The sequence below is a fragment of the Megalops cyprinoides genome, chromosome 12 (assembly GCF_013368585.1).
Source record: "Megalops cyprinoides isolate fMegCyp1 chromosome 12, fMegCyp1.pri, whole genome shotgun sequence".
Taxonomy (NCBI): Eukaryota; Metazoa; Chordata; class Actinopteri; order Elopiformes; family Megalopidae; genus Megalops; species Megalops cyprinoides.
This window is the reverse complement of record NC_050594.1, coordinates 24,913,312-25,057,490: the sequence shown is the minus strand read 5'-3', so window position 1 is coordinate 25,057,490 and position 144,179 is coordinate 24,913,312. Positions and strand designations below refer to the sequence as shown.

The window sequence follows — 144,179 nt, the reverse complement described above, 5'->3', positions numbered from 1 at the left end:
CGGCGGCGCACGAGAGGCTCCGTCCCCGAGCAGGTCTTTGTCGCGGCCTGGGTAGGGCTCCTTGTGCAAAGTCACAGAATTCCTCTGGCTCTCGCCCAGCAGGGCGTATTCCCGTAGCCTCGCCCACGGGTGGGCCAGCCCCGGCGCACCACAGAGTGGAATGCGCCCTCGACTAGAACATGTGACCTCCTCCTTCTGGGACTCGCACAGACAGGCACCTCCGCTGTTGAGGGAGGGAGGGGAGGGGAGGGGGGAGAAGGTGCTAAAACGCCACACATGCTACCGTTAATCAGCATGGCATTGTCACTTTCGCGCTGCACCCATAAACTGTCCCTTGGGGGGGGAAGGCCCAGCGGAAGCGCCGGGGAGATGGAGACCGATGCTCTACTTTTCACGGGGGCACTTCCAGCGCATAGGTAGCAGCAGAGCTCCCAGAGGCCTGCGAGCAAATGCTGCAGCAGCTGCCGGCCGGAGCACACCGCCACACGCACCCGAATCCTCACCTGCCAAACACGCATTCTCTGAATCTCTGAATCCTCAAAAGTAAGGTTGTGCTATTATGCCCTATGTATGTATGGTACGGCTGTTAGTTCATTTCCTTGCCACAGCACAAACAGACCCCATGGCGTGACTCCAAGGAGCACGGCTGCTGACCCCAGAACTCCCAGCTGCGTGAAACAGAGTGTCCCGCTCCTCTAAAGAGCGCAGAGCTTCCTGGGCTTGTCCAGCCAGCGTTATTGACAGTGACATGCTGCAGCACGTCTGGAATGGCAAGTGAGTTAAGCAGATCTCACCGCACAGCAGCAGCAGCAGCAGCATACCCAACCCCAGACCTGGGGGAAAAGGCTACACCTGATTGGACTTTGATAACAGCACTGAACCGACGCACTGCTGTCTTACATTAGACAGAAACACTGAGGTGCAGTACCAGGCACCGGGCGGATCAAATGTTCTAGAACATCACCACATCTTGTTGTGGCGTTTGCAATCTAAACCACACATGGGCCAATACCTCTGTAGAAACATTCCAGTCATTCTTTGGGTGAGCACAACATGAAGTTTGAAGGTTAGTGTGGATTCACTTGCAGTTTTGTTCCCTTCCTTCCTTCCTTCCTTCCCAGTGATACGTTGACCGGCATGCAAGTTCAGGCTCAGTACAGCCATGAGCGTTTAACTTCAAGTGACTACAGCCATCCGAATCAAAAACACCACAGTATACAATGCAATACTGGCAATCCATAACAATATAAAAGTAATAACCCTTGATATATAAACAAGACCTTCCTTCAGCTGAAAGGGGGTAATGACCTGAAACTGACTGCGCCACTGGGTGACGTTATTTTAATCAAACATATGTAATGACAGGATGTCTAATTAGCCAAAATGACACCGCAAGTCTTCTGGTCTGTATCACCGACGACAGACAATCTGGCTGTCCAGACCACTGCTTAGCTACCCTCCAGCGACACTATCAGTACAAGAGTGCTTTGAGTTACTGTAAGTGCTGACTCGCCGTCAGGCTAAAGTCATTTGCAATACATCTATCTAGCTACAGGCATGCTGAAATTTAGACAATTTAGGCAAAACTGCGTTAACCCACCAAACTCAATTTATAGAGCTAGATAACTACTTAACTAGATGGGTCAACAACGAAAAGCATGTTCGCAATTAAAGGAAGCGCCATCAAGCAGAGGAAAAGTAACGTACAGCTACTTAAAGGTAAAAGATACCCTGGCTGGGGTAACTAGCTAGATGTCAGTTAATGGGGTAGTTAACGTTAGACGTCTACTCATTACATTTCTGCTAGCCAACTCCCCGCCGACTTGACACGCAGTTGCATCTACCTAGGTACCAACATATTAAGAGTGGTACAACAAACTCAAACCGAACAAGGCTGAATAAAATTGAAGATAAAACGAAACAAGAAACCAGCTCCCAAGCAGAATCCGAGCAGCGTTCATTGAAAAGGTTTCTCTACATCTGCTTGTGAAATTAGCAAGAGCTCGGCTTTGGTCAAATTTTGCATGATAGCTGCCACGCTTAGAAATCTCCCTTTTCAATTCATTTGGCTAGACACTTAGCCGACCAATTGATTCGACAGATCGCTCGCTAGCTACATATCACTAAACCCAAACGTGTTTCAACAATCTCTGCCTCAAATTGAAGCTGCCGGTGTTGGAAAAAATAACGTGTTCTATCTTGCCAGCTAACATGGCTTGCAAGCGAAGTTCACTTAACGATAAGCACACGCAGGGTTATCAATGGCAATATTGTCGAGTCCCTGTCCACTTCTCAGCTCTGTTGCATCCGGGTGTACTGAATTATCGTAAGCAGTTCTTTTACTCTTTGACTAACATCAGCTACATCATTCGCCCATAATGGTCATTCGCTAACAAGAAATACTGCAACGACTCTTGACAGTCTTCCTGTAAGGTTAGTCTAGACCACAAACAGAGGAACTGGCGATCTTTCAACGCCTGTGAGCATTCACGCAGAGTATCCCGATTGCCGATGTTTTTCCTTAGTACGCATTATCCATGCTGAAAACAAGAATTTACATGACGGCCAATACTCACCATGTCTGGTGGCACGGGATGGATCGGTTATATCTAAACTAGACTACCCGGACGGTAACTGGCTCTACACCCCTACCGAAGGCTAAAGGTGTGTATCTCCTGGTGTCAGTGTCTATATAGCTGTGTGTATTCCTCCGCCGCTCGGACCCTGCTCACTCACTTCCTCAGCTCCTCACTGCGGGAGCGAGCCGAGCCCCCGGACCCTATAACATCATAAACTGGGCGGAGACACATTTTTCAAGTAGCTAATAATTGGATAGCTGTTTGGAGATTAGCTCCGTCAGCCCCTTTTTTAATACTTTCATGCGGTGACAGTGGCATTGCAGTAGACCCACTAAAAACTTGCAATTAACGTTTTAGCTCTACTAAATCCTTCGGATGTTCATTTATTATCATTAACATCCAGCTTAGTATTGATGATCTGTAAGATACGCCGCAAATCCCTGTTTTTGAATAATTTGCTTTTTGATAAAATTCCACGATTCATCCTGTATCTTTCTTCAAAAATTATACAAAATGTGCCATGAATTTAACTTGGATTGTTCTAGAATATTTCATATTAGCGATAATTATTGAAGCCACGCTAAGAATACTTTAGCAATGACTGCTTTTTGGCTTTGCTAGTCTCCTCTCTAAATGTTTGAACGTCACAAACGCAATGGTTATTTTAACAAACGTTATAATAAACTTACCAGAGCTCTAAGGTGTCCTGTGGTGTTTATTGTACTCTTTCCATCTATGCTTATTTATCCTTTTGTTGTTTTTGCGACTCAACTTGTTGCTATTCTATTCTTTTCTTCTTCAACACGTATAGGTAACATAAAGAAAATAACTTTTTATTCTTTCTACATTGGCATAATTTTCCAATGTTTGTTTCCGTAAAATTATGGATAATTATAATAATGAATAATTAATCATTTTGGAGGAATCATAAATATTGCTAGATGGTAAAAGATTGACAATATGTCTATCTCAGATGAGACTAAAGTCTACAAATAGAAAATAAGGCTTCACTGAATTATGATATCTATTTACATAAGCCTCTGCACGATGTTACAATGGTGACACTCTATAAAACCTGATATGGATGTAAGATCCTAAATTGCAATGGATAATAATAATGTTAATCAAAATGTGAACTAAGCATTAATTTTAAATTATTATGGAAACATTACTAAAACGAATATGTTTGCATTATAGGCTTAACAAATGGCAGTTTATGTGAAATTTGTATGGAACAAAAGGAGGCAGAGAATAGAAAGCCGGTGTTTCTGGAGCCATGACGATGTCACACCTTCACCTGGTGAATTTCACAAGCTTGGTCTTATGTAATTATTCAGTGCTGTACCTGCAAACTCATAACTTGACATCCATATTTCTGTATATGCAGATCAAAAATCTGTTCCAACTAAATGAATTACTACATTTTTCTCCATGACCACACTTTTGATGCATAATCCTGTTGGTTTAGAATCTTATTAAAGTTATAGAATGAAATAATACATTTTGAGAATATACTTAAATGTCATAATGCAAAGATTAACAATTTAATGAGATTATATATGCAATACCTGAAGGGAGCACACTGTTGTAAAAGGACAATTAACTTATAATATTACTTTGCAGAAAGTTGTGACTGAGTGAACTGGTTGAAAGAGAGGCGTGGAACAATTAAGATTAATCTTTATTTTCAACTGCTTTACGGCTAAACCGAAAAAATGTTAGTTTGCAACAAACCTTAACTTTAAAGATTGCTTTGCCAGGGTAGCTGGCAAATGTTTCTGCATTGCTCGCTACAAATAAGATTAATTGCGCTGTTGCTTGGTTTGCACTCTGAAAAGTATCTTCCAGTTTGAGATTCAAGGCGTCATCGTGCCATTTTTCCTCAACGTACAGTCATAACTCATTGACAAAACTTCTGACGTCCTGGCTTTTCAGAAAGGTACTAGTTTATTTCTGCGGAAGGATACCCCTGAAGTTTAGGTCTAATTTCTTTGTTGACGCCGGATAATTTGCAACCCTTTTTGTGACAGTTTTTTCTATTGGTTACTACGGACCTGCAATATTCCTCCCAGTGTATTAGCGTCTGTGATTGGCTACGTTAGACCTGCAATGCGTCAAGCAATGGCGGTTCGTAGTCGAATAGCGAAGTGCCAGTGCCGTGTGTGAACAGATAGGCTACTGTTTTGAGAAATATATGTTTATTGGTCTTTCGTACACTTGATGAACTTTACATGTTTAATTTATGAATTACTAAGTCAAATATTTACGTTTCTGATGTTTTTAGAACGGCGTCCTAAGTGAACAGAATTTGTTACGTTCACGTTTTGGGGGGAAAGTGCGATGATATGCGATTGGTCGCCGAAAACCTACGGAACTATTTCCATATGGTCGCGGAATTTAAACTGACAGGATTAAGATACGTGTAAATGGTCTGTTGTTTCATAAATACAAGGATTCAGATTACAGAGCCGTTTCAACACAAGAATACTTGCTCCGAATATGAAGGATGTCATTTCTGTCGCTTTTGAACATTATAAAGTGTTTGCTGTGTCCACATTAGGTACTAAATCTAGTTGTAGTTTGCTGAAATTCACATGGAAAATAGCTATAAAATAATGAACCGCGGTATGTATATACAGCTAAATACCATATATCATATGAAATAGTGGTTTAAAGAAATAAAGTGCTCACAGTGGTTAAATATATGCAGATCTAATTCACTTCAGATGGTCATTTGTTTAAACAGTTGCAACATTTTTTGATGTTTTATTAAACAGTAAATTACATACAGCAACATAAAATAAAACCAATAAAAATATACAGTCAGAGTTACATGTAAAACACTTGTTGGAAGATGGAACACGGTTGTTTTGGAGGAATATTAACATCGTAATATTTATTCAAAGTACGAAACATAAAGCTATCAATAAACACGCCTTTGTGAATGTCAGATCTGGCAAATAAGATGAGGTTCATTATATGGTAATGATTTCATTAACTTGTACTGTAAAACTCACTGACATTAAATTCAAGACATTTGAATTTTGATATGTTAATAAATGAATTTTCTTTCCAAAACCCCTGTACATAGAGGCTGTAAAAAGAACGAAATATAGGCTATTTTTTGTTAAGATTGTTTTTGCTGGATTATTTTACAAGATGTACAAGATGATCTTTGTTGGTTAATGTATGTATGTATGTATGTATGATTCTCTTAATACACGTTAACACGAATAACTGACATACTGTTTCACTGAAAGAAAGCACACATTGTTTATTATTGGATTAAAACACATTTGTCCACCTTTATCATTATGGATAGTTGATGGCAGAGGATTAGATTCCTCGATAACAGTCACCCCATCAGGAGTTGCATCGTACACAATGATAACTTATATCTGCGCGCTGGCACAATGTATGAATAATAAGGAGCCCATGGCTGAGAAAAAGAAATCATATAATTTGAAAATGAACCATTTGAACTGTGAAACTGAGCATACAGCTGCCACAGACATTCTGATGACGCAACAATCCTGCGCGCGTCGACATGACGTCTAAAACCTGTGTCAATTTACAAGACTGAAGCCATGGCACTGTTTCCAGCCTTCGCGGGATTGTCAAGTGGAAATTCAAGCAATGAGAAGTCATCTAAAGGCAAGAAAACATTGATTAATTACCCTCATTATTACTCGTTGAGTCGTGCCAGTGCTTTAATAGCTTGCTATAAAAAGCGCTTCTTTTTATCTTCCTTGCTGTCTTTCTTACCTAACTGCGAGCTAGCTAACTGCTATGATGTGTGATTCGTAGGTGTAAAAGTATAGTTTTGTAACAGCAGATATATGTTGGCTGTAGACAACAACATCAAACCAGCTACCGTTATTTTGTTAATTGTAGGAACTTGTAGCTAGGTAGCTACAGAGCTAGCTGGAGTTCAATTTGAGGGCAGTTGCCATTTTGACCTGACCCCACTTGAAAGCAAAACCTGTCCAGTGTTCCTTTATGTGTAATGGTTGTACGTTTCATACATGATGGTATACAGAGTGCCGCAGAATTCAGCGAAAACAGCTAATAGTAGCTACTACCCATCTCTGTGTTTGTAATGCTAAAGAGTTCTGTAGATCTTGTAAAGACTTAGGTATAAGTATTCCTTCATAAGTGCAGCTACACACATTATTACATTACATCCTGTAGCGGACGCTCTTATCTAGTGCGACTTCCAGCACAAAAGAACGGAAGTGTATCCATCAAAGTTGAAGGTGCAACAGTGTAAGACCAGGCGAACAACACTCCCAGACCAGTGAGTGTGAGTATAACACTGTTCAAGCCCTACCACAAGTCAACTTGTGCAACCTGACTAGACAGCTTATGAACTAGAAGAAGCCAAGTACACACAGTGTGTCACACACCATGATACATAACGATCACAAATCATACAACTATTGCTTTATGTATGGATATGATAAGGTTGAGGAGCGCGTATATTTTGTAACTACTGAGTGATGGTAATTTCCAAAATACAAAATGCCAATCTACACAGTAGCCTTTGAAAATATTTTTTCTGGAAAAGTGGTAGTGGTTTATAAATTCTTGAAACGTCTAACCAACTTTTCCTGCTTTTGCCCCTCTAATATAACAACCTCTACAGCTGCTTAAGCATGTCATAGATTCATTTCTTAAGTTACCCTTTAAAGATGCATTGCTATGTTTTGGTATTTATCGCTTTTAGGAGTTTATCATAGCCTGAACAATAAGTAAAGTTATTGTAAGGGATAATAAAAAGGGATTATTGTACAATGCATTTTCAGTCACTGTTAATATGTTGTAATGTATTCTGTTGAATTAAAGGGCTGTCAACTTCATAGGCTACATTTTTAGCTACCGTATATTAATGTTCTATGTATGTGTGGCCTAATTAAGTCAGCTGTGCGTGGCTTTTTGGAATGGAAATTGCTATTCACTTCAGGGTCGCCTCTGATAATTCATCTTTTTGAGGTAATTCTTTAATTTCGGTGGCTGGGTGTATGTATTGCCAGAATCAAGTTTTGACCAAAGGAGCTTACTGAGCATAATAAGCAAACTATTCAGTTTGGGTTGTAAAACTCAGGCTAATATTTCTGTGTACCTCCATTGCACTCAGTGGGCAAGCAAATGAGTCAAACTGAAGGACAAAACTGCAATGAGAGGGACAGAGGCATTAGTCAAAGTAATGTGAAGCGTTCCTAATGTAAGCACAACTGTCCAATGTTGTGTGTCATGAGCTAGACAATGCTAATGAATAACCTTGTCAGATTTGCAGTATGAATTCTAGAATGCCTTGATAAACCTAGTTTGTAGCTTATAAACAAAATCTCCCCTCAATATCCGTCTGGGATGAAGACATGGGAATACTTTGAGTATGGTGATGCCATTGTATTTATGTAATAAACGATTATTTTTTAGGTGGGTATATCACTGCTAGTCCTAATCTTTCAATTTGCTAGCGGTTTAATGTTACCCTGTAGTGTCAGGACAGTGTGTAAGATGAGCTATGCGTGAGTGTGTACGAACCAGTAGAGGGTAAGAGTGTAATGGAGTTCAGAAGAGCATGGAGTCCGTTTACAGAAAGTGATTTCACCTCCTTGTGTAAAAGTAAGAGTACTAGTTCCCTCTCCAAAAGACCCTGGTCTTTAGCTTGGTGAGCAAATCATATCACTTCTTGTGCCATCTGCCAGGAGCTTATCTACTTAAAGTACTTACTCATTATTACACTACATTACATTATTCACATTTAGTATGCTCTTATCCAGAGCAACTTACATAGATTGCAATTTTTACATGTTATCCATTTATACAGGATATTTACTGAGACAAGTCTGGGTTAAGTACCTTGTCCAAGGGTACAGCACCTGTGCCCCAGCAGGTAATCAGACCATCAGCCTTTCGGTTATGAGTCCTGCTCCTTACCACAGTGCTACACTGCCACCCTGTTACTCGCATATTCTCCTTTAAATATATATTCACTGGTGATGGCAGGAGACAAGAATGATGTCTAAAAAAGAAACAAAGTGTTTAATATGATTAATAATGTGGAAGTAAGAGTATGTGAGTGAGCAATGACCAAAAATGACCTTGCACTTTACATTAGGCAGTTTTTTAGTAATAAATCGGCCATGTTATGCTTCCTTTCAGAATTAAAGCAATTGACTTACTTGAGCTTGACAACTCTTTGGAATCCTTCAGCCTGGAGAATGCATAGGATGCTTTCTGCTTTTCAAATGGCTGTCTTCAAATCTGATAGATATCTGGTTTAAAAGCCCACAAGAACTAATTGCGATTGATTTGGCATTTTTCTAACTGTCTCCAGGGTTGGATTGGCTGAGCAATCAGAGTTTCAGCACGGATGATGCCCTTAAGCTTCATCGCCATGCCACTGAGAAGAGTGAGCTGGGGACGGAGGCCTCCGCAGAAAAGAGGTAATCAAAGTTACCCTTAGACATCAGAATAACCACTTTCATTTAGTTTGGGTCATTTCATTGAAAAAAATCAGTCATACAATGAGCTTATCCCCACAAATTTAGAGACAAAAGAAGCACCTGAATACAAAGCACATTAATTTAACATTTTAGCGTGCAGATAACCACTGCAGCCTTCCACTCTTTTGATAGTATTAATCTTTTCACCGATTAGCCTAAGCGTGTTTATCACTGATGCTTACGCGTCAAATTTCATTACAGCCCTTCCGCTGTACAAAATCTCATCTATAAAAAGGAGGATGAGGATGACATCAAATCGAAGAAAAGGACGAAGAAAGAAAAGAAGAAGAAACAGAAGAAGCACAGGAAGAGGAGCAGAGAGCCATCGGACAGCAGTGGCTGCGAGTCGGACACCGTGTATCCCAGTGACCTCTTGAAGCAAGCTTCAGACCGCTGCAGGTACGTTTGCACACAGCGTCACATAAATCTAGGAACAGGAATGCCTTTCAGTCAGTATGATTGGCCATTGTGCCATTCATGAGAGCGCAGGAGGCAGTAACAACAAAGCCCAGCATCTAACCCTTTGGTTGCTAAGGAATATCAGTCATCTGTTTTGTGGTCAAGTGAGTGCAGTCATTTATTGCGGACAATGAAGAGAGAGAGAGATGCCTGTGATAACTGTTGGGCACCGGTCAGTTGTTTAGTGTGAGTGATAGTCCCATGTAATGTAATGTTTATATTTGTATTGATGGTGGCATTATATAGTTAAGCAGTTAACTATTTAACCACTGGTTTTGACTGGTTGGAAGCTGTGAATTTATGAGCATTTTTACCATTCTGAGGGAAAGTAAATATAGTATTATTGTCTTTTATTTGCCTTTAGTTGTATTCTGTGTGATTTTATTATATGCTTTCCCGTGAGCTTATGTAGCTAGTTTGGGGCTGTTTGTCACAACAGATTGTGATTTACTTTCGTATCCAGCATCCAATGGTTAATCACAGATTTGCTGTTCCTGTACCCTTTGCTTCCTTCCGCCTGTCCCGTTTCTCTCACTGTAGTGTGTGTTGCACAGTGCTGTCAGCCTGTGCTCAGGTTCCCACTGAGCAGGTTCAGAGCAGCACAGGTTCACAGTTCAGTGGAATACAGGTCCAGTGCAGCAGGTGAAGCGCTGCGTAGCTGTAATGCAGGAGGTCCAGTGCAGCAGGTGAAGCGCTGCGTAGCTGTAATGCAGGAGGTCCAGTGCAGCAGGTGAAGCGCTGCGTAGCTGTAATGCAGGAGGTCCAGTGCAGCAGGTGAAGCCTCCTGCAGTGCAGCGGGTTTAAAAGAGCAGGTGTGATGCAGCAGGGGATTTGCTGCGTGGGTTTGCTGCAGCAGGTTCAGTGCAGCAGGTGAAGCGCTGCGTAGGTTTGCTGCAGCAGGTTCAGTGCAGCAGGTGAAGTGCTGCGTAGGTGTGATTTAGCAGGTGAAGTGTTGCCCGGGCGCCTCTTGAACGAGTGCCAGGAGGAGAAGCCCTTGACTTGGGGGGGCTGCGGCAGAGGAAGCCTGCCCACTGCCCCCCTCCCCACCACCACCACCCCCACTGTCAGTGCAATTCAATCCCCCCCTGCTGGGAGAGTCCGGCTGTCACCGAGGCCGCGCCGCTCTTTAGCGCAGTGCCGGGAAAGCTGACAGCCCGGGCTCCACTTCACAGGGAAAAAAAAAAGGCAGGTCAAGAGATTGGGCCTGACAGGGGCCGGATCCCGCGCCCAGACTGACAGAACCCCCCGCGCAGGCTGCGGCACTTCCCCCTCCCTCAATGTCACTCCGAGGTGCTTACACACCGCCGGGCCCTGCCTGGGGCTTAACGCTGCAGAGAGGCGGCCATTACTCAGACCGCATTGATTTACTAGCTGCGAGGTAGCTCACGGTGTCTGTCATTTATTTTTGAAACTTGACCCCCGCAGCGATTTAATGCATTGCGTGAAGCATTGGTATGAAATTCAAGCCTCAATTCTGTGAGCGCGTGGTCACAGGGTGGCATTTCACATGTGTACGGAAAAGCATATTGGGGTTGAATTGACAGTACGCTTAAAGTGGGGGGGGGGGGGGGGGGGGGCGGCTAGCTGAGATCTCAAGATTCATTTTAATTGTGAAATAAACTGTTTGCCCGGCGGCATGGTTACTCCGGTGACTTTGCGATTCCATCTCTCTCGCCCCGCTGAAGGCAGGAGGAGATAGACTCGGCCCCCGGCTCCTTCGTCTGGCTGGACGACCTTCAGAGCCCCACCGATCGGCCGTTCTGCATCGACAGGAAAGCGGACCCCGCCAACTGGGAGTACAAGTCCCTGTACAGAGGAGACATCGCCAGGTACCCCGGGAGCGCATTACACCCCTGCTGTAGCCCCGCCACGATAAGTGCTCGCTCCTGCGTGGCCGTTCAAGGTCGGGGAGTTCGATTCCGCTAAGTGGCGCCGGAACTTTAGAAGCCGCCGAGGCTGGCGGCAGAGGGGTTTGTTTCAGCACCTCTGCTGCAGCAGCTCCCCTGCAGTCCTGCGGTGCCCGTCTGAGTGAGAGGCGGCTCGCTGCCTCTGTCTCCCAGTGAGTGTGGAAATTAGGCTTTTCTGTACCAGCCCGCTTTAAAAACCTCTCTGCCCTGCTCTAATCTTCTCCGTGCTGTGACTGTTTTGCGAGTTTGGAGTCGGATAAGCTCTACGTGACAAGGGAAGGGGACACAGGTCCGCAGATCAGCGGGGAAGCTTATTCCCAGCATGCATGTGGTACGCTCAAGATATCATCAGATGACCTTGTGTGACCCCCCCCCCCCCGCCGCTCCTAGTTATTAGCCCACATTTCAGCTTTTCCAGAGTGCAGTTCGAAGGTAAAAGAGACAAGTGGGTGTATTGTTTGTGGAGGTCGTTGCACAGCTGATGAATTATGGGAGGAAACTCTCCCCAAGCTTATGGGCCAGCTGTTGCACAGCAGCCTCTGCAGCTGATTGCGGTATCTGTATTTGTGTCATCGTATTGACTGGCCGAGGCAGGACACGCTGAACTTTTCATTACCTGTGTTTAGAGGCAACAAATCAAGGGCCTGGCCGCTCTCCAGGCGGTATCGCATTTAAGAGGAGGCCTGAACCTGCACCTGTGACTTAAAAGAACGGCGATCGATGCGCGTTGCGTGAGTGCTGTATTGCAGCAGAGGCAGTGGGCACGGCGTGCGGGTGAAGGTCAGGCGCTGCAGAGGCTCTCTCTCAGTTTTCCCCGGCTTTGATATTTATTTGCCGTGGAGCTGCACCGCGTTTGTCCCGTCAGCGGTCTGCGGGACCGTCTGCTGCTGCGAGCCCTGTTATCAGGACCAGCAGCTCGCAGGTAATAACGACGGCCGTAAATTTACATGTGGCTTCGCTCTGTTCAGTGCTGGTCTCACGCACGGCAGAGCGTGGAGCCCTGACGCGTGAGTTCGTCTGCCGCGCAGTTCCGCTGTCGGGGTGCCGCCGCTCTGATGCCGTTTTGTTCTTTTCTGCGTAAGGTACAAGCGGAAGGGCAGCTCCGCCCTCGGCCTGGACCCGAAGACGCAGGGTGTGAGCTGGGCGGAGCCGGGCCCGGAGAAGAAGCGGGCGGACAGGAAGCCGGAGAGATACTTCTCCCGCAGCGTCCGTCAGCAGCTCAGCTCCGCGGGCCGCCCGGCCCGGCCCGGCACCCCGGGACCCGGGAGGAGCCCGGCCGCCCCGCCCTTCATCCCCGTCCCGCCCTGCGCGGAGGAGCAGGGGCAGGACGGCGTCCCTCAGGGCTCCTCTGCGGTCAACCCCCTGGGCGTGTACGACCCCTCCACCTCCCTGTGGCTGCAGGGCAAGGGCCTGCCGGAGCAGGAGGCGCCCCCGGGGACCGCTGGGGACGGTGGCGTCACCTCCCAGCTGGCCGCCCGCGTGGAGGACTACAACAGGAGGCTGCGGGAGAACCCGGCCGACACGCCCACCTGGCTGGAATTCGTCCGCTTCCAGGTACCGGCCCCACACCTCACCCCTGACCAACGGCACTGCATCAATTCTGTTATGCCGAACCCCCCCGCCCCATCCCCTGTTATTGGTGTGTGTGTGTCAGGCAGTTTCACGATACTGGAAGAGTCTGTGCCTCTGTTTAAATTTCAAATTAAACTTTAACAAACCTATTCAAAGATGAAAGGAACAGGATTTTTCTTATGAATTTGATGCTAGCAATCAATTTTACTGATTTAACACGAGTTTGTATCAGGTAAAACAATACATCACCTCCCCATAATGTAAGATTATTCTTTTAACCTTGAATCTACAGTTATATTTAGCATTTTAAAAGTGTAAGGACAAGACAGTCCCTTACAAACATGCAACTGGATACTAGTGATTGAGATTGAAAATCAGTGCCTGCTTATGGAAAAATTGTGTGCACTGTTGAAATGAATGAAAACATATTCAGATATTCTCTTTTAAATCCACTTTAAATAAGGTGTGAGAAAAAAAAGCTGTATGTGAGAATAAAAAATGCCAGTGAGTCATTTATTTTTTATGTGTATTTTTAGGTTGCTCTGTGCATAATCTGGAGATGCACATCTCTTGCAGGGAGCGCTGTTTACAATGTATTGTTATGTATGGCATCATGCGTAGGAGAAGTCAAGTAACAGGCTGTGGGGTTGGAGTTCACACAGCAGGTGTTTTGACTCTCCCTAGTGGCCTGAAGTTGAGCACAGTATGGAAATGAATGCCCCTGGTGACACTGCTCTTGGCTATTTCATCCAGTAAAGGTAGGGCGAAGAGGAGTGGCTGGTAGAGTGGCAGGGCTGAGTGGTGGATAGAGGTTTGCATGCGTTAGTGAAGCGGTGGAGGCAGTAGGCTATCCCTGTCATAGGGAAACAGACAGAGAGACACCGAGACAGTGAGAGAGACAGGAGGAGCTGCAGAGACGGTCAGAGAGATGGGAAGAGCTGCAGAGACGGTCAGAGAGACAGTGAGAGAGACAGGAAGAGCTGCAGAGACGGTGAGAGAGACAGGAAGAGCTGCAGAGACGGAGAGAGAGACAGGAAGCTGCAGACACAGTGAGAGAGACAGTTAGAGACGGGAAGAGCTGCAGAGACGGTCAGAGAGACAGTGAGAGAGACAGGAAGAGCTGCAGAGACGGTCAGAGAGACGGGAGGAGCTGCAGAGACGGTGAGGGAGACAGGAGGAGCTGCAGAGACGGTCAGAGAGATGGGAGGAGCTGCAGAGACAGTGAGGGAGACAGGAGGAGCTGCAGAGACGGTGAGAGAGACAGGAGGAGCTGCAGAGATGGTCAGAGAGACAGGAGGAGCTGCAGAGATGGTCAGAGAGACAGGAGGAGCTGCAGAGATGGTCAGAGAGACAGGAGGAGCTGCAGAGACGGTCAGAGAGATAGGAGGAGCTGCAGAGACAGACCGGAGCTCTGGCGTTCCCGCTCACACAGTGGGCGGAGCTGGGATGGCACTGCAGCGTGGCACACAGTGTTCCCGTGTGATTCAGCAAATCCCCTCGCTCGCAGGCAGGGGTCAGCCTGGATTTCTCCCTCAGCTCGCGCACGGCGAGCTGAGCCTCCTGCATCGCCATCTCAGTCCCGCGCTGCACTTTGCAAGCCTTTCTGCATTAACCACTCGGTTGAAAACGCAGGGGAAAGATTTACACTCAACAGCCTGCAGAATGGCCACAGCCCGAAGCCCTAATTAATACCCATCCCGTAAAGCAGTACAGAAACACAAAAGCATCCTCACAAAAGGTCGTATCGGAGCATTAGGACCAGAGGCCTGATTGTTTGTGAAGTCAGGTGCGTGAGGGGGGGGGTCTGCAGTGGTGGCTGCTGTATGTGACTGTCAGCAGCGGGGATTAGCCCAAGGTCAGCACGCTGACAGACACGCACAATGCTAATCGCTCCCATTGTTGTGGGAGGCCCGTGGTTCACAAAGGAAAGCGATCCCGATTCAGACTGCGGTCAGGCCTCTACTGGAAATGCCATCTAATTACATTCTCAGCAGTACGCAGAGCCTCCCTGTGTGTGTTTACCCCTCTGCAGCTCAACAAATGGGTTCGGATCCTTTCTGAAAGCGCACAGCTTTCCTTTCTTTACATTTTGTTTGTTAAATTGTCTGTGGGTGCAGCGTGCGGGCTTAGCGGTTAATGGCGCGCTTGATCTAACTGTTCGCTCCACCCCCCCCCCCCCCACCCCCCCATCCCCGTTCAGGACGAGCTGACGAGCGCTCCCGGCCCCTTCGCAGGGGCGGAGGGCGAGGCGGAGCGGCGCAGGCGCTCGCTGAGGACGACTCTGGAGAAGAAGGTGTCCATCCTGGACCGGGCCCTGGAGAGCAACCCGGCCAGCGTGGAGCTGAAGCTGGCCCGGCTGCAGCTCTGCCGGGAGCTGTGGGAGCCGGCCGCCCTGCTCAAGGAGTGGAAGAAGCTGGTCTTCCTGCACCCCAACGACGCCCGTCTCTGGAGGAGGTACCTGCTCTTCACCCAGAGCCAGTTCAGCACCTTTGCCATGCCCAAGGTCAACGCCGTCTACGGGAAGTGCCTGACCACGCTGGGCTCGGTCCGGGACGGCTCCATGCTGTCCCACCCGGCCCAGCCCGGCACCGAGGAGGCCATGCTGGGTAGGAAGTCCCTCTCACAAAACAGGACACTTCATTAAAATATGTCACTCGTGCCACCAGCAGACCCGTCCCAGAACCGCCCTGTGAGAGTTGTGCCGGACTAAATTGGGAGAGAACAGGACGAAAAAATCTCTCTCTGCTCCTGTTTTTGTTCCTGACTGGTTTGCACTGAGTACCTAAAGCAGCATGCTCACCCACCACTCATTATTTTATTTGCAAATGTGTCAGAAATGTATTCCCTGAAACAGGTGGGGCTGCAGACGCGAGGCCGCTGGTGGCCACCGCAACAAAGGGTAGTAACAAGCCGCAGCGAGTTGAATGATCTTCCCGTCAAGCTCTCCTCGTTTTAAATTGAAATGAGAGGCACTCTTTATCATGTGTAGTTTATCACACCATTTGATGTTTGCGCATTAGCATTTTTTGCTGTTTCCGACTTAAGATTTGGAGGCAGCAGCTTGATGCTGAGTTATTAAACAAGGTCTGGGGAAAAAAAAACGATAAGGGCCGTATTTAATGCGAGCGCCGCGCTAAGTGGAGACCTTTCATTATATGGAAGGATTAATGACATGGGAATTGCCAGCATGTTCTCTTCTCGTTGAGTCAATATACTCAACGCACAGTCAATCCCATTTCTGTGTTTCTTCATCTGGTGGAGCTCCGTTGCCGCCTCCATTGTTTTGAAACAGGTTTCATAGCGAATCAGCAGTAATTTTAGAAGCTGGCATTAACATCGGTGAACTAGCTGGGGGTCAGGTTTCCCCTGACTCTTGCCATTGTGATACGCTCGTATTGAATTGTTTGCTCTGATGTTTTGTGTTTGGACTGTAGGTGACCAAACAATCCACACGCAAATAAGTGATGAGCAGGCGGTCACGTAGGGTGCAGTCAGGGTTGATGAACAGCTTTGGAGGGCTACCTCAGGCTCGGATGGGCCTGTTAAACTATTCCTGTGGCACACTTTGTTGTCCATAGGTACCGGCAGAGCAGAGAAGGGATTTCAGATGTACGTGCAACTTGGATTGATGTTATTTGTTATTCTGAAGGAGAACTCAGCGCCTCCAGATTCATTGCCCTGTAGATGGTGCATAACTCAAAGCTGCGGGAGATGCAGCAGTCTGTAGGTGTGTGTGTGTTTATGAGAGAGAGGGAGGGAGAGAGAGAGAGTCAGTCAGTGTGCACTCCTATGGAAGCCTTCCCTGCTAGGCTCATTGGCCTGCAAAGCGGTGGTCCCCATCCAAACCATAGGTGTCCAGGCTTAGCAGAGTGAGCAGGGAACGGTTGAGGAGCAGACTGCGTGGCATAGGTGCTGAGCCACTCTGACAAATACATACCCCTGAAACTCCCAACATCTTGCTTTAATCAACATGAGGCAGCATTCACTAACTGCTATTCCAGATAAATAATGTTAATCTGGCTGTGACGTAGGTGGTGGGGGTCGTAGTGAGTTTGCTGACTAAAGCAGTCAAGTGGGTGACGTTAGATGTTACAGTGTGATGGATAATACGGCCATTGTGCGGAGATGGAGGGTCCTGGGGCTGAATGATGGCAGCGCCAGTCAGAATTATAGCGACTGCCCCAGAGGACTGGCTGCCAATTAGGAAAATGACACAGCTCCCCTCTGTGCCTCAGACTCATGCCTCTCTGTACACGTGGATGATCCTGAAAATGCACTGCTGCTTCACTGCTGTGACAAATATACACGTATTTAACAGTGAGAGCCAATCTGCAGATAAATTACACAGATTATTACAGTGTTTGTTCGGTAAGATATTCATGAAGCGTTCGGCACTCGCAGTACAGGGTATTACTGGATTACTTAATGGCCACATGCGCCACCTAGTGTTGCAAACGGCCTCCTCCACCTGCTCTCTCAGCTAAAATCAGATGGAAGGAAAATGACCCAAACAGTTGTAACCTGAGCAGAATGACCGTGATAGCATTTGAGTAATTAAGATGTCTGTAAAATGGCATTATGAAAGTATCTGCAAAATGAAAATATCTGTTATTTGTCAATGAGGGATGTGGTTTTGATTGGCCTGTTTAATTTTGCATTTGGGAAGGGGCATCTCACTGAGTAATTAGAGGAGAATGGGATGTAGGCCTCCTCCCCTCGCACGGTTAGATTTTTTGATCTTGAAATCTTGTATTCTTGAAATCTTATACGGTAGGGGCGTAGCCTATTAGGTGAATCCATACCAAGTTTTATATGTTCAGGTCTCTTTTAACTAGGTATTGAAGAAAGCAGTGATTGTATGTTGTATTTAATACTTCAAAGCTCATTCATTTGTTGCTTTCATGTTGGTGATGTGTGTCATGCCTCTTGTTATCCAGTTTTGGAACAGAAGTGGTTTTTCACTGAGTCAGAAGGTGGGATTTGAGCAGACATGGGAAAGGGTGCGTGGAGTGAGGTTATTTTCCCTTCCACCAGGACCTCCGGGTATAGGCGGGCATTATGGCATTCAGGAAGCAGCTTTTCTTGTTATTGTTTCATCAACAAAGGGGAGATCACTAATGGTTTATTGCATTAAGGATGTTCAGTGTCTAGCTGTATTGATTGTTGTATTTGATCGATCTCTTTTGTTATGTCTCACTGGTTTGCAAGGAAGTAGTTCTGGAAGTTAGGGGCTTCTTGTCCACCATGGGGTATTGTCTCTTGCAATGTGTAATTAAATTCTGGGATTTTGTTTTTCTTAGTAAAAGTCTCAGTACAATTTGTTGATTATGTGCAGATTTAAAGCAGTGAGGCATGGGAGTAGATAATTCATTTATAGTAGTGTATTCCTTTTTACAATAGCCAATTACTGGTATTGGTAGTCAGTTCTGTCTTTGTACAACTTCTGTAATTAATTTGAGAAGTGGTGCAATGTTCGAGTTATAAAGGTCACTGGGCTTTGCTACGGTCTTTACACCTCAGTATTGGAAGCTGGAAGTAGAGTGTTTGAAGGGGTATCCCTTGGAGAGGGCATTCCAGTTGAATTGTTTGAATTAAGAGGCAAAATCTCCGATTATGTCCAATTTGTAGGAAACCCAGAAACTTTGCAAAAGTTTTTTTTCTGAGCGTAATGACTGTGTGTAATGAGGCTGAGGGTTGCTGAGGACATACAGTAATAGGGTATAAATCAGCACCTCAGCCCGTTTTAAGGTGAGATGCACTTTGTTGTAACTGTTATCATTTGACTGCTCTGGTGAATAGCTTGTGTCATTGGTTTGATGAATAATGCATATGATAATGGAAATAATGGGCATCCCTGCCTGCTGCCCTGCTGCTGAAAGGTTTAGATACAGTGTACATTAGCGATGACAAATGCTGTTTGGAGCTGCATAACAATTTAATGCAGTTTATTATTGCATTAACATTCTAAATTGGTTACAAATGTGAACGTTCGTTTAGGCTAAGCATCTGTCTGCAGCTTGGCGTACAGTTTGAGACTGTTCAGGATAGAATGTTCTTTCCTCACGCGGCAGTGAACAGCAAGGCTACAGCCAAGGTGTTTTGCTGATGACGGCCCCTCCCGAGCGCACTCTGTTATTTAACCTGTGCCATGTATCTGCCGCTCTTACGCGGGCGGAATGGAACCACACCGATCGTGTCACGGCACAGTCACACAGCAGAGACAAGCAGTGTCAGATCCCAGCAGTGTGAATGAAATGGGAGGGAAAAAAGGAAATGCGCGCAATGAAACCAAAACCGATTCGCTTTCACATTCCAGTCTCATAATTTTGTAATTAGTGATTTTATGAGCCGGCACAGGAGTCTCAGTATTTGGCAAACAGACTTTGTGAAGGAAGCATAAGAGTCAAAGCCAGCCTCTTGTGGTGTCATTGCACATGCTCATTTTTGCTTTAGATCTGTGCTGCCGGGAAAGCACTAACAAATGAATGGGATGTGTGTTCTCAAGCTGTGTTATAATCGTCCCCCACCCTTTTGACAGCCATCTTCCTGCAGCAGTGTCACTTCCTGCGGCAGACGGGCCACTCGGAGAAGGCCATCGCCCTCTTCCAGGCCGTGCTGGACTTCACCTTCTTCAAGCCTGACAGCGTGAAGGAGCTCCCCACCAGACAGCAAGTACGGCTCACACCACGTCCTGCTAATGCTTACAGCCAACAGAACGGTCTGTGCTGGGCACACACAAAGCAACAAAAAGCGGCTGTTTTCATTATGTTTTGGAACATTATTTAGATTTTGTGGTGTCACATTCAAACCTAAAATGTCTTCAGTTCCAAAATCCTCGGTCGGCTGCAATTCTCTAATGAGGGTTTGGTTCTGGCTTATTTTTACCTCTTGTAAAAATGTGAAGATGTGTTAGCAAGTAATAATAGGATTTCCCAAGTTTAAAGTGTTTGATCAGGAGGCCCATCACATAAATAGTCACATTAGCAGCACTCACCATGAGAAATGAGCAAAGGACTACTCTCACCCTTAATCTTGGCTGCCCATTAGAATGTTCTCACATGTCCTCTGGCCAATTGACTAGGACAAGACATCAAAGCAGCAGAGGAGAACTTGAAAGTGCTTTTTATTTTTTATTTTTGGCTTGCATTGTTATATATACATTGAGGAAGCAAACCCTTGAGGACTGTGGTCTCTCTGCAGTTTATTTCTTGTGCAGGGAGAAGATTGAATGTTTTATTTTATTTAACACCAGCCACCCCATCACCTTTTAGGAATTTGCTCCATGAGTGGGCCCTCGGGTCACTGGTGTGGGCAGTTCCAGTTTTGCTGTGGAAACTCGGCCTGGACGGGGGTTTGAAACGCCTCACTGATTTAATGGGGTGGTGTTCCAGTGCTGGTGCATATCTGCTCAAACACAATCCCCTACCTTGTGTTTTCTGCTGAGTGCAACATAAAGATACTCCACCATATTAAAGCTGGTGCTTTTCCACTTCATGTTTATATAGCCGAACAGCTGCTCTCAGTCAATAAAGAAGCCTCTTTATTGCATTCTTCTCCTCACTATCTGAAAGCCACAAGGAGGGACTTAGATTTTATCACTATGTAAAAATAAAGTGACCACAAACTATTAGCACTGCGCCAGTGTTAAGAATAGCAGGCCTCTTTTCAAAGAGTTGTAATGATTCCTGTAATGGAATGAACACATGTAATGGTTAATTTGCCCTTCTTTCCCCCTGTAGTGTTGCCACTCAGGTTTTAAACAACACGGTGTGAGCATGCATATCTAGTCAAATAATGAAGGAATATTTTCCCTGTTTGCATGCTAAGCACACAGTTTGCATACATTACCTTGTAACCCTTCATTAAGTGTTTCTCATTAAGTCCTTGGTTTAACTCCGACAGTGTCCTCCCAACTTGTCTTGTGTGTTTTTCCTACATTATGTCATGTTTTGTGTTGCATTGTGATGGCAGTGACAGGTAGTAAAATCTACCTTCTCTGGGAATGATAGTCTGAGACAGCACATGCTGCTGTTTGTCTTGGAGTTTAAATTGTGTACATCTGAACAGAAGTGAAACCAGTGCTCGGTGTAGGAATAGGGTTCTTCACTATGTGTGAGAAATCCTTGCCTTTGTGTGAAAAATCCTTCATCTCACAAAGTCAAGCTGAAATTCACTGCTGTTTCTGAACAGCAGAGCCACTGCAGCCTCTCTTTTTGATTCTTATTTTAAGGGAGATCAGCCACTGAGCCATCCTGTAGAGAGAACACACACACACACACATACATAATTATTGTGTGAAAAATATGTTTTGAGGAGGCTTTTACTGCTTGCATGGATAATTGCTGGTCCTTTGAGAAGTGTTAACTGTGAGATTCTGATGAGCTTGTGCATTTCACTTACAAATGCTGCTCTTTTTTTCCTGTTTAGCCAAGTATGGCAGCAGTCTCTTTCTGCCATTTTACCCTGCCTGTATGGATTAGTCCTCTGCTTGGCAGAATTGCTGATTTAAGAGACTATTGAACATTGAATGAAAAATAGATTTTAGGCTGACTAAACCGTAAGTGCCTCTTAGCGATCAGCTTTAAGGTTCTCGGGAAAATGCTGAAACCCCAGGCACTATAGAGATTTCAGTTGGGAGGGTGGTTAGCCAGCTCGCTCTGATAAAGTGGGGACAGCTGTGATCATTGTCAAAATCCTGCTGCTCAGTCTGCAGCATGTTACAGTGAATTATATGAACTTTCACTTCTTACTGAGCGCCAATCTGCAGAAGACATGGTAGCTTATTTCAGTTAGAGGGATAGGGCCAGTACATGAAGGATGGAACTGTAACCCAGCACATGATGGCAGACAAATTTGATGGTGTGGTGTGGTATTTCTGTTGCCCAGGTGGAGTTCTTTGAGCCGTTCTGGGACAGCGGGGAACCCCGAGTGGGAGAGAAAGGGGCGCGTGGGTGGAAGGCCTGGATGCACCAGCAGGAGAGAGGGGGCTGGATCATCCCCAATGACCCAGGTAAGGAAGATGTCCTGTAGAATGGTGGTATTGGGTCCTGACTTTGGTTGCCTGGACCAGAGATGCCCATTCTGTGTGCTTCTGTATGCGTTTGAGATGGTGAGGGTAATGCTTGGTGATAAGAGTCCCGACAGTGTAAGTGTAATAGTGTAATAGTCCCAAAAGTGAACAGATAATTGATACAATCGATTCAATCTCTGTTGTAGATGATGATGACGATGATGAGGAGGAAGACGCTTCTGAAGTGAAGGATAAGACCTGGCCCAAGTGGCGAATCTGGCTGGACGTGGAAGCGTCCCGCGAGAGCAATCATTGGTTGCCTTGGAGGCCGGACAAAACCAAAGGCCAATCGGAAGAGGACTGCGAGGATCCTGACAGACAGGTACTGACTGGGCTAGTGGTTTTGTGTGTCCTTTCCACTAGAACACCTCTAATATTATATCATATTAGATCTAACAAATATTATGCAATATTTTCCCACAGGTCCTGTTTGATGACATTGGGCCTTCCATGATCCGGCTGTCCACACCAGAGCTCAGGTTCCAGCTGGTCTGCTCCTTCCTTCAGTTCCTGGGTCTCCCAGGCGACTGCTGCTACGGCGATCCATCCTGGAGCATCCTGCTGGACGACCTGTCTCTCCTGGAGGAGGGCCTGGAAACGGATAGGCCCCTCACCTCCGCACACCTCCAGTACGCCGGGGTCAGCCCCGTGGGTCACATGACCACCCTGCGCAGCACCAGGAAAACGACGGGTCTGTGCAAGCAGGGGGAGGAGTTTGTGCACCATGTCCTCCAGCAGATCTCCCCTCTGTGCTCCGCGAAGGAGAAGTCGCTGCTCTCCCTCTACTGGATGCAGTATGAGAAGCTGAAGGTTCGTTTAGGCTGCTTCTCCCTGTCCTTTCAGACTGAGCATGATCTTGTAATACACGTCACTGCCATATCTACATTTCTCTCCTCTATCCTAGTGCAAAGAATTCAGCAAAGGTATCCCTGGTCATTATTTCCAATGTAAGCCAGCGTAGATACTGTACGTACAAGCTAGGAAGTAGGCGGTGATTTCATTTGGCAACGTACTGCAGCTTCATTTGAATTTGTAAGGATTTCCTGTCCTGTGGGTACATTTTCCTTGTGTGTCTCCCCTGCTCCACTAGGTGTTGAGGTGTGTCCAGAGCAGAAACAAGAAGCGAATACGATCCCAGGGGAAGAGGAGCAAAAGACTGGCCAAGAGGCTGCTGAAGGAGGCGGAGAACCGCAACAGCCTGGCTCTCTGGAGAGAGTACGCCCACCTGGAGTGGCTGCTGGGGAACCTGGAGGAGGCCAGGAAGGTGTTCGACACGGCTTTGGCTCTGGGCATCACCCGGGGCTTGCAGGACTCCACATTGTGTGACCTTGGGCTGCTCTACGCCCAGCTGGAGGTGGAGGAGGCGCGAGGGGCGACCCCCTGCACCTCCTCCGCAGCGGTCCATGTCCTGACCAAACTGGCTGAGGGCGGGGCGTACTCCCCCTTCACCGGCCAGGTGCTCCCAGTCGCCATCCTGAAGGCCCGGAAGTCCTATGAGCAGGCCTTCCAAATCGCCACAGCAGGGGTAGACCAAAGCACAGCTTCTGGACTCAAAGGGAAGAGTAACCGTGTAGTGGAGTTGGCCGGGTGTTTTGCCCTCTTCCAGTACTTGACGGTGGGAATCGAAGCTTCCAAAAAGGTGTACAGCCAGGCCACAGAGAGGCTAGAGGGATCCCGGACGAGCTCCCAGGGGGAGGCGGCCGCTGAGGCCAGCGCCTGGGACCCGCCCTCCGAGCTGGAGTCCCTGGCCCTCATGCAGGCCGCACTGCTGCAGCACCACACCAGCACCGCCGTCTACCCCCTGGGCCGCCTCCGACAGACCCTCACCGCCGCCCTCTCCCGCTTCCCCAGGAACCGGCGCCTGTGGCAGCTTTACCTGCAGGTGGAGAACAAGCACCACAGCGCCGGCCGAGCCCGACGCTTCTTCCACGGCGTCACCAAGAGCAGCCAGAGCATCGTCTCGCGACTGTTCGCCATCTTCGCCGAACAGAAGCGGAAGGCGCTGGTCGATGCAGTGCAGAGGTACGGCCCCCCGTATTCTGACTTGTTGTAAAAAGGCAGATAAAATCAGCTCCTCCATGAGAAGAATCGATGCACACTTAATTGCTTCAGTCTTATTCTTTTCTTGTATCATAATGTTCTTCTGTTATCACAGTTCATTTCAATAAGGACCTCCTCTTCAGTTCAGCTGAGTCTGGGTTGTGTTTTTCCTGCGGCAGACCTGAGAACTGACCCATTTCCTTTCCCACAGGGCTGATCATTATGGGGAGGTTTTCACCACCATGCCGGAGAATGGCCTGAGCAACAGGATCCGAGCTCTGTTCGAGAACGCTGTCGCCTCTGAACACGGGGTTCACTGTCCCCTTCTGTGGAGGATGTATCTCACCTTCCTGGTAAATGACTCATTACTGCAATGGCTTTATGGATCTTTTAAAATTCAGCATAGTGAGACTCCAAATATGTGTGTCCTGTAAATGATACAGAGTACAGTGTTGTTGATGGACTGTATTTCCTGCAATTTTAGCTCCATTTCCATGCGTTGTGTGTCTGACACTGTTGCTCATTCAACCTGAATGGATACACTTCATTTGTTTTGTGCTGGAGTTCTCTTTGGATAAGAGCATCTGCTAAATGAATGTGTTATACTGTGTGTCTTGTGCAGGTGTCAGAGGGGAACTCGGAGAGGGGCAGAGGGATCTTCTATAAAGCACTCCAAGAGGTTCCCTGGGCAAAGGTAAGCAGGCTACCATTTTGGAGGATGCTGGATGTGAATTTTTCGGTGTGATTCATGTTACTCAGGTCACTTTCAGTAATGAAAGAAGTTACTATTGGTGTACATCGTGAGGTGAACGTGCATTGGGTCTGTGTACGTGTGCATGCAGGGTCTGTACATGGACGCGGTGCAGCTCTTCCCCGACCGCGTGCAGGAGTTCCTGGACCTGATGACTGAGAAGGAGCTGAGACTGCGTGTGCCCATGGAGGAGGTGGACATCTTGCTGGAGGACTGAGCCCGGATCCGTCCCACACTGCACTGCTGGTGCCAGGACATCGCTGCTGCTCCTGCTCCTCAGACTAACCCTCGTACTAAAAGAGAGGGAACTCATAGATGTTTATTTTGTTATTAAACCAAATTTGTAAAGATTTGTTAATGTATGATGTGAAATGTAAAATGTGTGTGTATATATTAAAGAGTATAATTCTTTACCTAGTTCTATAGGTTGTACGTAACCTGAATCTAATAAAAAGAAAGGCTGGTTTTCTAACTGCTGTTGGACTGGTGTTCGTTCGTGATTGGGGAGTGTGGGATTTTGTCACAGTGTGCCGTTTGAAATAGACGACCCTGTCTAATTAAGAGTTCAGAGACCAAGAGGTTGTTCCCGCCGCAAGCTCCGTGGTGTGTGACCCGAGGGCTCGGGGCCCCGTGCATTTCCTGTGCGAATAATGAGATGAGGTGGGGTAACGGTGCGTGGCGGAGCGCTCCTGCCTCACCCCAGCCAGAGCGGCAGTGCACCTGAGAGAGCAGGGAGACGAGAGCCCGCCGCCATGAAGCTCAAGACGCTCTGCATGATCTCGGCCCTCGTATTCCACAGCACTGTGGCCGTGTCGGCCGTGCCAGGTGAGCCAGCAAGGGCAGGAGCCGTACCAAACCTGTGCAAGGGGCTTGATCTGAAGGGGGGTATGGGGAAGGACACAACTGCCACAGAACTCAGTGCTTACGTTAGCGGTTTCATGTTAAAACAAGTGTCATTTTGTGTGTTTCCAATGATAAAATCCTCATGTTTTGATACAGAACAGAATGCCAAGTGCTAAAAGGATAGTTGACTCCAACGTCTTCACTGTGGAACCTTGAAGGAAACAAAAATAGCCAGTGACTATAAGTAACCAGTGACATTTGATATTGATATATTTGTGGATTATATAATTGCTTTCAGGGGTAAGTTTTGAATTTTCAAATAATGGACAAGACCCACTTGTCTACATAGGCTTTTTTGCTTTCAGAGTGGTGTATGTGATTTATGTAAAGCATACTTCACGCTAAAGTTAATGCGTTGTGTAGATCTGACGATGTTGGACGTACTTCGTTCCAGATGACGAATGCAACGATGAATTCCCGGCCCGAGAGAACTGCGAGTTTGACGAAGTTTGCGAGGATGCCTTCTGTAAGCACAACGAGTATGTCACCTGTCACATGAACCGGTGCGGCACCTGCGAGGCAGTGTTTCGGGGCTACGACAACCTCACCGTCAACTGCAACCAGTGTAGGTGGCACTCCCCCGAAGCCATACCAAGGGCTCTCTCCCTAATATCAGAATGAGATGTACAGTACCAGTCAATAGTTTGGACACACCTGATTAAAATAATGGGAAACGTGCATTCAAAGACATTTTGTTCTGAAGACTTATGCTTAAATGCTTGAAATTTGATTCTTAGACAAATATAAATAGTGAAGCTGATACCTATATATGAATTTCTTTCCAAAAAAATTGAATAAAAAAAGGCTACTTTGAAGAATCTAAGATATGAGAGTTTTGATTTGTTTAACCTGTTTTTTTTTTTTGGTCACTGTATAATTCTATATTTCATAGTTTTGATGTCTTTACTATTATTCTAAAATGGGGAAACGGGTAAAAATAAGAAACACCCTTCTGTAAGTAGATTTGTCCAAACTTTTGACTGGTACTGTACATCACAAGAACTTTGGCATAGACTCAGTTTTTGCGTAGTAGGCTAATACTAAATAATACTGTAATACTCTCATAGAGAGTAGCCTATGTGGGGTATTGGATGGAAACACGTCACAGGCTTCTGTAAAGGATCAGTTTCACAAGATGCTAGACTGATGCAAGAAAGCAATGGTTTCCCATTTTTGGTTGAGCATTGAAGCTCCACTGCCGTCTCCGCCGCAGTGACCCCGAAGTGCCGCCTGATGCACCTGGAGATGCTCAACAAGCGGCGGATCGGCACCATCCTGCCGGGCGGGCGGCTGGAGATCGAGTACGACCCCGAGTGCGACGGCAACGGCATGTTCAAGCCCAAGCAGTGCGACGACGACTCCAACCTGTGCTGGTGCGTGGACAGCGCCGGCGTCCGCGTCACCGACAAGACGGGAGACGACCCCAAGTGCGACCGGCTGGTGCGGGTCCAGTAAGTAGGCGGCGTGCCGGACAGAGACGGAGCGGATGGGGAATTTGATGATAAATTGTAATAATTATTCCTACCTTCATTAAAATATTTAATTAACATAATGGATAAGCTGTGGAACCCTGGCTTATGTAATGCAATTTGAAGCTTGTCCGGAGCAGGTTTCCGTGGTTAATTAGCCATATCGCCGCCTTCGTTCCGTCGTGATGAAGTTTATAAATTAAAAATGATTTCGACTATTAAATCTGTTAGAACTCCATATATCATTCATGGAACAGTAGACACTCAAGCATAAATCAGACACTGAACCACTTTAATTGTAATAATGATTAGATACTAAACCAATTAAAAGTGTGATTTTTTTGTCTAGATTTGCTTTAACAATTGAAGGGTACTTGACTGATGGTATTATCGGTTTAACTGTCACTGGAAATGCATTCAGTCAGAAAAATCTCTGAGGGTAAGCAATAAAGACAGTTTTTGTGTGGGTCATTTTTTTTTTGCTTAGTGTACTGTGATAGTTTATTGGTAAAATGCAAAATAGGCAATACAGAATATTACCATGCATGAATATTTAAGCCTTTCGCTGCCAGATATGTTCACTGCAAGCTGTTAAAAAAGAACAAGTATATAGCCTTAAAAGTATTTTTTCTGTTTATTGCAGTCTCATTGATATTTTATTTACGTTCAAAGTGGAGTTCACCCCTCTTGCCAGAACAAAGGATGCAATAAGACGGTACCTTATATCTTGATAATATGTACATTTCATTAAAGTAATATAAAATTAACTCTATAGATTAAAAATACGTAAAGCTAACAATGCTCATGTTGTATTAAATAAATATTTGTTTCAGGCAGCTGGTTTTTAAGCTAGTGAAGGAATATACGCTGGACACAACACAGATCTTGGAGATAAGTGTAAGCACTGTCCCTTTCCTTGTCTACACTTGAGTTTCCTCTTCCATTTCTTGCTGATGAACTCACCTTTTGCACTTTCCCTCCCCCCGCAGATACAGGAGCTGTCTCAGGTGGTGTCGATCAGGCTTACAGAGAACGGCACCAAAGATCCTGTAGATGTAGCCACTGTGGCTTACTACATCGAGAGAGATGTGAGCAAAGTACACTCATTGTGCACGTTATTCTCTAGCAGCCTGGATACTCTACGCCGGGGTTTTTGTTCTTGTATCATGGGAATCCTGTACCTAATTTAGATGTGATTGTACTTAGTTAGCTGACTGATATATTAGCTCCCTGGGACTTTGCTGATAAAGATATGAGTTCAGAGCTTTAATGAGCCATTGAAGAATATTAGTAGAGGCCCAAGCCATATGTGTGGTGACAGCTGAAATATCAGGTTATGCCATTCCACCCAGCTGAAGAACAACAAGTTTGGCTTGGAGGTCGACGGCCGAAGCTTGGAGGTTGAGAGGGACTCCATCAAAGTCCTGTTCTTTGACAATGAGCCCCCGCGCATGAACATGAAGACCATCTCGCCCGGCTTCGCCGCCATCATCATCGTCATCGCCCTGGCCATCCTCACGGGAATCGCAGTGTTTGTGAGTTCCAGCACAGACATAGTCCCCCTGCATTACATACATTACATTAGTGGCATTTAGCAGACACTCTTATCCAGAGCAACTTCCATAGGTTACAATTGTTTTATATTACTCATTTATACAGCTGGATGCTTACTAAGGTAGTTCTGGGTTAAGTACCTTGCCCAAGATTACAACAGCAGTGTCCCAGCAGGCAATTGAACCAGCAACATTTTGGTTACAAGTCCTGCTACATTGCTGCCCCGCCTGTGTCCTCTGAACCTGCTCCCCTCATTCCAGCCCCCTTCTCTCTCTCTGCAGGTGGTGGTGCGGAGGAGGGCGGAGCAAGAGAAGAAGAGGTTCCAGTTCGAGGTCATCGAGGTACAGTACGAGTGGAAGCTATGGCAGTGCATGTTTACCAGCAAAAAACTCTCCAGTGAGAAATATATCTCATCTGAACAAAACGGGATTTCAGTGTGCATATGTGCTGTACTGTGACTGTGGGTGATACACACAGAAGAATGTGATGCCTTTGTAGACTTCATTTCAGCATCTAACTTACTGTGTCAGAAGGTGTCCACCTGTGGTTAGTCAATTGTGGGAACTACATTCTCCCACTGCACTCCCTGACCTCTCTTTTGTGTTGTCAGGGTCAAGGACAGGACGACTACCACATGGCACAGAGAGAGACAATGGCCTACTTTGTCATGTGACATGGATAGACAGTGATGTTACAGATATGATGATTAGTTTTGTACATGCCCTTGTTCATAAATCAAGTCAAATTTGTTTAAATTTTAACAATGTATTCCTAATTTTAAAAATGTCTGGATGTTTTTAATTTTTTAATGTATCCAAAATATTAGCACGTTTGCTTGTTTGGAACTATGCCTCCTGAATAAGTTCATCCAAATGTGCTGTTTGAATATGAATATACCAGTAGATGGCACTACTTGCCTATTTTAAATTATTACAGGACGGAAGCATTAACAGTATCAGTAGGTAGGTGTTCCAAGTGAATGACGTATTTAAACTTTAATGTAGTGAACTAACCTAATTACTTTTATATTTTTGATTTGACTCCAGTATAACCAAATTGAATATATGTCTTTGTGTCAAAATATGTAAATTATATCTGGTGCAGTTTTAAATAAAAGTGAACAAACTGAAAATTATTGGCATTGATTTGTGTCTCATTATCCATCTTTTTTTGCATAAGTTTAAAGGGGAACAGTATGCCTTTGATATATTATCCTGGAATACGGCACATAGTCATGTTCTTCAAATCCAACATTTTATTGTCAAATCAATTCATCTAGTCCATACAATTTGCATCGATCATATAGGTAACATTAACACACACATATCAAAAGCGTTATCAGGAGAAAACAGAGTTAACATATGGGCCCTGCGTGAAGGCGTGGCAGCAGCAGATTTGGGGGGGGTCGGGGCTGGCAGCAGAGGTTAGAGGTACAGGCCTTCGGGGGTGCCCTCCTGTTTCTTGTACAGTACGTTCTCTTTCGACTTCTTGAAGTCTTCGTTCGTGACTTTCATCCTGCGCTCTCTCAACGCCATGAGCCCGGCCTCTGTGCAGATCGCCTGACACACACACACACACACACACACCCGTCAGTACTGAAAAGCCTCTTCAAACACAAACCGCCAAACATGAAAGCTTCTCGCCGCTCAGGAAAGTGCATTTTTACTTTTTAATGTTTCAGCTCAGTTCTTGAAGGTCCTCAAGTTCAGCACAAGTTCATCACTGTTTGGTATGTTTTGGCATTCAGGAAATGTACAGGGCGAGGTTTTGATTTTTATTTATTTTTAGAGAAATAACTTCTCTCTCATCTATCCTGTGAGCCACTGAGGTGGCTGAACCCATACACAGTATGTGCAGAATGTTGATAGCTTACGGCAACGCAATAAGCATGGCCTGCAAGCAAAATGCTTTCAGCTGGAACATCAAAAAGTTTAATTTTTATCTATTTTATTTGTAATGCCTAATTGTGTCATATGCCGCCCATTGCTGCAACTCCCACTGATAATCTGGGAGTCCACAGACAAAAATATGCTCTCCTGCAAAACATGTGATGCCCAATACCACATGAGTGCCACACTTCATGGCCAGCCTATCCACCCCTATATACCTAGCAGAACAAAGCCAGTTTCTCCCACTGCTATGGGCTCCTTGTCATGACTGGCTGATGACACAGCCAGGATCACACCCGGGCCGTAGGGCTCAGTCTGAAACAAGCGCTTTTACCATCTGTGCCACTTAGGAGCCAGAAAGTTTTAATCATTCATAAGCAGACACATTTGTCAGTAAATACTTATGAACATGTCAGGTTTTTTCCATTACTGCAGGGCACAGCAATACATGCACCATTATTGCAACACATGGTGAAGGCTACAGCAACCAAAACATTTAACCATCCAATGTTCTACACAATGGGAATTTCAGAGTCATTTAAAACTTTCATTAGATCTATTAGTACAAGCATACCTTGATGTCTGCCCCAGAGAGGTCGTCCTTAGCCATAATGAGATCATCCAGCGTCACATCCTCTGCAACGGTCATTCTGCTGGTGTGGATCTGGAAGATCCTTTTCTTGGTCTTCTCATCCGGTAGGGGGAACTCAATCTTACGATCAATTCTTCCTGAAATAACACAAAAGAAACAAAAGGAGATTCAGCTGATTCCCTTGAGGACTCCACCTCAATCCCTTCTCCCTAACACCTGCTACTTGTAGTACTTTCTGTTATTTTATGTGTAGTTTTGCAATGTGTTTTGGGTTCTGTGATCTAGCAACTGATGTACGGTTATATACTTGGCTTTCCTTGACTAGTCAGGTTGCACAAGCTACACTAGGGTAGGGCTTGAATAGTGTTATGCTCACACTCACTGGTCTGGTAGTGTTGTTAACCTGGTCTGATATGGTTGCTCATTCAACATGAAGGGACATGCTTCTGTTCTCCTGTGCTAGAAGCAGCACTGGGTAAGAGCATCTGCTAAATGAATGTAATGTAATGCAACGTAATGTAATGAGGACTAAAATGTTAATGAAACATACAGAAGTTGCTAAATGTAACCAGTTACACCTTTCTAATTTGATTTTTTGGTTCTTCTGACAAGACAATTGATTGCTGGAACATTCCGGGACCCTGCCATAGAGCCCACCTGGCCGGATGAGGGCAGGGTCCAGGGTCTCTATCCTGTTGGTAGCCATGATGACTTTGACGTCTCCCCGGGAGTCGAAGCCGTCCAGCTGGTTGAGGAGCTCCAGCATGGTCCTCTGGATCTCACGCTCACCACCAGAGTTAGAGTCATACCTGCAAACGGGACACAGGCAGTCAGCCATGACCTTCACTCAAACAGCAGCAGGTGCTGCTAAAAGGACCCCTACTCTACTTTGTCAGAATGAGCCATTCTGCACATTCCCTGTTTCAAACTCAGGTCATGAAATCCTTCTCACAAAAGTAACCGGGAACTTTGTTCCTCAGATGGTGGATAATACATGCAACAAGTCAACCTTTCATAATACATGCGTAGAATAATGTAACAGTCGATGTGGCTTTTTACCTCTTTGTCCCGATGGCATCAATCTCATCGATGAACACTATGGAGGGGGCATGTTCCTCTGCCACTCTGAAGAGCTCCCGGACTAGTTTGGGACCATCCCCCAGGTACTTCTGGATAAGCTCTGACCCCACCACCCGCAGGAACGTGGCCGAGGTCTGGTTTGCAACTGCCTTGGCTAGCAGCGTCTTCCCTTTGACCCAGAAATGCAACAGCAAAAACGTAATACTGCAACTGCTTGCAGACAACAGACAGAGACAGTGTATTACATCACATGATTGGCATTTAGCAGAAGCTCTCATCCAGAGTGACTTACATAGATTACGATTTTTACACGCTACCCCATTTGTACAGCAGTTTACTGGGGCAATTCTGGGTTAAGCACCTTGTCCAAGGGTACAATTGAACCGGCAACCTTTCGGTTACGAGTTCTGCTCCTCACCACTATGCTACACTGCCGTCCCACACTCATAGGAGGAGAACTCTGAATGGCTTTGAGCCAACTCACCTGTTCCAGGTGGGCCATACAAAATGACTCCTTTTGGAGGCTTGATCCCCATCTCTTCATAGTACTCAGGATGGGTTAGGGGTAGTTCCACCGATTCCTGAAAAGAAATAAGTCAGACCTGTGGTAAGGGAGGACACCTAACTAAGGCATTATCGGCAGCTTGTACTAACATCTCCAGCACCGACCACAACTCTAGCTGGACAAAGCCATTAACCTTGACACAAAGATGCATGTTAGTGAACATGTCCACAGAAGCAGCAAGCAAAACACAAACAAAAAAGCACATATGGATTTGAAAACAACATATGTGTACCTTTATCTCCTGAATCTGGTTGTCCAGGCCCCCGATGTCAGCGTATGTCTCCTGTGGAGCCTTCTCCACCTTCATGACAGTGACCAGCGGGTCTGTGTCGTCCATCAGCACCCCAATGACTGCGTGCACCTGCAGGCACAGACGCACATGCCTCACGCACTGGCCAATCACAGCCCAGCTCTGCAGACCTCAGGGAAGAAACCAAGCTTAATGTGCCACTCAGAGATTCGTCACCTTGTGGTTGAGTAAGACAGAACAGCCAGGCTCCAGCAGGTCCTTGTCCACGAAGGACAGGATGCTGACGTAGTGCTCCGACCCCACGGACGTGGAGACAATGGCATGGTTGTCGTCTATGATCTCTTCCAGGGTCCCCACGGACATCGGAGTTCCCCTCAGGTCATCAACCTTAGACCTCTCTTCCTGTGGATGGAAAAAAGATCAGCAAATTTTAAAGAATTCAGTTTTTTAAAAGATATCCAGCTGCCTGTGCCACAGAAATGGTCAGATTTCTTAAAAAAAATACCTCCTGCTTTTCTTCCAAAGGTTTCATCTGTTCTTGGTTCCTGGTGAACTCTTCTTCCATCAGCAGATAATCTTTAATTCTCTCCTGCTTCAAGAGTTTCAGTCTGCACTGAGTGTGGGGGGTTACTGAGGAAATAAACAATACTGGTTGGTTAGCTAAATGAATTAAATGCCATTGTTTGTCAGCCATTCGTTCCAGTGAAGATGGATGGGGAGCACAAAATACAACCAAGAAATGCAAGCATGTCTATAATCAGTCATCACCTCATGACTTGGTCAAAAGGACCAGGAGTTCATTTTAAAGATCGACAGGACATACTTAAAGGCAACTTGCTGGCAGCATCGGGTCCCTTTGACTTCTTCTTCCTTTTCCCTACTCTGGTGGGAATCGGTGGTTCGTATTTCTTTTTCTTGTCCTGCCAGACAGATAAACGTCAAGTCCTTTCTAACATCATGGTAGTTTCGTGTAAGACACAAGAGTTAGCTGCATTTCAACAACGAGCGGGTAATCCGGATAACGGAAAACGCAGTGTATATCTCACCTTATCGTCTTTCTTCCCACCCCCGGGTCCATGTCCACCACTCTGGCTTTGACCCTGTAATTATAATTGAAAGGCAAAACATGCTACACTGACATAGGTGTTAACATGTAAATGATAACTACAATCAATGACAAGCACAATCCAAACTTAAACACATTCACTTATTCAAAGAGGTTTGGGTAGTAGACAAAAGTTACTGACTCAAAATCAAAAGTGTCTTTACATGAGACAACAAAAAGATGACTTACTTAGCGAGTTTACTCGCTACGCTCAGCGATCTACGAAATACAGCTAAGTTAGTCAGCTGGCTACCTACATCAGCACTACAGTACTCTAGCTAGCAAGCGTATGGATCTTGCAGTTATTTTATCCCACATCAGAAGCAAGGCGCAAGAGCAGTCGAACGACAACTCTCTAGCAAAAGTAGACTTGGTAGGTAACGTAGCTAGCTACTACTCGGGAGACTAAATTGGCTTAGATTGGCCTTAAATGTAAAGAAAAGGGGTAGCCGACCACATTATTTCACACCACATCAAAGAGATACTTACTTAGCAAGCTAATATATAACAATGACAATCGTTCTATACTGTGCTTCTCACTCAAAACAAAAGAAAAACATTGCGATGACAGAAATCGCTTGGTCACTTACCATTGCCGTTCACTGTACCTGTCCGTCTCTCAGGAAATACGTCACACTACGGCGAGTAAAAAGAGACAAACAGATCACCCACGAAACGCAGAAAGCTGTTTCTCTGGTTTGCAACAGCACGTCAAACTGGCGATTTCTCTCTTCGTTTCCTGTGAAGAACCAGCCTTATTGATCCCATGCATTGTTATCAACCTCATTGTCAAGTATCAGACTTTTCTTAATGGAGACGGATTTGTTGGCAGTGTATGCCACGCAATAACACCAAGTTAAAAGCAAAAGCAGCCCAAGCAAGCTCAAGCAGTTACTGGAAACTGACAATATTTATTAAACCAGTAAGCAGTCATTGTAGCCATAGGTTTGTGTGATAGTGAACGATTGCCCTTAACACTTGCTTTTCTTTGATTACAGGAGAAAGTGTAGGCTAATGCTAGCCCAGGGTGTTGTGTAGGCATACTTGACAGAATAGAAGTATTATTAGTATTTGAAGACAATCAGCACATGAGCAGTGTGTGGGAGCATGTGTGACCAGCGTTTTTGTAACTTGAAATTGGCAAGCCCACACTGCTTGCCTATATCCTGGCTAAACCAAAACCCCAACTGATGTTGGAACAACTACCACGGAAGGAAATTCCCCCCATCTCACCTGTACTGCCTGTTAAGAAAGTGTGCTACAGATGTGTCAGGAGATCTGAGTTATTAACAATTATCTAACATGCAGTTTCACTCTTTCCCATGAATTTGGGGATACATACTGTACCAAGCTCCTCTGATGAGATTCAGTTCCATGTGACGTTCATAGAGTAGAGATATGACTCACGATTTCACCCTGGCTCTGCTGACTTTTAGGGCCATTTACTTCTTGCTCCATGTTGGAGAACACACTATAAAATGTGCATTAATTTCCCTTGTGTAGAGAAGCGAGCCCTCTACTGTTATAGTGCAGAGGCATTTGACCTAAACCATTTGACCTAGATGCCCTGCCTGAGCGAGGTCATTGTCTGAATTGAACATTTTATTTAGATTTTTTAATTTTAAGAGGTATTGTGGATAAAGTTTTAAGGATGAAGGCCCATTTATGACCTTTTTCCAAACCATCATACATGGAAGTCGAGTTTTCAAGGAGGTATATAAATATAATTATAATAATGATTATAATATTAGTGGTATTACAGTACAGTGATAATACTTCAGTGGTGTTATAATATGTGTGCATTATTATAGTAGTATTACAATAGTTTTATTATAGAATAGAAATGATACAACTCAGGTATGCAAGTAGTATCATATGAGAGCGGAGTGATTCAGGTTCATGTGATTTTTCCCAGTGCCGCCAAGGAGCTGCCAGGGAATATAAGAGCCAGGAGCTGTAATGAGACTCTATATTTGGCAGGGCAGTGAATGCTATTTGAGACTTCACAGAGACTAAAATAGAGTCATAAGAACAAGCTGTCTGAACTCCAATTACCTGGGTCCATATTAATATATTATTTAGTAAATGTATGTGCTTGATATGAACACACACAAAAGCTTAAACACACACGCACACACAAACACAGGTGTTAGCAAAACATGTGTCAGTATCAGTTTTTGCCTGACCAGAGGAAGGGGACTCAGCCTGTAGAAAGTACTGCACGTAAGATGTCTGTAGTGTAACAGACAAGGGCTGTTTATTCCTACATTTTAAGACTCATTTAAGTATAAATTTAAATGTAAGTACACTGGCATGTTTCTCCAGTGGCACTTTTGTTCCCACGCATTCTTTTATAAAAAACATACACCTTACATATGGCTCCGTAATTACTGTTAATAAACTGTTAATCACCTTTTTCAGCATGAGTAGATTTATGGCCCTTTTCTCTCAGGGTTGGCTGGTGGTAATTTTCATTTGAGATCATAATGACAATGTACTTTGTGGATTCAGGAGAAAGAGACTAATGAGAGACTGTGATAGACTATGTTGGAATTATACGTTTTTTTCATATGTACAGAGCTGAAGTGAATGGATTAGAGCATAACATCACTTCCCATGAGAGGCTTTAGATAAGGTGCAGCCGCTGTGTACTTTCAGACTGATCTACAGCAACTGCTTGGCTCCTAATAATGGAGTTTCTCGCTCCAGATAACGGAAGGTTTCTTGGTTCAAACAGACATGTGGAAGCAATTTGTATAACATTTGTCACTTGCTTAACTGATCCTGAATGTCTTCTGCCTAAATATTCCTTTTAAAATGAATTTATGTTGTACCACATGAAAGACATCAATGTGATACAGTAAAAGTTCTTTCTCATACTGTTGGCACAGGCAGCGATTGAAGAGACAATTTGAAGAGACTTCTGAACTTCTCAATTTCTAAATCTTGTGGAATTTCTCAGCGTCCAGTATCCAATATTGGTCCAATATTGGTTGTTTTTTTTAAATACCCTTGATCAGCTGTAGCTTACATTTACACCAATAATACTGAATTTTGTTTCCAAATACACCTTTCTCCACCATAGGGTATATGTTCCATCCAGGATGTGTCAATAGATGGACTGAGATTCCACTTATCCTCACCACATCACAGCTGATGGTTGTCCCTTTGGTTTGTTTTGGTGTGCTATGTGAGTTTAGTTTTTAGTCTGTTTATTTTGCAGCCTGTGTCCAAGTCATCCTCATCTTTGACTGAGTCTGAGTTTGGCTCTTAATGATAACAATGGATTGCATTTACATACCTCCATTCAAGGACTTCAGACTTCTGCACACAGAAAAGGATGCTTTTCTGTATTTGAATTATATGTGTTATTTCTGTCAAAGTTTTATTTTATTGTTCTGCCTCTCACAGATGAGACACAAATCCTCCACTTTTCTTTCTAATCTCCAAATGCAGTCAAGTATAGTAAGCATGACAAGCCTCTGTTCTGATGAATGGAGCTAACCAACAATGAGAAATGTTTTTAAATTTCATTTGAAATGAATGATGACTGAATGACTTTCATCTCAGGGACAAACAAAATCATGACTAGTGCTATATAATGATGCCTTGTCTAGTCTTTTGAGGTTTGTCCAATTTTTTTTCCCTTTGTCTGCTGTTGCTCAAGCAGAATTAATTCACCCTGAGCCTGACAGGCACTTCATCAATACGTGCTTTGCTAATGGAGCCTCTGAGGTTCACGAGTGGGTTTTCAAAGTGAGCGCGGGAGACTGAGCCGGGAGCACTCGGTCAGAGCAGTCACCTGTGGACTTCACGTGTCATCGCAAAAAAAGCAGATGAAAGAGTCTCTCACCGAATGATGGGTGTGATGCGGCTCGGTGGAAGGTTAGTCTGACACCACTGAAAGGAAGAGCTCTGCTGGGCACCGGCACTTTATCCACCTACACAGTTATCTGCCTGCCAGAGCTGCCTGCCTTCATTCACTGTGGAGCCCCCTATGACAAACCAGTGGAACTGGAGGCACCCTAAACATATTACATTACATTATTGTCATTTAGCAGACCCTCTTGTCCAAAGCAACATACATAGGTTACAATTTTATCCATTTATACAGCTGCATTTACTGGGGCAATTATGGGTTAAGCACCTTACCCAAGGGTACAGCAGCAGTGCCGCAGCATGGAATTGAACTGGTAACCTTTCGGTCACCAGCCCTGCTCCTTACCACTATGCTACACTGCTGCCCCTTCTAGCATATCCCCATCTAATCAATCTAATGCATCTGACTCCCCACTTGTTTTGTTGTTGTTGTTGTTGTTGCTTCATTGTCTTTGGCTCATTTGGGGATTCCGTTTGGCTAATCCAGCTGCCATATTTTGCCAGCGATAATGATACAGCTCAGTCTGGTGACTAGAAGCAGGCCGCTTGCAATCTACTGTATTGCAATTATCTCCCTCTCTGTGATTGGGGTGCCTTTCGCTCATTAAGCAGCCCCTCCATGCTCTTGAGGAAAATGTAGTGTGCTGCAAGAGTACACGGCTTGCTTACCGTAGCTAATTGGCTGCCTGACTGCAGTTAGAGAGAGGGCAGATTTAGATAAAAGAGTGAGAGTAAGAACACCAGAGAAAGAGAAGAGAGACAAAGGGAGAGAGAGAGAAATCCGTCATGAGTGCTTTGAATTTTCAAGGTACGGTATGACCTACACGAGGTTCCCCTGAGGACACAGGATGCCTCAGGATTCTGCTTACTAATACTAATACCATTTCTAAGAACCAAGGTGAGATGATAGTCTTTAGAATGTCTACAAAAGTGACTGGCAGTTTAGTTTCATGACTGCAGTTAGACCTGCTTTCAACAAGCACAGTTACTTTTGCATGACTCTGTTTTATCTGGAGAAATATCATGGTGTTTCTGTGGATTACACTACGTACTTATTCTTGGTGACTTACGTAGCCAAAGAGGTTAGCTGGGTTTTTTTTCCCCTGTTGGGTGCCATTGTGAGCAACAGCCACACTAGACGAATGAATCCAATTGGCCGACCATGGCCCACTGCAGCCTAGGGAATCAAATATTGTTCTAACTCTAGTGAGCTGAAGTTAGGCGATGTTTCCATGAATTTGAAGACCTGGACATCCAGTGATGTTGACTGGTTACTGAAGCTTTTGCTCACAGGTACAAAAGCAGGGCTGAACCTGCAACCTCAGGTTACATGCCCACCTTTTCTGAAAAGAAAAAAAAACAAGCATAAAAAATGTGCTTGTTTATGATTGATGACAATGAATCTGAGCATAACATCAATATCAGTACATGGCATGTCTTGCTATGATGTCAACAGGAAGAATTTCTGTTTTGCTATGAAATAACTGATGAATGCATTTTTATTAACCTATGCTAATTGAAATCACTATTGTGGATAAGAAATTGATTCTCCTGCGTTCTCTCCTCAATGGAAAAAGCCTGAAGTGTTACTGTGCGTATGAGTGCAGTCTATGACAAGTGACCCCTTCAATACCACATATCAACAGCCAGAGATTTAGTCCAAGCTTCTCCATCATATATTGACAGCAATCCACAGTTATGACACATAGCACACTTAAAGATAATGACTAGGCACCCCTTGAATCATAAGTCTTTCAGTCTGTGGAAAAAAACTGCCCTAGTGATCAGATCGAGTTCTCATGTTGTTTTTTTTTTTTTTGCTCCTTTTTTTTAGAGAAGTTCTCATTACCGTCAGCTCTTCTGAGAGCAGCAGATGTTATTTTTGAGCTTGTCATTTCAAACTGCTCAAGATCTCATTATAATGCACACCTCCGTTGCTCTGCCTGCGTTCCACCTATGACTTCACACCAGAAAATGAGTTCCCTCCACTGCGCTTGTCACTGGCTACTTCTCAGATGTGAGAATGGAACAGGCGCTGGAAATACAGCCCTGTTGTGTTTGCCGGCTGCAACGCCGCATTGTTTGCGCAGACAAAAGGAGGAGTCGTGACTTCGCTCTCCAAAAAGCATCGCTCACCTGTACGTGGCACTGGCACTGAAAATAACCCACCGAGCCAGGCGCACCATGCTTGCGATAAACAAAAAATGTGAACAATGAAAGTCGCTCGAAAACATGCTTGTAGGGAGTCTACTTTCAGTAGGGAGTATGTAACATCTTATAATAATGCTTGAAGTATTATATGTTATGTGTGTCAGCTTTGTGCACATTTAGGCACACCCATGAGCCTTACGGACTTAGCTGAGCAAGTTCAGAAATGCATTAAATACACCCTAAAGAATTCTTTAACATCAACATATAACGTTACATGTTGCTTGACACTCTCATCCAGAGGGACTTACATGGGTTAAAAGTTTTGCTCTACTATACGTTACCCATTCAAGGGTACTTCTCGCTCAAAGGTATACCAACACTGGCCCACCTGGCAATCAAACAAGAAACCTTTCAGTCCTTACCACTGTGCCACACTGCGCCTCTCTTTAATCCAACAATGCTTTGAAAAAGCTGAGAAATAAATTGTTTTGTGTGTGAATTCAATCAGCGGGTGTCCTTGCATGTCTGCACTCATCTAGAGACAAGTGGCTGCTATTTGAGCTGCTTGAAAATATGAAGGTCAGCAAAAAATAGTTTATCCATTTTCCAGGGCTGTCAAAGCAACATACGATGAGTAAATATGGGAAACTCAGAAGCTGGCCACTATTCATTATTAATGTACATCAGCAAAGAATGAGTCTTGTTTGCATGTCCTGATTTTTCAACAGAAGTTGCATTCTGAAGTTTCCTACTTTAAAAAAGCAAAATAATAGCCTCTGGAAAAAGCAATGACCGCTTGCATAGATTGGTTTGCTTTTATTGTGAAACAATGCACTCTTATGCAGCTCTCTCTTGCACAGATGGCATCCAGGAAACTGGGGCTGAAACATTAAGCTGCAAAGTCTACAGGGAATCACAGGTCTTCTTCATGTTGCTCAGATGGTAACGTGACCAACAAGTTGGTTAGTGAAAATACAGTAAAACAAAGTTTTCAAGTGGTGGCGTATGAGGAAAAAAAGGCATCTTCTCAAAGACCTACACTCTCATTACGCTCTTAAAGGTTTGAAAATGAAGTCAGTTAATGTACAAAATTGTACAGAGGCTGTATGAAACCAATGAGCTGACATTTCTGCACTGCATATCCAACAGCAGGTCAAAGAAAGGTCTGTGCATTTCGACAAACACAGTCTGGAAAATGCCACACAGTAGCAGTTTAGTAAGTGTTATTGTATACTTAGTGATATCCATTCTTCTGAAATGATCCAATATCATGAATGGTACAGCGACCCACAAATAAGCCCAGTGCATCAGTTAGGAAAACATCCAGTCATTTAAATGCCTTGTCTTTTAAAAAAAAAATCCCCACATGGTTCTTTTAATATAATTCATATGAAATATATGTGACTTTGCACCTTGATAAGGTATTACTGAATATAACTGAGAGAACAGGGAAGACATGATTTATCGAATGTGAATTTTACCTTTTCGTAAAACAGGGTACAATTCGTAACACCTTATGATAATACAGATGCTGACTGCAGTGTATTTTCGAATGGGTGCATCTTTGCAATGCATTTCAAAGAGCTTGAAAATGTTGCTGCAACTTCCTTTTGATGTCCCACATCATACATTATTCATCATCTGAATCCTACAGCAGTTCTACAGCGTGTCTCTTCAGTCCTCCCCTCCAACCATGTTAACAGCTTTCTCCTCTTTTAAAAATACAGAAGAAAAGCAGTACAGTATAACTCCACAGAGTACCGTTGTCAGAATACTTGATTACCAGCTCAGAACAAAAGGAAGAGTCTTCAAAACAGACTGCTGTCAGACACGTAGAGGGTGGTAACTAAATAATGAATTGCTTTGCTGGAGCTACAAGGATGGTGTTCTGATGTTCAAAAATGGTGTTGCAGTTTCTAACTACTGTAGGTGCACGTACTTTGTTTTCTTAAGTAAAGAATTTATATTTTAAAAATATAATTAAATCTTAACTTGAATGGCATATTCTGAAATATTATATTATTTTTTTCTTTGATACGTAGATCTTAGGTGCTTAGGTCTCACTGGTTTTGCAAATGGGAACGAAGGAATAGCAGAGATGTGCTTGTGACAGTTACCTGTGTACTCTTCTGAAAGCTCTGAAAGTTTGCAGATAAAACACCTCCGGTTTTGTCTTTTTTGAGAAAAAATGAGGACACAAGACTAAAAGTAGATTAGCACAGATAATCACATGTCTGTGCAAAGTCAATTTCTCTTCCTGCTTTCGGCCTCTTGATAAATGAGGCCTGCAGTCTAGGTGTAATTTATTTTTCCTCTGACGGCTATTGCAAAGTAGCAAAGAAACTTAATATCTCCTCCAAGTCCAAAAGACTTCTTTTACTGTCAGACATGGGGCAAGATGAACTGCATAGTATAATAAATCTTGGAATTCTACAGTGATTCATCCATTGAAAGTGCACAGCAGATGTTGAGGATGGGGAGACTGAATTTGGTTTTTGATACCAAGTCTTTCACCCCATTGTTCCACCAAGGTTTTTTTGCCATAATGTGCAATGTAACACACTGAAAAATGCAAGGAGGAAATTTAAAGCTAAACTCTAAGATATGCCTAATATATTCTCAGTTCTGTTTCTGTATAATTTTAGCAGCTAAATAAACACATTTTTTTCTGAACATCTGTCTCTATTTCCAAGTTTGCCAGCTCATCATACAGGGTGCTAATGTTGGCACAGAAACCTTGGTGAAGTAGCAGGATGTGCTATTATAAGGTGCTGGTGGGGAGAAGGAGATTTGTTAACACCAGGAGCAATTTCACTACTTTAGTCTCCAGTCCACCTGTAATTTCAGTGTATAAAACTAGAAATCTATCTCACAGAATGATATGCTATACACAGAGGAAAAATGAAAGGCAAATATATCTACCATGTGTACTTTGGGAGGTCCATGGTACGATTGAATCCCTGAAATGGACAAAGCAATCGCATGTGTCTGTTTTGGCCATTTCTACAGGGCAGTGTCTGGTCTAATGTACGGACTCATCTGTCCACGCTGGTCTCCACCAGTCTGTTGTTCATGATGCCGAGGGCTCCCACTCCCCCAGAGAAGCCATTGTGCCTGGAGCAGGAGCTGGACTGTCTAGGATGACCGTTGGCGGTCTCGGACAGCTGCTTTTGCATGATGGCCAGGGACACCTTGTTGGAGGCCAGGAAGTCCTTCATGGAGATCATCTCCCCGGACATCCGGCGGCCGTCCGTCTCGCTCTCGTTGGCGGCGTCCGTCTCGATGGAGATGTTGCGGCGCGCGCGGAAGTGGCCGGGCATGACGGCGTTCCGGCGCGGGCGGAGGCCCTTGCCCGGGCAGCAGTGGCATCGGCAGGGCACCTCCAGCTTCTTCAGGATCCAGTTGAGGATCTGCTTGATGACGATGGAGATGACGTTGAAGAGCGAGTAGATGCAGCAGACGCCCATGAGGATGAAGAGGAAGTTGCCCAGGCGGTAGGCGCCCTGGTGCTCGTAGCTCAGCTGCTGGCTGCTCACCAGGTCGCCGAAGCCGATGGTGCTGAAGGCCACGAAGCAGAAGTAGAGAGAGTCGAAGTAGCTCCAGCCCTCGATGGCCGAGTACATGGCCGAGGCGCAGCAGGAGACGGTGACGGCTGCCATGCAGAGGATGAGCATCACGTAGTAGACGGAGGGCTTCCAGCCCGCCAGGCTCTCCCCGTCCCCCAGGGCCGAGTCCCGCCGGCTGTCGTGGGGCAGCACCCCCTTGCGCCGGCGCTGCAGCTCGTAGCAGGACTTCAGCACGAAGGCCAGGACGGTGATCAGACGCTCCAGGAACAGGTTGAAGAACAAGATTGTGGCGGCGCAGCCGATGAGCCCGTAGAATATCAGGAAGATCTTGCCCCCCACGGTCGCTGGGGTGGTCATTCCAAACCCTGGGCAGGGACAGAATAGAAACTGGTCAGATGTCCTCAAATGAACTTTTTATTACAGGCATTCATTACATTACAGGCCTTTAGCAGATGCTCTTATCCAGAATGATTACACAGGTTACAATTTTTACATGTTATTCATTTATACAGCTGGAAATTTCCTGAGGCAATTGTGGGTGAAGTACCTTGCCCAATGGTACAGCAGCAGTGCCCCAGAGGGAGAGAGTGTCCTTATCATCATGCTACACTGCCCCATTACATTACATTTCATGTGTCTTTTAACATATAATGTTATTTCTGTTGAAATAGACACAGCTGAATGATGCTATTTACTCAGTGTTAATAACTGCATGCCATGTTCAATATCACACTGTAAACAGTGTGGGCGGTGGTGTGGTGCAGTGTTACTAAGTAGGGCTCATAACCGAAAGGTTGGAGGTTTGATTCTCGGCTGGGGCACTGCCGTTGTACCCTTGGGTAAGGTACTTAACCCAAAATTGCCTCACTAAATATCCAGCTGTATAAATGGATAATAGGTAAAACTGTAACCTATGTAAGTTGCTCTGGACAAGACTGTCTGCTAAATGACAATAATGTAAATGTCATGTCTGCTTACACATTAAGTATTTCTTACAGAGGCTAAACTGGCTCAGACGTGAAAAGTAAACTCTGGTGAACGACAGAAGACAGGACTAGTCCTTTACCTGCTGAACTTGGCTTTTTCAACCCTGTGTCGTAACGTGACAGTTGTGCTCTAACGGGATGCAGATGTGCTCAGCTCCACGCAGCCGCTGCTGGGTACAGACACGCGAGCGCACACCCTCGCCTGCGCTGTGAATGGCTGGGCCTCATCACGCCCTTGCGAGAAGTGGGCCGACAGCTCGTTAAAACCTCCGAATTAATTTGTTCTAATGAGAGCAGTCTTCGGCTGCGCAGCTCCCTGATGTGAGAACACCGCTCTCTCCGTGTTCTCTCTGCAGAAACTACCCCCGTCTTCAGGAGCAGAACAAAAACCAGGTTGCCATTGGTGACGGTGCTTAATATGTATCTTCCTTCACTCTCGCTTATTGACAGAAATGCAAATTACTATGGGGGCTTCATTATTTTTTTTCTCACAGCTGTGCTCCTTCAAGATGAAAGCACTATCGAGGAGATACATTTAAAAGGAAAGAACTCCCCTCTCAGGACTAAAGGTTTATAGCCCTTGGATATTGCTGCTTTTTTTCCCCAAGACATACGCCTGGCCTCGTACATTCATATTACCAAATTACCACATTGAGGCATAAATGGTTAAGCCTCCGTCAATCTCTTGACTTAAGGGACGTGCCTGTTATCAGACATTCTGCTCAGCGTGTTAAGCACTGCTCATGCTCAAGCTGGTGTTGAGGGGCTTACGCTGTCTTAGATATATCTGGAGTTCTGGCTCTCTTCCTCTGCACAGTCTGTATTTGCTGCACAGTAAGTGTGTATTGACCTTCTCCTCCAGTATCAAGGGTCATAGCTGGAGTTATGCTCATATTTTACATAATCAATACTTAAAGTGCTATAAATGCTGCCTTACACAGCATGAAATGGAAGGGGCACTGGTCAAGAGCTCAGTAATACCACAGCGATGTGAGGATTCAGATATTCAACACACTGCTATACTTCTACAACACAATGCTAAACTACTGCTCATTGCTAACAGCACCTGAACAATCCATATCCCACAATGCGTGTGCCTGCATCAATTCTTGTGCTCCTTAAACATTATTGCTGTTTTTGTAGAGAAACGATAAATATGCTAATATCATATTATGAAATGAGTCATACAAAAATGTAATCCACATATGCCAAAATGGACAGTTTCCAATAATATTTAACCTGTCAATCTATGAATATACAACCTCAGACTTATTTGGATAATATTCCAGTCAAGCAATGAATAAAATTTTTATCTGACATGGTGCTCTTAACAAATCAATTGTTACAGGAGCACTTCACAGAGCACATTCCATGGATTATTTATTAAGCATAGCTGACAGAGTGCTTCACTTCTCTTGTAAATTAGAAATTAAGAGCTGATCAGATCAAAGGTAGTGAAGTGGAGTACCTCTTACAAAGGGTTGGACTTTTATGTAATGCTGTAGCCAACTCCTGCTTTTTTATTGTTGTTGTTTGGTTTTTACAGAAGTTCACATCTAAGTGGTGGTGTGTGTTATGGGGTCTCTCTATCTGACTGAATGGGGCTTTGTATCTAGACTCTTCTACACTCCAAAGCAGTACTAAGGCCCAGGAGGAATTCTGATTCTGACAGAGAATTCTTGAGAGGCTGTATTCCAGTCCTTTTTCTTCACAAAACATACCTAGCTCCCCTCACAGTCAGCCTATAGACAAGGAGCCAAATTAAATTTTTATACCAGCTTGTTTGGCTTCATTATAAATCTATCAAAGGTTTTTTTTTTCCTCTAAATACCACTTTGAGTGTTTGATTGCTAAATAAACAATTAGATGATTCAATTTGTCTGATATGTATTTGAAATATGCCCTAGAATGTAGTTTATTTTTTAATATATTTTCAGACACTAAATGGAAATTCAGAGATTAAAAAGAATTTTAAATCACTGAAGTGTACATTGACCTGGTAAAGGAGCAAGTACGAGCATTGTTGAGTTTTGTTTGGGGAGGACTTCTCATAGACAGCACCAACAAAAGATGGAGAGCGGGTGAACTAAAGGAGAACTGGACGGGAGAAAAGACAAAGAAGGGACTTGAAGGTGATGCTGGTGTAACCTGAGGTCATGCTTGCACGTGCTGCAGAGTGGCACACATTGTACAAGCTCTCCTCTGCGCCCCTTTGCTGGCAGCACAGAGTTGTGCGGTGGGGGAAAACAGCAGCCAGTGTGTGCTGCTAGCACATAAGCCCAGAGTGTGAGGGGTGAAGCCTCTGCTGCTGTCCAGTCAGCTACTGACTATGGAGGAGGAAGTGTAACGTCATCCCAGCAATACAGAGGGAAGGCCTTTTGAGGCACTCAACCAGTAGGTACCTAACCTCAGCCTATTGTTGAGTCTTGTTTGGAACAACCTTATCTCATACAGAGCGTGATATTTAAGGGTGTGGCAGACCTAAAGATACTGGGAAAGGTTGAGAAATCAGGAAAAAAAATATGTGACTTCGTATTTTTCAGTAATCTATTCTGATCTGTCACAAACTACAGAATGGTCCTAGCTGATCCACTGAGCCACAAGGCTGGTCCTAGCTGATCCACTGAACCACAAGGCTTTACTCTGGGCAGCCACGGTAGTAAGGGCTAAAGAAATAGGTCTTGCTGTTTTATCGCTCTGAGACTGTCTTGCAAGACAGTCTCAGAGCGATACTCCAGCTCAGTACTAGTTGTACATTCCAATTTTCAACTGGGTGGGAGTTCAATTTCTACTTTAATGGGTTTTATTAGTTCAATGTAATTTGCTTTGCTTTGGTATTATGTGCTGTATGTAGCCAAGAACAATGTAGAGTACTATTACAACTGTATTTTAGCCAGTTATACTTTATTTTAATCCCACTTCAATAATGAGTCCTTTCATGGGAGAGGTCCTGCTGTTCTAAACTATGCAGTTGAAAGATCTTGTTTTCATATACTGTAGGCTGTGTATTCTGTTTCAAAAGTATCCCTCAGGGGAAGTGACTTTTCAGTCCGGAAAGCATGAAGATCAAGGTGCCAGGGTGCATCTGTACCCGTCTGCATTTTTAATGGTTCTAACTGGCATCTAAAAATAATTGGGATTAACTCCCCTGGAACGTTGGCTTCTTCAGCACGTTATGCCACCCTGAAGGTGTTTACTGTATATTGTATATTGAGGTCAGCATATGTTTAACTGTTTAAACCCTGAGGAGTTATCACAGACCTCGATGGAGTCCCAGACCATGGCTACATTGAGGGGTATGTAATCACATTAGATGAAGGTCCTTTTGTTTGAAGGAAATCCTTAATTACCTGTGATTGGCTCAATAATTATTCTTAATTGGTCCAAATAACCTTATGCTCGAACATTTTATTAGTCTCATCATGGCAACCTAATACAAGCCTTCAGCCCTACTCAACGATAGCGGTGTCGATATCACACTCCATCTTTGCGTGGAAAGATAAATGGCATGTTAGAATGTGTGTTAGAAACCTGCACAAATCCGTGATCCCATTCTGCTTAGTCATAAATTCCTCCCTTCGAAATATCCGATTATAGACACCATTTTCATCACCTGACATAACAAATGCAAAATTAATTTCTCAATCACAAAGGATTTAATTCCGTTCTCTTTGGGAAAATGAACGGAAATCACTTTTTCTCACTTTTAAGTAGGTATTTAAAAAACAGCTGGTACACATAAGATACCTCTCATAATTCTCTACACTTTAGGCACAGACCACACAATCCAACGTTGCATTGACTTTGCTAGATTTTACCTGGCACAAATTTTTCAGTCTCCAAAATGTACATACAGCACGTTCTTCCTTGTGTCGTGCAATGGGGCAAGATATGATCTGGGACTGACCCTAAAATTCCTCGATTTTAAATGTTACAATATTTCAGAGCCTCAGAAAGAATGCTTGTTATGAATTTACAGTTTCTGAACTGTAGGATGCAGCGTCATATTTAAATATATCATTCAGACATTGACTGAACATGTATGTATAACAAACATCTGCAAACATATGTAAATAGTTTAAGAAGAGAGCGCTTCCCTGTTATTTTTCAGTTTCTGAACGTCTAATTCTTGAAAACAGAGCAGAAAGTGATTATTATGCTGTTCAAATGAATTAAAATGTAATCGAGGTGAACATATAAACGGAGCGAACAATTCTATACTTAGGATACATTTAAACACCGAACCGAAAATGTGAACTGGAATGAAGAGAAATGTGTCACCTAAATTGTGCAATGATTGTGATGACTTTATTCTGTTCTGAATACGTTAATAATAAACCAAAAGTTCAAACTCTGAATAAAATGGGCAAAGCATTAATATAAAATAAGATGTGGTGTAGTTATGAAATCTAACGATAAACTTACCAATAGTTGAAACCACTGTGCCCACGAAGTAAAATGCACCGGTAAAATCCCATCGAGGTCTGATGGTATCAACGCGTATACCGGCGACATTTGCCTCCTCGTAGAACCTGAGGAACTTCTCCAGATCGTCTCTGCTAAGGTTGTGCTTGTTACTGAAATGTTCAAACCTCTGCGCCCACTTTTCCTTCGCCTGCTTCTCTTTGGGATGCTCGAGTGCTGAAAAGACAGCAGCCCCGCACAAGAGGTAGAGGATTATCAGCAGCGCCAGCATAAGGAACCTCGCATTATCCTCATTCACTGGACCAAAACCGCAGCAACAGGCACTCCGACAAGCCATTATGTTGTCACCGATGAACAGGGCTGAGAGTATCTCCGCATCATCTCCAATTCGAGACGAAACCTTTATCTTCCGCAGCTAGATTTGGAGTGGGAGAGAGATAACAGCGAATATGTTTACGTTAACTTCCACAAAATATCTGCTCTGCAAGAGACTCTTTACTCCAGAGAAGCACGTAAAATATGAGGATTTGGCCAGAGGGGGAAAAAAAAACTGAATGTGTGACAGGAATGCAACTTCTTTCGATAGCAATTATCTTGATGTTAAATTTGCCGTAAGATGTTTATTTCTCAGAAGGAAGCGGTAGAATAAGCAACAGTTTGATTTATGCTAGCTAACGTTGGCTATCTTGGGAGATCTTGAAGTTGTTTCGAAGTATTCCTTCATTTCGTCCGGCGAGGTCTGAATTCCATCTAGCCAACATTAGATGGCTAGCTAGATTAATTCATTGTAATATGCTTGAATGTAGTTCCCGAAGGTAAAAAATATATGTCCTTGGAGGTGTTGATTTATCCATCCTTACGCCTTTGTGCGAACCGAAGAATGATTAGATGTAATCTTCGGGAAAATCCATAACCGTCCAGCTGCACTGTGCAACACCAGACACTGAAATCTCAACATGAAAACTGGATGCTAACAGTAGTTAGCTTTAACGCTCACTAGCTATGCGTAAACATTTCTTATAACTCCGCCGACAGTTGAAATTTCATTCACTCCCAGGTACAGAATATTACATTTAAAACACTAGATTAAAGCACCGAGATTGTTTTAAAAACAAGTTTTGTCAGATACAACGGCTGTAAACTGAATGTAAAGGTACTGTGCAACATGTGGACAGCCTATGTAAAGATCAGTATTTCCTGAATGTAGTTAACGTTAGCTAGCAACCTAGGCGATTTATGGCACGTCGATTGTCTTTCATAAAGTCAATCAACTTTTTACTGCATTGTTCTTGACGTAAATTAATCTGTGGAAACATGACCAAATCAGATTTTTCACACACTCTTTAGGCTTTCTTCTTATTGCTAGACTACTTATTCGCTACTTTTGCGGCGATATCTCTAACGTTATATCAGCGTAGCCCGATCAGCTGTTCAACCAGCAAACATCCTTCAGGTCTGTCCGTTTCACTGCTCTTTAATCATTTTCTCACGCTGGTATTTTTAACAAGGAGATACGCGTCTCGTCTCAGTGGCGCACAATTGAACAGCGGCGAATAAAACTAAGCTGTACCGTTATGCCGTTTGAATGATTACAGGACGGGTAGAACCGAAAATCTGATGAGCAGTCAGCAATTTGAAGAAAAACCGTTGCAGTTTCTAATAGACCGTACAAGCAGGCTATGTAAAAACGTAACTAATTGTAGTTACCGTCATGTGCGAGATAAGGGGTGTGTCGTTATTACCATGACACAGTCAGTTGTTTCGCAAGCAAAACAAAAAACTTTAAATCTACAAATACTAGGATCTCCTAAACTCTTTTCTCCAAGCCCTTATCTCTCGCAATCTTCATATAGAGCAAGCGGCCTTTTACAAACCCACTGACATGTATACATACAATATATTTACATTTGAACGCATAGTAGCATCTCAGCTTTATTGCGGCCATTCTAAACTGTGCTGTGAAAAAATATTGCTTTCCTTTGGGAAGGTTTGTTTTGACACACAACCTCTTGTCTGTGATTCCATGCATGTGGTCAACACTGACTTCTTATTCATGTCACAGCTGTCTGGACCAGTCATCCTCAGTGGACAAAGTAGGCTGGAGCACTGCTAGGTGGAAGCAAAGATGTGCATTCATTGATTTTTGGTGCTACCATCCATGAGTTGAGGGTTTCATCTCATATTGCCTATGACTTGCTCACTCTAGGCCTTTAAAGCTTCCTCACATACTCCAACTTTCTGAGCAGGAACTCTTCCTCCATGGGTGTTTCCACTTGGCTTCATTGATTGTTTTTACATAGCTAACTTAATGTTGTACTATAGATCTCCAGCTGACTTCATTATTTCATTAACTTATAATTAGTTTGTTTAATTTATCATCCAATTCTGTAATGTATTTTTTTTTTATTTTATTTTTCCCTCATGAAACCTTCTGGGATGGTAGTCATTTCATAATTCATGTTTTCATTGTTATTAATGACTATTTTTCAATGTCTGTTACTGTTGGTTTACTGTGTTCCCTCATTATATTTTCATTAGCTGAGCTTCTGATTTAATGTTTCTTTTAATTTGATGCTGCTTGTGTTGCTGTCCCACTGAATATGTATTTTTGTTCTGTGTTTTCACCATTCTGTTTGCTCTTCTCTGGTAAAAGCTCATTACTATGATTGTATTTGATTTCTTGTATTCCTCTGTAGAGCACTTTGCAAATCATTCTGTAACAACCCCATTGAGGCAGGTGCTGTGCAAAACAGATTTGATTGATTGGTTGATTCCTACTTCCTCGTTTGTCTAGAGTATTGCTTAAAGCTGACAACACCATTCAAGCTGAAAATGAAATTTCACATTGTTTAGTTCTAAAATATATCAGTGTTGAAACTAATTCAATTTAACGTGACACTGTTGTCAAAAGTGTTATAATTCCCCCCTGAAAGAGACCAGAGCCACTCCATTAACTTTATATTGAATCTATAAAGTAATTAAAGTGTAAAACATGACAGAGCATTTAAAAGATGGGATTCTCAGTGCATAGAAAGTTTCTTGCCTCTGTGTTTTATCTGAGATACACGGAACAGAAGCTTGATGTTTTTCAATTTCCGATTCGTCACAACAGATTTAATGAGTGTCTTATGCGATATGATCACCAATAGTGCACGCAAATGTTATATTAGCATACTGTGGCAATCAAACACAGCATCTTCACATATTACACCCTTCAATTCACTAAAGCGGAGGGGCAACGTCACAGCTTTGCCGTACCCTGTAACGCTCACTATTCCGATTGAGGTAACAGATAATTCAATCATTCCAATTACAGAGACTTTTCCACAAACAGTTTGCAATCACAGTAACAGAGAATATGAGAAAAACAGAGATGTACAAAACCTTATGAACATGAGGAGAAACTCAAACCTTCATTTAAACTGCAGTGATGCACAGCATGATCCCAACATTTGGATACGCTCCCAAGTTGACGGTCAGGAATAGCATCAATGCATCTTCAAAGAGGGGATCGATAGTGAATGACCTTTCAAATCAGGTTGGAGTATTTCGGTATTTAATCAGTTGGAGCCAGGACTGGTTTCAGCAAATGTCACCGCTTTTGCAAGAGTGACAAATACATTATTTATATAATTTTGATCCCATTGTTTAATAGTTCTAATCTTGAATCTAGGAAGGGATTCTCACACGCCAATCACACATGCACTGGGAATGGTGGCTTTCCGATTGGTAGTAATTCATTAAACTTAAAAATATGTAGTAATAAAATTTAGCACCACATGCTAATGTTTCTTTTTCATGTTACCTGCCAATTCATGCTGCCAGACTAATTGCACAGAAAATACTCTGAATAGTGTGAATCAGTCATCACAGCCATAAACTCTTTGTCTCCAGTCATTCTGGTCTGTCAATTACAATTTTCTCCTGCTTAAATAGCACAACGAAATGACCACATTCCCCCAATTCATTTCACATTTCCCTCAAGCAATGTGAATGTGTGAAAACTACTTACCATGGCTGCAGGTCCCTGGCCACACCCAGATTCATAAATGCTACTGTCTCTAGCTGTGCACATTGTTTTTCCTGTCTTTCCTGGAAATTTGACCAATGTTCAATTGTTCGACTTCTACTGCTTCCCTAGATGTACTCTTGCCCATAGGCCATTTGGCTTGAAAACCCTCTGGCCACCTGTGACCTCTGTTTCACATTATTCAAATGTTTAATATTTTGTTCAGGGAACAATTTATAGCAATCTCCATTTGTTGTGCCATCTGGCATAGTTTTAGTCTTCTGCACTGACAAGCTTAGTGCATATTTTTATTTTAAAAAATGATATAAAATTGGCACTCTCAAAAACTACTCTGAAGTGACATGTGTACCATGCACACTAGTGCAGGCTGGGCTGTGCTGATATATATAGCTCATACTTTAAGGTGGCCTTAGACACTGTGGACAGAAGAGACTTGTTCTGCAGGTTTCTGTGCAACCACTGTCCCTCAACGTGCCTTATCAGCCCATATCCATGAGTTTAATCATTCAGGGGAAAATCAAGACCCAAAATTCACAATCATGATCAAACAGACCATCTTTATTTACATACATAAAAATCATAATAAGCCAACTAATATTGCTGCACACACAACAATTTCATATATCTCGTACAAAATGACAGTACTATATGTATCACAGCATCAATAGCTATGACAGACAAGGAAATGGATTAATGGATGCTAGTTGCAAAGACATATATATTTTAGGATTCTACATTTCTGTTTGGTAAAATACCACTAACTACAGGATGTATTTTCAAACATATTTAGAACTACTGTCCTACAAAGGTTTACACCTTTACATGAGCACCAGTGTTAACAGATATCAGTGTCAAAGCAAGTCTGTGATCAACTAAAAGAGACATGAAGGGGACTGTAATGCAATCTAAAACCCTTCCCTTCACCCTCCTTGCATTTCTTTAACCTCCTGGCACATGAGGTTGAATTGGTCACAGGTACCCACTCATTTATGAAGGCACCCACACGTTCCCATGAGTGTCCGGAGCCTGGGTGTACGGAATATTCCAAATCCAAGGCTGATCTGAAAACACAAGAGAAAAAACTTAACAACTAACAAAGAGGAGTACAATTTAGCAGCTGACATTGTAAGTGTGGAGAATGAATCTGACATACCCAGTGCATTGCCTCCATGGTACACAATATTGAGTATTCAGAGATATTGAACAAATAACTTCCCCAATAAATAAAGGACAAAACACTTAAAATCAGGGTCATTCAGTAAGCAACAGTGGGCCGTGACAAAACTGGACTCCATTTACACAAGTGTAGATGGGCACACAACTCAAATGATCTAATATACTTCTTTCTTGTTTTATATTTCCCTCAAAAAAATGTAATGATATTGATTACAATCATCTGTGTACAATGCCAATGGTCACACCACCAGAAAGCACCAAGTTTGTGAAAGTTGAGGGAACTGTGATGGGCAACATGTGTGTGTCTGTCAAGGTAAAAGGCAAAAGGCTGCTCTCTGACTACGACTAACGGAACCAGGAAACCAGAAATGCTGCATCACAACAAAGACCCCAATCTGACCAGTTGCTCTGAGTGTCTCCCTCACTAATGCACTCAGGCCTAGAGTTGTAACACAAGCACTGCAGACTGAGAACAGACACTCTGTGTCCATGGTAACAGAAAAGTGGGTTAAACCGAGAAAAAAAAAAACCTCTACTGTCAACAGCACTCTACAGTCAACAGCTTCAAAAAATGCATTAACAAACCAATCAAATCCTGCTGTAAAAATAACCTTTTCAAACCAGAACAACACCACGCTTCAATAAGGGGAATGGACATTATCAACCAAGGTGGTACAATGTCAGCAGAGACTCTACGGTTCTCTCTCGAGAGTTGGGTAGAACATCAGTTCCACAGTATCAGTGAGCTACAATGCTACTGACACATACAATATGTATGTATATGTAATGTATATTTCAAACATATGACAGACGTATACATCTATAAACAGTATGGAACAGGGAACTACGCCCTGTACAGAAATTATTGCCCAAAAATCTATATCGTATAAAACAAGGTGTGTGCTAATTCAACTTATTACAGTTGTAATGTGTATTAAAAACCTGCGATAAAGCAAACTTTAAACACACATATACTATTTACTCTTAGTGCTGTGAATGTAATAATACTTGATCTCGCCACTCTGCCATTCTGTTTTTACATCCCACCCCTAAGTTGGCACCCACATAGGCCATTATAAATATCAGTTTTGCTACCACTGTCTCCTTTCATTTTCTATGTTGTGTTAAACATATGTATGGCATATATTCAATGTATTGCATGTTTTTACTGATTACTTACAGTTCTTGTGGTAGTTGCTCAAAGTGCCTTAGCTTGTGCTTATGACAAACAGGTCTACATGCCAGGAAATCACTGCAGAGGGTACTGCTATATAAAAATAGTGTACACCATAACTGCAATATGATGCATGCAGACAAAACCACAAGTGACAATTCACATTACGAGATTCTTTTGTCCTTTCCAAATTCCTGTAGAACTTTCCAGACATGAGATGAGAACTTGATCTAAGAAGTTATATATAGTTAACCAAATCATGATCAATACTGCCAAAGCAAAGAACATGCTGACTCCCCTCAAACACTGAAGGTATTTTGTCACGGCAAATAGATGGATAGGAAGATAATCTATTTTCATGAAATCATTCTTACCCGTGTTCAACAACCTATTAAAATCAAGCCCAAATGAAGTTTTCTGGTAACTGTGCTATGAGATTTATGTTCCTAATTAAAAGGATCTGTCAGCCTTTATGTTGGCAGGTGTCACGGAGCTAATGAAGAAAAATCGCTGCTCCATTTCTGGCACAGCACATAATGATCCATGAAAACACCATTATTTCCTCAATAGCAGCTGCCAAGATTTATCCATTACTCCTGACAAAAAGATGCTAAGTACACACAGCTACGATTATTACGAATACCTTGTTCCTCACAGACCCATTGATGTACTGAGGCAATAACGGCACACAGTATTCTTTGTTTCCACCATGACCTTGCATTCCTTTAACGAACCATTGTCTTCTTTTTTTTGTGACCGAATGCGTTTTGATTTGTAACTGAGTTGTCGTCTTTACAGTTTAAATGAGAAGTGGCACGGTTAGTCTCAGATTCTATGTTTGATCGTCGGGGGGCCGGAGCGGAGCCAGCGTGACCCTCTGTGCCTGTCTGTGGCTGTTCGAGTTAATGAACCCGCTGTCATTGTTGTTGACAAGCATGTGCTCTGTGACACGGGCAACGCTGGGAGCCCGCCGGCCCGCCAAGATGCGATGACAGCCGTGAAGGCTGTTAACAGGCCAACTACAGAGGCTGTCACTCAACCACTCCCACTGGCACTCCCTTCGGCTCACCGCTTAAAGGGGAAGTCCCACAGCAACGCATTAAAAATCAAAACGGCTGATATTCTTGTCCCCACACACTTTCATGTCTGGAAAAGAGCCAGGTGTTCAGAAAGCACAGAGCGCATTATTACTGTTGATATCACCTCGGCCAAAGGCTTACAATGATACACCGATCACTGAACAATCTGGATGGGTCACCTGATGGTCTATGGCCACTCATAACCTGTTCACATAAAATAAGGATCAGTGGATCTGCTGTTGAAGCATGCATGTTTTGGTTCCCAAGCGAGATCAGGGGTTAACTGAGGTAGAAGGTAGGTGTGAGAATGCAAATTGTTTTATAGTTAAGGAACAACCATAAAATCGTGATTTAATGGAGAAGGTCCTCATTAGTGCTTGTCCTTTGCATCCCGTTTCCCTCCGCTGTGAATATCTGCTCTGTATTAAACCTGGCAAAAAATGAGACAGAGTCTTCATGGACCAGTTATGACAATGATTTATCTGTCATAACCATTTTTCCTTGTCAGAGCAAATTCAACATAAGAAAAATGTTATCAACTTTATAAATATCCTGTAAATAAAGCAATAACACACTATATATATATCTGGGACATTAATGTTTTGTTTTCTAAAATACTGAATGGATCCAAGGGGGAGTGTGGGTATGGATTTTGATTCATGTCTGTGTCACTGATAAAGTGATATATGAATATGAATGTATTTTGTTCTTTCACAGTTACTCTGATCTGTCATATTAACATTGACAAATATTACTGAAAATTAGGAGGAAGAATGCTGATCACTGACAGTATTTCTTTCCTTGTAATCTGATCACCCCACGCACGTGTATGTTTAGGGTTAAATAAGAACACATTTACACATAAGAACATTTTATTCTTGCTGAATTATGTTTACACTAGGAAAGGAATAATAAGGTTTGGTTGCTATGGCTCTCAGGAACAACTGTGGTCTCATATTTGCTTACTGTAATTCCCAGCTGTCCTGAAAGCTTTAATTACAATTCTATACTTAGTCTCCTCCTCTGCTTCTGTGATGTCTCTGTTGAAGACAATACCTAAAGCATTGACTCAAAATGCTCTCATTTCAGTATTTCAATGTCGGCCGTGTATGTTTTTCGAACAGTGGATTTGCGATGACATAACCAAACCACGGGAACCTCCGAGAGAGAGAGCCAAGCTGCAAGGGCCCCAAACAGCGTGTGCTGGAGGGGAAAAGAACATCACAAACAGCAGATTGTTTCTTCAGGTGACGCGAATTATGAAATCCACAGAGGAGATCTAGAAGTGGGAACTTCAAGGTTCAACACTCAAGCACCACTACAGCTCTCTCAGGCTTACTCAGGAATTCACCTGCGCTTTTTAGAGGGTGCTTATTTGTACTCAAAGTCTTACAGGTCTTACATTCTCCTTCTCTTTTTATTTCTTTAAGGACAGAGCACTCTCTTAGTAGCATCCAGGCTAAGACTGGCCTGTGAAAGCATCTTTCTGCTTTACATTATTATCATTTAGCAGAGACTCTTACAATTTTTACATGTTATCCATGTAGCATGTTATCCATGCTACGGATATTTACTGAGACAATTCTGGGTTAAGTAGCTTGCCCGAGGGTACAGCAGCAGTGCCCCTGAGGGGAATCAAACTAGCAACCTTTTTGATTACAAGCCCTGCTTATAACCACAATGCTACACTGCCACCTCTACACTGCTTTTCCAAATATCCATGAATTCTTTATGTTTTAAAGTGCATTTCAGAATACAAATCAGGATAATCAGATCATTTCCCCACACACTGAAATACACAGGAGCTGGAGGGGGTGGACTAAAAAGACTCAGGACACAGGTTACACATAAAAAGGACCAGTGTTAGAGGCCATTACTGCATCAGATTTCCACAAAGCTGTTGTAAATGACATCTGTCCTTGGCAATACTCGTTTGAAAGTCAATTGTCAGCCACTTCAGGAAAAAAGCTAAATTGCCTAGCTTGCTGCTAAAAGTGTTTGGCGTTTGGCAAGTAGGAAAAAAAAAAACTTTTCAAGGATTAAATTTAGCACTGCAGAGTATCTTCAACATTCCCATCAGTTTAAGACACAACCCTGGGGTGAATTGCAATCATCAAGTCTCACAGGTGCTTATCATCAGTCTCCCTCTGATTGGACGCTCCTTCCAATACAGTTATTGCCCGAGTGGCATTTTGGTTCTGAAGCTCAGCTAGTGGCTCTTGGAGCCACAAATGAGCATATCCTACCATCTTAGAAAACACAGAGACAACCAGATCTGAAACTGGCTTGATATTGCTGAAGATTGCGCCAAGCGAGCAGTCCAGTTATTTGACTTTGTGGACACATCATTTTAGCGTAGGCGATACTGGCAGCAATCTTGTGCCAAATGAGCCCGGCACTGCTGCAGGTATATAGAGCAGCTATTGTAAAAAGCCTTTCTGCTAGTCATTAGAGCTCCCTTAACCACACAGCTGTCAGTCAGTCAAACATGACACTTTATTCCTGATCACAGGGAAGGCACAGGCCTGGCGGGTGCACTCTAAGCCCTGCTTAACAGGAGCTGGCTGTCAGACTCAGATCAATTCCACAGGGCCGTGTGATGCTCTACAATTTCAGTGCACGTTCGAATGCCCCCCCCCCCCCCCCCCCCCATCCGCCACCGGCTCTGCTCTGTCCTTAAAGATGTGCAGCCAAGTGCTGTCACGCCAAAAGGAGAAGCCTTCTGCTCCATTTCATAATCGATGTCACCCCCTGCTTCTGCACCAACACTGATTATTGAGAGTGATTTTCCCAAAGATGCTTTCTATACGTGATTAAAGGTCAGGCAGCCACTTCAGCCAAGCAAGGGCTTGTGGTGTTATTATTTTCTGGGGATTTAACTGCGCTCTCTGAGTCTCTCCTCTTCAGATAGAGGACAGCTGAATCCGATGGCCTGGGATGGATTTAGGCAAGCCGTCGTTTTTCGTTATTTTTATTTTTCTTTCGTCACGACAACACCACCACGAGGCTTTTTATTTTCAAATAAAGTTTCCACTCTTCTTCACTTACTTTGGAATTGCCAATCATATGCAAGTTTGTCACACTGCAACATCCTCTGAAGCTTCCCGAGTCCCACAGTGTGCTACAACAGACCATATATGAATCAAACAAAACTGACGTCATCTATGTAACTTACAGGCACCTGCCAAGTCATTAGAGGGTGCTAATGAGCGGGGGGATGATGCCACCCTACCCCTGAGCAGAACAAAGCCAATTATGTTCTGCCGCTGCAGACACCGGGTCATTGGTGGTTAATGACGCTGCCCATCCTCCATTTTGCAAGGACTTGGGCAGCTGCTCATCAGCCTGTACACGAAACACTCACCATGCAGGAACCCTGTCAGGATCCCACCGTAGGATTCACCCTACTGTCCATATAGAGGAGCTCATGGTTTCATGCTGTTTAATTCATGCCTAATTCTGAACCCTTAAAAGATGGCACCTACAATCTATCATCTTCATTTTTCCACTGGAACAAATCAATGTCTTGTATATTTTCCCCTGCTCACTGTGAGGGTTCAATTATCTTCAGAAGAATTAGAGTACAAAAGGAGAGCTTCTGAACAGAATCATCTCAATTTACATTTTTTCATTGTCCCTGAGCAAACAGAGAGGGATTGCAAGTAAGTTGCGACCTGTGGACACCTTCCGTGAGTGTAAAAAACACTGCGTTAAATTATCCCATTATATAACATTCAGACTTCAGGAAAAGGAGCAGCACAATGCCGCAGTAATAATGACCACATCCAAACAAAAAAATTTAATCTTACAGTCTTCAGATTTGTGGTTATGCTGCACATGCAATATTAAAACATTACAGATTGCATCATAGTTTTTTTATCTGCTCAAATTAAGGATGGCATTTACTTTTTCCATCCAAGCTTCTAAAATTCGGTCAGTGACAGACTGTCAAACTGTCAGCTAACAGAAGCTTGGCAACACTAGCAGAGTAACATTTTTCTGTCATGATGAAATATTTTGATCACATTAACATATAAGCAAATGAAGTTTCTTGAACAAAAGAACACCTGTACTTGCTAAGGTTTCTGTGGTGACAATCCTGCTAACAAATCCCAAGCTGTTGAGGTGAACTGAAATTTCTGTACTGCATACGTTCAACAGCAACTATTTCACACTGCAAACAATTTCAACATTCAACAGCAGCATTCAACAAGTGTAACATTCAACAGCAACTTCCTCAGTCAGGTCAAGGTAAAGATAGAGAAGTTACTATGCCTTTCACTATACATGCTCACCATTTCCACTAATATAAACTGTTATCCATCAAAATGAGAGACAGGGTTGAAATTTTTCATCATTAAAAAATCTGATTCACCACCATTTTCTGTGCAATTCGTTATTTCATTAGTATAAAATAAAGTATCATTACAAACTGTTGGCAATTCTGTTAAATATACATGCTCCCAGTTAGGCCTGAAAATAAATTGAATTTCACAGGCAATTGTTCTGAAATATAAAACCATAATTCAACAACAAATGAATTCAGAACTATTCATCTAACTCTTTAATTTATAAAATTCATTTTGATCACTGAATATTAATGGAAAATGAAGGCTAATTTAGCAAGCTTAATGTACTGGATCAATCACAGGTTGTTTGAAATAGATACTGTGCGGATTCTTACCTTTGCTGGAGTAAGGCTGAGGTGGAAGGTCAAAGGGCACAGGAAAAGAAGTAGTGGGGCCAGTGGCAGGAAATGGATTCTTCTGAACCTTAAACTTGGTCATATTCTGTAAGGATAAAAATAAAAGGTCTTCAGGAATGCAATACAAAAAGAGAGATTGGGTACTTTCTGCACTTCAGTCTAAAATAAACCAAACATCTATACTACAGGTAAAAGACAAATGTAGCAGAGTACACCATGGCAGTGTGCTGCATATTTTCACATCCTGCACAGCGAACAAATGCCTTTCAAGAAACCTTCCTCTACTGTGAACATACCCTGACGGAAACTCTGGATGAGATTTGAAGCAGTCTCGTCCAGGCATCAAGGTAAGACCCAGAGCATATTCATCCATTCAATAAAAGGTCTGCGAAACAACTAAAAGAGCTTTAGGAAATGCCCTTGTTTTAACCTCCTGGAATGCAGTGGTGGTACAGGAAGATGCTCTGTAAAGTCTATACAAGCTATTAGCGATTTCCTCACTCCACCTGCCTCCGAGCGTACTGGCCTGCATTGGGATTTAAAGAGTTATTGATTCTGTATGTCTGTACTGGACACAAAATTCAGAGCACAAACAACCCAGAAGACAGAAAATCATACCAAATCACATCTGCTGTATACACAAAAAGCCAGCATTGGGAAGCAAGTACATTCCACAAGCCAAAGTACTTCAAAGGCTCATCTTGCCACAAAATTGGACTTAAAAATAACTTCAGTCCAAATGCATTGCTCTTGTGAAAAGCAGCGTGAAGAGAAAAAATGTCAACCACTGAACAGACATGAAAGGCACAATAAATATTTACCTTCTGAACATGCATAGTTCACTAACCACTGTTCCTGAAGTCTTATTTATCTCCAGTACCTTTATATTCATTACATTATTTGCATTTAGCAGACACCCTTACCCTAAGTGACGTATAAAGACTGCAGTTTTGTATATGTTATCCATTTATACAGCTGGATATTTACTGAGACAATTCTAGGTTAAGTACCTGGCCCAAGGGTACAACAGCAGTGCCCCAGTAGGGAACTGAACCAGTAAACTTTTGATTATGAGGCCTACTCCTTACCATTATGCTACACTGCCACCCCATAGTCAACCTTATAGAACTGAAACAAAAATAAAGAAAATTCAAGATAAAAAATACCTGGCTCTTCTGACTAGTTGCAAACAAAAACAATGGAAATCTATCTCTAACGTTCACAACCATTCTGCAGTACTCAAATTCAGTTTTGTAAACTCTGCAATCGTTTTCATAGTCATTTGAGCTTTAGGACAAATTCTAGTAAAGGCAAATGATGATGCAAGGATGCTTCCCCTAGGTGACCACAAACAGCCAGGCTGGGCACAAATGCTTAGTCCATTCATTTTTAATGAGGTATCTGACCTCAAATACAAAAAGGGAAGAAGAAAACCAATTACAAAAAAACTAACTGTCAGGAAGTCCAGACTGAAGCTTCATCTTCGGGCCAGAGGTCCCATTTTCTCTCAACAACTGATGAAGCCTTAGTTCTTTGTGTCTCTGTGTCTAGTGTTACTGCACAAGGCTGGTGGTTAGACGAACAAAGCCACAGAGCTGCCTTACACTTAATTAACCAGCAGCTGTACCTCGTCTGAGGGCAATCACAGCCTGCTCCGGGTCTCTACTGGGACATGTTGGTGGGGAATAGGAGAGAAGCCATAAGAAGAGCAAACAGCACTTTTCAGCAAACAGTGAGGGTAAGACCAAAGTACACATCAAGTCAGGTATACAGGGAGCATTTTAAGGGCTCTGGTCCTGGAAAACACAACTGGGTTAATAAGTACCCCCTTTGGGGAAAGAAGATCTCAGATGAAATTTAAATGGGTACTTTCCAACCCTAAAGGACAGGTTCTGCACCCCTGAGCTGATGTAGTAAGTCATGTGCATGGCTTTTTTGTAGTGAGGAAACAGACAGTGTAAGAATGGATGGCTACCGGCTGTTTTTGTCCCAAGCACATAACCAGAGGAAAACACAGGGACGACACAGACCAGAGATTATTTTAGACTGCTGGTGAGTTACAGACGAACTGATGACTCAATTCACACCGCACTTAAGCTCCAGCAATGGCAAAATACTAATATCCTTGGAGACCCCATGACAGCCACTGATTTCCCCATATCCTGTTATCATCCCCATGCACTCTGCTACAGACACTGTGGAGTGCAAGTTAGTAAGACTATTTTATTATACAGTGAATTTGTGAAATTTCCCATAGGAAACAATGGGGTAACACAGGTGCAGCACGAACATGCCATGGCAGCCTACTGTAATCTCTTCAGTTGAGAATAGAAGGGCAACAGCCACACAACCCCCATTATATCAGCAGGGCATTAATGCAAGGTCATGAAACAGCCAGAGCGCCACACCGAGACAACGTGACCTTGCGAAAGGAGAGAGCTCTTAAAATCTCACCCAAGGACACGGCTCAAGTTCATACTAATGCTATATCATGGGTAATTGACTTCCCGAAGTTTGGCTTTCATAATGTCTACAGGCTGTGCTATTTTCGGAGCGCAATGTTCAGCTAACTGCATACTCTGAACGTTTTGCTTCAGTGTATCAAACCTGGTCCAGCATGACCCTCTCAGTTTTTCTTGGAATTTGCACTTTCTACTACGGAGATTACATCTGAGGCAAACTTAGTTTCACTTACATGAATTTAAACATTGCCCCACCTCCTAACACCTGCTGGTTGTATTATCTGCTGTTGATTTTATGTATAGTATTGTGACGTGTTTTGGTTTCTGTGATCTAGTGACTGATATATGGTGGTATACTTGGCGTCCCTAGTCAGGTTAGCACAAGTTAACTCATGGTAAGGCTTGAATAGTGTTATGATCGGACTCACTGGTCTGGGAGTCATTCAACTTGAATGGATACACTTCTCTTCTTTTGTGCTGGAAGTCGCTCTCGATAAGAGCGTCTGCTAAATGAATGTAATGTAAACATATTGTTACCTGAAGTAGCTAATGTTATCTTCAACCCTTTCATGCCTTTAAAATGTTGCCTTTAACTTCAGTCAACACTGACCAACACGTAATGCTTGGTATCATAGGAAGCTGTGACTCTGAGGGCAGGTGGCACGGGAGCAGAGAGCGTTGCTTCTGTGCCCAGAGTCCTCGAGCAGCTGTCCGTTCAGCGACCCTCGGAGCCTCGACAGGGATCGCTTCGGAAGCGCAGATTGCAGCTGGCACTCGCTGCCTCATTAGCGAGCCCGTGCACAGGCAGCCCTCGCGCTCTGGAGGAGAGCGTATGGCGCGTGGTGTGAACAAGCTCCCTTTCACACTTGTGTTAATGAAAAGCTTTTACTGAAGTTTGTTTTTCCAGTAAATAAAAGTCTGAATATCAACATTCTAAATGTATTCTACACGAGTGCTGAAAATGTCTGGCTGACGTGACACTGATTGCGATCTTTGATCTGTGCTGATTTGACAGATTTTGTTTGATGTGGCCCTCGCTCAATCCAAATGCCAACATATTTCTTCTCATGTCCTAAATATCCCTCTAGTTCTCACTGTGTATGCGTGACTTGGTAAAGGCACCGACACTTGGAAGACTACCTTTGGTGCAGGGCTGAGAAATGAAAGTGAACTACAGAATGTGCACACTGTATGAGATCAAAGGGCATGAGTAACAACCCGCGCATGTAGGAGTTTTCCCTGATGTACACCCTCTGTAGCAATGTTCAAATTGTGCTGAAGAAAAAAAGAGGATGACACTCAAATTCATTATCTGATTAGTTCAGTAAGATGCTCTCAGTTCAATTCTGTTTAAATGGATTCTGAAGAGGATGGACCATGAGCATGAAATATTAAACCATGCTTCATTCTGGAAAAACAGCTGAAAGTAAGATCTGGCTTCTTTCAGTGATCCAAAGGAGACACATAAAGAGCCTCAATATGCATCATCTGCAATAAACTCATCATACCAATAATAATAAACAATAATAATAATAATTCCTGTTCAAAAACTCTCATGACATCAGTCATGGCCTAGCCAACTGTTCTCTGTTGGCCCACAGTCAAACATACTTAAGGTAGTTTCAACTCAAGTTCAAGTTCAAGTTAAAGTTTCAACTGCCTGGAAGAAAGAGGATTCTGCTGTTAAGGGCTCCTGTTGATTTGTGGATTATGCATCAATTTCAAGACCAAAGGAACCTTCATATCTCAAAGAAGTGTTAGACTACTCCTGTAAATCATGATTATCATAATGTTGTTATAAGAAAAAGAAATCAGCATGACGTAGTATATTCCAGAACTGGCAAACTATAAAAGGGTATGTTAGAAGGGTAATGGAGTCCCCACTTGGTTGCTTTACAGGTACAGCACAAAAAATTGTTTTGTATAGTGGTGTTTTCCTTTCATTCAGGGAGTGAAAAAGGAGGGAGACTGTTGCTTAGCAACCTTTGATGTTACTCTGAAACCTACCCTAACAAGGACAAATTACCGTATGAGTATATGGGGGATGGCACAAAAGCAGTCCTCTCTCTCTCTTCTTATGGAAGACAAATGAGAGTGACGCGTTACATATGCTGTGGAGGATTCATAAATAGAACAGTGAGATGCACTCAGACCTAAGAGAGGCGGAGTCCACAGCCACCCTGTCACGAGTCCCGCGTTTCAGTGTCCCACCATCACCCTCCATCTGCCTCCTCTGTGACCTGGATGGTCTGAATATCCATCCCAAAATACACTGCTTCTTACCTTTTTTTCTGTGAGAGCCAAAATGTATCCTACAAAGCTGGAGGAGGAGAGCCAACACCTCCATCAACCACAGGTATCAACCTATGATTTATCATCATAGGTTGATACCTAATCATCAACATGGAGGAAAAAATCATTATGACAACTTGTGAATGCCTACCTGGATTTTACGCAACGTGGAAACAGCACACCGATGGATTAATCCAGATCTTTGGTCTCTACAGCACATCTCCATTCCGATTTAACTCTTCTGTTTTTAACCTGTTTATACATCTTTTTCTTGTATTACCACCTTTCTTTCTTCTTCCAATTACTACTGATATATGTATTTGTCATTGTATGTCTGTTTTTGTGTGTATGCCTGTGCCGTCTTGTAAATTGTTGTGTCTAACGTGGGAGTTGGGGTGGGTGCTGGTGTATGATGGGAAAGAGATCAGTTAGTGGGGGGTTGGGGCCATATATGATCTGCTTCTGTTGCAAATAGTGTAAAAATAATTACTGATATTAACTATAAAAATAATATCAGTAATACAGAAGTTTGCCAGAGAGGGTAAATTACGTTGAGAGGGGAGATAATTGGATTTCTTTAGATACTTGTTATTTCTTCCTAATTATGAATTTTTGCTTGGTTGTTGCTCTTGCTTATTTGTTATTATTGTCTCTGTCACATACATAGCCACATTTTGAAAAGCTGAATCATGGAGGAGGGGAGAGGGGGAGGGTTAGGTTCTGTTAGAGAATGCGGGTGGTGAGAGAGCAACGGGGGAACCTGAAACTTGAAAGAGACTGCTGAATAAAGTATGCCTCCGAAGTGGGGCTTGATGGTGAGCCTGAGAAGGCCACACAGCAGGAGACCGAAATGTGCATGCGGGCCTTGCTGTGGAACAGATCAGCAGCACGCCGGCCCCGTCCCTTCAGCCAGGCCACATCAGATACTCACGTATGCCGAAGGCAGATAGAGCACCCCCAGCTCATAGGAGCGGACCATCATCTGGGTGTTGTTCTTTTCCAAGGCGCCCCAGGCTGCTTTCGACAGATTGGCGCTGAGAAGGAGAAACAGGGCAAAAGACACACGGTCACTCAGCTGAAAAAAAGAAACAAAAAAAAACAACAGCCTGTTAAGATTCCTCACCAACAAGGATGAAGGTGACAGAGGCAGGATGAGCATTTATCTGTTAGCCGAGTTCCCCAGGGATGCTGCATTTACCGCATGATTTACCTGGTTATGGGCCATGGAAGCTTTATCTGTCCTCACTCAGTGGATCGATGGTGCAGTCAGATGACACACAGCCTGAACACTACACAACATCATGCGCAATGTAGTCAGTACAAACTATTGTACATGATGCGCACATAACAATACATAGTGTTGACATTGACAAACCTTTAAACACAAGTTAAGCAGCTTTGCTGAGTAAAATGCTAAGCGTGAATACTGAATAATTCATTGGTGTATTTTTTTTCCATTTTCCATTTCATTTGGAATGGCCAATTCCCCGGATTCTGGAATATCCAACTGGCCATCATCGATGTTCGGTCCCATTGCACAACCCCCGCTATCAACCAGGAGAGCGTTCACAAGCACGTGCCCTCCTCCGAGATGTGTGATGTCAGCCGCTGCTTCTTTTCATACTGCGGTCCACAAGCTAAGCTAGCACAGAGATGAGTCGGAGGAAGACATTTCGTATGCAGCTTTGGCACATGGACCACAGGCGCCCGATCAACCAGCAGGGGTCACTGTTGCTAATGGGACCGAAGCCCCTGCCGATGTACCCACCCCTATCCCCGGCGGAACGAAGCCAATGTGTCACTGTCGGCTAGTGACGTGGTCGGGTTCAAACCCGGGCTGTAGCGTTCAGTCTACACTCAGAGCGCATTGGTGTATTTTTGTCAGAGGTATGAAGGGGATGTTCTGGATCCACACAGCGCCACGCTTTCCTCTGTAGTGTTTTCTGGAAGATGACACGCTGCGCCCCTTCCCCCTCCCGCTCCCAGCCTCCTCGGCGGCGCTTGCCACAGTGGGCTGAGCGTTTGACTCTCCCGAGGGCCCGGCGTTACACACATCCAGCTGAACCGACCTGTAATGAGAGCTGTGTGCGGAGACCTCTCCACGCTTCATTAACAGGGCTGCATGCGGCAGGGATGACCCAGATCATTCCGGCATTAATAATTCAGATGACATTATTTACTTATCAGTCGACCTTTACAAGGATACCTTGTTCATTTTGATTTTACACACGTTCTAAAACCTGGTAACGCAGGTAGACGTTTTTCAGGAACAGTCCGGTGGGGGGGGGGGTGGGGGGATTGCCTCATTCAGGGGATCACCGCCCCAACAGGAATCAGAACCCAGCATTCACTGACAATTATGTTGACTTGCATTTAAAGGAGCTCAAAATGATTTATTGGGGGAATGGCTACATGCACATTGTTGAGTGACTGTGATCAGACTTACACAGCTTGACATGACTCTAACCAGGACACCACAGTCACAATCACACTTTTTTCAACAGTCATCATCTTGAGAGACCACTCTGAGTCACTGTCTTGGATTAATGTCTCCACTGAAAGATGGCACCTCGTACAGCAGACTCCACTACTGCCTTAATTGAGCCCAAACTTCACAGCAGCCCACTCAGACACACCATACATATAAAACATCTGTTGATGCTCTGTGTAGGAGAACTCGATGAGAAGCCTGTGTTGAAATTACACAAGTACAAATTCTCCGTTCCCTTCGAAATTGCAGTCACACTTCAATGGCAGTGTGGGAGGTTCTGAGAAATGAGCAATCAGGGCAGCACCTGAGGGCCCCATGGTGGGGGTGTGACTACTGTAGTCTGTAATCTTCACAAAAGGGAACTTCTAATCCAAGATGGTGGGTAGCAGTCTGAGCACGGTTAGTCCAGACAGAGGGGTCACTGTAAAACACACCGAACCCCATCAAGCCTAAGCCATTTTTGCCAAGTCACTCTTGTCACTCTTCCTGTCCACATAATACATTGTGTGAAATGAGCTCGTTTACCTATAGGTATAACATCACTTTTTTCAGCAGGCATATCTCCAGATGACATATGACGCAATGCACTAAACACGCATAAAAACAGCTAAAAAGAAGAAAGCAGAAACATACAAATTAAAAGATTTTTCACTGATAATACTTCATCACAGAGATGACAGCTTAAACAACACAATACAGATTGAAAGATCTGCATGGGAAGTTAGAGTGTACAAAATCTTGCCCACTGGAGACTTTCATTTTTAAAAGATTGAATTTGCATAGAGCACATGAGTAATCTTCTCAAAAGACAGAGAGCAGTGCGGGCTCAGCTAGTATACTTATACACTTGAGGGGCTGGTCCAGCATTGACCTGCTATGTAACTGACTATACATAATTACACAGTAGACACTGGGACTAACAAGGAGTTAACAATTGAAAAATATCAAACGATATTAAAAGGCAATGTTCATCTCTGAGCTGTCCAGTATGCAGGGCACTGGCTAATGCATTGGGGGAGCTGACCAAGGAGACACTGAATCTGTGACTTCAACAAACCTTATCTACATGAATACTGAAGATTCTCACAGTTGTTGTTTTACAGGACATTAGCCAATGGGCTTGTGGCCTTTTTGGTTTTTTGACACCCTTGTGGGAGCATAGACTTGACAGGGTTAAAGCTGCTGGGAAAATCTAATTCATGAAACACAACGGTGAAAATAATTCAATGAAAAGGCAAGACAATCTGCAGTCAGTTCAAACCTGCTCAAACAGTCTTGTGTTAAGAGGTATTTAAACCCCATTGAGGGGTTCTCCAAACTGCCAAGACCTCTGCAATTTAAATGCTGCATCTATTTGAATAAATTACATCTGAGGATATGACATAGTACTGGTTTATAGCAGCGTCTGTGAGAACTGTCATCTTCTGTGCTGACAACCTGTGGAAATGCACAGGTTTCTCAAGTTACTTTAAATAGCATTCGAAAATGCCTGAAAAACTTTTTTACAGTATGCATCTCACAGATGTGAGCTAGCTTGATACACTGTTTTCTTCTTTTATATATGATTACGTATTACCTTTTGTTACAGAAGGTGTGTAGTTAATAGACCGTGTGGATTCTGTAATAATTTAATTACTTTTATTTATGCTTTATTTAACCAGGAAATCTAAACTGAGACAGAAATATTTTTACAAGGGGGACCTGACAAAAACACAGCTCCACATAGTTACAATGGGAACTTACATGATACATACACAGAGGATACTGAGATATTACAAAGCGTAGACAAAATTAAAAACAGGAGCACAATTCAGCTACTGTGTCATGAATTAAAATCAGAATCAACATTTACAATCAGAACTCTGCAATTTAAGGTCTTTCTGTAAAGTATTCCAACAAGCAGAGTAACCAAAAGCTGTTTTGCCAAGTTCAAAATAGGGCTCGGGAACTTCAAAAAGAAACAAGTCACTAGAGTGAAGGCAATAGTGGAAACCCAGTGCAGCAGAGAACTCCGGTTAAATGACAGCTCCCCTAAGATGGCTTTGTAGATAAAGAAATACCAGTGAATGCACCTGCAGAGATAGTGGTCAATTATCTAGGCAGACTAATTATATATGATGAATGGATTCTCAGTACTATACTTGTGACATAAATGTAAGCAATGTGGATTAAAGAGAGCATCCAAGAAAGGGACTTGTATTAAAGACTCTCTAAGAACATCAAAGAATGTCTTAAAGCATTTCTTCTTTAGCACTAAAACAGAGCGTCAATTTTTTCCACATTCCATAAATACAAAAAGCCTTGATATTCGCTTTGTGTCACTCTTGATATGAGAATAAAAGCATTTGTTTGATTACTACATGTCCTGGAATGGCAGACTTTTCTTCTAAAAAGAGAATAAATCATGCATTAAAAAATGCTTTCTACCATTTCTCTTGCAATCACTTCAAAATGTCACTGAGTGACAAATGTCATGAGTTTGTAGCCACAGGATCTGTGGGGCTGAGTCCTCTTTGGTTGTCGCAACAGTCCACACCACAAGCTTGTTCCTAATTCATCTCAAATCCTTTTCCCTCTTCTTCTTTCACTTTAATTCCCTCTTTCAATCAAACAGTTCAATTCCAATTCTACCCACTTCCAAATTGAAGTCAATTTTTCTGATTCAAGCACAATTCAATATCCTCTCAGTAACTCCCCTAATTCATTTCCCACTCAGGACTTCCTTCAGTTCAAACCAATCCCAATTCCTTCAGTTTATGTTCCAGTTTAATAATACAAAAATTAATCTAGTCAATTAAAATTCAACTCTTGAATACATTCAGACCACTTCCAATTGTCATTCAAATGGAAAATCCACTTGTAGTCCAACATTGTATTTTGTTATGCAGTTCTTAAACTACTGGCACAATTATTAAATCTTCTCACACATACAGACATCTTTTGGGCTTTTTTTGAATAAATAATGTTGAATGATACTGTGAAATAATGGATGTTGCTCACTTTAACTGAAATGGAATTTATTTGACTAAAAAAATGAATTCTGAACACACAGTTGAACTTTTTCCTCAGTTCTAAATGAATTCATGTCCCAAAGCTAACAATTCCATTCCAAGCTTTTTGATTTTTTCCTCACTTTCTCCTTTCAATAAATTCACTTCACTTCATCACACTAAAGTGCATTAGAAATAACCTCTGAACTACAACTAACCTTGATTCAACTCAACATTCACATCAACCATGCTCTAAACGCATAAGCACATCTACCTCCTTTTCTGTGGCTAATTATGTAATTATAACCTCCCACGGTCATGGCCAGATACTTGGCTTAAAATAGTCAGTAATCTCCAAGCGCCTGTCTCCAAGACAATTAACACTATCTATAATTTTGACATAAGTGCACAAAAATGATACATTTATCCAAAATTACAGCCAAAACATTACATGAAATTGTGCACACATAACCGGTGTGCAACCGGTGTAACATTCTGAGGACAGAGGACGAGGATGAAGTGGCTTAATTATGCTGACACATTTCTGAAATGAAAGCTTCCTGGGTATACTATCCTCTTACACTGTGGGGCAGTTGCAGTGTCATTGCCCACAGGAAGCGGGATATGAGGCTGACTCATCAGCACACTGAAAAGCTGCCTTGGCCTGCTGGGAAAACTCGTGTTCATTCATTTTTTGTGTTCCTGGCCTGAACGGAAGTGTCAATCCTGTTGTCCAGGTGCACTGGGCTAGCATACGCTTAGAGCAGTCTGGGTTTGTTTAAACAAAGGATTCTGAGGACAGGAAACTTAAACAGGTTTAAAGGCAGGACATACAGGCTGCCTGGAGGGCAGGTGAAGGATATTCTGAATGTTAGCACTGAAGGCATCTCAAACAAAAACTCACTAATATGTAGTTTTGGCTAGATGTGATTGAGAAAAGGGATAGATGAATGTGAGATGTGTCTCATCCTCTGCTACTCCTCTACTCCTGGTCAACCCTTCCCTGTCTATCACCTGCTTCCTGAGTGCATTCAGACGGGCACAGGTCTGACCTCTGCTAATGAAGCCTACTCTCGACCCTACTGCTGTCCAGACCAATTGCCTTGTCCCTCTTCTTTTTCTGTCTAAAACCCTTGAACATACTGCATTCAAACAATCGTCTGGCTTTTTCTTTCAGAACAACCTCAACCCCAGACAGTCCAGATTTGAATCAGGGCACTCAACGGAAATGCCCTGACTATACCCAATGAAGCTCTCCACTCTGCAAGAGCAGTCTCTGTTCCTTTAGCCCTTTCAACAGCAGAGTTCATCTCCTGATCCTTCAGTCAAACCTGGGCAGGCCTTAGAATCTCCAACACTGCCCTGAGCTGGATCACCTCCTACATCTCTGACTGCAGGTGTCATGTGAAATGGAGAGGCAGTCTCTCATCTACATTTCTCTACAGGAGTCCCTCAAGGCTCAGTACTGGGTCCTCTCCTGTTTTCACTTCACACAACGTCTCTGGGTTCAGTCATCTCCTTGCACAGCTTTTCATACCACTGGATACTTATCCCTTCCAGTCATTTCCACCCTGTGACTCACAGGTCTACCTGTGCATCATAGACTGCTTCAATTATATATCAGCATGAACGACAAACTACTATACTACTACAAACTACATTTACATATATTCATTTGTCAGACGCTTTTATCCAAAGCGACTTACATAGGTTACAGTTCTTTACAATGTTATCCATTTATACAGCTGGATATTTACTGAGGCAATTGTGGGTTAAGTACCTTGCCCAAGGGTACAGCAGCAGTGTCCCAGCGGGGATCGAACCGGCAACCTTTTGGTTACGAGTCCTGCGCCTTAACTACTATGCTACACTGCCGCCCAAACTACTAATGCTCAACCTCTCTGAGACAGAATCTTCTACATGCTGTCCAAATTCAGGATCTCTCCAACTCCGTGAATGGTTCAACAACTCTTCCAGATAAGAGCACCAAGAAGCTCAGAGTCTTTATCAATGACAAGCTTTCATTCTCCGAATATACTGTGCGAGTGTGACTGGCTCCTCCTGTTCTACAATCACTTTTGCAGCACTGTTCTGGTGTCAGCAATTGTACATTAGACTCGTCTCACCACAACAATCTTTGCACTAACGCAGGTACGCTGGGATGAGATGAATGCAAGGGATCGCTACTGGTACCTCTACAATTCTCAGCCAAAGCAAATTTGTATAGCACTGCATCAGAGCATGCTGCCCACCTTGTCATAGTGGCTTTTACCTTGTAACGAGGAACCAGGCCAGCTCTGCGAAGTCGGGGGATACCCTCATGTAAGTTTTAATATGTGGCATTGCGTGGGTTCTTCCTGTGCCCTCTGCAGACCAACGACTGCAAAAAAATCAGGAATACTATTAGCAGTGGGTCAACACATCATTCTGCTGAAACAATTATTGCCAGGGGATGAACTGCAACTGACATGTGCTAAGTTACTCCATCACTGTAAATTAAGGATGCATGTCTTCTCAGTGTTTACTTCATACAGAAAAAATCTTGAGACTCTTTGCAACTAATAGCTAAATCGGCAAGATCTGAGCATGCACCGCATTATCAGTATTATATTATCAGTACCGTTATCATTCACACTGAAGACTGATTGAGATCAGCTGCACCGGTGGCAGTCTTCTGACCAATCAGACCCATCAGCTGCCTCTGATGACATTGGAAGTTAGTTTAAAATAACTTTACTTCTTAAAAAGATCAGTTTTGGATTTATGGTTTTCAGATCAGTAGATATCTGCGATGCTTATGTTTTACCGATGCTTATGTTTTACAGGAAGGACTGTGCTGCTGGAGGACTCACTGGAAGTAGGAATGGAGCCACAGCTGCTTCTGTGCTGTCTGTATACTGTAGGGTAGAGATCCCCCAGCTGGAGAAGACAGGAGCCAACATGTAAAGTAGGCCAATACCTAGATGAGTAGGATGGAAAATGTACTTCTGCCTCCTTCCAGTTATTAAGCTAAGTGCAGGGTTTACCAACCTGGGTATCCTTCCAAACTTGTCCTCACATTCTCCACATTTGGATACACCTGAGTAGGGAGGAAAAGGATTTTAAAAGATGGTTTCTCCATTAAAGTACAGTAGACACCATGTACAGTGTGGTTATGTCCATGAAGTAAATGGCTGCATTTCCATTAATTGTTCCTCGTTCCAAACTCATCATCAATCCTTTGCAAATACGAAGCTCTAGATATATATATATATATTTTTAAAATTTGACGTAATGTTGATACTATCACTGAGAATGACAATGCAGTTATTAATGCATGCTCCATTTCACGGTTTACTGACACTGAAGTCCATTAATAATTTCGATTGAGTCAGAGATACACGTATTCCTCTACAAAAACAAAGTGCATTGTAATTGTAATGGAAAAATATATTGTTCAACCCAAGAATATAGTGCAAATAAATTTAAAATATATTAATGAAAAAAATATATTACAATATAACAAAACAAAAATAACTTGCATATTTCTAATCATTTTAATACATGGTTTAAGGTGAAGTAAATACTCTCTAAAATATATTCTCACTATACTGTTTTTGTGACAATTGTTTTAAACCTGTAAACCTGTTTTAAACCAACCTTGAAAAAGATAAATATGATTATGATCACATTTCACACATTCCTGGCCTGCCATACCAACATCAGATGTCTTACCTATAAATTTATGAACTATAAATTTAAAAACTATGTTTGGTTAGGGGTTAATGGGTTCAACTTCAAATTTCCAAAACTGTGAAGTTCAATACTCATTAAGAGCCCAGAGTAAAATAAAAGGTTTTTAAAACAGCAACTCATTATTATAAACTCAGGCAAGCCGGAAAGCAGTCTGCAGGCAGACACAGTGGAGTGACAGCTCTGTGTGGTGCCGCGACTCTGAAAATGACATTTCAATAAAGATCCATTAGGAAACATCCACTGGCTGTTCTAAATTCAGGACAGCACCTGTAATGCTACCGATTTAAATTAAATTTTGCAGAATACACCCCTCTCCAAAAATTAATGCAAAATATCCATTGCCACAACAATGAAATGTCAACCTGCTGAACGAAATGATCAAAAAAACAACTAAAACGAATCAATAACTAGTCATTTTGTGGCTTGTTAGCTATACTAATTCTGCAGTAATTCTAAAGTTACAAATTATAAAAGACTAATTCTGACACAGGTAGCTGGTATGGAGCTGGAAATTCAGAGACAAAATGTTATAATATTGAATTCTGTGAAAGTAAGAAACAACTAAATGTCTTATGGCCCTCGGAACACACCAGGATCTCAAATGATCATTTTTTACACTCAGGGACATGTGTTTGTAGCTTTTGGTTCCTGGTGACTGTGTTTTAGCATCACTGACTCTGCCCATAAACTTCTCACATTTACCCTGTGGAACTGGTCTGGACTGTGGAATAGTCCTGTTTTTTAGTGACATCTATAAAGAATTTTCTGGATATACATTTACTGTAATACACAAAATACCAATGTCATGAATTTAATGCAAGTTGTACGATTACTAGTCCCCACGCTCATTAATCTGTTTTATGTCCCAGTCTGAATGTACTGCAGTTAAAAAAAAACAACTATAATTTTGTAAGACAGTTCCAAGAAACATGCTCAACAATGCTTATTAACTGTGAACAATATTCTTGATGAGGGGTTCCTGTGCACTGTAATGTTGGTTGTTTGTCATGAGACAAATACACAGGGTAATATAATTTGAAGTAGCAATGTATGCGCGTTCACCTTATACAGTTCCAAATCGATCCACATGTTTAAAACATATGTGAAAATTTCTGTCATAACGAAAACAACTGAGGACCTCCAATGTGATTGTATGTATAAAAGCTCTGTTTAATTCCAAAACTGCTTATATACAGTCCAAACCTTTCTGGATTTTTTTAATGTGAACCTGTGCCTCTATATAACACTAAAACTGCCAAGAAATCCATCTCTTCTTCACAGGTTATTGCTCAGTAAGCTCAAGGAAACCCTTCAAGACCCACCAGATCCACTAACATCTACTGGAAAGGAAAGCCAAATAAATCTGTTCCTAATAGGTAAACAGAGCACATTCCTTATCCATATCTGTCAGGCCCTGAAAATTCAGCCAAACCCCCACCCCTCCCCCCACCACCCCCCTGAGGTGCTGGACACAGATCACACCAGCAAAAAATGCCTCTTCCCTGAAGCCTCACTTTAATGCATCAGAGGACACACAACAGCAAAGTGTTTTTTCCCCTAATTAAAAAATATGAAGCTACCCGCTCCTAACATGGTGGCAATTACTGTCTACCATGAAAAATGACAGCCGTGGTTTGGGATGACAACCAGGAATCCTGTTTGGCGCCGAAGGTGGTAGGCTACTTAGCTTACTCACCAGGTGCATCGGGGTGTCTGGACCGGCCAACGACTTCCCGCCCATGCCGAGCGTCATCAGGGTGCGCTGGAACTCTGCGGCCAGCCACTTGGTCTTATCGGCGCCCATGGACCCGATGCTGGAGAACTGGCCAACGACAGGCCACGCCTCCTCACCCAGGACAGGCCTTGTGTGCTCACGCAACAACTTTTGAACAAGATTGAAAAGAAAAAAACCTTTGTACAAAACAGTCCACAGCAGCACAGATTCCGAGGATAACCCGATCAAAGGCTGGATCAATTTGTACATCCTGGAAAAGTACAGGCTGTGCCTCGTTAAACTTTGAGTAAAAGCACGAGACTTCAACCTGAAAGAGCAATTTAAGGGCTTCAAGGGGAACAGTGTGGATGGTGGATATCAAAGCCCACCATCCACAAATTCACTCTGTGTCTCAGCACCTAAAAAGCTCACCAACCATTATCTTGATTTATAAATAAATATGTGACAGAGAGAAGCCTTTTCAACTAATTACAACACCTTTAAGCATCAATGGTAGGGACACAGACGCAGAGAAGATACAAGGTATGCACCTGCAGCATTTTTCCTACCTTTCTCAATTTCAGGTGCCCCCATCTTTCCATATCATCCCCTAGGAATCGACCGGGTGTAGAACCAATCAGGTAAACTCTGCCCACGAGATAACAATTATGTGGTATGTGCATCCACGTGCTTTTTCTACCACTCTCTGTTACTGGTAAATGTGAATCTGCACATCTCTACCCCATATGACCCTGTTTTTTTGGGGGGGACAAATACACAAGGTAATATAATTAATCACTTCTGTAGACGCATTTCATTACAATAGAGAAGTTACTCATCGAGAGATATTTGGGGAGTGGGGGAGACAAACAATAAAATCACTTTGCACAACATTTTTTAACAATAATTAACTCACCCCCACCACTGTGAAACACAGTGGGTTCTGAGACTCAACGATCACCAGAAACAAGACCAATCATTTAGTCAAAAATCACCAGGAAAGTCAATAACCCGCTTTAATATAATAATACATTTTTGACAAGCAACATACAGTACAGTATGTACTAGAATATCAACACACCTTCAAAATTCCCATAAAATCCAAAAATATCTTCCTAATACTATGTATGGGTAGGGAGAGACAGCCTTACCTAGTCTCAGACAAGTCATGCTCTTTGATTCGCTCGATCCACTCGCTTAGCTCAGGGGCGCGGTAGGCCCCCAGGTATTCGATGAGGTCCCGTTTGAAGTTGGTGGGGGACTCGCCTGCAGTGTCAGGACTGCCCTCCGGTAGACTGGGGTAAAGAGGGCTCATCCACAGCCTGGTGAAACAGCACAACGCTTATGTCACAGCTTGCCTGGAAAGGAACATCCATTTTTAATACTGAGAGGCTTCATGAACCACAACAGGTGGAGCTGCCACGTACTGTCAGTCAACCACTGGTAAAAACTCTTCAAACACAGTAACTCCTTCACAGCGGATGATGGTGTCCAGTATAAGGTTTGTGAAATCTCACTAGCCCATCGCTACTTTAAGTACAATACTCCTTTTGTTGTTTTTTTGGGGGGGTGGTTTATCTTGCTGCTTTACTTCACGTGTCACACTCAAAGAGCCTGTTGTTTTGCGTTCTTCTGGTCAGACAAAAACATTTTTAAGCTGCAATAGCGGCTGTTGATTTTTCTGAATTTGGATTGATATGGCAGTCCACCTCCATCCCGTGGGATTAAACACAACTGCTTTATTTGTTGTGTTGAGGTCGTTACGTGAGGAAATCTGGCTCTCTGACTGTAACACATCCTGTTCTGAAGACTGCTTCCTCAGACATCCGGCGAGAGACACACGCAAGAATGAATATTGAAGAAAAAAACCATGAGGCATAATAATAACAGAATGCATCAAATCAGAGAGAAAGAGCTCAAGTGGAAAGGCAGCCTCTAATCACATTCATTGTGAATCTGTCCACTTAATGTTTTAAGATGAGATGGAAGCTGGCAGATTAATATGCGGTTCAGGTGGGGAAAGAGGCATTCAGAGGAGGACAGAGAGCAAGTGACAAGGCTCTAATTTCACTACTGTGTAATGTGCAGCTAGGCGGGCAATGGGTGTCCTACGCATTGTGATATGAATTGCATGCAGAGAGGCCAAAGGCCACAAAAAATCTGTGTGATTACATAATAACCTTATCTCTCAGAGACCAGGTACCAATAACAATGGGGTGTCTAAGTCCTGTAGTCATGGTAATGACATGTTACCTCTCTGAATAGGCTTTCATTCTGCCATCTTCTCAACCTTCCCATGTGTCCATCAAAATGGGAAAAAAGCCCTCATTCTAAACCTCAGCAAAGTAGTCCAAACATCCCAGAACACTATTATTATTGCATTACGGAAAAATGCTGTTGTGACTGTTTTTTTTTTTTTTTTAAACTTTGAGCAGGAAAAATAAAATGTATAACACCCTTTGATTTCAGGGATACCTCTGCCTGCCACTTCAAAAGACTGTCATATTTGTGTCACATTGTATTCTCTATCTTTAAGGAACCTCTCAAGACCAAAACTTGCACCCTAACAGAGCCAGCTGTTTAAAGCCAAGGAGAGTGATTATTAATTGGGGACATTTGCAATAAAGAAAGGTGTATGCCTTGGTGATACTGATCATAAATCTGAGAAGATGTTCGCATTCGCACAAACACACACACACACGCACGCACGCACGCACGCACGCACGCACGCACACACACACAAATTCAGAGCTTCATGAGCTTAATTCAGATCCAGCATATCTTTGTATGTGATCTTCAAAGCACTCCCTACAGTATGTGCAATTCCAAGTAAAATGAACTTCATCATTCAATATTTTGCAGCATGGGACACAAAGTCGATAGTTTTTAGTATTTCTACCCATCTGTTAACTTTTATCAGCAGCTCTGTAAAATGCTCTCTAACATTTTGCCAACTCACCCTTAACTGTGATAATTACAAAGAATGATACTTAGCTCTCTGAGTGCAACATGTCCTGTTTTACCAGGATTTAAAAGAGGAATGTTCTCAAGACGCAGTGCTAATTACCGAGGCTTAGTTTAAGGAACACCAGCTTTGTATTCACCCGTCTCCAGACAATGCAACTGATATGAAAAATTATATTTCTGACTGCACACACTTTCACAAGAGGAACTCAGATTTATTTAGCCTCCTAATATTGTAATTTATTTGCTGGATAAATTAGCTTTATTTCAATAGTCTAGGAACAGCGACTCGGCATGTTGTCCTGGCAACCAACAGAGTATCTTAATATAAACCTCGGTTAATGCGTGACACTCATCTCAGATATTAAACAAATGTGCTCTTATTTGCACCAAATGAACATCAAAGCAGGGAAAGCTGTGATGGATTATGGAAAACGTGAAAATGGGAACTCTGCATAAAAAGAGGGAAATGTCTTCTCTCATACCACTAATTATGACTCAAAGTGCAAATTGCAAAAATGATTACACAATGCAACAGTCAGACAAGACATCCAACTGCATTTCCATTAATTGAGAGTGGATTTAATGCAAGAGGATAAGAGATATCTCTTCCTCAAAAAAGTTACCACAATTTGAATATTTTTTTTTTCTCTTTAACAAGTATCTTCATTTGATTGCAATTCCGTAACACAGATCTTAGTTTAAGATCTAGTCCAGAGTAAAGTGTGGTTCAGTATTTATTTCAATTCAGCACTTATTTATTCTATGAAAACAGCCTAACGTCCTTAGAGAAGCCTGTCACCATTTCACAACCATAACCATGCTGTCTCAGACTTGGGAGCATCAGCTTCTATTGCACACAGTGGCAGAGAACACAGACCCCCCAGCCCACCAGCGCTAATGATGCTATCACTCTCACCCCTGTGTCTTCTGATACCAGTCGGCGCGGATGAGGTTTGATGTGAGAATTACAACTCGGAATCCCTCCTCATACCACAGCAGCATCATCTTCCTGTAAGAGGCAAGAGGCAGCATGTCAATGAGCTGCAATCCATCCTGACCGGCCGCTCTTCTGCTGCAAAGGATGACACCACTTAGCACCTTAATGCTTTACAGCACAGTGGACAAGCCTGTTAGACCGCATCGTCATTAATGTCATTAATCCAAGCAGCAATAAGATGACTTTCAGCAAACAGGGGAAAAAGAGGGGTGAAGTTCGTTGCTGATACTATAACACAAGCACAGACTGAAAGCAGCTTCATTTAAGGGAAATGTATAATTGGGGATGTAAAGATAACTCCGCAAACTGTGCTGAGCCAGCCACTGACTAACCAGGAGGCAAAGGCATTCGCTTAATTTAAACAACTTAAACCTCGAGGCTTCCGAGTACACAACGAGAATTTTTTTAAAAAGCAAAACAAATGACCCCAGGTGTCCAATTTATGCTTTCCTGTTAAAGTGGATTTTTCAAATCTCACTATTAAGCTTTGCAGGAAACATTCTGCGATTCAATTAAAGTGTGTGAGAGAGTGGCACAGAAAGAAATGGCATTTGTGAGAAAAAAAAGCCAGCACAGGTGTGTTTGAATAAGATTACTACATCAATTTTAAAAAATTTAGCGATCCCGAGCCGCCTTCACCGAGGGGATCAAAAATATTTAATACTCCTCTGGCTTCTTTCAATCTCCCAAGTCTTGAATAAAACATCCAAACATTACACAGATGAAGGGGAGAGTTGGAATCCAATTTATAACCAGGCAATCATGGAGAGAGGGGCTTATTTTTGTTTAACACACATTACCGGATAAAACTGAACTGCAGGCTAAGCACAGCCGCACAAAATCATCTGCATTTAGCTGGCTGGCACCTTCCCGTACAAAATAATTACACCTGAAGTGAATCACCAACATCTGGGGAACCTAAAACGGGAACTTCTCTTTCAAATCTTAATGTATTTTATACATTAAACACAGCCTTTACAAATAGAAGTGTTTTGTCAATGAATTGATACATTAAAATAAACAGAAAACAGAAGAGAAAAAGTGATAGGAAATGGATAAGTTACTGCTATGTTTAAAACAGAACACTGGTAAAATATCAAATGTCCCCATTGATTCATTACATGAGCTCCAACAGGCTGATCTTTGCAAAGTAATACATGTGTTACTGTGCTTAATGAGGCAGTCTACCACAGACACCCATCACACATATTATTGCAGTCTTCTCTCACAGACATCAGTCACATGCCCTGATGTGATCATGTACTAACATGGACAAATACCAAAAATGACTAACCAGTTACAGTATAACAGACCCTATCCTGACCCTGCGCGTCTCCAGCATTACAACCGCACAGCGACGCAACGAAAGGGTTGAGAAAAGCGTATCGTCTTCAGTTCGGTACGGGCGAGCGTCCTGCACGCAGGGCCACTGAGCCGCTCAATAGCGCGCTCTCGCATTTACCGGTCGCTTTCAGATCAAGTACAAGGTCTGCCGTTCCCGTCCGCTCGCAGAGCAGGGGCCAGTAATTCCACCCCTGTCGCGGCGGAGACATTCCAGCGAGCATGACATGACCTTTCGGTTCCCCTAACCTTTTCCTCCCGAGGCAAAAACACATCGCTGGTGCTAATGCATCACAGCTCTTTAACGCTGCTACGCCTTGCTGAATCCTGAAAGCACCTTTATAATGCTGCACCACCCAGGAAACGGATACCTATGGAAAATAGTTTTTAGTGTTCAACTAAGTGCAACGCTGCCGTATAATCTAAACACCATCGTGAAAGCAGCGACGGGTAACTTGCGGGAAAATCAGACCACTTACGTATGGTGGGTTCCAAAGGCTATATCCAATTTGGCCTAAAAAGGAAAAACAAATAAATCCAATTAAGCATTGAAACCATCTGGTTTAATTAAATTACTGCTCTACAGCTGGCAACAGATGCAATTTCATGCAGTGAACTGAAAAGCAATTTCAGGGCACTATCTTAATTTAGCTCCGTGAAGCCTTTAAATGCAGAAGCCCTGCATCTACAGTATATTCAGAACAGAATTTGTGATTGTCAGATTATTTTAAATTGTAAAATACATAAAAATAATATATTGGGCCAGTCTGTATTGAATCACAGCCTTTATGACTCTCATGGTTTCTTGAACACTGTTATGGTAGTGATCTCATGTAAAGCTGTGTAGCTTATGTTGCCTGTTTGTCAGGAACATTATGCCTAAAATAAAAAATAATAGAGAGCATTAACAATAAATAAATAAATATGCAACGCCTCTTAAAAATCCACAAATGTAATAGGACTTGCAAAGAGGTTTAATTGGACAATCAGTACATTCTGTCTGCAGATCTAATTTTAGAGAGACCATTTGTACAATGTCCTCATCAAAGGTTAAAAAATTAGCTAAACAAATTCAGGTAATCATAATTAATCATCCCAAAAGTTGCTTAACTTTACATTACGTATTTGCTTTGAATACACTCTTATCAAGAGTTATATAACTTACATGTTGTACAGATTTTTATGTTCATACCTCTAAAGCTGGACATTTTGCTCAACAACAGCACACTTCAGCCTGCAATCTTTTGCAGCCCAATTCCTTAACAACGACACTGCACTGCCCATCAAAGACACAAATGTAAAATTTGGCTTCAAAGGTTAGGGGAACAGAGGAAATGATCAAGACCACTGTAATAGGGCATGCCTTGTGATCTGATTTTACAAGAAATTACATCATTTGGGAAGACAAAATATAATGCAGATAGATGCCTCCCTCAAGTGGAAATGGGTATGAATTACAACACTGAATTTGCCCTTAAACTAAAGTGGAGCTTTCTGCATTGCAGGAAGAGGATTTTTCTATTGGCATTTTAATCTCTTCAGCTGTTACTATTCTCTAACACTGGCAGCAGTGCGGGAGATTCGTTAAGAATTTGTGGTTTTAACAATTTTTTTTTAACAAAATGGTTAAAGATTTGATTCCCTGGAGAGGCAGAGCAGCTGCAGCCTTGAGCGAGGTAGGCTACTTCATCCGAACTGCTTCACTAACCAGCCAGCTGCATGAACAGATATGTCAAATGGAAGCTATCGAAGCAGCACTGAACACGATTAGCTGCTAATAACACAGGAAATTATAAGGTACATCTGGTATTCTAACGGCTCACACATATGGCATTTGATTTTCCGACACATGGAGATGTCATATAAGTACCTGGCAAAAGCGGATGTGCGCATATGGCTGGGCCTGCTGGATTAACCTGGCCTTGGCTTCCCGTTTATCTCCATGAACAATCATCACTGGCTTATCCCTTCAAAACAAACGTGAAAACCTACAAATCAGTGTCTCTTAAAAATATACAGTTTATATAAATGTACACTGCACATTTAGCTATGACATTTGCTTAGGAAAACTGAAAATGCAACAATCATTGCCACTGCAATTGTTGTGTACATGAGAGGTCTGTTAACTGGGCTGACAAATTTCTGACTCCAAGTCATAATGTCATAAACAGCCAGGGGCTCAGTGCTTCTTAACCTTAAACTTAACAGAAAAAAACGGATAAAGACAAGGAGTAATAAGACGAGGAGTAATAAGACAAGAAATTTACACTGTGTTTGTGCCTCAACCAGACCTGGGTCCGACAGAACTTACAATGGACCAAACAGGCAGTGCAGAAGGGTCAGACACAACCCTCAGTCCGACCCAGCTGACTGAAACTGCTGAAGGTGAGTTGTGGACCAACCCAGAGAATGACCAATCACAGGTCTGTCTCAAAAGCACCGGTATGATGTCAATTCAATTGGATGTCATGCTCAGTACTAACTTGGTAAAATTTCCATTTGGAGTGTATGGCATTTCATACATAACAGATAACTCTACATGTGCTTTACTCACATGTTCAAAATTATACAGAATTTATATTTTTGATGAATGAAAAATGTGTGCGGGGCAGAAGAGGGGTTACCTGAACTCTGGTGGGTACTGCTGTACCATCCAGGGCACATCAAAGCAGTAGTTAAACTAGAAAAGGACATGACAGAAATGGGACTGCTGACTCTTTAAAATTCACCTCAAAATGTACTTTAAAGTAAAAAACTAAAAGTAGTTTCGTAGGAGTAAAAAAACGAATGCATGAACCTAAAAGTTATAACTGTAACTGGTACCTGCACAGATTCTTTCAGTGTTCCAAACAGGGGAGAAAGAATTTCTGATTTAAGTGAAAAAAGGAAATAAAATACTCCATTAACACTGGCATACTCCAATAACATTTTATCAGATCATGCTTTCTCAGAATGATGTCCATTCTCAGTAATACGCACAGTACAATACATTTCTTTCATGAATGATATTACCTTTAATGTGCAAAGCTCCAGTGTTGTACTTCTTTTCTATACCAGTGACTTTAGTGAGATAAAATCGGAATGTGTTGTCAGCTGGAGGCAAGTTGGTTTCGAAAAATTCGTCAGGCTCTTCTTTGAAGTAAGAGGCACCGTGAGGACTCTCTGGTCGTTTATCCTCTACTTTCTTTCTCTTGGGACTCGGGCTCCGCGTTTTGGGCTGACTACGTACAACAGGACCGGCACCTTCGTCGTCACTGCTGGACAGTGCCCAGCCAGAGTCCTCAGATTCATTTTTCCTTTTGACGGCGGGAGATGGACCTTTGGTTTCGAATTTCACGGGGTTCTGCTGATTATAATGGGCCGCTTTCCTGGCCTCGGAACCGATTGCAGGGGTGGATGTTAATGGTGGTGGTTCTAATTTTATGCCTCTGTTCAGTAAGGGATCAGATTTTTGCACCAACTCTTTTGAGTCCTCCTCAATACCAAGAGGTTCTTGTTGCAGTTTCCGATCAGAGTTCTTTGATGGTGCTGAATGGAAGTCCTCGTCCTCGCTGTCACTACTTGACAGCGTCCACTTGCCATGCTGACTGTCCTGTGACATCCTTAGATGTAGTTAGATTCGACTGTGGGTAAACAGATGGACACAAATGAACCACTTTGCATGTGTAAGATTATATGATGGCATTTCATTTAGCTGGTATGTTACATACGTTTTTGTTTTTTTTTTTAACTAGAGTGGATTTTAAGATCATCGTGCCAAGCTATCTGATGATACATAAAAATAACGTTGCTTATCACAGGAGCAAGAGCACAGCACATAACTAGACTCAGCGAACTATTTGGGTATACATCTGAAAAGCACAGATTAAATATATAAGTATATCACAATAATTTATTTGTCTTTATCATTTGTGACTCCAGAACTGTCCTACAGTTTAATTAGCTCGATAACTATCTTCATCATCTGGGAATTGGCTCGGCCGATTCGCAAATATTGCGTTTACTAGCTAGCAAGAAGCAGCTACTACCTAACGTATCAATCAGTGCAACTACACTAGTGGTCTAACAAAAATAGTCAGCTAGCTATCTGATGACGTTTTTCATCATGATTACTAGATACTCTCAACGACATTTTGAATACTGGTCAGTTTGACGCGCTATTTCGCTAGCATGCATCTACGGTTTTACACAAACACTGGCTAGCCAGCAAGAGTGTGCACAATTTGCTTGCACACTTACTAGCTAACCAGAAAAAAATCATGCGACTCACTTATGGCGGGAAGTTGACTACAGTCTTTACCGGAGAAAGCACGCTACATGCAATAAACTCTATAACACCGAATTGAGCATGAATCCGGGAGCAAGCAGACTGCGATATGTAATGTCATAATATGCCACCTATATAGCATAAACTAAATTTTCATGCCTGCGTGCACGTCACCTGCTCAGCTGCATACAGCTAGCATCGAAGGTGGCAGTGCAACAATGTTTTTCTTCCCCTGCGCACGTGATGTAAAGTGACTCTTGTCCGCAATGCTGGACCTGCTTTGATCAAAATGATTAAAGGAAATCAGGAACGATGTCTTGCTATACGAAATTCACAAAAAAAAACCCCATAGACATCAAACACGGGATATTTTCGATTCGTTTTTTATTTGCATCTGAAAATCAAAGTTTTGACCATTTTGGTGTGTAATAGTTCGTTTACATGCTAACCAATCCCTTCATAGTTTGTATTACAGCACTCCAGTAGGGTAACCAATCGCGTGAGAGTTTACAGTTTCCATGGCAGTTTGAAAGCGTTCGTGAACATGAAAGCTAGTTAGCGAACATATTGGCATTCCTCAAACAAGTCAGCCGGGTGGTTAGCATGCTGTCTTACAAACGACAATTCAGGGAAGAAAGAAAAGTAACTGAGAGCGACAAGAGAACGTTCGCGATGGTAAGATTGACTACACATTTACTATGAAAATGATTTCAGCTAAGTGTAATTGACCCAAACTGGCATGCATTACAAACTTTACTGACCTAGCCAGAAATTCAGGAAATGTTACCCTGCTCGAATAACAGTTAACTCAGACGTGCAGCTATGGCACATAGCTTGCTGTACTCATTAAATATACGCTATCTAGCTTATCACATAATTTACTACGTTGCATTAGCTAATTAGCTAACGTTACCCAGCCAACGTAACATTACATACCGAGTTAGCCAGATACCTAACAGCTAAATTAGAATAGTCTGCAGTATGAACGGCGTTTGAATTGCTGTCTGAAAACTCAGCTCGCTAGCTATTACGGTTTTAGCTTATTATTACTTTTAATAATAAGTACACTGGCTATACAAATAACATAACGAGCTAACTGTTACCTTGCAATGGTAGCTTGCAATGGTAGGCTTGACGCTATATCAGCTCTCCTGGATAGCTTTTAAAAGTAAATCATAACGATAGAGAACTGTTGATTTTTTTAAAACAGTGATATGTGTTGATTATGTCCATCTTAAGGTTTTCGAGAAGTGTGACGAGGACAGGAAAGGGTACCTCAACAGACAGGATCTGAAGATGGCAGTGGTCATGCTATTCGGGTACAAGCCATCGAAGGTGAGTTGGGCTGTTGTGTTAACTGTGTGGAATATGCCCTTCAGAGTTGTGTGCTGTCAGCTTTGAGATCAAAACGTGGCACTAATATGGCTTGTATTGCTTAACATCTAGTCACTTCAACTAGGAGTGGCAGGTGGTGGGCGTGCACGCCTTCCTGAACAGCTAACGAATGCGCGCCCAGACCAGAGTTAATGAAGAATACAAGACTTGCGGCCACTAGAGGGCGCCAGTGTATTTTCTTTTCGTGGTAACCAAATCAATACACGGAATAAATCAAATTTGAGTACTACAGAGAATGTCAGTTTGTTAAGATTTTATTTTAGTTAAAGCAAGGAAGCTTTAGTTGGGAAGTCATTGCTGCTATAATTACATAACAATCATAGATTTCCAAGAGATCAGTTCGGAAAAAAGATTTTAGTGTTATGACTCATGTATTTACGTGGTATTTGGTTCCTGTTTCTGTGATTAAATGTTAAGAAAATAAAATGGTTTCTTACAATTGTTTTTATTTTTGTTTTCTTTCTTCAGTCGGAAACCAACTTGCTCATGGATCATGCTCTGCGTGCTAATTTACCAGGTACAGTAGTAGTCATGCAAAAGTGTCATGCCTAAAGTAAGCAAACAGGGGTGTCAATGTACAAGTACTGCACATGCACAGTTACTGGACACACCCCATATTTGATATCTTTCACAGCTGAATTCAGTGAGTGAATGATGACATGCTGTCTACCCTCTGATCTCTAACACACCAGGAGCAGCAGTTTTTGAGTAGTGTAGGTACAATATTAATAATGTAATCCAGAATCATCATATAAGGTAATTTACCTTTAAATAAATAGTACAGTTAAATACAGCTATAGGTAATAAGCCATGCTTTGTGTTTACGCATCATTGATGTGTAAATTTATGTAAATCCATGGGCGAGTGTAGATCTAGATTGGCCATGTTGTATTGAAGTTGTTTGACATCAATAGATGGCTTTCTAAGATTAATGAATGCTCAGTACTTTAAAGAAATCACCTAGCAGTCATGGTAGCTTTGTGTTTAATCCAGAGAAAATGCATGAATTCATACCATAGAATTAAAGATATCAAGTTCCCCTCAAGTTACATTTTAGGTGTATTTATTTCCCAAATGTCAGTTTAACAGTCTTGACAAGTCCATTTTAGTCTTGACAAGATGTGCTTCAGTATGTGGAGAGGAAACTGCAATTGGAGACAGAGCAGTGACACACATTGATATGAAAGCAGTGTAACATTTTCGTTTAAATTTTAACAGGAAGAAGCTTGTTCCGTTCCGCACAAGAGAAAGAGAAATGAAAGGGATGACTTAAATTTGGTGTAATCGTTTTACACATTGCCAGTAATTAAAGAATTGCTCACAAAAGGCAAAACATCGTTTTGGCGTGAAGTGTATGCAAGCATTACAGGCCTCTGACAGGCAGGAACACTGAAGAAAAGGGCTTGGCTAGACATTTTTTAAAGGAAGACATTAAATGGTTGAAGACCTAGATTAGTAAGTAATTTGTCTCTTGTTTTAAGCCACAAGCAAATTGCTTTTGTATACTGCCCTGTAGGAAAGCGCACGATAATCTAGTTAAAGTGGCATGCTGGTGTGATGAAATATTCCACCATTAAATCTTGCTCAGAGCAAACAGCGAATTAAATTGCTCCTCTTCTGTATTTCATGTGATTACTAAATTAGTGATGGTGACGGAATTGTGGGTTGTTGGTAGTAATGTGGAAGGCTTAGCTAGACTCCGTCTCTGACAGCATTGGCAGGCGCTCACGGAAGATGAGGCCATTTAAGGTCCCTGCTTTTTCCCTCACTCCTGCATGTATTTAACATCCGCTTTCTCCCTGTCTCTCTTTCTGGCGTTTTGAATCCACTTTGTGTTATTTTGTACCGGAGAACAGAGGTATCTGTCAGTGATAGGAGGCCGGTGTACCGCTGGCTCGCAGCGCCTGACTTTGAAAAACGGTTCACGGTTCGACAGTTTTTATTTTCCCTGTTGTCCCCCCCCCCTTCCTCCGTTGGATGTTGTTGCTCTTGTCTCCGGGGAATCGTCCGGTCAGCGTGAGAGGATGCCGGCGCTATCTCTTCAAAAGCCCCGGCTCTCAACCAGAGTCAGAGCAGAGGCCTTTATGGTGCTGATTCATGTTCGAAACGCGGCGAGGGCGATGTCGCGGGCACCGTTCCGTTTGTCCCGGGCCAACGTGGGCCCTCGCTTTTGTAGGATTCCGCGTGGTCTGGCGTCCCGGTGACCCGGGAACCTTACAGCAGGAGCAGCTGGAGGCTACGGCTCCTTGATGTGTTCGCTTTAATAAAATAAATTTGCGTGGGAAGAGTTCACCTAAGAATAGAGCGGTGTACGTGGCAAAGCAAGCAGTTAGCATTTTGACAGATTGAACCTTTTGCTTCTGCAATACAGAATAGAACTCTGGTAACTCCAAATGGGAGGGGGGGGGGGGGGGGGGGGATGAACTTGTTCCTGAATTTGGAAAAAAAAACACATAAGGGCATAAAGAAAATCAGAAAATCAGGGCACAGATTTCACTCAACAGACTTAAAAGTACATTTAGTGTGGAAGCCAGTATAAACAACAGTTGTTTTCCCCAAATTGACTATTATATGAACTGAAAGCGGGTTTTATGGACGTTGCAGCATTAGGCTAATGATGAATAATGAGAAACGCAATGAAAAAATGATCAGTGTTTTATAATTATTAATTCCCACCCAGTGAGTTCTAACCCAGTTGCCTGTCTGTTAATAAATTAAATCTGATGCAATGACAGCGCTGAAGACTTTATTCTGATTATATTATCTTTGGAAAAGGAATGATCTGCCCATATGGAAAAGTATATCTTGTGATCTGAGTTTTTGGAAAAACAATGTTTTGGCTCTGTTTTGTGAAGAGTGCATCTGTGGTTTGTGGTGGAAATCATTTTTTACGTCTCGCAGTCAAACGTGTTTTTCCTTTAGAGATGACAGCGCAACTGAAACCTCCCCGATGTTCAGAAGCGCACGTGCGCTGTTCCCTACCCCGGTCCTTGCTCTGCAGAACCCTTCCTGTGCCGAGAACCGTCTTAACGCATCACGATTCCAAAACAACATCCCAGCTTTGTGTCTGACCTGCCAAAACAGAGCAGCTGATTGAATCCGAAGCGTTACATATTCATCGAGGAAAGATCTCGGGGAAAACGTCTTATTTATATTCAAACCTTATCAGCGGCCCGCAACATCCGTAAAATATTGTTTATACTCCGGCTTCAAACACTTTTTTTTCCTCTCCCCCCCTCCCCCCCTTAGTATTGCTCAGGGACAGTGTTGTGAAATTAGAGGAGTGGTGTGACAGATCAGAAGTGTCCACGCTTTTAGAGAGATATTTGAGATGAAATGGCTGTTGCCAGTTGCCGTGTGAAGTGTGTTTCTGCGCGGGGGGGTGGTGGTGGGGGGGAGTGACGGGCGGTGGGGGGCGCCACCGGGTGAGCCGCGCCGTCTCCGAGGCCACCCTCTTGATTTCTCACCGTGACAGACAGGCCCTACTTCTGAGGGAATCCTGATCGGCCCTCCTGTTGGCCGCTGAGGCCGCCGATTGAGTCGGGGAGATGTGTTCCAGCAAGCACCGGGCCATGTTGCATTACTGCTTTCATTGACTGCCCAATGCTGGGAGAGGCGGCGGCGGCCGAGGAGAGATGGCCCCTTCAAGGTCACGGCAGGGATCTAATCAGGAGTCCCCCCTCACCCCCCACCCCCAGCTGGTCCACGGCAGGGTTGAGATGTATGCCGGCATGTATGTGAGGGGACAGTTGTTTACTGTGGCCATGATGAGCTTTCAGCTCCTTGTGGCGGGGCCTGGTTCATGCCATTGCTTAAAGCCTTGGCCTTATTGGTAGGTGTGCCTTAAATGTCTTTGTCATCGGTTGTGTTCTTTGGATCCCAGCCTGCACCCCTTCCTCAATCACACACCACACTCTGATAAGGCAAATGATGTGGCCTGCAGGAGGGTGGACTGTTATAGTGTAATAGTGCTAACCTGTTAGCCCTGTTATGGGTAGGCATATTAGCAAAGTCGTTGCTGTAGTGTCCTGTTCCCTGCGGTGGTGTTGGGGTAAACTTGCCGTCAGTATCAATTCAGCTGGGATGGTGAACTTGCAGGGCTGAGCTGGATGGCTATGCCTGTCACTCTGTGCTGCTTCTCAGATATCAAGCAACAGATTCATGCCTCTGATCCTGTTCAACAGTAATGTGTTCTAAATGGCGTGCAAAAAGAAGATCATGCAATTGGTCAACTTAAAAGGGTAATTTCTCTTTGTGCAGTGGTCAGAGTGCTTGTTGGGAAAGTGTGACTTACCTGATGGTGTTGGTTTAGTTGTGTGTCACCGGTTGTCATGCCCCTGTTTACCGCAGAGTGTACAGTACATAGTGTTGAAGTGTCTGTCAAGGCAGCTTTAAAGTATTGAAGCTGAGGAGGTAGAGTGAAGGTTACCCTTATTTTGGTAACACAGAAACTCCATTGTTTTTTTTTTTTTGTTAAACTGCTCTCAGAGAGCAGAATGTTGACAGTCACATTTACTACAGAATTCTGCAGGTGCCCTGCTTCCACTTAAAACTTTAAACCTCAGCTTAAAGAGTCAAGTTTCATTTTTTTGTGTGCCCTTCTCAGAATAAAGAGGTTTGCTGTTGTAAAAAAAAACCCCTCCTCTGGCAGCTTTTTTCCTTTCCCCGTGGAGAGTCTTTGTTCTGCTTCTTTTCTGTCTGCCGTTGCTTATGAATGCTTCCTCAGATGTTATTTGGCTTTCCAACCTTCATTCTGACACCGAGGCTCTCTCTGGGTACCCAAATACTGCGGAGGGGAGTAGCAGAGCCTGCCCTCAGACCCCTGACTCTCAATTAATTATCCCCTCTCCATAGCACCCCCCCCCCCCCCCCCCCCCACACACACACACACATTTCGGCCCGTTTCGGTCCAGACCGCCCTGAAGCACCGCTTGATGCCTGGCTGGCACGCTCTGCATTCCTAGAGGACAGTCTAGGGCTCCCAATCCTGCCTTTTTTCTCAGTAACAGTACTCAGAGAAAAATGACTACCCTGCAGGTGTGAAGGAGAGAAACCTCTCCTCTAAACACAGTGCTTTCAGATGATTCTCATCTGCAGGAAGTGCCTGTGCTCCCGAGGAGAGCTCTGTAATAAAGACTCTCTTTCTGTCCCCCCCCCCCCTCCCCTACCTCCCTCTCCTCTCTTCAAAGGTGTCCCATTGGATTTGTTTGTGTCTCTCATGGGAATGAAGTTGTCAGCGGAGGATCGGTACGACAAGGCGCGGCAGATCTTCAACGCGTTTGATGTGCGCTGTACGTACCCTCTCCGTCGCACGCGTTCCCCTCCATAGGAGTTCTCTTCCGCGCCTCGGCGAATACGCGGCGCTTTGATACAGCTCAGTCAGGGATGCCTTTTAGGCCAGTTCAAAGAGCACGCTATGAGCGTTGTCTCAGTCTTAGCATAAAGGTGAACTGTTTGCTTTCCAGCGCGCTTTGTTGGTGCAAGGAAAATGCTTGCTCACGGTTCTCAGAGCTCAAGTCCGGGTCAAGGGAGAGGTTCGCGGCCCTGGCTTCGTGTTTCTGTGCATCCTCTTTGAATCTGCTGGATCTCCAACTTCATAGAGGAACAAGCGAACAGTTCCCGTCAAACCACGGCTAAGTTGCAGTGTATCCCACATTAGCCCTGTATCCTCACGAACAGTCCTCCAGCGGAGATGCTGCAGGTGGAGAGAAGGTCATTTTCTCCCTGGCTCCTCTGTGACTGAGCAGTGCTTTCCTCGCGTTACAGTAGAGGGCACTATAAGTACTCAGCATCCAGCCCGGCTCTGCCTCCAGACAAGAGGGCATTGCTCCCCGCATTGCTCTCTCCATCTGAGCGTGATTTCAACAGGGTCTGATTGTAGGGCACAGCCAGTGCAGGGATCGAGTGTGCGGAGACCAAAGGTTTTAACACAGTTATAATTGCTCTGGTGAGCCCCCGCTGTGTGGCTCAGGCCTGCCCCCGTGGCGTCTCAACCCGCAAGCAGGACCAGCGTCCGAGGCTGAGCCGGGCCTTCCTGGAGCTCCTCCTGAAGGCGCTTATATAAAAAAAAACCTCCTTCACTTTTTCTTTCCCACAGCAACTGCTTTTTTTTCCCTGGTAGGCACTGGACCAAGCTCAAATGATAGTGTCTGTAAATTCCTTGGAATTAGCATTGTAGCATTAAAATGCAAACTGTTTCGGCGCCCATCAAGTTAAATACTCGCTAGCACACAAAATATGGGGTTTGCACGGTTCTAACCACTTTTCTCTCTGAGCTGTTTTGCTGGCAGGAGTATAATTAACTAATTAATTTTGTTACAGAATTTATTCCGACGAGGGAGTCAGGGGTAACCATATGAGGAGGACATCAGGTGACTCTGATTAAATCTGGTTAAATGGCCCAGGGATCCTGCATCATTAACCCTTTTGAGTGCCCCTTCCCCACCCCATTAAGGAAAGAACACTTGTGTTTCAGTAAACAGTCCTTGGAAACTGTTGCCATCTGCTTAAAGCATGCTGCTTCTACGGTATCGGGGCGCTGATGCTGTTTACCGGCTCACTTTCTCTCTACACTCCAGTATTAAAAAGTTTGAAACATCTTACACTCTCTCCCCGTATCTTTTCCGAACAGGATGTGTAATGACGCGCTGCCCTAGACGACGTGTACGCTCCTTGCGTGTGATGCAAGCAAGATGCAAGCAGCACTTTTTGAGCATGAGGGGTACGGGCAATTTGTTAGGCTTACCGTTGCTCCCATGTGCTACTTGAATTCACCAGGGTGATCCCTCTGTACCTCAGACGTCAAATACCGACTGTCACAATCTCCAGGCAAGTTAACACTCAGGCATACAGTACATTGTAACGTTTTACAGCTGCGGCAATGCCTCTGAAAAAGCCCCTGTTAATGTGTATTAATAGTTTATTTGTAGTAATGGTTAATTTGCGCTCTCTGTCAGCCGCTATGTAATAATATGAGTCTGCATGTATACATTAAAAATAAACAGCCCTCCAGCCGCAGCTGCCAGGGAAAACCATTTAGAGCAAAGTCTATATCATAGCGGAGCCTTTGAATAATTCCAGTGGCGTGTAAATAGAGCTCCTCTGTTCTCCGGCCAACTTTTCTTAAAACTGGTGTAGCAGCCGTTTGTGTTTGATTGCCCTGACAGGGTGCCAGGAGCGGAAAGCCCCCCCCCGTCTGCCATTGAGCAGACAGCTGTGGGTGAGGTGTTTGAACGTCGTCTCCTCGGCGCTGTCACTCCCGTGCTCCCTTTTTTCAGCGGGAACAAATCGAGGGGAAACCGCGTTTAAGTGCCGCGTCTCCATCATAAGTCGGTGGCAGGCTGCCCGCCGCTCAGATCGCGCTCGGCGACGGAGGCATCCTTTCATTTTTCTGCTCTGTGCACGTGAGTGTGTGTGTGTGTGTGTGTGTGTGTGTGTGTGTGTGTGTGTAGGCCCTGCTTTGCTGTTGGAGCTCGCCACGGCTGTTTACACAGCGATCAGTTTTGCCACAAGGTGTTGCAGTAATTTGCCATGTTATTCAGCCTATACAGTGAGCTAGCCAGCTTTAACTGCGAGCACAAGTTAAGTTGTATGGGTGTTTTAGATTTCATTGCAGGTTGCACAAAAATAATGTTGAAAGAGCAGTTTATGCCCAGCCAGCTGTTGGGGCTTGTCCCGGGCAGCAGAGTGGAGCGGTGTCTTGGAAACTTGGCTTGCAACCAGATGGTTGCATGTCTGAATCCCAGTTCATGGGTGTTACCCTTAGTTAGGTACCTGACATGCAAAGTACTTCAGCTGACTCTTTTCAGTTCATATACAGGTGTAGAAACAGATGATATATAACCAGTTGAATATGTGAGCTGGCTCTCCTGTAGGAAAATGAAACGTATTGCAATATATAGAGGAATATGTTGGTCAGCCCAAGAATGTATTGCAAAGTGTATTAATACAAAGCATGTCTCACGTTTAATAATTCAATTTTGTATGTGTCTCCCAGCAGTAGAGGTGGAAGGCTACGCTTTTATCCTTTGGAAAGTACATCATAGCATGCAGAGTACCAGTTTAATCCCTGTGCCAGTCACTGAAACTCACAGCACGGTTAACAGACTTCAGTCCCACAATTAACTTTCTATGTGTCAATGCGCTGATCATTCTCTGGGGAGTCGTTTCCGGCGAGGCAGTATTTCTTGAATCAATGCTGGCATTACCAAGACCGAGAGTGACATTAAACTGGTCTGCCTGCGCCTGGAGGAGGTGTCACTCTGAGCTCGCGGGGCTAGACCTGTGCCGCTCCCCTCCTCTTCTGCACCAGCCTGAAAAGCGAATGGGCTGTGCGGCTTTGGCGAAGCAGAAGGCTTCACACAGTGAAGAGACGCTGCGGTGGTTAGCATCGCCCGCTCATTCTGAAGAGTAGCGCAGACTTCTCTAAGCCACAGAAACGGGGTTCTGTTCATTTGTTTTTTTGTTCAGGGCGTTTTGAAGGGGAACAGCGGTGGGCTTTAAACGCTAATAAAGGAGTGACATTTTGAGGTTGTCTTTGAATTTGCGCCGTGTTTATTTTTGCAGAGTGACGCGTGTTGATTGGGATGTCAGAATTGTTAAGGCTCCCGGCGCTCTCTCTCTCTCCCCAGGTCGAGGCTTTCTGACGATGGAGGACTTCAAAAGGGCCTTCGCCCGGGCTGCCCCCCGTCTGCCGGAGAGAACGGTGCAGGAGGCGTTCCGGTAGGAGCCCGGCTTCACTCGCATTCCCTCTGTTGCCCTCTGTCCCTCACATCGCCAGCTCACAGCGACACATCTGAGGCTGCTGCTTTGTTTGTAAGGCACTATCATGTAGTTGGCAGCAGTGTAGCATAGTGGTTAAGGAGCAGGACTCGTAACCGAAAGGTTGCCGGTTCGATCCCCGCTGGGACACTGCTGCTGTACCCTTGGGCTTAACCCACAGTTGCCTCAGTAAATATCCAGCTGTATAAATGGATAACATTGTAAAACATGTAACCTATGTAAGTCGCTTTGGATAAAAGCGCCTGCCAAATGAATAGATAAATAATAATAGTGGAATATGGGATATTTACATATGGCAGATTCAGATGGACGCTGGGATATTGATTGACATGGGGTCTCGTAGGTAGGCCCTGTACTTACGACACCTCTTTGTTAACTCAGAGGCTTGTGTTACGGCTGCTCTCCATCTGAAGGCGTCTCTTTCATGTAGCGCCATTAGAATGCTCCCCGCCAAGCGCGCGCGGCGTGCGCCCCTCTCCGCCTGCGGAGCCCCGTCCGCCGAGGACCGACTCTCATTAAGTCAGGTTAGGTCTCCACGCTCAGCCGGTCCTCCGCGGAGCCTTAGCGGGATCGATTTCTACCCGAATCTGTGCTCCGCGCCAGGTCCCCCCACCCCAGCTCCTGCGCTCGGCGTTGGATGAGTTTTTGGCAGGCGAGCCGCACGCTCCAACAGGTGTCGTCCCCCCCCCCCATCCACACACCCACCCCCCACCCCCCCCCCCCCCCCCACGGTGCAGCCGGTGTTGCGTTCGCACTCGTCCTGAACCGTCGCTAGGAAGCAGGGTCTGAAAATAATGACAGATCCCTCGCTGGGCGGGAAGACCGGCTTTGTGCTCGCGCAGCGACGGCCTGTTTGCTGTGACGGGAGGATCGCTTCGTTTCTCAAAGAGCAGCTGTTTTATTTGTTTGGCTGTGTTTTTATATGGCGTTATTAGGCCTCGGCCTTTTGTGTGCGTCTCCCATCTGTTCAGACCCTCCCGGCGACGGGTAAAGATCGAGAGGAGCTGAAGAAGCATGAACGCTCACAGGGTTTGGAAAAGGGTTCGGGTGCCAGTGTCGCACAGTGGTTAAGGAGCAGGACTCATAGCCAAAAGGTTGCTGGTTTGATACCCCGCCAGGGCACTCCTGCACCCTTGGGCAAGGTACTTAACCCACAATTGCATCAGTAAATAGCCACCTGTAGATATGGATAACATTGTAAAAAATAACTAACTGATGTAAATCGCTCTGGATAAGAGCATCTGCTAAATGCCAGTGATGTAGTGTAAAAGGCACGGGAAAAGTGAGGGATTCACTTCGCTTCATTCAGGTCGACACTTCTGAATACGGCACCCTGATGCTAAGCCATAGTTGCATATGCATCAGGAGTCATAGACTGCAGTTACCTCCGGGTGCAACATGTTTGTGTCCAATTATGAGCCAAAGCTCCGGAGGATACCCTGCTTGCTCTGAATAGCTCTCGTTCATGTTTACCGAGAACCACATTCGAGATCAGAACAAGGGAGGCAGATAAGGCGCTGAACCACAAGTTAAAGAGCACACAGTGCGGGAAAGAACTAAACCGATATACATTATAACTGGCATTTCTCATTGTTTTTTTTATGTTATTTTTTTCCCCTCCCGGAATTGAGTGTCTCCAGATAACAGCCTCTCCCTCTGATTGTTATTGTTATTGCGGCTGTTGATTTGGTTAGAAGATGCCCTTATTCAGGGCAGCTTCCATAGCTTTCATTCCAAATTTACTCCCTGAAGAAGCTCTGCTCTGGGTGAAAGTTGCTCTCTCTATGGTATGACAGCAGTGCCTTATATTAAATTTAAACCCGCCGCCTTCTGACCACAAGCGCTGTTCCTTAACCACTACACATCACTGCTGTTTACTGTGGGCACAGGACTGTTAACCCGGAGGCAATCCACCGATCCTGCAGTTCACCTGCATCTCGCTGGCTTACCTGTCTTAATTCCAGTTTGTTCTAGCAGAGCCCTCACGCTCCCTCTCCCTTCTTCAGTGTGTGGCGAGGGAGGGAGGGAGGGAGAGGGGGAGCGGGAGAGGGAGAGGGAGGACAGTTTATTTAGCAACGCAGCACCTGGTCCAGGCAGGAAGCAGAAAGCGCGACGCGCGGGTCCCCAGCCGACTTGGCAGAGCGGGTGCTGAAAGTCATAACCTTCACGCCGTCGTGCCATCTTGTTTTCTTCTCCTCCTCCCCCCCCCCACCCCCACGCACCCCCACGCCCCACCCCACCCCACCTCACCCTCCGCTCCTCTCCTCCGTCATTCTGCTGCACCCAATGCCGCGCGCAGCAGCGGCGGCGGCGAAATAAAGAAATAAATCAACGGCGTTGAAGAGAGGGAGAGAGGGGGGGGACTAAAAAAGCGCCGGTGTTGTGCGGTGTTTATCTGCAAGGCCCAGGGCTGTGTTTAGGATAGATTATCACAACAAAGTGATAAATAATAAGGCTCGCCCCCGGGTGACTCTGCTGGAGGAAAGCGCGGTGGCTCCGGTGTCAAACGCTCCCCCTCCGCTCACCTTAAAAGAGCGGCGACCCCCCCCTCCCCACCCCCACTTGTCTGTATACATTCCTCAATCCCTCTTAAAAAAAAAAAAAAAAAAAAAAAGAACAACACCCTTGTCCTGTCCTTTTTGTCATAATTATAGCAGAACAATGAGGCACCCTGCAGGCTTCACACGATTAGCAGAAGGCTGGTGCCTGTTACGCGCGTGAGATTTATGGACATGTGCCGCCGCTCCGAATGAATGTTAACACATAGATCTCCCCGCCGCTCGTTGCCATGGCGATGGGTACACAGAGAGCCGGTGCCATCACACCTTGAGCGGCGCCCGCAGTAGGTTTGTTCTTTTGTTGCTACTGTTTCTAAAGCAACTATCTGTCATCGCTTTCTTATGAATACCTGGAATGTAGATTCTCCCGGTCGGCGAGGAATCGGAAGCTGGCCTCCCTTTCTGAACGCATGGGCTTTTTTTTTTTTTTATTTATTTTTATTTATTTTTTTTTTATTAACAAGTCCTAATTTGGTCGTTTTGAGCAGAAGATTGACGTTTTTTTTTGCCGGCAGCAATCAGGCATGTTAATGTGAAACATACTGCAAGGAGTAAGGGGAAAGATTATTCTATTTAGCAGAGGATTTCATTTGGCAGAGCCCTGGCTTGTCCCTATTAACCGTGTGTTTGCATGAAACGTCCTGTGAGAAGCACGATGTCATTCTCTCTTATTAAGGTATAATTTGATAATGGGCAAGTTCTTTTTTTTTTGTTGGCATTCGATACACTGTAAATTTGATTGTTATGAATATGATTAATGATGTTGCAGCGTTGACCTTTTTCATGTGCTTATATTAATTGAAAAGTGACTATAAACTACAAAAACTTAATTTAAAAATGTGAATTAAAAGTCTTCACCCTTATCAAAGGGAAGTGCAATTTAATATCGACATACAGGGTATTATTTCATTATAAAAAAAAAAATAGAAATGTATCCAGACTTACTGCAAAGCTGCTATTGCTGTGAATTTCTCAGCCCGAGATCCTTTAATTTGTTAAAATTGGGACTGAGGAGTAAGTGAATTAATTAGCATTCTTAAGTTGAAGTTGTTTTGGAGTTCCTCTTTTCTTAACCAGAATGATTCGTTTCTTTTCTTTTTTTTTTTTACATTTTTGGAATATTAATGTGAATATCTCCATTCCCCAAAGCTATGGTGGGAAGAAGCAGCGGCATGCACCTCCAGTTTCTGTGCAAACTGCAAATGGCGTGCGCTCTGGCCGGCTGCACCGCAGTGTGACAAAGCGCCTCAGATCCGAGCCCGACAGCGGCCCCCGGTCCCGCCGACTCAAAGAGTCGCCGTCGCCGGCTGCGCGCCGCCCTGTAATGGCCGGACCGTTTCCCCCCACAAGGGGAAGCCTGTGTTTGTGTGGGGAAGGAAAAAAAAAAAAAAAACCTGAACAGATCAGTGGCAAATTAGCCTCGCCTGTGCCCAGCGTGAGCACATTTACTGCATATTGAAAGTTTGCCCTTTTCTTTTGCCACCATATCAAGGTAATTACATTTCCTTTGTAGCATTGTGAAAGGAGGTATCACCGCCCTGCAGTTTTACTGCCTGCCTGTGGAAGCTCTCAGTGAATAAATCCCTTAAAGTACGCTTTTTTTTTCCTCCTGTTGACACAATGAGCTTAATGAAAGCACAATAAAGCAGCTCCATCCTTAATGCGCTGTCCATTGAAAAGGCAGCTAATGGTCCAGTGATATGTGGCTTTCGGTGCCTGCATAGCCGTTGATGGAGCCCTGCCACGTTCTGTTTTTCTTTCTCCCTCCTCTCTTTCTCTCTCTTTCTCCCTTCCGTGACGGGCAAGGCCGCGTGTGACGATTAGGCAGGCACGTGCAGGTCGTGACCTTTGAGCAGAGTTCTTCTTCTCTTTGCGCAAAGAGGAATATAACCATGTGCTGTTTGTCTTAGATAATCAATAGTGTCACAACCGAAGTAACTGGCTGTAGCGGCTGTTTAACAGTGGCTGAAAAGAAAGACATTCAGCACAAACAAAATCTGCTGCTCAGCTCTGACAGGTTGGCAAACTCTAACCTGACCTCTGACCTGGTCACCTGTGACAGAGTGCACTGAACGCATGACCTCTTTTCTCTTTAACTCCCTGGCTCTGAGTGGCTCGAGGCCGCAATGTGAAAGACTCCCATGCTGGACGTGGACGTCGGTTGATTTTTTTTTTTTAAATGTCTTCACACTATAAAAAATGTGTTGCTGCAGCCAGATCTTGTGAAAGCCGGATTTAAAGCTACATTTGAAGTGTAGAGAGGGCCCGGGTGACAGCTACGGAGGTGAATGGAGCCATCCTGTGTGTCCTATTATCGCAGCATACGGAACTGAATCATCCCATTCAGCATATTAGAATGCCTCCTTCTTTAGAGTTTGTTTCTTTGTCGCACCAGCAGAAGCCAAATTGAAAAGAGAAAAAAACCAATGTAATCAGTCAGACCAATGCCTTTTGTTTATCTTGCAGTACTTTGATGCTTATCTTCTCAGAGTAGTTAAATATATACATTTATTCATGTCATGCAAGGCCACTTGGAAGGGATTGAAATTAGTTTTCATTAATTTTCTTCTCACTTTGAATTTTCACTTTCTGGACTTCAGGCTTGTGTGGTTACTATTACTATTGTTATTTTCATGTATTCCTTGGAGTCCTCCCAGATTTAGGAGGGCTTTTTTTTTTTTTTAGAGAGCAGGTTGCAGGGTGCCAGAGGGTAATGCAGTAATCACGTTGGTTCCCCTGGACTCAGTGAATCGGTGCTCAGCACGCTGCCCCCTGCCTGTGGCTGCTCTTTCACAGCGGTGTAGGTCAGGGGCTTTGGAGGAGCTGTGAAGGGTGAGGGCTCTTTCCTCGCACACGGACGGGTCACACAGAGCCGATCCCCGTTCCTTTCCGCTCACCAGGGTCCGAGGAAGGTGAGGAGGCGCCGGGATCCGGTGCGGTTTGGGAGGAAGTGGCTGAGCTCCTCTGAACAACGCTGGACGAACCTCAAGCCATCTTACGCACGTTTCGCACATCCAGCCTCTGTCATTACCCCAGACCTAGAGTTCCGGGAGGAATCGCTTGTGTGTACCGTTAACCACAAGCGCAATAGGGAGCAACTCAGAATGCCTCCAATTGGATCTTTGTGTGGCCATATCGTTTCCATGAAAATTACATTGGCCTCCCCCGGTGCAACTCGACATCCCTTGGAGGGATTCTAACGAACAGTCATTTCCAACTTTTTTTTTTTGCGCCGCTATCGGGAATATCAACAGCTATAACTGAAGTCTACGTTCCTTTGAAGTGAAAATATAAGTGTCTTTTAAATAGGGTCGCCGAGCGGGCTATCTCACGCTGTCTGAGGCAGATAGCGGCTCGCGGCGGCCCTCGGAGGTGATTTTCTCCCCCCGGGTTTCCGCTAATAAAGATGGGGCCGATATGTCCATCAAAACCCCCACGTTCGGTGGTCTGGTAAAGGGGCTTTGTTCTACCCATGTGAAACACAAGGCCCGTCTCCGGGGAGATGGGGAGATAAGCGCTTATGATAATAAGCGGCGGAAAATGTAGTTACCTGCTTTCGCTTTCATTACTTACCGCCATTTGTGCCGCTCTGGCAGGGAGATGCGTCGGAAATGAGCGCGTCTTTTCTGCACCGCGGCTGCTGGAGTTGGGTGTTTTGTTTTCTTTTACTGTGTTTTTATTTACTCAGACCACTAGTTAAATAAGGATTTTTTCCCTTGTTGCATTAAATACATTTACTAGGGACTAGTAAGTAATAGATATTTATAGTTATATTGTCTACCTTTAAATAAGCTGTAAATTCCAGTTCATTTCACCGATTCTGTGGCTGTTTTTAAAGGTTAGACTGGATGCCTCATATATAGTTTGTAAAGCGCATGAACAGCCTTTTTGAGTCGACTGGCACTCCCGGCAGTAATTCTCCAGAAATATATAAAAAAACAAATGCGGTGCTTGAGGTGAGCGCTATCCTTCCTGGCCCCTTAAGCCGAGTGGTTTCAGGAGGAGGCGTGCTTGACAGGAGCGAAATTGCTCCTGTTTGAGTGTAACAAAGCAGATTGTGTCCCGGGTAGCAGCTGTAAACTGGACTGCAAGGCCCGCGCGGGTTTCTCGCGTGACTTCCTGTGACGATGAGGCAGCGGGGAGAGAGAGGACGGAGGGAACGGGGGAACGTTGAAGAAAACGTGTCCCTCTATAACCTCACAGCTCACAGCTATGACAGAAATATGCAGGAAACCGGCGCCACAGGCAGGGAGAAACGCTTCATTTGTATGCCGTCCACACCTTGGCTACATTTTATATAGTTTAATACGCAAGGAATTTAATCTGATGATACTGCTTCTAATATGTAGCCTATGCATAAACATACTGGTTTCAGGCGCTTTCTAGCATTGAATTTGGGATTATATTAATCAACTGACACTGATGTCTGCATGAAAGCAGTCATTTTTCTTGGCCTGAAGAAACATTCCAGACGGATGTTGAGTGATACCAAGGTAACACTGGCTCTGAAAGACGGAAGCACCGTTTTGGTTGAGGCTCATAGGGCTGGTTAGCAAAGGTGCGGGCGGAAAGAGCACTGCTTGGGGTCCTGACAGCGCCGGCCTTGTGGCTGCTGTTTATCCAGCATCAGTCCTCCCAGTGCTGAATCGACATGTTATACATCATAAAGCCTTTTATGCAAAGTCATGTTCATCCATATTGCATGAAGTCACTATCTTCTGTGCAAATCTTCCATGTTGAGCCATGGGTTAAGTGATTTAGTTAACCATATGTATTGTTGCACTTCTGTCCCACGGTGCATTGTGAATGTCTTCCCATTGTGCCTTGTACAATGACTTTCTTCATCGTTATTCTTAGCACTAAATCATACACGCTGTACTCAACGCAGGAGCCGTGGTCGTGAATGGGTAGTGGCCGTTTGGTGGCTGGCCGGGCGCGTGGCGCTGTGCCGCGTGACGCTGAGCGGATGAGGTGGCTGATGTTCCACCTGTGTGCGGTTTTACATGTCTCCGCTTGGCACCTCCCTCTCTGCATGAGCCTCGTTTTGAGCCAATGCTTGAAATTTTAATGTGGTGAAGCAGAAACCGCTGTCAGGCTAGTTGAGTTGAAAATTGCCTGCAACATGAAACATATCCTTGCTCTGCAGTGATAAGAACTGGCCACACTTTATACCTGCGACATTGGAAAAGAAACACCAGAGTTTGCTAATCTGCAAACTTTAAAATAAAGACCAATTATATGCTACAGCACAGACATTAGATCCAGAAAACCTTCCTTTTCAATCTGGAGAGGGCCATGCAACGTGTGACTGGGGACAGAATGCCTCTAGGTTGCTCACTGCAAGATGTTGCCAGGCCAGGAAATGAGGCATCCACTTGGTTAGCCAACACTTACCCTGGTTGTTGAGAAAGGCCATTGATGGTTGTCATTAAAATGCTAATGAATTAACTGGCACCCTTCACCATAGCTTCTGTTCTTCCATGTGTAAGAAGAGACATACCTTGTGCAGTACACACAAGTTTCTGGGGTATATACAAGTTGACATTTGTTTGGCAGCTCAGTTTTGTCTGCGTACCGTTTAATTAAAAATCAGAGTTTATTTGCCAATGTTGTTAAACAGGTACTTTCACATAGCTGGTATACTGTAATTAAGGGATGAATGCCTGGGCAGTATTTTTTTTTTTTTTAAAACGAACATCCTGTACTCGCATGCACGCTGGCACATGAACGCAGACTGCAGTGCTTTGAAGTTTCGGCTTCATTACGGCACGGCGCATTTTTAACATGCGATTTGGAAACCCCGCTTTATAGCAGCGCTGCTTCAGTTGCCACGCCGCACGGTTGCTGTTTGAATAAATACTCTTTCAGGCGTTGCGCTCAGGGGTGTGGAGGAGTGGATGGGTCCTCAGAGGGTGACAAGTGCTTTTATGGCCACTTAAGTTGTGCGATACTTAAGGTGTTTTATTTAAGTATCGAGCTGAAGGGGCCGTTTCTCTCCCTTTGCCCCTTTGTGTGTTTCAGTGACGCTCGGCCAAAATGACCCAGAACTGGATTCTTACTTATAACAGATAAATAGTAAACTGCTGTCATATTTTAAATTGATCCTGATGCATCTGAACCAAACTTCAGCATGAAAGCGGCAACATGACCCAGAGAATAACGTTTTCCAGCGTGTTTGAATTCATTGATTTAATTAGGGTGTTTTGGTCAATAAAGCAATCAAATGCCAAGAATAATGATGAAAAATGTCAATGTACAAGATACAATGGGACGACATGTACAATGAACCACAGGATAGAAGTGCAACAATATGTATGGTTCAGTAAATCACTTAACACATGGCTCAATATGTCAGATTTGCATACAAAATAGTGACTTCATGTCATATGGATGAAGTTGACTTTATGTAAAAACCTTTAGGATGTATAAGAGAATCTGAGATGTATAGTGTATTCAGAAGCATTACAGCATTCATGAGATAAGCAATTAAAAAAATTATGTGGCGTGAATGCAGATGTAGGAGGGGATGCAGACATAAATGTGTATCTTAAGAGTAAAATCCGAGTTGTGAAAATCCAATTTACTTCTATAGTGTAACCCTTATGTAACTCAGGGATTGTCTTTTACAGTATTCAAGCTTAATGTTGATGTCTCTCATAATCGGTATACCAGTTGCTTTTGGAAGCATGTTTTAAAAAGCCAAACATTCACAGACAAAAGAAGGAATTCTGAAGCTGTCAGCGAGCAATGATGTCATTTTCATGATGTTCTACCAGTCAGAGGCACCAAACTCAAATAAAGCATGCTGCTTGTTTCCTAGGTAACAGCATATCAACTGATAGTTTCTAGGTGGAGGATCTATTTAAGGTGTATTAATCCTGAAAAGCACCTGAAGGGAAAACTAGGGGGATATTTGATTAAAGCTGTTTCATTTGATTGGGGTTTTAGTTTTTTGGGCCATAAGAGGTTGTGTTTTTCTCCCTCCAGGCAAGTATCAGAGACAGGTTCTCACTAACTTTCTCTGCATCCAGGGAAAACGGAAAGTGGAGTGCCATTTAGCGTCCAGGTCCCCGCAAATCTCTAGATTACCTGCAAGCTTCCGTGAAGGAATTGAAAGCCTTCCTTGAATGACTTTCCCTGAAGAGTGGTGGCTTACCTTTGATCTCCCCAGGCAGGGAGCTGATTGGTCAGTCCGGCCTTGAAGTCGCTGGCTGAATTTCCTCTGAAGGTCGTTGTGAAGGCAGGGCCGATATTACCCCCCCCCCCCCCCCCCCCACCGCTTCTGAGGAGGAGAGGAACGATAAACCGCGTAAAGAGCCCTTCTTTGATTTCTGTTTTGCGGCCGTAATTTGACTACGTGTCGCCGCTCTGATTTGGCAAAATTGGTAATCAAACTGATACTTGCCCGGCGCTTCTTAACGGAGCTTGTTAACTGCAAAAGAAAATGAGAGGGAGAAAAAAGAGCAGAGTGCTCCTGTAAGTGTCTGGCTGCCTCCAGCCGCGGGAAGCCTGTCTGTGATTGGCTGTGGCGGATGAGGAGCTGGAACCCGGGGGAGTTGAGGATGGGCTCTCATCCCTGTGCTTTAACATTTTTATCATTGAACATCCTCTACATGGAAGGTCTGCCTTCAAAGGCGGGAACCATTAAAGTTTTTTTGCTCTACAGCTCCGAGTCCTGCTGCACCAATCGCTATCACCCCCCCAGTTTGAATCACGTCCGCCGGACAGTGTAGCTGGTCCACTGCTAGTATATCAGACTTTGATTGGGTCCCGTGCTCTTGCAAAGGTCCAGAAGACTGTAATTAATTAATGTGTAGCTGGGTACACGCATGGCGTGCATATGTCTTGATGGTGAAAAATGATGAAGCTCTTGTCATCAAAAAAGTTCGACTTTGCCCAGATAACTTCTCTGAGTGTGTTCAGGAAGCGCTGCTAGATTTGACGTGCCAAAGATCCATTATTGTTGAGCGCTCAAGTCTGAAATTGTGCCAGTAGTTTGTTTTGCCATGCTGTTGCTTCATCCTCAGTGTGATGAATGACTACTTTTTACAGCACAAAAGAAAGAAAAATTGCGCGTTGATTGGCGCGCAGCGTAGCGTGTTTATGCGTCTTGTTTTTCAAAAAGATGGGCTGGCTCTCGGACGGCTTACGTTATGTCCGGGGGGCGCGCTTTTAAGCCAAGCTGTTTCATGCCGCAGAAAATGGGATAAGCTCTGACCCCTTGAGCCATCCCAGCTTGGACGTGGTTGCCCCAGTCTGAGATATCCAGCAACACATTGGGTCATAAGTGGTGGGTTTGATGTTTGAGTCCCCTTTGATGAGGCTTCTGCTCCCTTACAGACCACACAAGGGGTGTGTTGGTTTAGAGTAAATGTCTCAGTATGGATTTTAGTTCTCGAAACAGCAGGGGTTTTTGCACATTTCTGACTATAAATGGATTCTCGGGGAGTGACGTAAAGAGAAACTTAGTTGCGCTCTGTTGTGGGTAAATGACATTGACATATTTTTTGTAGTGAGTTTATTTTTGAAGTTCCGTTTCTCTACCTATGGAATTTAAATGACTGCGCTCCACAGATTGTTTATGGCTCCCGGAGCTGTCATAAGGACGCTCTGTTTTGTCTTGTTTCTTCGGGAGCGCGCTGTGAACGATGGGTTTTGATGGCAGCCCCAAAAAACGCCTTGTCTCTAAGTGATTACAGAGCGCGGGGGAAAATAACCGGAGGGTCAGCGTGATGGATGGAGCCACCGAGCGCGGTGAGCGATAATTGTGGAGGACACAGACGGCCTCTCTCTGTCTAGTGCAGGCACACGCTGCGTGTCATCGGCGATAGTCGCCGAGCCTGAAGAGCTCGCACCGAGCGTTGGGGGTAGCAAACGGAGCAGCCGGCCTACAGGTAGTTTGAGCTGGGGAGACGCGGAACTGACTGAGTGGAAGGAGAGGAGAGCCAAGGGGCCCAGGTGCAGTGCGCAGTGAGAGACCCGCACCTCCCTGTCTGCGCTCCGGCTGGAGCAGTCTCGGCCCGCACCGCCTCGCACGCCAACCGGAGACCATACAGAAACGCCCTCCCCCACCCCCGCCACAGAACTTTTCTGCCTCACGGACAGGGAAATAAACACATTAAATGGCATAATTAATCCATCTCCGCAAAGCCATGGAAACAGTAAGCTGCCGGGCTGCGATAATAATGCGGGGGGATCCCAGCGGAGGCCCCGGTCTGCCGCGCCTGGCTGAGAGAGCGGGAAGAGGAGAGCGCGTGGCGCGGGGCGATGGTGGGGGTGGGGGGGGGGGAGCCGGGCCCCCGCTCGCCACGCTGGAGGACCGGGCCGCCTCTGCCCGCGCCCGTCCCGGCTCCGGCTCCGGCCTCCGGAGAATCCTATCAGACCGCTCACTGGAGCCCGGGCTCCGGCACACGGGCGCTCACACACGCGCCCCGCTACACGCTAAAGTCCCACTCACCATCTCTCTCAATTAATCTCTGTCGCGTTCTGAAATTGCATTGGCATCGCGTGGGAAGGCCTTGGAGAGAACGGCGTCACCTGACGTCCGGCGGCGCCAATGAGCGCGGCAGTTATTTCGTTACGGTGAAATGGTTACTCCTGTGCAGGAAGGTGATAAAAGAGGGATGACAAAACGCACACATTCCGAGGCACTAATGTAAGTTGTGCGGCGCACATCGAGGCTGCAAGTTAAGTGCATTCTGCCTTATTTATGCACGGTATTGACTTTCCAATGGATTTTACATCTCTCATGGGCTTGCTTGGCCCCTCAGATATCTGTTATAGTGTTTTCCTTTCTGTAGAATAATCAAAGTATTTTTTTTTTTTTTTCCCGCCCACATTATGCGGCTGAAACCGCAGGGACATTAAAGGAAATTACATCCAAGCTGTCACCGTAGAGAGTCTTTTCCCTGCTCCCAGCATGGCTGCTGTGAGCCTGACCGCTCGCACCTCCCCCCCTCCTCCTCCCCAACGCCAGCGAAAAAAGACGACGGCGCCTGCGGACTTCTCCGGAGCCCGGTGCTGCCAACGCCCCCCAACGTGCCAGGGAGAAAAGGGGAGGGGGGGGGCTGCTGGCGCAAGGCGGGCGCTCGGCCGCGCACAGGTTGCCCGGCAGAAACCCAGCGAATTGGCATGAATGGAGGAAGCGGTCTGTCGTCAGAGATTACCGTCCGGGCCACTTGTTCTCCGAGCTGCGCAGGAGCAGATCACCAGCCTGATCCTGGGGAGGTGTTGTGTAACCAGGACACGTTGCTCTAACCCGATTACGGCAACAATTTTCTTTATATTGAGAGATGGCGATATTCATATATATATTTATGTGTATGTACAGTACCAGACAAGTGTTTGGACACACCTACTCACAGAGGGGTTCTTTTTAATTTTTACTATTTTCTACATTTTAAAATAATAGTAAAGACATCGAAACTATGAAATACCATTAAAGATGTTATGCAAAAATGTTAAACAAATCAGAACTATCTTATATTTTGGATTCTTCAAAGTAGAAATTCACACAAACATAGGCATCAACTTCATAATTTATATTTGTCTAAGAAACAAATTTCAAGCATTTAAGTATAAGTCTTTAGATCAAAATGTCTTTGAATGTGTGTTTCTCATTATCTTAATCAGGTAAGTCCAGACGTTTGGTACTGTATATAAGGAGTATTAGAAAGTACGTGCACTAATTGCATACGCACATATGGAAGCTGTTATTGAAATGGCGTGAAGTACAGCAGGTAACTTCACTTTTTGTTTAATTTGTTTGATGTTTTTGATATTAATATTCTCATCAACAGCACTGAACAGCAGGGGGTAAAGTATGAAATTCACAGGTTGGTGCTGTACATGGCCACCAATGGGAAAATTACAAGCATCTGCATGTATCTCTGACGCAAGCATTTTACCTGGTGGCAGATTTTCATCCTTTGGGATTTTGTCCCACTCCTCTCGTGGAGACAGGACAAGCACGTGTGCCTTTGCGCCAGTCTCTTAGCCATACGTGTCGAATTTAGTCCTGGCCCGTCCCACAGATATTCGATGGGGCTGAAATCTGGCAGGAAGTGTTTCTGTGGCACAAATGTCACGTTCCCATTTTGTTGGAAAGCTGCTGTTTCGCAGACACGTGGAGACGTGTGTTGTCCCCTTGGAGTGTTTACAAGTCAGGATGAGCCCACAGTAGAACTTCAACAGTGCGGCACCCTGTCTGGTTGCCATTAATCACTACTAGTGGAGCTCTGTCTAAACTAGACGCTCCTGGCCACACTTGGACCGATGGTGCCCAACAATTAGTGAATTATTCTACATGTCTGTAGTATACTCATTGACATCCATTATGGTGATCCACACAAAAACGTCTTCATCGCTAAACGGAACTTGTCACCATTGCTCACGAATCCACTTTAGGTGTTTCAGGCAGTCTCATTCTGCTGCATGGGTGGGCATTCATTCCCTGTACAGATCTGTCGCTATGTAAAAACTGTGTGTGTGTTTTTATGTATTAATTCAGCGTGCAATCAAACAGATTACCTTAATCATGTAGTAGTACAAAGATGTATTATGAATGTTAGCTGCTGAAGATGTAATATTTTGTAGTGCATGTGTTGATGATACTTGGACATGTCTAATGGTTAGGAGGGGGCACCCGGTCATCTGCAGGGGACAGGATGTGAGAGCACTCTCTGGTTTGAAATTTGAAGAGCCATCCATTTCCCCTTGACAGCGGCAGACCGTGTGCCGGCATTCCCTGAGGCCTGCAGACGCCCCCAACCAAACTCGGGCCTGGCGCTTGGATCTTTTATTTATCCAACATGCACTTTGTGAGGGCACTACACATCCCAGAATGCATTTTTCATGGGCTTGCAAAGCGAGATCAAAATAAGGAAACGCCATTGATGAACAGAGAGAGCTCTCCAGGATGAATTAGTTATTTGCGGCGCCCGCAACAGGTTCCTTACGTGTGGTGCAGATGCGGTCACACACAGGACACGGCATCAAACGGGTACATCTTATTGCGCGGATCTGAAGCTGATTATGCCACGAATGTGGTGAGTGGGACGCAGGTGACCGGTGAGAACAGCACCCCCCCCTCGTGTTCACGTCGGAGGCAGCTTTTTGCCACCCGCTGCTCAATGCATGTGACTGACACCCGAACACTTTGGCGGCAAACGCGGAAAGCCGCGCGCTCCTGCCGGGAGTCGGTAAACAGAAAGCGGAGTTTGTTTCACTTCAATCACCGCTCTCCTCGGTCTCAGGTAGTGTAAAAGACAAACGCCCCACGCACCCCCTCTGATTCTGTTTATCTGTTGCTGTTGACATTTACAGTAGTAGCTTCTCTCCTCGCTGCTGAACGGCGGGGTTGCCTGTTTTTTGTTGTTGTTGTGTTTTTTTTCCTTCTTTAGCTGTGCTTTTGCTTTTTGAGAAGGCGCCGGCCTGCTCCTTGGTGCTGTGGCTGTTGCATGCGGGGGCTGAGGTTTTTCCCTGCTCTGCGGCCCGGGCGGGCTGCCATGTTGATGAGGGGATCTGTGGAAGATCAGGCGCTGTCAGCCCCGCTGCATTAAGTCTTCTCTCTGACTGACAGGCTGATGGGGATGTCTGGGAACATTAGAGCCCGCCGGCCCCCTCAGACGTCCGCTCCTTCCAGGGAGCAAATGGGCTCTGAGAGCCCTCCTTTCAACCCGCACCTTGAGCGGGGGGGGGGGGGGGGGGGTGATCCTCGATAGGCATTAGCGCGATTAGAGGATCGCGGGGGTCATTGCTGAAGGTCCGTCTCGGTGCCGCGGAGGTCCCATTAGCCTCCCTCGCTCCGCGGCGGCCGCAAGCGGTTAACTCGGGAGGCGAAAATAGCGGCTCCGGCTCGCTGCCGGCGGCGCAGCGGCCCGAGGTAAAAACCTCCGCCGGTCCATCTGTCTCCGTGACACGGCATTGCGCCGGCGTCAGTGTGTTTCACAGCGCCGAGCGCCCCCTCCTCGTCACTCTCTGTCCGAGCAGATGGACGCTCGCCGTAAAGGGTTCCCGCTTGCCGCACCGGTCACGGGGAAAGGATGCCGCCGCGGGGTAGCGGGGGGCTCTGCTACACCCGGTGTGCCCGGGCTCGCCCGCCCTGACCCCTGCCCCTTTGGCGCCATTTGTTTATCTGTGCCGAGAGCTCCCCGATGTGCCGCATCAATTCTGCTTTAATCCCCTGGCGTTCGGCTGACCCCCTCGGGGAAAAAAAAACAGCCGTGCAGAAATATATTGCTTTCTGTTAACAAAGCCTGCTTTGAGAATGGATACAATGCATTTTCCAGGTTGAAATTGTTTTTTTCTGCATGCCCCCCCCCCCCCCCCCCCTTGTAATGAGTTCTATAATAGGAAACGATGGAGTGCTTGAGAAATCAAAAGCTGTTCTGGGTTCTGAGAGGATTAAATGATTACCATCTCTCAATGCTCCTGATCTTATAATCAAGTTCAAAATGGCACTAGATACCTCTACTGAAGTGATTATGGGTTTGTCACAGATGTGCCGGCTTAATCCAGCTCTTGGACTTTGTTAAATTTCAAGAGCAACTTTATTTCTCTTGCCTCCCCCCCCAACTCAGTTCGTTAGAGGGCATGGATACTTAACCCAGGAGTTCGGAGGGAGGCAGGTGTTCCTGCGTTGGGGAGTGGGAGCGGCGGCGTTCCCTCGGATGCCTGCACCCCTCGTGTGTGTGATTTGCATGGTTCCTGTCAGCCCGGCATCAGGGGATTACGCCTCTCGGGGTCCGCGCTGAAACATTCCCGCTAAGCCGGGGCTCTGCGGCTGCATATTTCTCTCTTAATCCCTTTTCCAGGGCAGAAATATGTGCTCTGCTTTATTGGTCAGAGAGAAAAATAATGTCACAGACCATGCAGAGAAGGAGGGGGGGGACACCATGCAGAGAAAGGGGAGGGGGGTTATACAGTATCCCTGTTTAATGCATTCTGTTCTCTAATATAATCATTTCAGGCAGAGGGCATCCTCTCTGCATTTCAGTGGCTTTCTTCAACATCATAACATTTGCGCACAAATTATGTTACTTATAACTTGCTCAATGCAAATCTGCTTTTGAACGGTTTTCCAGGATAGATAACATTTTTTCCACTTCGTACATCTATACTGCTTCCGTGTTTGCACCAGACGCGGCCTAGTAAAATTGATTTGAGAGGAATCTGTCTGAACCACCAGTTTCTTGAAAAACTGGATTGTTTTTGTCTGGAAGGGACTGCATGAGATACTCCATTGAGCAGCTCAATAGTTAGAGGACTTCAAAGAGCAATGACCTTAAATAATTTCATCAAAGGACTGGCATATCTGCACTACTAATTTTATCGTCACTAAGTAACAGATAAATCAATTTAGCAGTAAAGTTAACAAACTGTCGCTGCTAAATGATTGAAAAAGCCATCAGTCGTCTTTATTCCTTGATGTAGAGATTCTTGTACGACTTCCAGTGGTGCTTTCAGAAACATTTTAACAACGCTCAGAAAATTCCGCGCCCTTGTTGTGTACTGTTTGTTGTAAAGATTGGTATATCACGAGGCTTCTTGAAGCCGCCTCACCGAAGCCTGGAGGGAATGGTATTTGTGGCGAGTCACCATGCTTTCGCAGGCCGGCGGTTCTTACAGTCCTGTCCACGGACATGGGGCAACAGCCTGAAACATGTCCCGTTTTATAGGATGCCCTGCTTTTCTGACACAGGGGAAATTTGCCGTCCGTTCTCTCCGCGGGTCTCTAACCATGAAGCGGTGAAGAGGAGGGAAGCGGCGTGAGTCAGGGAATAAAGTGCCCCCTCAGCAGAGGAGCGGGGCGACAGCCGCAGACCTGCCTGTCCTGCACGAGGGCCGCAGGCTTGATAAGATAACACCCGAGCAGCGCAAAAATCAATCCCGCCTGATAAGGAGGCTTTCACTGCAATATTGTTCCCATTGTTTAAGCAAAGCAGAAATAATTACGCCCATCACTAATGGAATGCTTGAACTCTCCTGAATCAATATTGCACAGAGAAATGTTGCATGCTCCCTGCTAAGGTTATACCTATATAAACTAACACACACACACACACACACACTTATATAAATCTTTTTCTCGCCACACCTCAGACCTCGCGGTTGATGTACACATAGATGAAGCAATCTGTTCTGGATGTAATCTGTGGAGCTGGTTTGTGCTAGTTTGAGCAAAGTCAGAGCTGACAGAAGCGCACTTTTGTAACCCCATAGGGAAGGAAAGGTCATTGAGAGAGCAGCGTGGCGAAAGTTATTTTAGGGCATGACCAGACGGCTAAGTGCCAACATTTACATGAATGTAAGTCCGGTTCAGGATTCACCTGAGTAACGCATTAATGTACATTGTAGGTTGTCTCTGACAAATAGAGCCAAATAAAATACAGTAGTGCAATGTGTCCTTACACTGTGGGCATCAGGGGTCATGATCTATGTCATTTGTTAAGTGTGTAGTTTTGTCACACACATGCCTAACACGTTAAGAACATGCTCTTCGCCTTTTATTGGATTCCCAGAATCAGAATTAAAGTTAAGCTGATCCTTGGTCAGTATAAACAGATGTCTAAAGCCATGGTTAAGTCTGTGTGAATCGGCTACAGTCACTCATACTGTTTCATGTGTCATAGGAAATTTAAATACTTCATAGGAGTTTAATTCTTCAGTCATTACTGCTAGCGTGGAGCTATAGTCACCGATACACTAGAAGTACCATGGAAGTTTTCTGAAACAGTGGAAGTTTTCCTTCAAAGGTACCCTTTGAATGCCTTTGGTAACTTAATGCTTTCAACCGAAGACGCTGGACTTTCAAACACATGTTCGCTTTTGATAGCTTTTCAAAAGTTCTCAGGTCTCTGGTGGGATATCTGTGTCTAGACAGGCTCTAATTCTTAGCATTTTTCCAGCTATCGCTGGGACACCCCGCAGGAGCGGGAGATGGTTTGCTCCACCTGAGCCGCCCTCCTGCCTGCGAGGCATTCTGATGTTTGAAGTCCGTGAATCGACCCAACGTGCATCGTAATGAATGAGAGCCAGCGCCGGCTGTCGTCGCTGCCGCCTTACTGCCGGATAGCGAACGCCGCGAACACCGTGGACGCCCGGTGCCTTTTGCCGGCTGCGCCTGATATATAAAACCAGTAATCAGATCAGACACCGCTCAATCAGCTGCGTTTGTCTGAGCCACAGACTGTTTACTCTCCCGTCTCAAAATCCCAACATCCATTTGTGCTGTAAATGTAGATACTTTCAGCCGAAGCGTTCTGGTAAAGTAAATGTGCGACCCGGACGCAGTTTGGAATGCTTTACAGATTCCTCCTTCGGTCGCCGTTTACGTCGTCCCTCGTTTTCGTGAACGGAGTTGTTGTCTTCTTTCGTCTCTTTTCGGTTTTCGCTGTGTTTGTGTGTCCTTGCGTTTTGTGGGCTATCTCAGATTTCAATGGCCCGCTGTCAAATGGTGATGCAGCAACTTCTCATCAAAGCTGATTTCCAGGGTTCGTGTTATCGGGAGGTGGCCATGCGGCCGGATCCTGTGATTGGTGCGTTTAAACAGTGCCACACCTCTGTGGTCCCCTCTCCTGTAGCCCAAAGGATGAGCATGCACCCAGTACCTGTGGGCCGTCGGGGCTGCCTGTCCTGCTTTCCTGCTGAGCATGCTCAGAATCTGGCTGCCCCTTTCACTAAGACTGTCATGGGATACTGCCACTCAGGGCTGAGGAGTATCACACTGTTGAGTATTTCATTGGACAGTGTGTACTTTTTGGAAAACACAAATTTATGCTGTTCTCAGTACCTCAAAATCATTACATGTTTTCTTGTAGTCATTCCGTTTCTGTTCTCTTCTCCACTGACTGAAATAAAACGATGTAAGATTATCCCAGAGAATGAGATCTGATACTCCCTGCAGTTCAGCATGCTCTGTCTCCATGAAATGAGCACACTGCCTGTTTTGGGTAGGTCTGTATCAGCAAAAATCAGCCTTTCATCTGACTTTCAAAGACATTTGTCAGCTTTATGGGTCGCTTGACTACTGAATCTAGGTAGTCAATAGGTTAACTGCAAATTTGTGCATTAGTCAAAAGGGGGGGAGGCAGCTTGTCAAAATGAATTAAATAGGTAAAAAAAAATAGCAAGTGCCAATAAAGGGTAAAATAAATAATGAAATGGGGAAATACATAAATATACGTCTGTATTTTATCACTTTAAAACACAGCAGACATTGTGCTTTGGTGTTTTTTTTTTTTTTTTTTTTTACTTTTCAGCGAGAGAGCAACTCCCTCCCTTTCTATATTTTCTTCCAGTTTGCCAAATTCATTTAGCAGTCATGTGATCATCTTCCACAGTCATCAAAGGCTCTTGGTAGTCAACTAGTCTATGGTAGCTGTACACACCTAAATTTTATTCTGAAAAAGGCATCCAACATTGGAATATAAACTATGTTACTCCTTTAATTAAGCAATGTTCTGCTCCAGACGTTGTGTGGAGTGTTTTGTCTTTCAGAAAAGATAAAAATTTGAGCCACTGTTGTGTACCTTCTGTTAATTAGATCACTAGAATTCATACCATTGTTCAGATGAAGATTCTAAAGTGCCAGTTCTACAAAGAACCAACTCTCTAAATCAGTTACATGTTTTTGGAACCGCGAGCAGATGTTCCAAGCCAACAAACCTCCCAGACAACTCCAAAAACTCCTACAAATAGCACAGAAAAGATCAACCACAAATTATTTTAATGAGAACTTGATTTCGCGTAACTTGAATCTCTAGTGTCTTATGATTAAAGCCTCCACAGCATATTGAAGGAGTCCAAAGAATAAACAAATAAACAACAAAAAAAGAACTTATTCACATACATTGTTGCCCAGCATGTAGCCTAATTTCCCATGCTTACCATCAGTCACCCCTTAAAATATAAACTATTGAGAATATTTATCCATTATTTAGTTCAAAAAAGTACAAAAAGAACAGACTGAGGAATTATTTATCCTTTTATATTTATTTGAGTATTTAAATAGCTTTATTTATTTATTTAGCCTAATGTCAGATGAATTTAAAAAAAAGTTGGGTCAGGCCACTGTAGCAAATACAAGGAGTGTGTGGGTCTGTGTCCTTGATGGGAAATCTTTGGTTATTCCTAACAGCTCCAGCAATACACTGCCGGAGACCTTTCAGAGCAGCTGAATTTATAAATGATAATAACGGTAATGATGCCTGAATTAAGGATGCAACTAGATCCCTCTTTGATATGCGGGAGGGTTTTAGTAGGACACCCATGACTGTGTCTGCTCAGTCTCATCTTCATGTAAAAAAATCCCCGTGCATAAAAGTGTGGCCCTTATCTGAAAGCAGCAATGTGCTCGCTGAGCTGCGGAGACTTGGAAGAACCCCACACACATTGCTGTTCTCCAGGACCCGCATTGTTCCTGACATTTACAGCAACACTTTGCATTTGAATTTCCTCCCAAGCATGTGTTGACTTTTTGAGATGAGAAGAGAAGAGGGGGGAAAAAAAAAACATGTATAAATGCATGCTGAAAATGGTGAAAATTAAAATGCGCCCCTGTCTCAAACGCAAACCGTTAGCAGATGACACAGCCTGCGAGCTCGGCCCTCTGGTTCACTGCCAGCATTTTCTCTGGGCTACGTCAGCCTGCCTCTCTCTGATATGCAGCATTCGACGGCAGCCAGACCTGCGCTGTTGTGCTCTTGTTAACCCTTGCCTCCTTTCAGACTCGCTGCTCACACGCCCGGCGCAGTCGAAACCAGGCATCTTTTGACGGGCCGCTTCTTTCCGTACAGACCTGGGAAAAAGCGGCGAGTCAAATTCTGAGCAATGTGGAGTGGCACTTCCCTCCCAGAGGTGGAAGAGAGCGTGTCATTACTCTACCATTTTGAGGTGGCATCTTGACTTCAGAGCGAAATTGCATTTAAAAACACAAATTCCCAGCAGCTTGCCGAATTTCAGCCGGCTCTGACAAGCGCGAGCGATGGATCTCTGAAGGCGTCCCTCAGAGATGAAGGCCCTTCTTCTGCCAGCGTGTGACAAAAGAAATAACGTTGCAGCGAAGCAGCAGAGGGGTATTTTAGGATACAGCGCACACTGCCCCTACCCGCAGAGCACTACAGAACATCCACCGAGAACAGAGAAACATCAAGAACGGGAAAGGGGACGGCTACCTTTCTCTGATTGCTAGTTTTTTTTGAACCGAGGAAAGGAACCAGATTGTTAGAGGATTGTGGGTACCCATGGTGCACGCGGGCCACCTCCGCTGTGCGCCAGAGCAGCCGGGGGTCGCACAGCGGCGTATCCTTCTCTCTGGTGCAGGTGTTAGAGTTTTTGAGAGCTGGCGTCTGTTTCGATGTATTATTTTTTTTTCTCTCTCTCCTTTTTATTTTTGGTTTCATATTTCGGCCCCCCCCCCAGGTGACCGTGATAGATTCACCCACCGCTAACTAAAGTGGCGTGGAACCCCGCCGGTCCCCCCATCAGCTGAGAGGCCGGGGCGGCGCTGGAGACAGCTCTCTGCCTAATCAGCGGAGAAGGCACCTTGTTGGAGAAGCTGTCATCCTTACATCTTCAATTGGCGGGTCATTTCTTCCCCAGCAGGACCTCCTCGTGTGAAGCCTAATTTCTCCTCTCCCCACTCAATTGCTGTGACAGCTTCAGCTCTAATGCAGCCGCTGTTCTGCCGGCGCCGGGCGAGAGTGTGAAACTCCGCTGAAATCGTAGTTGGGTCTGATTTTTTTTTTTTTCTCCTTGTTTTATTCCCCCCCCCCCCGGCCACAACTTGATGGAAATTTACACTTCACGTACTCTGTGAGATAATTCCACAGTTAGTGCTAGCCGGCGCGTGACTGCAGGTGCCGTCGGCCGGGGTGATTGGCGCGGACTGAAAAGCGTTGCTAAACGTCAGACGGCGCCCAGCTGAAGATGCCGCGGCGGCCGATCCACTTGAGGGTTAGCTCTCTCAGGGACGGCGGCGAGTTGCTGTTTTCACACGTCTGTAGATACTAAACCCGAAGAAACAATAATCCAGGCAGCGTGTGAAGGCTGTCTGTTTTGTTTCATTTTATGACTTGCTCTAACAGGGGCCGTTGTTTTAGCCGGTTTGTTATTTCGCTTGGTAGGGAAACGCTGTTCTTTCCACTTTTTCTATTAAATGGGTTAGTGCTGAAAGCTTCAAATGAGCAGGGAAATATAAAGTGGTTAAGTGTTTGAATAGTGGAGAAGTGTCAATAGACGGCAGTGAAATGAATGGGTGTGAATAGACTCCAGACCTTTCTGAGTGGCCCTCATTATGGTGGCTGATTATACACTGAGCAAATTTAATGATGGATCAGGCTGATTGTCAGGAATAGACTTCAGTCTTCAGCCGGGTCTATTTTAAAGTTGTATGAATTATAACGTAATACAAATAGAGGGCCGGCTTTCTCCTGAAGTAAATGATGATTGAATATCGTGATGCTTTATATAGCCGTAGCGTTAGCGCAGGAGTGGGTACGGCCAAGGAGTTATTATGAAGACGCTGGGAAATGACAGCTATGCCGAATGGACTCAGTGGCTTCAGACGACGTGGGAGCCGGGGCTGAGTTTTGGGGATAAGGGCTGTATTTAAATGAATTGAGTTACCCGTGACTAAAACGGATTGTGGGCTCCAGTTACTCCAATGAAGGGAAAGGTAAACATTTATAAGGATTACGTAGCCTTGGAACAAACAAGCATGCATGTGCAGTCAGGGTAATGCGCGCCGAAGAGGTCCACCAGCAGGACTGCTTCCCCCAAGTAACAAAATCTATTTACCACCTGCATGCCCACGGAACAAATTGCTTTATCTTCCAGTTGGCCAAATGTTTTCTTGAGGTTGTCTTGTGGATGTCTCTTTTAATACTCTTTGAGGAATATCTGCCTCTAGCTCACAGGCATGCAGACGCTGGAGTCACTGTAACTCGCTATTAAGTAAATTGAGGGAATCGCAAGATGCACACAATACAGTTAGCCATCTTCCTCCATAGGAGGAACTATATTTAATTTATAAATGGTTGCATCTTTGTTGCCGGAACACTGTATCGCCCTTCACACAAAGGCTGACAGCGTTGACAGGCTAACTCTTTAAAGAGTGGGTGGCAACTGGTTTGAAAGTGAGTGCTTGTTCTTCTCGCCAGCTTGCTCCCCCCTGCATTGAATAACCAGGTGAAATGGCTAAGAGGAGCCAGTCTGATTGGATGCCGCGTGCATGAATTGAGCTCCAGTGTGTGTGCGTGTGTGTGTGTGTGTGTGTGTGTGTGTGTGTGTGTGAGAGAGTGTGAGAGTGTGAGAGTGTGAGAGTGTGAGTGTGTGTGTGTGTGTGAGTGAGTGAGTGTGTGTGTGTGTGTGTGTGAGAGTGTGAGTGTGTGAGAGTGTGTGTGTGTGTGAGTGAGTGAGTGTGTGTGTGTGTGTGTGTGTGTGTGTGTGTGTGTGTGCGCGCAGCGCTCTTTTCTCTCTCCGTTCTGTCAGACTGCAGGCTTGGCAGCATGTGTGTGTTGTTTGGCATGTTCCGTGTCCAGGGAGGTGTGCAGCGCTGCTGGGGGAAACAGCTTAGTTTTCAATACAGTCCTGCAGGATGTTTAAGAACAGGCTGTCCCTCTTGGCACAGGGCTCCCTCCAGAGAGGACGGCTATTGTAGAAATCGCATCTTTGTGTATGTGTTTGTGTTTGTGTGTGTGTGTCTGAACCCGATTTTTGTACACATCTAATTTTTGTGTGTGTGTGGGTGCATGAGTGCCTATGTGCATGTGCATGTGTGGGGCCTGTGGCCTATGGCAAACCCAAACGTGAGGACCACACCCAACCCGACGCCTGAAAATACGAGCCCTCGCCATAATAAGATTGCCCTTTCCCCCTGCTGCTACAGTAATCTGCGTTGTCATTTTAAGAAAACAACAGATGAGTATGATTTATTCATGTAAGCAGCTTTGGGATTATGTATATATGCATTGGGGTAAGATATAGCCTGTATATAACCATGTCGCGCACTGTATGGCAGAACCCATTTCTCTTCCCTGGCAGTTGTGTCCAGGGGGTGTGGAGGTATCGACAGAGCTGAAAACCAGCAGGCTGTGACAGCAGCAGCAGCAGCAGCGTCGTGTCTGGGGCAACGCCGGGGATGAATATTGTTGCACATTTCATGACTTCTATTGATGCTTTCCCGGGTTGCCATGGCAGCGAGGCGCGATGCTTTTAATGGAAGTGATTTACACTTAATATAAAAAGAGCTGCGGCCGTAACATCTTTCCCACAGCGAGGCGGTTTCCATCGACCGGCGCGGAGCGCCCCGGCGATGGCACCTCGCGCGCCAGGATTTAGGGCACTGCGGCTCTCTTTCAGGGGGTCGGGGGAATTGGATGCGCAAAGAGACGAGCCCGTATGAGTAACGCGGGGAGTTTCAATTAAGACAACGCGCGGTCAGAGCGTATGATTCGCTTAATATTTCCCTGTTTTTTTTTTTTCCCCCTGTATGCCTCAGGTGGCGGGCATAAGCGTTTTCATAAGGAAGGCGGCTTGCTTTCCTGTTTGCCTGCGCACCTCCATGTCACATGTACGTTTTTTTGTGCGCGCGGAGCTACGTGCAGATAGAGGTGTGTACTTGTGGCAAGTGCAATGGAGCCTCGGGTCACAAGAATCACAACACATCAGATGTGGGTGCATCATCATTTTCTGATGTAATGTTGGGTAAAACAGTGGATGTCCATTCAAAGAGTGCATTCATTTTCCCCCTGGAGCCACAGAGCGAGGATCAGATTCCTTCTGAGGAATCGCGGGTGCTTTCTGCTTAGTCAGTTTGGAAGCACAGAGAGTACACAGCTTGACATTGACAAAGTAGCAGCCATATTTTAGCATTCCTCTCTTTCCCCCTTTTCCCGAAATGAGAGAGTGGTAGTGGAAAGTCTGATGAATCTGTCCGTGCCTCTGGTACGTGGCGGTGACGTCACCTCAGAATCCCCGCGGGATAGCTCCCCCCCCCCCCCCCCCCCCCCCTAACCACAGACCTCTGTGGAGTTTACGATTGCGGAGACCGAATGACTCACGTTGACCCAAACCTGCTTGTATTCCTTTCAGTTAGATTTGTCCAGTGCAGCGTTGCTGAGACGTGAATCATGTCTGTTGTTTCGTAATTACCTCCGGATGCCAAAAAAATCCGGCGTGATTTATGTATTTATGCCACTATTTACACTGCCTTCATTTTACTCCTCTTGTTCCTTTCGTTAGGGAAAAAACGGCAAACAAACAAACATGTTTTTGAGGAGAAAAGGGGGGGCACGAGTTGGCTGATTCACCGCTGAGTTGATTAGCTGAGCGTTCACAGATACAGCTGCCACACAGCACAGTAATGAGGACAACATCCTCGAGCCACGCGCCATTATTCTGATTACGACGGTATTCTAGCTATGACAATGTGCTAATTAGAAGATCTGCATGCCTCGATGAGCCTTCATCGCAGTTTAGCTTCCAAGAAAATTCCTCATCTCTCACTGAGGGCTAATAACCACTCCGCCGCTGCGACCTGTCTGGAGACGGCACGGCCCGCGCCCCCGGAAAACGCCGGCCCGGGCGCTCCCGCGCCCCCCTCACCTGCAAAAATCACGCAGCTGCTGCTTTGCATGATAATGCTGACTAACTGAGGAGACGCCAGGGGTTAAGCGTGTCGCATGGAATTTGCTCAAATGCTAATGCGGACGCTGGCTCAGCCTCTAGATAACCCTGTACAGGTGAGCTGGGAGTCAGCTACAGGGAAGTGACCGTGTCAGAGACGAAAAGCCTCTTCCAGGTGGAAAGAAAGAAAGTTTGAGCTCTGTGTGACGCTCAACGCTCTGAGATCCCTCATGTGTTCTCAGGCGGTTCCCAGGGTTGTCAGGGACCATGCACCATTTCGCAAATTAACCCCTTCCTCAGCCCGACATAGAGTGAGGGTTTTGTAGCCAGCACATGCTGAATCAATTTGGAAAGATCTCTCTCTCTCTCTCTCTCTCTCTCGCTCTCTCTCTCTGTCTGTCTATCGCATTCTCGTCCTCCTCGCTCCCAGATGGGAACGAGCCGCCTGTCTGCAGGATGCCTCGCCTCAGTGTTAATATTGTATCAGTCAGTCAAACACTGTGATATGGAAAACAGTCAACATTACCGCTTAATTGGACTGTCGTGTATGCGCGATTATGTTCGTGCCAGTCGCGTTTCAGTCGCGAGCTGCTGATTATGTCCATATCATCACTTATGCCAGTTTCTGAAGCGGTGGGTGGTGCTTTCTGCTTCATTATTTGTTAATTGTCGGAAGCGGTGGCGGGCACTGGGACTGGGATCCGCTCTCTCCTACCCCGCTATCTAATGTGACAGAGACAGAGCCTCTCTCCGCGCTCCCGGGAGAAGGCACAAGGCAGGAGAGGGGGGTCCATCCAAAAGAGCCGGCAGCACCGCAGCGGAGGAGTTTGGGAGGGGGGCAGCGGAAAGGGGTGTGGGGTGGTGGTGGGTGGGGGGGTGGGTCTCAGTGGACCCCCTCTCCCCGCCTTGGGAGGGCCACATTAGAATGTAATTAGATCTGCAGCGCACATTTATTTGTGCGGAGAGCATCAGCACGGAACACGGAAGCATGATTTTCCAGTTGCTGAATGCTTAATGTTGTTTTAATTCTCCTCCCTGTTGCTACCAAATTTCCCTCACATCTGCTGTGTTTGCAGTTAATCAGTCTGCGTGCAGCATAATAGAGAAATCACATCGAGAGAGAGGAAAGCAAGCGGGGCGAAGCGCCAGCCGTTCCTCCTGAATTTTTCAGCGCCGGGTTGGTTTTGTTGTCTGCCGGAGACGCGCCGATCTGATCCCAGCACATTTTGCCCGAATCGATTCCCCCCCTTTAGTTACTGCCTGCAGATAATAAATCCCCAATGTGCAAATTGCACTGAAACGCAGCTCACTGCCGTTTAGAGATTTGCATGATACAATTTTTGACAATGAGAGTCTCTTGGCAGGCAAGTCGGCGAAGGGGAAATAAGGAATTCCAGTTCAATCGCAATGCTTATGTCTGTCTCATCTCCAAGTTGGAAATGGTACTGAAAAATGCTGGGTCCATTGCGCCGTAATTTCTTCCTTCCCTCCATTGACACGATTCAATTTGCTCACGCGCTGTCTTTATCCGGCTGTATTGGCTGGAATGACTCATCCTCTGATGTGATCAAGTGTGTTGTGCGTGGAGGAAATTGGAGGAAAACGGCTTTTTAGCTTCCTACCAATTGTGCATAGAGATTGTGTGGCAGGCTGGGGACAAGGCTTGCCTTGCAGTTACTAGGCAGAGCCAAGAGTCTGTGAAGGCATGGAGATGTGAAGGACAGTCTGCTATGGCAGAAGGGAGTGGCTCAGAGAAGAGAAGGGAGACCAGGCGATTTCTGTAGAGGAAAAAAGCAAAGATGGAAATCGAAAAGACTGAACTTGTGTGCGATGGAAACCGTTTCTTTTACAACAGTGGAAAGTAGTCAGAGGAGCATAGAATAAACAACTAGATCGAGGAATTCCAATATGGTGCAATATTATGCAGAAAAGGTCAAAACACTGCCAGGTCACAGCCAAACTCTGGAGCCACAATTCCTGTAACCTAACAGCTACTACACTACACCTACCAGCTATTTTAATGGTTAGATATGTATGTGTTCACAGTAATGGGTTTATCTTGTGATTTTATATGATTCTATTAGACTCTATTAGAGTGCAAGCTGTCTGGTAAGTGAACCATAGCACTGAGTCATTGTTATGGCTATGCTAATTTGACAGTAGCTTGTAGTACCTATGTATGCTGTAGCTATTATGAAAGAACAAGAGAAAAAATATGTACACGTTGAATGAAATAATACTGTTGGTTACTTTGTGCTGGCTGTCCTAGCAAAAAACAGTATCGAAGCTCTACAAATGGATATGTTCAATCTGTATTTGTCAAGAATATTGTGCTAGTAGTACGCAAATATTTCAGCAGTAATACAAACAAAACAGGAACTGTGTCCTCAGGTCTGATTTATATATTTTTTTCAGTTGAGTAAACTTTTGAGGTTCACGTTTATATACATATGAATCACTTTTAATTGCTAAATCATTGTGGTAGCATGCCCATTTATTCATTGTAAAGACACAAGTGTCCAGACTAAAAATCCCTGTAAAAAAAAGGGATTTGTACAATAGGCTGAAGAAATCTCCTCTCCTCCTGCAAACAAGGGGAGTATATGGGCTAGTTTTCTATGTATTGTGCTGGGATATCACCAGCTGTATAGTCCTCCATGATACCATGACACCTGGCAAGCAAGGTTACCCAAGATGTACAATTGTTTGCAGATTGTAATACTATTTCAGCACACCTGAGGCAAATTCTGTAAGTAAGCTGAAGTTAGAGCTTCTACCTAACATCTTAAAGCTTGAAGGGAGAATAACAATAGGAATGTGGGGGTAAGTAAAAAGGCTTCCTTCCTGAAGTCAGTCATCTACAGCTCAGCAATACCAAGCGGGTGACAGGTATTGCGGTTTCAGCGTGAAGAATGTTGGGGCTGATGTATGTTCACAGCGAACGTGGCTGTTTAACAAAATACTGCACAGCAGCCCGTTGAGATTAAAAACAGAAAGGCCTCAATGTTTACCTCAAAGGTGAGCGTACACTCTGAAGAGCCTCGCCCCACTGTGTGGAATTAACTGTACTCTTTTAAAAGGGTAAGTAACTGTGTCATTTTCCCTACAGGGAGGTGGACCAAGATTCAGATGGCCATGTCAGCTTCAAGGACTTTGAGTGTGTCATGAGCTACGCAGAAGCCAACCTCTAGCTGCTGAGCAACTGCGGGACCCACAGAGAAAATGTTACTCATTTAGACTGTAGAACTGTGGTCATTATACAGCAGGGGAGCACAGTCCTGGGCCAGGGGGGTTGCAGTGTCTACATGTTACTGTTTCACCAAAGCACTTAAATACCCAATTCAGCTAATTATCGTTTTCATTGAACCAATTTAAGCACTATTCCCAGCTCTCAGACGGTTGGTAATTTAGAGCAAGCAAGAAAAAAAACTGCTGTATCACAGCTCTGTGAGACAAAGCCTGGCCACAGCTGTTATACATTGTAGGGTACCATAATGTTGAATTAAAAAAAAAAAAACGTACATAGTCCTTGAATGTTTTTGTTTGGGTGTGCTATTTTATTGTCCCAGTTGGTCTTTACCAGCCAGTCTAAAAGAATCACAGAATATCACCACTGTGCAGTTTCCTGTCAGGTCATATTGGAAAAGCCAATCTGACAGGACCGAATTTATACTCTCAAAAGGGCTCCTCCTGCTCATCCCTTTGATGTGTTAGAGCTTTTTCTGCCATAGTCTGCTGGTATTTACAAGGGACTTTTTTATGCACAGTGTTTGCCACTTCAAACCTATTAAACGGCATGGTTTGAGCTGTGCGTCTTTTAATCCCTCACTAAATCCATTTTCACCTGAGAAATGGGCAGGTTGCATCAAAAATTGAATATTAACAGCCATAATCAGATTCTGTTTTAATCAGTTTTACACAAAACCGCTTCTCCATGGCCATATATTAAAAAAAAAAACCCAAATGTATATTTCCAGGGATTTCCAAGGTTCCTCTTGTTACACATGATTATGGAGTTGTAAATACTTGTTTGTGTTTTGAGAGATTTACTGTACTCCCGTCTGAATAAAGATTAATTTGTTTTTGTAATCAGGCTTGAGTCTTCATCTGTATAGCGGGGCACACGCTTCCCTCCCTGCAAATCCATCAGGGAGCTCGAAAGGCGGAAAATAAGGAAATGGACTCGGAGAAAATAATCAAATACTTATGAATCAAATACACATTTAATCCAAAAAAAAAAAACCAGTTCATTTTTAGGAAAGGCTTCTTCACAAATAGAAATAAGGACAAGCTATTTTAATCTTCACCTCTCTTTCCTGAAACCAGATTAAGTGAATCTCACAATTCGCCGCATTTATTTGAAAATAGAGGAGAAAACCGTGAACCCCCGCTTGGGGTAAGCGTTGCCGTTTATGGAGTGAGAACTTGGTGCCGTTGTGTGTCACCCCTCCTCACGTGCCTGTGACACAGTCCAGTCACGATGCCTGGCTGAGGCGTTCTCCCAACTTAACAGCTGAGAACTTCTCCTCAGCCAAGGTTGTGTGTGGCTGCGAAATGGCTCCTGAAGAAGAGGCAGATTGGTTTTGGCTGTCTGGAGGAGCCCGTGTGTGCGTGAGCGTGTGGGTTCTGGCTCCGTTTAGGTGTGCGCGCTGATTACGGCGGGCGGTCGTTTTCTTTTTTTTTTAATTGGGTTGCTGCCTGGCGGCGCCTTCGGGGACGCGGGGGGATGAATCAGCAGCTGGCCCACTTTGACGGGGGCCCCGCGATCCGCGCGCCGCCGCGGCTCCTTCTGTAAACACGCATTTGCATGAGGAGGGAAAACGATAGCGCGAGCCGCGCCGTTCGCTGTTGTCCGTTGCCTTTTCTGAGGAAACCTAAATGGAGTCGTCTTTGTCACCGTCGGAGGCCACATCGAGCTTCGGCGTCCCGGAGCCGCCCGCTTCAGAATGGAAATGAGCCTGAGCGGGGAGGGGGGAAAAAGAACGTTGAGAGGATGAAATATCATTAATCAGGTTTGGCAGATACAAATGAGAGACCTTGCTCTCTGCTCTACCTGCTTGCAGATACAAAGTGTCGCTACAGAGGCTTCTGTCTGGGGGAAAAAGGCTTCTATTCTTTTTCCCTTTGCAACACTCAGTACCTGGTGTTCCTGGACTTGTCTTGACCCTCAGAACATTCAAGGGCTAAGAAAGGTGTCCAAAAAGTTTAAGACTCCTGGCATGCTGCCTATTTGTTTTTTCTAGTTGTCTATGTTATTAATCGATGCTGAATGGTAGATGGCCACATATCTGTACCTATCTCCTTGCGATATCCTTGGGAATGATCTTGTATGAATTTCTGCAGAACCGCTACTGAATGGGGGTAATGAGGTGTTTGACAGTGCTCAGCTCAGGGGGAGGGGCAAGAAGGTGATTGGATGAGAGGAGAGTCAGGAGTTCTACTCAGGCTCACAATCCATCTCCCTGATGAGGTCACAGGTCCCATGGAAACGATGAAGGAGAAACTGCACATTTCCCCCTCAAGCATCATAGGTGCACCAATCAGTCATGTGTGTGTGTGTGTGTGTGTGTGTGTGTGTGTGTATAATATATATACAGACACACATATGACAGGCAGAGAGAAAGAATATTCATATGCATACAGGTAAATGATATATTCTGTTTATTTTGTTTAGCAAACCTGTTGAAACCTTTTGAGGTTTTGCTTGCAAAGCGTATGCTGTAAGCGAACGGTTTTCACATTAAAATCAAAGGTTTGGTTTTTCATTTGTATGTACCCTTTATGTAATGAGGTAGTCCAGAGGTACGTGTGGGTATGCTCAGCAATGATGTTTTAAAATAAAAAATGAACGACACAGCCTAGTTTGTGGTTTGCGCCATTACCCGCTGCAGTAAAATCAACAGCAGTTTTTGAAAATATCCCCCTGAACAAACCTTATTCAGGAGCCAGCAGTCCCTGATAAATGTAAACTGTGAACGCAAGTTCTGAGGCGGTATGAGCATATTGATTTTCCAAAAGGGAGCCTATTAAACATGATTTATAGATACTTTTCTCATTCTCTCACCCTTAAGCCCAGTTTAGCCACACAAGAGCCCTAACATAATGGAGAGGATGGCAGAGGAATTGTGTGTGATTTACACAGACGTCTGGTGACAGAGGAAGCCAGCTCGCTGCCTTACAAATGTTACAGTAACAGTTTGCCATCATAAAGGCGGTCTCAAGGATTTAAGCTGTTAGTTTACAGTCTTATCCAGTCATTTGTTATGTAAATGTGTAGTTCTGTTGCAGACTTCTTTTTGCAGATCCTTTTCACCAGGCCTTGCTTCCTATTAATGCAGTGAGCTTATGGTTTCTACCAGTATGCCAACAGCTCAGCCAATTCAACTGACTTTAATTGAGAAGCATGATTATGTCGTTGAATGCGCTTTTTGTAAACTTTCTATTTGTAGACACAGTTAGTCCTGTTACGGGGCCTAGCTTGATTTTCTTGAACAGAAACACTGATTTTGTTGATAGCTTGCAATTTATATATCCTAAATCTCAAATAAAAAACCGCCAAGAAGATATGATCATCCAACTTTGACAGCTTTCTAGAAGTTCATTTCATTTAGTGACACAGTTCAGAGAGTACATGTACCGCTTCGGGGGCCATTCATGAATTCAAATCATTGAACTTGTTTCGGCTGTAAATAAAATGCACACATCACAGCGGGTTTTGTAAATGGCAAACGGCAGTTTTAAGACTAGTCATCTCTCTGCACCTGCCAGTTTAGCCAATCACCTCGCAGTCTCATAATGCTGTTCAGAGTTGTCACGGTGCTGCACTCCGCCACCCTTTTACCACTGCCTCTGTGCTCTTTGTGATCTGTTAGCAGCTGAGAGCTCACTCAGTGAACGCTAATTATGGTCGCAAACAGACTACAACCTGTTGAAATCCATATTACAGGGAGTTTGGCTCAATTAGCCTCGGTAAATAGTGCCAGCAACTGTTGAAGAGGGCCCTTATCAGCCTGATTATGTTCCCGCAGCATTAAAAGGTGAGCTAACGCAGAGCCCATGAACCAGGCGGTACCTCAAGCATATGCTTGATTGAGTCATGAGAAGACTAGAATGGGCTTTTGAAGATATGTTTTAATTAAATCCAATCTCAGGAGAACACAGTGAGGTAGCAGAGCAATCAGTCTGATTATTTCAGAGGGTCACCTGACACATTTAGTCTCAGTTACTGTTTTAAATGTGACAGTGCTATGGTTTGCTGCATCTATAAATATCTACTGCATATTATAGCTATATATATAAATCATACCTTACACCATATACCTTAGACCTTATACCATAACCCTTATATATGCAAATCATGGAAACACCAAACAATATATTACTATTTATTAACTAGTAAGGAGTTTGGACACTCTTTGCCTTCAAAACAGCTCCAATCCTTCATGGAATCCTGTTATACAATTCGGTTGAACTGTTTCTAGCGGGATATTGGATTCTTTAAGAAGGAAAGCCTCTAGTTCTCTGAGAGATGAAGGAAGTGGAAATCCACTCAGATACACCTGCAATTCAGACACCAACTATTTGACCTCTTTAAAAATTTGTTAGACCTCTGACTTGCTTTAGAGACTCAAATATTACAGTACTGATTTTAAAATGTCTGTAATGGTAGAAATCTATTGGTAATTAGTTTTGACATTAGTATGAAACACATGTGTACACTCCTTTTTAATTGCAAAAAGCTATCACTTTGTATATACACCGATGAGCCAAAACATTATGACCACCTGCCTAATATGCTGTGGTCCTTTGTGTGCTGCCAAAACAGCACCAACCTGCCAAGGCATGGACTCTACAAGACCCCTGAAGGTGTCCTGTGGTATCTGGCACCAAAACATTAGCAGCAGATCCTTCAAGTCCTGTAAGTTGTGAGGTGGAGCCGCCGTGGATCAGACTTGTCGGTCCAGCACATCCCACAATCGGATTGAGATCTGGAGAATTTGGAGGCCAGGGCAACACCTTGAACACTTCGTCATGTTCCTCAACCCATTCCCGAAGTGTGGCAGGGCGCATTATCCTGCTGAAAGAGGCCACTGCCATCAGGGAATACCATTGCCATGAAGGGGTCTACCTGGTCTGCATCAATGTTTAGGTAGGTGGCACGTGTCAAATTAATGTCCACATGAATGGCCAGACCCAGGGTTTCCCAGCAGAACATTGCCCAGAGCATCACACTCCCTCCACCGGCTTGTCATTTTCCCACAGTGCATCCTGGTGCCATCAGTTCCCCAGGTAAAGGGCGCACACATACACGGCCATCCACGTGATGTAAAAGACAACGGGACTCATCGGACCAGGCGCCCTTCTTCCACTGCTCCAAAGGTCCAGTTTTGACGCTCGCATGCCCATTGTAGGCACTTTCGACAGTGGACAGGGGTCATCCTGGGCGCTCTGACCGGTCTGCGGCTACGCAGCCCCATACACAGCAGGGTGCGATGCACTGTGTGTTGTGACACATTCCTCCCGTAACCATCATTAAAATTTTCTGTGACTTGTGCCACAGTAGACCTTCCTTCGGTCTTCACTCCTGCCCATTTCTCCTGCATCCAGCACGCTGACTACAAGAACTGATTGTTCGCTTACCATCTCGTCTCGTCTCGTTTGGAGATGATCAACATTATTCGGTTCACCTGTGAGTGATCATAATGTTTTGGCTCATCGGTGATTATGGAACTATTGCTTTTATATCACTAAGAATCCTCAAGCCCAGACTATTGTTCTCACTATTATGCTACCTATTATACAAAAAGACATTCTTTGAAATTGAAAATGCCTCTATGCTAATCAGTTATACTTGACTTGGAGCACAAAAGCACTCAAGGGGTCTAGAGGGTGTATTAATATATGTCATATTGACAAATCCTAGCAAACAAATTTAGTATTTTCAGCTATTCCACTCTGACTGCAGGCAGAAATAGGTTTACAAATATATCCTGACAGCCTACCAAGGCGCTAGCTTTCCCTCCTGCTAAATTTAATTGCTTTTCTTTTTTAGGAGTCTGGATCACACTGAAATATATGTTTCTATATTACGTGATGATTATAGTGTCTATTTCTGAGAATGATTATAATTTAGGTAATTGTCACTCCACTCGCAAATGTACCTGCTCCACTGCTAAAAACAAAACACGTCTGTAGTGTCGCGCTGAAATTACAGCAAATGATTTAGAATTCTGCAAACTGGTTAACGGACTTTGCCGTACTGAACACTGTTAGGAACTTGCTTGTGAAAAGAATGGAAGCACCTCCAGAAATAGAATGTTTGGACAACCACAATTTGCCATAATGATATGTAATATGGCCAGTTGCAGAGGCTTAAGCATGTTGTCAGTCAGCCACTGGAGATCCCATATGTTCTCCTTCCACAGTTTGGTATGGAACTCGTCGTCGCAGGGGCGCTGAAGCAGATGCCCCCCTCACGTGGATCTGCCCAGGCTGTCCGACGGTGGTCCCTTGCCGCCGTGATTCATGGCGGAGGAGCACGCGTGGCTGTCAGTGCGGATGCGATTCCTCATACCCGAGCAACGGAGGGAGATGAACCTGCCGTTTCCTCCGCGCTGACAGTGACAAATCGGCAGCTCGGACGGACGGTAGAATGGTGAATTACTGACATTTGAGTGTCTTTTGAGGGGAGAAAGTAGCCTTCCAGTGGTAACAGGTTTATTTTGTCCTTCCATGAAGCTGAGAAGAGAGAATCCGGCACGCGTTGCTCCTGGAAACGATGTGCCATTTTTACAGCAGCCTATTCTCCCACAGAGTGTCATTTTTATTGTTTTGTTTTTTTGTGCACAAAGACTAATGACAAGATTGATCATTTTCCTGCGGATTAAATAAGGGCCACTGTGGAGCGCTAGCGAGAGCAGCATGCGCTGTAGGTGGCAGAGTACAAAATGACAGGTGCCAAGTAAATCATCAATGTCAGAGACCAGCTGGACAGCAGTGTGAGTCTGTACAACCACGTCCAGCAGCGTTCACCCTAGTAATGCATTGATTCCATACATCTGATTCAGCAGTGTTAATCACCACGCTTCAATGACACTGCTATACCCGCTGAAGCTTAACCTAACCTTGCTGAGTGCTGCTGTTTTACATGAATCAGGGGAGGCATTGATCTCGCTAATACGGCCGCAGGTCTTAGCAGTCAAGCACAGAATACTCCTCCGCTGCCCCCAACACACATAGACGCACAATGAAGGATCAGGTGCGGCCAACAATCAAATGAACTATGATCTGCCTGACATTACTGACCTATAATTTTAACATCTTTTATAACAGTCGAGCAGGCAATTACCTGAAGGACAATGATTAGTCCAGACTGTTCAAATAATGGAACCTGGATGTAATCATTGTGGTGTTTTCAGCCCAAGTCAAACATGTCCGCAGTTTTCACATACAGTGGTATGCGGAGGGGATACTGCAAGGTAAACAGCGTGATTGAGGGGAGCGGGGAAAGAAAAAGTGGTACATAACGCGGATCAATAGCGAGAGATCAATGCTTTCGTGAGGGCTCAGGCAGACCCCAGGGACGATGCTGGCTGCACGGAGCATGTAAGGTGGAGCATTATGTCTGTAATCCCCCCCTCTCCCTCAGAAACGGCTCCAGTTGGATCCCTTTTGTCACATTGGCCGTGCTTTTTGGCGCACTTTGAAAGGAGCTGGTATACTGCAGCCATGCCGCAGGCACACATGAATTAGAAATATGTGATAGTTTAAGAACTGGAAAAGGTGTTGTCGTACATGGTACTTGACTGATTAAGTGGACAGTCTCGGGAAATTGCAAAGAGCCAAAACCAACTCAGAAGTAGTGCTGGGTGTAAAAAAAAAATATATTTACGCGGTATGCCGTGCATTCAGCTGAAGAATGAGCAATGACAAAGTTGGGTTTCTTCGTATGGGGTGCTGACGATCAAGACTGATAAATTGGAATAATCTGCATAATTACAGACTGCTCTAAGTACTCACACGTGCATTAAAGGGAGAACTGGAAAGAAGCTACAAAAACAAAGCAAATGAGAATTGCAAGGAAACAGAATTAAAACGACCAGGAGTCCAAAGCAAGCACATTAGAGCGCAAAAAAACAAAAACAAAAAAAAATAATAAATAAATAAAAAACACCGACACACGTCTGCTTTGGTCGACCTCTTTCACTATTGTACAATGCTAGAATAAGTAGGCTACTCACTTGCAGTTCAGTCTTGTTGTAACAATTAGCTACGCTTGTTTTTTTGTTGCTGAAATACATTGTCGTGATGAAACAGGGTAGCTAGCAGGCTATGCAGCCAAAGTATGTATGTATGCATGAACGCATATAACCATATTTGTGTTTTGGAGAGGGCTTACTATGCATATAAAGTATTGTTTTCCTACTGTATAATCATCATTCTTTGTGTTTGGTTTGTTTGGGCCGTTTCTTTCACTGAAATAAGACCAATGGAGGGAGGGAACTCGAGTTTGGTTGCTATAGAGACAGAGCCACTGGTGGCGTTGAACCATTTTTTTATGCAAAGCATCCCAGGGGGCTCTGAGCTCCCTGTAACTTTTCAGAAAATTTTAATTTAATTATATCACGCATGTTTCCTCTGCCACTAAATGGAGTGAAAGAGGGTGAGTTGTTGACGTCTGTGGTTTAAATTTTAGCACATTCGTTTATGGAATAATTATAAAGAACCAATGCCGCATTCGAAAGCAGATATTCACAAACAGCGAAATGTACGAAATAAATCATAAAACTGCAACAATGAAACCGCCACTGTAATCCAAACCTACTTGAGAATCACACGGATTGCAATTACCGCGACCATTGGGTTTGGTTCATATTCTGGTGCAGTATCTAGTATATTTCACTATTGGTTTTCAAGACCAAAAAAGCAAGTTTCACGTTTTTGGGTTATACGTGGCGCATTAAGTGATTTGCCTTGATAAGGAAAAGTCCTGACCAGTCAGCTGCAGCTGCTTTATTTAACGTTACTGTGCCGTGCGCTTTTGAGCTGGTGTTGCCGGGTACCACTGGCGCCGTACTGTAGGTTAGCCTGCTGCACAACTGAACCCCCACAGATTTACGGGGAACAAATAAATAATTCCAGGTGAAATCCACGATTGTTTATGATTTCCCTTCTACTGCAATTTTTGTCAGTATATGGGTAGTCATATATATCTGGATACAGACCGTATGATGTTTATTCAGTTGGAATTCCAGCTGTTTTAAGGTCATTAAAAGTCAGTTACCTCGGTAGCGACGTTCAGCCACGCAACAACATTTAATAACGTATTTCAGTGAAAATGAAGTAGAAGAGGCACTACTTCACTTCGGTGATTACATAAAATAATCACCGATTACCGCCCACAGACTGATGGAACAAGGCAGCGCGCAAACTTTCTGAAGGGCAGAGGTTCAAATTTAAAAGGGGGCCATGGTTTAGCGACGGTAAATATGTTAGGAAAAGGGCAACTCTAACTTTAGGGACTGAAGCCGCCAGACCTGTGCCTGCGATGGAGTCAGCGTCTGGCTTTTGTTTTAAACAGGTAAACGTCTGAATTCACTTAAGCAATTTAGACGCATCCACATTGCACAGGACTTTTACGATTTGCATGTCATTAGACACTCAGTGGACTACATGTTTGCAAAATTGTTCACAGCATCCAATAAGTATCCCTAGAGGTTTACCAAGAGTAGTCCGCCGCAGACGCCTGTGCCCGGACAGCCAAATTTGGGTCTTGGAGAGAGAGGGAGAAAAAACGTTATACAGCGTGAACATGAATGAATATACATAAATGAATATCCTGTAGCAGATACCATGTTGACCGAAACATATTGCCATCGTTGGCGTTATTTTCCGCTTCATTAATGTCAGTAACATTAATTAAACATGACTACCCACAACCAGATGTATCTATGGAAGCTCATTACAAGCATCTACTGCTCAGTCTGCAGATTACAGGGAGTAGGCCTATGTAGCATGATGATGCACTACTTTAAGCGTGACTATTTCATTTAGTCTCATCAGAGTAAAACTTGGCATGCGAGACTGCAGTACGCGCCCATGAACCCTGATGGGGAATACACTTAAATATGATTTTCTTGTGTTTTTTCATGTCAGCAGTTTATCCCCAATGACATAATTCTTTTAACTTTGCCCCTATACCACAACACTGCAGGTGGTGTTTTTTATTCATTAATTTGTAGTCTTTAATTATTGTGAGACTGCCATTTGAGAACAGGTTGAGCAATATAAAGTATTCTCTAATCAAATTGAATATGAACATTTAAACATGAATATTTTGTAAATTGACCCTTTGAGATTAATATTTGCTTTCTCTGCCACAGCAGTTAGTTTATTTCAGTTCTATACATATTGAGTTTAAGGGGGGGGGGGGGGGGGGGGGGGGGTAACACATGTTTCTGTCCAAACTCGACCATTGTTTTCAGTGGCGTTGCATTTCGGAACCCTGAACACTACCTTTAAATCTATCATTGCTTTCAACCTGTTCCCCTTTATCCTCCTTGATTAACAATAAAACAAATTATTCACAGAATAATTGACACCAATCGCGTAATTAGAATAAATTTAACAATTAAATTAGCAAATTAAACAATGCTCAATAAATGGCAAGCTTCTCCCCTATCACATTCGTCTTGCCTATCTACACACTAGATCAAAAATCTCACCTGTAAATGTTTTTGTAAATTGCCTTAAGAATTATTTCTGTGACATGTATTTGATTGCTATTCCTTTGTTTGACCAGAGGGGCACTGTGTAAACTCTGGTCAATGTGCTGGACTCGGATCAGATTTTACTTTTATCTTCACCTTGAAAATACAGGACTCAACAACAGAGCTGATTTGGGGCCAGTGTTTATGGACTTGCTCTACCTTCACTGTGCAATTAGAAAGAGGAATCCTGAGCTTCCTGAAGTGAAAATCACACGTGGCTGGTCGTTTGCCTTATTTAGCTGGTTTAGGAACAGCAAGTTATTGTACTTTCTAAGGAAGCTATTAATTTGCAATCATGCTAGCAGTATATATTGGCACAAACATCAGGTTCTCAGCAACATAAATAGTGACCTTCCTTCAGTGACCTTAGCTAAGGGCTGATGCCACCACGCACTCACTACTTGCATGTGGCATAGACCCTTCTTGGTTATATTAAGAGTTAAACTAACTTAAAGAATGTATTTAGATATGACGTTTTTTTCACCTTCAACAGTGGGCTTCATCCGAGCCCCATACTCCCCATCCCCACTGCCCATTGCACCAGTTCATACATCACCTCCCTCCTTTGAAGACACAGGGAAAAGTCAGCATTTTCTTGGTGTTAAAAGTAAACCTTAAACCTGGCAGAGAGGGCAGCTCACACTCACATTCAAATGAACATGTGTTTGGATCAAGTGCCATAAAAGCTACTGTAGTACTGTAGTAGTAGTCACTGTTACTCACCCCCTTGGATTTCATCCATATTCAATGCATTGACCTGAAGTGTTCGATAAACCTGAGAGCGCGCTGCCAAATCCCTGTGTTGATCATGAGTGTGAAGAGAGGATAAGTCAAAGAGGAAAAAGCAATGTATTGACAAGTATTTCCATCACAATACCTGTCGGCTGTGGAGCTCACATAGTGGACAAAGATCCATTATATCACACGTACAGTGGGGTTGGGAATGTGATAGGGACACTGGGAGCAGACGTCCACCATTGAACCTGATATTGTAACCGCAGGGTGCACTATAATAACACTGCTTCATAGTCACTCCAGTGCTGTGTGTCATTATATAAAGTGCAGCTCAATTCCAGACGGCTATGAATATGACCTCCCTGTTGGTGTGAAGCACTCAGTTCTGGCGACGTTGGCCTGCCGCTACTAACGCTTTCCGGGGATGGGGAAAGAGGGAAAAAGAGGGGGTTGATGGATGGTGAGATTTGTTTCCTCCGCTAGCCGGATCTGTGGCGTGAAAAGTGCCCTCTTTTATTGAGAAAGAATTGCATCTAGTTTTATTGTTTGCATATCGCATTAATGCCACATTCCATCCTGCCTTGGAATCTGCGCGAAGGCATTGGCCATTACAGTGATTGATTTTTGAGGCAGACGTGCGACTCAGCCAAATGTGTCACCCATTTCCTCCGCTCTTCATTCACACTCACCGAGAGGATAAAAAAACAATTGGCCGCTTCACGCCAGCAGTGTTGCAGCTGAGACTAATTTCGTATCGAGGTCTTCTATTAACTCAGACCGTAATTGATTATATTAATGATAGTTGTCCCTTAAGTCCCATTACAGGTATGCAGTACCTTCTCAGGGAGGAAATTTCAGTTCGTGCCGTAACTTGTTGCTCGTTCAGAAATCTGGGTGGGGGAGGGGGGTGGGAGTGATGAACAAAAGGATATTAACACATTTTTCAATTATCCAGAGGCCTCTCGGTACCCCACTGCAGAACATTGGGAAAATTGTCTGAGGTGACAGGCACTCTTTATTAAATGTTCTTGAGGGTTTTTAGAATGAAGGTCATTAAGGGCTTCCTTTTCCTGCCTATTGACAGGATAAATGACGCTTTGCATGGCCCTCTTGTTAGAGAACATAATGTGCAAGACAGTTAAGAAAGGTCACTGTGACCTACAGCTTTTCTCAGATTGAGCTGCAAAGAGCTGTAAGCAGGGAGTCGCTGGTCTAAATTTGCTATCACTGCACTTTGAAAGAGTGCTCAATTGCACCAGATAAAAATAATTCCCAAAGCATGATATTGTTTCAGGCAGATACATTCCTAGGAAAACAGGCAATGAAAGATAATTGTCACATGCATGACAAGATATGCCTTGCTTATGTCAGGAATGGAGGTCATTTCATGCTCTTTTCCACAGCAGTGAGCTGCACTGTTGGCAGCGCTCTGTGATGTATTTTATGTGTGGAACTGACTAATCGTATTGAATTCAAAAGCATTACAAGCTTTTTTTATGCAGCCAGTTTAGCTATATCAATAGAGAAATATCATTTTTAAACGCATGCATCTTTAAATGTGCAAATATTTTTGTGTATTGCTGTTAAACAATTACTTAAACCCTTTGAAGTTGTATCAAAAGTGTGTATCTGTTCTTCATTCATTAAAGGGCCTTATATGTCAAGTCAGTTTAGAAATGTAGCAGCAGAAGTCTAGGCTAGAGTGGCTTATTGTACACTGTGGAGAGCTAGTTCTGACAATTAGTATTTTATGATTTACCATAAACATAAAGGGGTAAAAAAATAATAATAATTTATTCTTTTTATGGTCTTTGCTTTTTTTTTGAAGTTGCATGGAGATGATATGCTGTAATGGGAGAAGTATTGTGGCTGAATAGTTATCCAAAGGATAGAAGACAAAACATCTTCAGGCTGAATTTTTGTGTTTTACAGTATATCCCATGGCAGTTTTAAATCAGTATTATTAATGTCATCCTTCTTATTATTCACACACAGACTAACATATGCTCAGCTGGTTTTTGTATCTGAGGTCCTGTAAGCCATCATGTTGTCTGTTCTTCTTACTGTACTTTGTTGATTTTTGAAATAATTTCACTCCGGGCAATATGAAGCCTTCACACAAATGTTGCATGTTTTTCTATATCACCCTGTTATGTAAATCATTTTTCATGAAGAAAAGTCTGTGCATATTTTCCACTGTAAGGTAAACACATTCTTTGTGAAGGATTCATTTATTATCATTTAATATTTATTAAGTTAACAGTAAGTTACAAATGCTACCATGTTGTCTTTGTTTTTCAGGCCATAAAATTAATGTAAATTGGCAAACCTTATGTCTGTTATGTTTGCTCTTAGTCCATTGTTTTTAATCATGAATCTCCTTTTTAGATATAATCTAAGGATGTACAACATGATACTTTAAAATTAAAATCTTTCATACTGTTGAGAGAACAGTTTAATAAGATCAAAAACAGCTAATATAAATCATCCAAAACCCTAGTATTAATTTAGAGGGATTATAATCACATAATATCAACTAATGAAATTCTACGATTGAATGGCTATTTAATGCCATTGTACCATTAGAACAATAAAATTCTTGGAGCAACAAGCATGCACCACATTTTGAAATAGAACTTAGTCTACAAGGAATGGCAGACTCAGCTATTATTATGGACCTACTGTCTTGTTCTATTTGGTGAATTAACATTTCTAACAGAGGTGAACATTGTATGTTATGAACAGTTTCTCGGTACCATATATCAGCTAGATAAATTCTTTGTTAATGTAAGGAGTGTGTATTTACAACCCTGTAAACCATCATTTGCATTATTGTCACCATTTGCATGTCAGCAGTTGATTTTTTTTACATAATTTGTAACATTTTTACATATTATACTAAATCTCAATCCCAACAACCAAGCACCTTCTTAAAAAAAAAGACAGAATATGCATTATATCTCCATGATAATTTTCTTCCAAATAACATTCAGCAAATTCTGCGTAGGGAATCTGTAAGAGTGTGGTGGTTCATACAGTGATACTGTAAATGCAAGCAGTATAATCTCTCCAGCATTATGCACTTGCGATATCAAAACTCCTCGGATTCCTATTCAAAACACCCCGAGTGGTCATTTAGGGCAGCCACAAACTGATGTGTCCAGAGATGACAGATCACTTGGGAGGATTCTGAGTTCTGAGTTTCCTTCCCTGGTTGGTGCTCGTTGCTAACTTGCCATTGCTCTCCGTGGCCCTCCCCTTCAAGCGTAAATATCTTAACCGTGAGCATATCATGGGCGGATTACTTTAATAAAAATAGCAGTGTGGTGTTGCGGCTCCTCCCGCCCCTGAAATCTCGAGGAGAGCGGTGACTCATAGCGCCCGGTGGGAAACCTCTCACTCAGGCCCATATCGTCCCTGTCATGTTACAGAAGGGAGACATCCGGACTCCCTGTCTCCTCGCCCCTGCTTCTCCGAAACCTCTCCCTCTTCCCCAGAATGAAAAAACCCACAAGGAAGACTCAAAGGGGCGACGAGCCCCTCGGCATGGGAGGCGGGCGCAGCCCTGGGGCGCGTTGTGTTGCCGGAGGCCTGCGTCGTGAGGCGCTTGAAAGATTTAAAGATCCCAAATTTATCCCTCACATCCCGTTCTGGACAGGCGGCAGCCCCCCTCCTCCCCACTTTACAGATGGTGGGCAGAAGGTCAGCGTGTGCTGTCTCTGGCCTCCGCGGGCCCAGGGAAGGCTTCCAGGGACAGAGTTGCTATTGATCCGCACACAGAGGTGAACTCCTGATCAGTCAGCTTTAGGTCAAGGCAGGTGAAGTTCAGCATTGTGCTTCACAGGTAATCAGGGTTGGTGGAAAGACGCTGCAATAATACTGTGTTTATGACAGTGAAATGTGCATTAGTTTAATTTTTTTACACAGTTCTGAAGTATATGCCTATGTCTCAATGTGTCATGCATTTTTTTCAGTATTATTTAGAGAAAGCCCTGAAGGTTTACCTTTATGTGTAATGTGTGTCTCATGCAAGAATATGTTAGAATTGTACAGATTACAATTGAAAGAGCAAGTTGAGGATTTATGAGGTGAAATATGAAAATAAATTTCTTTTTTAGTGAAAATAGTGTGGTTTGTTCGATTTCAGTGGGGAAATTGTGTAATTTTGAACAGATCATAGTCCATAGATAGACTGAATTACGTCATGCTGAGCAGACCCCACAAATAGTCTTGTAGCTCACAGCTTTATGGTTTATATGCAGTGAGCCAGACCCATGACTTCACCTTTTTTGGGCGAGTTACAGTTGTTAAAGTTCCCCCCGGAGCATGACTATTGAATGCTAAACTTTATTTGAGAGCGTGCGGCATTGTGAGGTAGTGAAAATCGCTTTTTGACGGTCCAGTCAGCGAAATTGAGAGGAGCCACCTGTTTTTTTTTTTTTTTTTTGAAGCTGTGGGCTGCAGCGGGACTGAGAGTAAGCCCCTGGGAACCGAACCCCTCTGGCTTCAGGGAGCAGGGAGACGTGAACCACGGTTTACTCCGGGCGCGCGCTGTATGCAACTGTCACAGCTAAGGATCTCCACATAATACTGCGCAAGCTGCCAGAGACCGGGCCCCCGGGGATGTCACTTAAGATGTTGAACCAGCTGCCGTTTGGGATGGGGTTCCAGCCGCGGAACCGCTTCTGTTTTTTCTTGTGGAGGACGGCGGCTGCTATTGGAAAGCTTTGTTGGTGTCAATCTGCGAAATAGGGCCTCTTCCGTTTGGGCCGTTTAGCTTCAAAGATTGTTGCATGAACCTGTTTCTTTGAAATTCAGTTGTATTATAGCGAGTCTTTGTAGAGGTCATCTGTCATAACCTTCTGCCTGAGAATGGCGTATCAGAATATTTTGTCATATTAATGTTTGAGGCAAGTTATTTTGTCAAAGTCAGTGTTTCTTTGTTCTGGTCTTGGTAGACTACTGTGTTTGCTGGTTTCATTTTCGACTGGACTGATTATGCAGGGGCTTATTATTATTACGAGGCTGCTGATCTGGACAGGACCGGATAGTTATCTCTCTCTCTCTTAACCATTTTCTGCCTTAAATCGATTATGGAGGAAATTTATATTTGGCTGAATGTTTATGCCACTAAAGAGACAAGTAAAGGCATTCCTCGTATTATTATTCAATTGTGTCTCTTCAATTAGCAATGCAGATTACATTCAAGGTAATTGATTATATATAATTAGTCTTCAATTGATTAATAGTTTATGGCCCAAAACAATTAAACAAATAACCAAGCTTAATCAAAGGAGACTGCTGCGCTAAATTAGTGTGCACGAAAGACGTCAGAAATAAGAATTACTGTTACTTTTATCGTCTTAGCTCAAGCATACCTCTGACTACTCATATTTCCGCGAGTGACTTATGGGCGATACCGTCAAGTGATGTCAGTTTCAGATCAGCATTCAATTAAAAGCTCAATAAAGCGTGATTAATTGAGCTCAGCTGGAATTAAAACCAGTGCACACAGTGGCCCAGTAGGACAGCCATTGAGAAACCATGTAATAGTATACTGAGGATTTTTATCGTCCACTGGAGTAATTCAGGTCAAGTATTTTATGTTGGGAAGGAAAAAAATGACAATTAAGCCAGTGATGATTGTCTTTGGCCATCATTTCAAAGAAAGTCTGCACTTTACTGCATAATGTATTTAAATCAAAGATAAAATCCTAAAGCAATAAATGTCAAAAACATGTAAAACACTGGAATAAGTACAGCAATTTATAGGAGCAGTGACACTTCCTACATCATGTAAGATTTTATGTGATGCTACTAGCTTTTGCAATTTATCACTGGAATCTTAGACTTGTATTCCTCCATAACCATTAAAACTGTGTTAATGACCGTTTCACTGTGTGCTGTGGGATGTCCCCATAGTTTCTGTGCTTTCTGTCACTCAGATTATGTTACTGCATCGCCATGGCTCTAATGCACAATGAATACTGAAATTTAGGATCAGGAAGTCCTTATGATTTAATTGTCTGCATTGTTCTACTGTTTTGCTTCATATGTGGACACTGGAAGGCTTTTTTAAGAAAACTAAAACAGGATTCTAGAGTTGAAAAAAATTGTAAATTTTGTGACACCTATTACCTGTGCAGAACTAAATTTTGCCTGCTGAGAGTAGGCAGTGTGTCCTATTGTATTTTAACTGTATTGTTGACTGTTGAAAGGTTTTATGTACTATACTAGGAAAATACCAATAATTCATGACAGAGGTGCACACTGAATTTTTTTGACATGCTGTCCAACCAAATGTTTCAGCATACTGTCTTTCTTCAGTGATTTGTGATTTTGCCAGTCTTAATGTATCAAATGAATAAAATTTAGAATTAAAACAAGAGCTCAATCCATTTATACCAAAGAAATGAAGCAAAATTATAGAATTAGTACAAAATTGATAATATTTTTTGTGGAGCACTGACAGGGTTAAATTCTGTTGCAATGCTGTTCTTTGCAAACTTTCTATTTCTAATTTCCTCATTCATTTTTGTAAAATAATGCGTGAATGTATTAAAAGAGCTTTCAGTGACTTTTTAAATGA

The 144,179-nt window shown here is 44.0% G+C and overlaps 6 protein-coding genes across 6 annotated transcripts in view; 2 read left to right on the top strand and 4 right to left on the bottom strand.

Moving 5' to 3' along the window:
* calm1a (calmodulin 1a) overlaps nt 1-2,759 on the bottom strand; it is a 9,601-nt gene extending 6,842 nt beyond the window's left edge. Inside the window, exon 1 of the mRNA XM_036541577.1 lies at nt 2,577-2,759. Within this exon, the coding sequence (XP_036397470.1) occupies nt 2,577-2,579 (3 nt within the window). The 5' untranslated portion in view covers nt 2,580-2,759. The remainder of the gene's footprint in view (nt 1-2,576) is intronic.
* Nucleotides 2,760-6,157: 3,398 nt separating this feature from the next.
* nrde2 (NRDE-2, necessary for RNA interference, domain containing) lies at nt 6,158-25,114 on the top strand. Its single transcript, XM_036541529.1, has 14 exons — nt 6,158-6,233; nt 8,923-9,031; nt 9,293-9,490; nt 11,236-11,379; nt 12,540-13,011; nt 15,230-15,635; nt 19,568-19,701; nt 21,916-22,039; nt 22,246-22,421; nt 22,523-22,909; nt 23,190-24,121; nt 24,351-24,492; nt 24,762-24,833; nt 24,982-25,114. The coding sequence occupies exons 1-14, from the start codon at nt 6,167-6,169 to the stop codon at nt 25,105-25,107; spliced, it is 3,489 nt and encodes a 1,162-aa protein (XP_036397422.1). The 5' UTR covers nt 6,158-6,166; the 3' UTR covers nt 25,108-25,114.
* A 4,942-nt stretch (nt 25,115-30,056) lies between these two features.
* Nucleotides 30,057-34,939, bottom strand: LOC118786640 (26S proteasome regulatory subunit 4-like). The gene is made up of 11 exons (XM_036541823.1): nt 34,888-34,939; nt 34,239-34,292; nt 34,016-34,112; nt 33,698-33,822; nt 33,409-33,594; nt 33,175-33,303; nt 32,862-32,958; nt 32,357-32,546; nt 31,955-32,106; nt 31,280-31,434; nt 30,057-30,375 (listed from the first exon to the last, which is right to left on the bottom strand). Exons 1-11 carry the CDS (start codon nt 34,888-34,890, stop codon nt 30,241-30,243), a joined length of 1,323 nt encoding a protein of 440 aa, XP_036397716.1. The 5' UTR covers nt 34,891-34,939; the 3' UTR covers nt 30,057-30,240.
* An 8,414-nt stretch (nt 34,940-43,353) lies between these two features.
* Nucleotides 43,354-49,656, bottom strand: LOC118787519 (potassium channel subfamily K member 13-like). The gene is made up of 2 exons (XM_036543107.1): nt 49,305-49,656; nt 43,354-44,258 (listed from the first exon to the last, which is right to left on the bottom strand). The coding sequence occupies exons 1-2, from the start codon at nt 49,639-49,641 to the stop codon at nt 43,363-43,365; spliced, it is 1,233 nt and encodes a 410-aa protein (XP_036399000.1). The 5' UTR covers nt 49,642-49,656; the 3' UTR covers nt 43,354-43,362.
* Nucleotides 49,657-54,253: 4,597 nt separating this feature from the next.
* On the bottom strand, nt 54,254-86,929 carry tdp1 (tyrosyl-DNA phosphodiesterase 1). The gene is made up of 16 exons (XM_036542356.1): nt 86,728-86,929; nt 85,470-86,080; nt 85,281-85,324; nt 85,082-85,137; nt 84,328-84,424; nt 82,937-82,971; nt 81,036-81,128; nt 78,304-78,474; nt 77,722-77,800; nt 77,135-77,320; nt 74,734-74,782; nt 74,556-74,622; nt 73,976-74,083; nt 67,154-67,256; nt 61,448-61,553; nt 54,254-54,395 (listed from the first exon to the last, which is right to left on the bottom strand). The coding sequence occupies exons 2-16, from the start codon at nt 86,056-86,058 to the stop codon at nt 54,322-54,324; spliced, it is 1,857 nt and encodes a 618-aa protein (XP_036398249.1). The 5' UTR covers nt 86,059-86,080; nt 86,728-86,929; the 3' UTR covers nt 54,254-54,321.
* efcab11 (EF-hand calcium binding domain 11) lies at nt 85,770-126,291 on the top strand. Its single transcript, XM_036542358.1, has 7 exons — nt 85,770-85,780; nt 87,327-87,399; nt 87,964-88,059; nt 88,588-88,636; nt 93,309-93,410; nt 96,750-96,840; nt 126,196-126,291. Exons 1-7 carry the CDS (start codon nt 85,770-85,772, stop codon nt 126,275-126,277), a joined length of 504 nt encoding a protein of 167 aa, XP_036398251.1. The 3' UTR covers nt 126,278-126,291.
* Nucleotides 126,292-144,179: the final 17,888 nt, after the last annotated feature.

Bases quoted from the DNA above. Each gene is read 5' to 3' on its own strand.
- nrde2 (XM_036541529.1), top strand. From the start codon at position 6,167: ATGGCACTGTTTCCAGCCTTCGCGGGATTGTCAAGTGGAAATTCAAGC. The intron at 15,636-19,567 runs GTAGGAAGTCCC...CCCTTTTGACAG, and splicing joins CACCGAGGAGGCCATGCTGG to CCATCTTCCTGCAGCAGTGT. The intron at 22,040-22,245 runs GTAAGGAAGATG...TCTCTGTTGTAG, and splicing joins GATCATCCCCAATGACCCAG to ATGATGATGACGATGATGAG.
- LOC118786640 (XM_036541823.1), bottom strand. The intron at 32,959-33,174 runs GTACACATATGT...ATTTCTTTTCAG, and splicing joins ACCAGATTCAGGAGATAAAG to GAATCGGTGGAACTACCCCT. The intron at 32,107-32,356 runs GTAAAAAGCCAC...TCCCGTTTGCAG, and splicing joins GATGCCATCGGGACAAAGAG to GTATGACTCTAACTCTGGTG.
- LOC118787519 (XM_036543107.1), bottom strand. From the start codon at position 49,641: ATGGCTTGTCGGAGTGCCTGTTGCTGCGGTTTTGGTCCAGTGAATGAG. The intron at 44,259-49,304 runs GTAAGTTTATCG...GTCCCTGCCCAG, and splicing joins CACAGTGGTTTCAACTATTG to GGTTTGGAATGACCACCCCA.
- efcab11 (XM_036542358.1), top strand. The intron at 88,060-88,587 runs GTGAGTTGGGCT...TTCTTTCTTCAG, and splicing joins TCGGGTACAAGCCATCGAAG to TCGGAAACCAACTTGCTCAT. The intron at 88,637-93,308 runs GTACAGTAGTAG...CTCTCTTCAAAG, and splicing joins TCTGCGTGCTAATTTACCAG to GTGTCCCATTGGATTTGTTT.
- tdp1 (XM_036542356.1), bottom strand. From the start codon at position 86,058: ATGTCACAGGACAGTCAGCATGGCAAGTGGACGCTGTCAAGTAGTGAC. The intron at 74,783-77,134 runs GTGAGTAAGCTA...CTCCCTACTCAG, and splicing joins CAGACACCCCGATGCACCTG to GTGTATCCAAATGTGGAGAA. The intron at 54,396-61,447 runs GTAAGAATCCGC...TTGTGTTTTCAG, and splicing joins TCAGCCTTACTCCAGCAAAG to ATCAGCCTTGGATTTGGAAT.